The sequence below is a fragment of the Spea bombifrons genome, chromosome 1, assembly GCF_027358695.1.
Source record: "Spea bombifrons isolate aSpeBom1 chromosome 1, aSpeBom1.2.pri, whole genome shotgun sequence".
NCBI classification, from domain to species: domain Eukaryota; kingdom Metazoa; phylum Chordata; class Amphibia; order Anura; family Pelobatidae; genus Spea; species Spea bombifrons.
Window position 1 is genome coordinate 81,385,424 of NC_071087.1, and position 119,405 is coordinate 81,504,828.

The 119,405-nt window shown below is 39.9% G+C and overlaps 5 protein-coding genes across 5 annotated transcripts; 2 read left to right on the forward strand and 3 right to left on the reverse strand.

Moving 5' to 3' along the window:
• The first annotated feature begins 8,871 nt into the window (after positions 1–8,871).
• Positions 8,872–33,748, forward strand: UPF1 (UPF1 RNA helicase and ATPase). The gene is made up of 24 exons (XM_053465625.1): positions 8,872–9,246; positions 12,617–12,759; positions 13,084–13,173; positions 13,883–14,050; positions 14,396–14,576; positions 18,081–18,242; positions 18,889–18,973; positions 19,330–19,428; positions 19,696–19,804; positions 19,967–20,126; positions 20,586–20,704; positions 21,752–21,916; positions 22,103–22,217; positions 22,390–22,533; positions 22,918–23,131; positions 23,581–23,698; positions 24,126–24,282; positions 27,822–27,964; positions 28,490–28,664; positions 29,706–29,787; positions 30,228–30,389; positions 31,088–31,305; positions 31,411–31,533; positions 33,585–33,748. The coding sequence occupies exons 1-23, from the start codon at positions 9,076–9,078 to the stop codon at positions 31,528–31,530; spliced, it is 3,300 nt and encodes a 1,099-aa protein (XP_053321600.1). The 5' UTR covers positions 8,872–9,075; the 3' UTR covers positions 31,531–31,533; positions 33,585–33,748.
• Positions 33,749–43,360: 9,612 nt separating this feature from the next.
• LOC128492913 (AP-1 complex subunit mu-1) lies at positions 43,361–61,002 on the reverse strand. The gene is made up of 12 exons (XM_053465678.1): positions 60,838–61,002; positions 52,058–52,214; positions 51,420–51,487; positions 50,848–50,978; positions 50,080–50,227; positions 47,872–47,998; positions 47,563–47,705; positions 46,969–47,040; positions 46,723–46,881; positions 45,912–46,037; positions 45,713–45,788; positions 43,361–44,210 (listed from the first exon to the last, which is right to left on the reverse strand). The coding sequence occupies exons 1-12, from the start codon at positions 60,877–60,879 to the stop codon at positions 44,188–44,190; spliced, it is 1,272 nt and encodes a 423-aa protein (XP_053321653.1). The 5' UTR covers positions 60,880–61,002; the 3' UTR covers positions 43,361–44,187.
• A 4,094-nt stretch (positions 61,003–65,096) lies between these two features.
• FAM32A (family with sequence similarity 32 member A) lies at positions 65,097–68,278 on the reverse strand. The gene is made up of 4 exons (XM_053465708.1): positions 68,132–68,278; positions 66,723–66,864; positions 65,821–65,874; positions 65,097–65,272 (listed from the first exon to the last, which is right to left on the reverse strand). Exons 1-4 carry the CDS (start codon positions 68,203–68,205, stop codon positions 65,204–65,206), a joined length of 339 nt encoding a protein of 112 aa, XP_053321683.1. The 5' UTR covers positions 68,206–68,278; the 3' UTR covers positions 65,097–65,203.
• A 20,600-nt stretch (positions 68,279–88,878) lies between these two features.
• On the forward strand, positions 88,879–97,157 carry CIB3 (calcium and integrin binding family member 3). Its single transcript, XM_053468808.1, has 5 exons — positions 88,879–88,943; positions 89,476–89,587; positions 90,343–90,490; positions 95,873–96,068; positions 96,927–97,157. The coding sequence occupies exons 1-5, from the start codon at positions 88,879–88,881 to the stop codon at positions 96,946–96,948; spliced, it is 543 nt and encodes a 180-aa protein (XP_053324783.1). The 3' UTR covers positions 96,949–97,157.
• Positions 97,158–98,093: 936 nt separating this feature from the next.
• On the reverse strand, positions 98,094–114,072 carry HSH2D (hematopoietic SH2 domain containing). Its single transcript, XM_053465690.1, has 6 exons — positions 113,982–114,072; positions 107,009–107,121; positions 104,180–104,269; positions 103,127–103,292; positions 102,243–102,533; positions 98,094–98,656 (listed from the first exon to the last, which is right to left on the reverse strand). The coding sequence occupies exons 2-6, from the start codon at positions 107,110–107,112 to the stop codon at positions 98,282–98,284; spliced, it is 1,026 nt and encodes a 341-aa protein (XP_053321665.1). The 5' UTR covers positions 107,113–107,121; positions 113,982–114,072; the 3' UTR covers positions 98,094–98,281.
• Between the last annotated feature and the right edge of the window lie 5,333 nt (positions 114,073–119,405).

The following is a 119,405-nucleotide window of genomic DNA, read 5'->3' on the forward strand; positions in this document are numbered from 1 at the left end:
GTTGCCTGGGTTGCCAGCATTTACTGGTTGCCAGGTCATATTGCTAATTTTGTCCAGTTGTGTGTTACCTACTTTTATTAAAAATGTGAGTTTTTATTATTATTTTTAAAGGTGGGGGTCATTTTCGGTTTTGGCTAAGTGAACCCTGAATGTTTTGGTCCAGAATTTTCATTTTAGTTAATCCCTAGAATAAATCTAGGGAATCCTGAATTTGTAGTCGCAAAACTTTCTAGGCCCAGAAATCAGTGAGAGGAAGAGTAAAGGTTTTGCGTCATTTTACTTTATTTTAATCTGCATATTTTATTAAAGGCCATATTTTTGTCACAGTGAAAAATGAGTGCGGCCCGCGCACGTATAAAATTCTGATGAAGTGGCCCACTGCAGAAAAAACTTGGACACCCCTGGTCTAAAGGGTCACCGAGATGTTTGCATACTTTTTTTTTAGCATTGGCTTTCCACTTTTTTGGGAGATCATGAAACTAGAGAAGAAGAATTGTCTAGTCTCCAAAAAGAGTTAGATTAGGCAAATGATATCCAGGCAGAGAACAAACAGATTACAGTTTGATGAATTAACTGATAACCGTCTCACGTTTAATTGCAAGTACTCTGATGCTAAGAGTAGGGAAATGGATTATCTATATAGTGTTGATAGCTGCTATAAGGAGATATAAGATATTAAAAGTCCAATTGTCAAAATTTCAATAGGAAAGTTTGCAAATGTCTCAGCTGTTTTGTATGGTGAAGGTTATGAAGGGGGTACAACCCACACCACCGTTACATTCTACTGTTAAGTAAGCAACTACAAACTGTGCTGGAACAGGTTAATCAATTGGCTTCTGTTCAATCACAACAGAACCATAGGACTAAAGTGAGCTGGTCTTTGTTCGATCAGCTCACTCCTGTAACATCATGCTGAGGGCTTGTCAAATTTCCGTGCTGCATCTTTCAAAGAAATAAAAGCAGATTAGTAATGATGAAGAGAGCCTATATAAGAGAAGAGCAGGCAGGGGATCCATTCATTTCACTGTGACTGCTCTATGTGACACTGCTGTGAATTGAGATTCTTTTCTGTGAGACTTGGTGAGCCTCAGCCTGCCATGCCTCACAGTGTCTAATTTAAGAGGATTTTTTTCATTGCTTCTGTTAGCTGTGTATTCTTGTGCTAGTGCTGTTGTGCTGACAGTTTGCCTCACAGTGCCTAGCTTGCACTATAGTACCAACGAAAAGCGAGGGTAAAGGGTGGCCTATAGAAAAAAGGTCACACTGCAGTGGGGTTCAAAAACAGTACACAAAAAACTGAGGAAAGATAACAGAGAAGAGGAATAAACCCTGTGCAAGAATGACCTAAAATGGAACACCAATATGTTATGTAAAAGTGGGAAACTGAAATACTTACTTAAAAAAGGGGGATGGATATACTCAGGGGAGGGCTGGCAGCCTAAGGCCTGGGGGGCAAGTCAAGTGAAGTGGCTCCGCCCCCTTGCACTCACCTTTCACCCCTCACGCTGCTCCCATCACTATGCGGCCATCAGACTGCTGGAAAACTTATCTAAACGGCCGCTGGGTGCTGATGCCACCGGCCGGAGCTACTTTAATCCTTTTTTTATTTATTTAATATGCCGGATCGGCTTGCCATATTAAAAATAAATAAATAAATAAAGTATTAAAGTAGCGCCGGCCGGCAGCATCAGCACCCAGTGGCCGTTTAGATTCGATTTCCAACAATCTGATGGCCGCATAGTGATGGGAGCAGCGTGAGGGGTGAAAGGTCCGTGCGAGGGGGCGGAGCTTTCACCCCTCACGCTGCTGCTCCCATCACTTGGCTGATGCCGCCGGCCGGCGCTGCTTTAATACTATTTTTTTTTCATTTAATAGCCGATCCGGCTTGCCATATTAAATTTTTAAAAAAAGTATTAAAGTAGCGCGGGCTGGCGGCATCAGCACCCAGCGGCCGTTTAGAATAGATTTTGGGCGGCCTGGGGGGCAGTTGCCCCCCTGCCCAGCCCACCCCTGGATATACTTATTAGGCGGTAACAACAGAGATCTATAAAGTAAAGAACTATAATAGTGTAAAACGTTTTTTATTGTGTAAGTCAAATAAAAACAATGAAAATGCGCTTACAAGTGTGGCTCCAATAATACAGATGGATCAACTAAAAGGCAGATAAGGCACACTAAGCAGTGAAGCAAGTTCCGAAAATAATGGTGTTTAATGTTGCAGTAGGAACAGTAAAGCGCTCTGGATGTACAAGCAGTGACTGAATCCAAATGCTGGTAGAACAAAAGACTGGGCTTTTCACAAGTAGTCCACACCGCTAGAGATGAACTGACATACAGTGTCCAGCCTATGTAATGGAAGCTTTGCTTTCAGTTTAGATTGGACACAGGCGGGTGGACACCTCTCGTTCTCTCTCTCTCTCTATGGAAGCCAAATAGGAACCGAAAGAATCAACGCGTATCGTCCAGGAGACTTCTTCAGGATTCTGTAGCAGTTGCACTAAGATGGAGCTTATATATGGTGTTCAAAGAGGCGGGTACATACTGATTTAAAAAAAGACATCCAACCATAAACATGGATCTTATATATTTATATATATCTCATGATATAGTGAAAATAATATTCAAAAACATTGAAAAATGATGGTATGAAGATCAAGCCATAATTAACCAAAAAATAAAACATGAAAATAAATGAGAACCTATATATATCATATACACATAAACAAATCAATAAAGATATTTATACAGTATATACCCGATAGGTGTTACGTAGCTGACTGAGAGTTCCTCCAGGTCCTCGGTTCGGCAGCCTCAGCTGCTACGGAGAAGGGGGAGACCCCCCACCTCGGCACAGCAGCCTCAGCCGTTGCGAAGAAGGGGGGGACCCCCTGCTTCCACACAGCAGCCTCAGCCACTGCGGACGAGGGAAAGACCCCCCCGCCTCGGCACAGCAGCCTCAGCCACTGCGAAGAGGGAGACCCCCTGCTTCCACACAGCGGCCTCAGCTGCTGCGGAGAAGGGGGAGACCCCCCCCACTTCCGCTAAGCAGCCTGCGTCGCTGCGAGGACAAGGAAGACCTCTACACAGCATTCTCAACCGCCGCAGACTGAAGACAGGTCTGGTTCCTCTGTCCGTACTCGATCTTCTTCACGCCATCTAGTGGCTCCAGTGGAAACTACCTTTCCTTTTGCAGGGAGGCTACGATCACGCCAATCACAAGATGGCCGCGGACCTGACGTAACGGACTTTCAAAAATTGGCGGGAAACTCTATTTTGCGAACCTGAAGAATGCACACGAATATTCGCCTGAACCGAAGACAGGAACAGGTGAATATTTGCGGAATGTGAAGATTCCCCCCCCCCACGAAGACGAACAGGAAGAGTTGGCCGGCGCCCAAGTCTAATATATACACACACGCATATACTGTATTTGCTCGATTATAAGACAAGTTTTTTTTGAGAGCAAATAGAGGTCTGACTACAAGACTAAGATCCATATCCCGCGCAGCACTGCAGGGAACCTGGATCCTCTCTGGCAGCCAATGGGTGTCTGTGCGATGCGCGCAGACAACCTCCGCTGCTGCCAGCACTTCCTCTGGGGCTTCTATGACGGAGCACTGGCATCATATGACCTTCTGGTGCTCCACCAGAGAAGTCCTGGCGGAAGTACTGGCCAGCAGCAGCGGAGGTCTGCATCGCACAGACCTCCACCGGCTGCCCCACCAGACACCAGGGAGTCTGAAGCACAAGTCACAAGTAAAGAGATGCACTGGTAAGTTGGTGGATGGGTAAGAGTGGCATGGGGGGGGTTCAATGGTTTTCTGGGGGAAGAGTGGCATATATGGGTGTATAAGGCATATCTGGGGGCAGAGTGGCTTATTAGGGAGGCAGAGTGGCATATAGGGGGTATAAGGCATATCCGGGGGCAGATGTGAATAACTGGGCAGATTGACAAATAAAAAGGAAATAATAGTTTTTATTAAATATGAAAAAATAGTTTACCTATAGGGTAGTCTTGAATTCAGGCTTTTTTCTTTTTTTCCTAAATTAATATTCAAATTTGGGGGGGTTGTCTTATAATCAGGGTCATCTTATAATGAACCAAATATGGTATATATTTATATACTGTATTTGCTCGATTATAAGGCAAGGTTTTTTTTCAGAGCAAATCCAGGTCGTCTTATAATCAGACCTCAAATTGGGCCAGGCTGCTTACCGGTGCTTTGGTGTACCGGCCAGGAGAACAGGAACCCAGCAGAGTCACGTAAATACACGCCACATGCCTCTGCTCCCCTCCTTCTTCCTCTGGGGGTGGGACAAGAGAAGTTGCAGAGGAAAGAAGCCGGGCCTCTGCAGAAGTCTGCGAATGAGCGATCTGCAGTGCAGGTAAGGGGTGGGGAGGGTGATTAAGGGAACGAATGAGTGGCCAGAGTGGCATATAGGGGTATAAGGCATATCATGGCGCAGAGTGGCATATAGAGGGTTAAAAGGCATATCATGGAGCACAGTGGCATATAAGAGGGTATAAGGCATTTCTGGAGGCAGAGTGGCATATAGAGGGTTAAAAGGCATATCATGGGGCAGAGTGGCATATAGAGGGTTAAAAGGCATATCATGGGGCAGAGTGGCATATAGGGGGTACAAGGCATTTCTGGGGGCAGAGTGGCAAGCCTGGGCGAAAATGTGCATAACTGGGGGGGGGCAGGTTGGCAAATAAAAGGAAATAAAAACAATATTTTTCTCAATCATAGCTTTTATTAAATATGAAAAAAATCGTTTACATGAATTAATATTTACTAGTAAAACTTTTCTCATCTAGGATAGTCTTATATTCAGACCTTTTCTTTTTTTTAATATTCAGATTTTGGGGGGTCATCTTATAATCAAGCACATACTGTATATATGTATATTTAGATTTTATATATACATATATATAGGATGACCACATGTCCTGGATTGCCAGGGACAGTCCCACAATGGGACTTTAAGTCCTGGGCAGCTTCCATCCCGGGACAGTGCATTGTCCCAAATGAGAAGTCTGAGTGAAGGAGGTCTCAGCCAATCAGGAGAGACTTCTCAACTCTCCTGATTGCCTGAGAGTTCAGAAGCCTCTCCTGATAGGCTGAGTGTCTTCAGACCAAACTCAGTGTAAGCTGCAGCCAGCACCAGGAATGTGTGTTTGACTGTGTGTGTGTTTATAACTGTGTTTGTCTATTTGTGTGACTGCGTTTGTTTATGTGACTGTGTGTGTAATGTCTGGTAATAGAGGGGTTAACAGGCTGAATCTACTCATGTCTGTTATGATTGTATGTATATTATAAGTATATTATTAAATCTGAAATCATTACAGACATGAGTAGATTTAATGATTATATGTATATTATATGTATTATAAGTAGACTCGGGCACCAGGGAGGTCTTTGTGTGCGTCTTCGGCAAAAAAAAAAATCTTCGTATTCGTGGACAATTCGTGGACATTCTCCGTATTTCTGCTTGTCTATAAGGGGATAATACGGGGTTAACGCGTACCGCAGCAGCTCTGGCGCCAGGAGTTTAAATTTCCGTATGAGCAACTCTATTGGTCGCCAGCAGGGGGCTCGTCTGCCATCAACCAATGGTTGATGGTAGACTAGCCTCCTGCTGGCGACCAATAGAGTCGCTCGTACAGACTTTTAAAATCCTGGTGCCGTAACTTGGCCGGGAGAAAACCCTGCTGCAACAGTTAAAAATAAGGCAATAATATAAATTTTTATTAATAACGCAATAAAGAATTTCATGTCACTAGATAACATTAACTGAGGGACACAATCCGTGAAAATAGCGACGTCCTAGTGTCCAGCAAAGCCCGGGGCCCTATGAACCATCACAGCCCATTATTTATGCTCAGACAAAAAGGAAAAGCTAGCCATGACAAATCGGCCAGACACCTATCTCCTCCTCTGGAGCCTGGGCAGGTGTTAAGGATGGAGACAACCCATGGCTTTGACAAACTGGCTATGGTTTATGGAAAGGCCCCACATTCCAACAGTTGTCGTCTGCTCCGATGGTAAGACCTATGTAAGGAACCACGTTCACCTCCTACAGGTACCTGATCCTCCCTGTCCTACCACAGCCTCATTGGTCCCCATGCACCGGCCATCTGCCACAGTGCCAAATGACACTTCCAAAAATTGATGTAATACATCAGTACCGGAAAATACTGACAGTTTCCGGCAAGAGGTTTCAGATTCACAAGCCCAACTGGTTGGTTAAAGTTCAACGACTTTATCACACGCTGATTCTTCACAGGATTTTGTGTCTTATGTGGCATGGTGTTATTGTTCATTGCTAAGCTGCACTCTTCTTTGGTTAATGTTATGTTATATGTTTTATTTAAAAGGGGAAAGACGTAGGATGTATATGTTACATGTATACATTGATGTGTGGAGACATGGGGGTGGAGACAGGAAGCAGGAAGTAAAAAGACAGCAGAGTGTAAAAACTAGAGGAAGAGAGTAGGATTCATGAAAGGTAACAGCAATAAAATGTTTTCATCACAAGGTTCATCTGTCTAGCCCATAACTGCTTGAACACATCTACAGAATAGGGAGGATTGGACAGTGATTGCTCAGCCAGTGGCAGCCCTTAAACCATTTAGGGATGCCACTGAAAATTTAAGCTTGAGCACTGCCAGTCTGGCCAAGGTAAACCCGTGAGGTTGTTCAAGGTGTCACTCCACATCCTGACGTAGCATCCATAGCGGGGAAGTTGAAGGATCAACTTAAAGTTAGCCTTTGCGAACGAATGGACAAATGCCCCAAAATGATAAAGGATTAAGGGAAAAGCTAGCAATCAAATGTAATCTTCTTACTATCTACTGGGATCAATTGATCCAAAGGGTGCATGACTGGCAGTGGAAAAAGGGAATCCAGCGTCAGCAGCAGGGCCACAAGCAGTGGAATACAACTGTGTGGAGCATCTGTATTTTGGAAAGAGGCGCTTGGGAGTATAGTCGGACCCACTGAGTTAATTTTCCCAAAAGTAACCAAAAATAATACTAAAGGTAGTAGTTCTTTCATCTGGCTGTGTCTGTTTGCAGTGTGGTTACGCCTGCTATCTCTGTCAGAGTAGCCTGCCAGAGCTAGGGCATAGTGTTAGAACTCTGAAAGTCCGCTCCCAAACATCAAGAACTGACAAAGTAAGGAATGCTTTGCCCTGGGGATGGAACAGGTGAGTGGGTGACCAGCTGACCACTCATTCACCTTTTCCATTTTCTATTCTATTGTGTTGCTGATGGTGTCACCTCAAAATCCTTTTTCTTATATGCATTATATGCATGCCCAAAATGTCCCTTGAAATTAAAAAGGTAGTTCCTCCCCTCTGGCTGTGTCTGTTTGCAGTGTGGCAATGCCTGCTAGCTAAGCCAAAGTAGCCAGCTACCACTAGCGCTTAGTGTTTCCGCTCTGAAGTCCGCTCCCAAAGGACTGAGAAATGCTTTGCCCTGGGGATGAAACACGCAAGTGGGTCGCCAATTGCCCACTCGCCTCCCTTTTCCATTTTCTTTTCTATTCTGTTGCTGGTGGCAAAATAATATTTTTACTTATAGTTTATCTTTTCTGCCAATTCCCTTCCTTTCTAAAATGTCATGCCCAAAATGTTCCTTGAATCGGTAAAGGTTGTTTCTCTCCTCTGACTGCATCTGTTTGTGGTGTGGCAACGCTTGCTACCTCCGCCAGGGCAGCCAGCTAACACTACCGGCTTGGGGTTTTCGCTCTGAAAGTCCACTCTCAAACCTCAAGGACTGACAGAGCGAGGAATGCTTTGCCCTGGGGATGAAACAGGTGAGTGGGTTGCCAATTGCTCACTCACTTCCCTTGTCATCTACTTTCTCATTTACTATTTCCTTGCAAATCTTGCCTTTTCCTCTTCTCTTTTTTCTTGATGATTCTATTTTCTTTCTGATTTTTATGATCTTTATGATTCTATTTTCCTTATGATTCTTTTTCTCCTTATGATTCAATCAGCCAACTAAAAAAGAGCTCTTTCAGTTCCATACTCACTGTACACACACACACACTCACACCAAATAAATACACCATAAGATACACAGTGATGCATGCATACAAACACACACTCACACATAACATGTCCCTCACATTCTGACACATAACACATCAAGATAAAGACATAACCTAACCCTGTTCCCAATCCTAATAACTAATTTTATTATTCTTATTATAATAAATTAATAATAAATAACCCCCAAGTAAATAAGACAGAGCTGAAGCTGAGCACACCTCACTCCCGTACTGACAAGCAGGGAAAGTGTTTGCTGAAAGAGGCAAACGCATAGGGGGAATCTACGGAATCCATCTATGCATTTGCAAGTGGAAGAAACCAGTAATTTAAATGTTTTAATGTTACTGTCAATTATATATACTATATATATATATATATATATATATATATATATATATATTAATATTATTGCACATTTTCACCATACACAATACACTGCTGTCAAACAAAAAACGCAAACCATATTAATGCGAATAAACAAAAGCATTTACGCTAATGGTTTTGACGGTGATAATTCCTAAGAACTAACTCTCTGTCTCCTGGCAAACGGCCGCTGCTACAGCGCTCATTATTAGAGGCACATTTTCTATTAACAACATGACGAACTGTTGGACGTGCTTCTAAGTCTTTGCTCCCCGTGTACCACCCTAAGTCTCCTTTACCGTATACTATACCATTGTGATTTCTCGCGATCGTTGGAGACACTGAACGGTTAGACCGGTTAGACACCGTTGCCCTAAGCAACCTATAGATACGCAGCTGCCACGAGTGTGTCCGGCGTGCTGACGTCATTGGGCAGCGCAAGCGCGCATTTTCCTGCGCGGTGGCGTGTGACGTAATTTGCTGCGGTGGGAGCTGGAGCTCAGGCGGTTAGCTTTTCCGTTCGCGTTCGGTGTGCGTTACCTCTCGGCCGTTTGTAAGGTCACGGTACGTGCCCTTGTGTTAGTGCTTTGAGGAGGAGAAATCAACTGGTCGTCCGGAAACCTTTATCCCCAGCCCATCACTCCGTTTTTCGACATGAGCGTGGAGGCGTACGGGCCGAGTTCGCAGACGCTCACCTTTCTGGACACGGAGGAGGTTGAGCTGCTCGGGGCCGACACGCAAGGCTCCGAGTTTGAGTTTAATGACTTCACGTTGCCTAGCCAGACGCAGACCCAGGGACAATCCCAGAACCAGCTGGATGGGCAGGTAGGCCTCATGGCTTCCGGGAGGCCGGCGGGAGGGAGAGCAACCCCGTGGCCTAGTGAGGTTTGTGTGTGCCAGCGGCGTGTGTGTTCTTGTCCGTGTGAGAGAAAACGCTTTCTGCCCAACTATTCACTTGTTGTTTCCCGGTTTGCTGTCCGGTGCCCCCGGTTACAACCCTGAATGGCTCCTGACAGGCTGCTTATCGCAGGCATGCGCTGTGTCAGTGTCATAAACCAAGTGGTGCAACTTTATGCTCGCTTGCAGGAAAACTCTTTAAGTCAGTTTTGCTTTACATAATGCCTTTGAACTCTGAGAAGGAATGTAGATCCTTTTCACTGCTTATTAAGTGAAACGACTAATAAAACATATTTTCCTTATGTTTACCTTATCCTCTGTTTCTGGAGATTTTGTGATCTCAGGCATCATGTGCAACTCTCTACTGAACAGTAACAATATTTGTTAAATGATTCACCTAAGCATATTTCTTTGTGTTCATGTTTTGATACCTTTCTTAGTAGCAAACACTCTTTTAGTGGTAATACAGTTGTCCTAAAATAGTGGGTTTTATTAACTAACCCTTGAGGACCATTGTTCCTGGCAACCAAAGGGCCAAATATTTTGTTACTTTTGCCATATTTTAAACCATAACTCCCCTTTTCCTCTTGTACAGCACCGTGGAATAATAGGGTACCAAAAAAACCCCAAAATTTTATGAACCTGCACAAATGATATGTAATTTTGTTCAGGGAAGTAGGGCTTTCTTTTAAAATCACAGAAATACCTAAAAATATAATTGGTAATAGATGAGAAAACCTCTATACTGAAATAGAGGAAACCCTTTTTTTTTTCTCTATACTGTATGTGCCCCAGATATTTTTATATAATGGGAGGGCTAAGAGGACTTTTAGCAACTTTATTTTCAATTTTCTTTTTTGCACTTTTGGGCAATATGTCTTGGTATCCATTTGGTTGCAATAATAACTATCAGCCAGCAGGGGAAGTGGAAGTGCCCAGCAGGGTCTAGAAAAACTGCTCAGCTTCTCCTGTACTCGAGTTAACTTCTGGTGGTTGTCAGAATGCCCCAATTGTGGACGCTCAGTGGGGTAAGAACATCATAATGTAAAGTGAAGTCCGTGGGGTTTACTAACTGAATTGATTTTGATTGCAACTCCCTCACAGCACTATTCATTATGAGAGGATAACATTGGCAGGTTTCTCCAATGTAACCCTCAAATGCCACTCTGCCTCCAGAAAGCCCTTATACACCCCCATATGCCACTCTTACCCTCCCCTGACTTACCAGTGCTTCTGTAGACTTGTCCCCACTGCTTCAGATTCCTTGGTGTGTAGTGGGGTCAGCCGGTGGAGGTATGTGGGATGCGCGCAGACAACCTCCGCTGCTGCCGGCACTTCCGCTGGGGCGCCGGAAGGTCTTGTGATGCCGGCGCTCCATCATAGAAGCCCCAGAGGAAGTGCCAGCAGCGGAGGTTGTCTGCGCGTATCGTACAGACCTCCACCGGCTGCCATAGAGGAGGATCCAGGTTCCCTGCAGCGCTGCGGGGGATCTGGGTCTTAGTCTTGTAGTCAGTCCTCTATTTGAGGTCTAATTAGAAGATGACCTTGAATATAAGACGATGGTTATTTTTCAGAGCCTTGTCTTATCGAGCAAATACACTAAATGATTTACCTATGCATTATACATGGTCAGCCAAGCTTTTCCTGTGGCTCACTGGGGTGTCTCTTCATAATGTATAGTGAAGTAAAGGAGTTCAAACCACAACTCTACCTCCAACCCTCTTGTCAAATATCCCTTTACCGAGTTAATACTTTAATGTTTTGCAGCAGTTGGCGTATAGAGTGAAAAAACATTGTGGATATATTTTTACTGCTGTCTTTAAAGGTTAAGTAATCTGGGCTAAGGATAGAGTTCATGACTTTTTTTTTCTATACGTTTAGAGAGTTTGTCACATGGTTTACACCAAGATGAATACGTTTGAGAATTGCTGTTATAATCTGGCTCATCATTACTGCTGGTTCGCATTTTTTATGTTTTGTGTACGGAAATGTTGGATTTTGTTCCTCTGTAGTTCTAGAACCCTTCGTAATTAAGCAACTATATTTTAAGTGTGAAAGGGTCTGTAATACAGTAAAGTAACACAAACACTAAACCCATACGCTCATGTACACGCATGCTAAAACTATATACTGACACACACTTATGCCAATGCCGTAAAACACTCCCACTAACACCACGAGCACACATTCTCCAACAATATACTCGCTATGCACAAATAAAATATACACGCTAACACTATAAACACTGAACCTGGCACTACAATACAGTAGGCACACGCTTGCACTATACATTTACAAACATGCATACATTTCTGCACAGACACTGCTGCGCCGTTGTGCGTATTGTTACCCCCTTGCAGCACTCACTTCAGTACTCCCCGGCAACCAAGCAAGGGGGCCCGGATTCCGGATGGCATCCCTTGTCTTTAGTTTAATTTCTGCTTCAAACTTTAAGGACTTTCTGATGTGAATTAATCTCATTGTGTCTTCTTTGCAGTCTCCTGGCAAAGTTTGTCAGCTTTCAAGGTGTGCACAACATAGGATGATTCTGAGGTTCTATGGAATTTATATTATGGTTGAGATTAAAATCTAGCTTTGGTCTTAATTTCATAATTATTAACAACCCATCTTTATGTGTACAATGAGAAAAAGTCTCAATTTTTCAGTATCAAACTGTATACACTGTTTGCTGTATAAAAACAGCTGACTATCGATAATTGTAAATGATTTTTTTGAACACTGACATGAAAGGTTCCCATTTAATCATGTTAGATACTGTAAAAAAATATATATTGCCTTCCATTAGGTAAAGCAATATGTAGATCTACTGTTCTAGTGATGAATTTTGCTGTGAGACCTAACTGCTAATTCTTGTTGAGCAAAATTGTTATACCCATGAGGGTGGACATACATAACAGATACTTAAAATACTGTCTTTGCCTTCCCGTGTGGATATAATGTAACAGTAGGAAATCCTAAAGCAGCTTCTGGAATGGTAAGATGCAATCAGGCAATACATTTCTTTCTGGAAGCACATTCCAATAGGGTCTTGTGCATGTCTGGGGGTCAGTTTACAACGGATCTGTGTATTGATAATGACACGAACACCCAAAAATGTGTGAAAGCATCTTGACTACTCAGTAGTCAAGTAGCGCTTGTCTGTGAGTTGGATGCAAGAGTGGAACGCAAATTATATTGCCGTTTTCAGGCAGCAAAAGTGTGTGTGTGTGCACATTTTTCTGTAAAATGCCCAATACTGACAAATTCTTCTTTCATTTCCAAATTATTTTACAACTAGGTTAATGGTCCTGATGGCATACTTCAAAATGGTACAGTTGATGATGGAGTGGGTAAAACCAGCCAGTTACTGGGTGAACTCAACTTTGAAGAAGATGAAGAGGATACCTATTATACAAAGGACCTCCCAGTGCATGCCTGCAGGTGAGCACTGTGTAAACAATCGTTTTGTGGTTAATAAACTTATTTGAGGTTATTTTGCCATATTAAGGCTTGTTTTGCCCAGACACAGTTTATTATTATTTATATAGCACCAACAGTTTACACAGCGCTTAATACAATACATATGTTCAAGGGGTATGACAAGACAAGAATTGACAGACAAACCGATACAATAGGTGGCGAGAGTCCTGCTCGTTAATGAACATTATTCCAAGGTTGTTTACAAGGTTACAGTCTCAAGGCAGATCATTTCTTTACAAATGTAGCCATGCATGATTTTAACGTACGCATCATTTTTTTTAAAAGCTATTGTGGAATCCATGACCCAGCCTGCGTAGTCTATTGTAACACCAGCAAGAAGTGGTTCTGCAATGGACGTGGAAATACTTCTGGCAGGTAGGATACAGTTTATTTAAAACCTGTATGAAAGCTATTAACTTTTGTATGTCTGTGTTAGAATTAGGCTTGCAGATACCAAATGTAATAACTAATTATGTGGTTTATAATGCGTCTTCTGACCCTCAGACTTTTAGAACTGTAGCTTGTCCAAGCTAGACACCTCGGTATTAGGTTTCACATTGTTAGGTAACAAGTAATGTATTGTAGTTCATGCTACGCACCCTGCCATATGAGGTTTGTTGTAGAAACCAATATTTTGTTATGGTATGTCAGGGATTTTTCTTCCCCAATCATGTATACTCATACATAAAGTACTCACCTCTCCCAACACCACCTCTTAGAGACTTGACACGCCGGTCTTCTGCCATTCTTAATCCAGCACCCTATGCTTTTCTGTGGGGCTGTGATGAAGCTGGATTACGTAATGCACCTAATGTGGCCCTGCTGGGTGCCCTCTTTACTGCATCTGCAGCAAAGCATAGGGTGCCAGATTCACAATGCAGGCCTTCGGCAGTTTTTACACCCTTGTGACCGTGATCAGTAAAGAACGGCTAATTCTTGAATGGAAGCCTATCAATATATTCTTTTTAATATAGTTAATTGTAACCGTGAATGCTAAGTTATTCTTACCTCTAGCAACCTCTAATCTTGAAACAGTTTTTTATTTTTTATAAATTGTTCGCCATTTGTTTTGATTTGCCTGCAGCCATATTGTGAATCACCTTGTCAGAGCCAAGTGTAAGGAGGTAACCCTACACAAGGATGGGCCTCTGGGAGAAACCGTGTTGGAATGTTACAACTGTGGATGTCGGAATGTGTTTCTCCTTGGATTTATACCTGCTAAGGCTGACTCTGTAGTTGTGCTGCTTTGCAGGTATGTAACACTGATACAACTATCATAATTCAACATTTTGAAGCATATGAAAGTTTTTTTTTTTTTTTTTTTTTTTTTTTTTTTCTTCAGTGCTCTGATCTGGGCAAAACTATTATCATCATGCCCAAAATTATGAATTATGTGCTAACTGTGTCTGATTGTTGAACCATTTTTTCTGTTTTTAAACTATGTAAAATGTGTGCAGATGCATACGTAGTACACCATGCTCCACTGCCTGCCAGAAAGTGGCCCCTGGTCACAGCATTCAGTAAAGTAAATGAGCAGAATTTGTGAAGCATTACTGCCTTTAATTCCAGACCTTTTAATGTGGTGTTTTCTTGTAAGGCAACCATGTGCCAGCCAGAGCAGTTTGAAGGATATCAACTGGGACAGCTCTCAGTGGCAACCTCTGATTCAGGACCGTTGCTTCCTTTCTTGGCTGGTTAAGATCCCATCTGAGCAGGAGCAATTAAGAGCTCGCCAAATTACAGCCCAGCAAATCAATAAACTGGAGGAACTATGGAAGGTAAATGAATGCATTACTTGGAATCCTTGGTTGGTTGTTTGTGTAATTGGTGCTATCAGCAGTTTAGTAAAACACAAATATGATTTGTTAATATATGTATGTTGAGGCATTCAGCAATACAAAAAAGTGATCACAAGCACCATAGTGAGAGGCATGCTTCAACTCACGAGATGGTGCCATCTAGTAAAATGTAAGAGTTCCCAGGTTGATTACAGGTCAGTGGAGCCCAGCTTTTTGATCACTATGGGATTTGTGAAATATACAAAACATTTTTTACAAATAGTTAAAACTTTAGTAACAATGAAAAATAATGCTTCAGCGATGTCACTGACATATTTGACATAACTGTAAAATAACAAAACAAAAATTTTATTTTAAAATGGCTCTATTCCCAGAAACACTGGCATACAAATTATGAATGAATGAATAATGTATGGTTTGATGGGGGTAAATTTTAATTGGTCAGCTTCAAATAGGACATGAATGCTGACCTTCATGGCCAGATGTCAAAATTCAAAACCGAAAAATGGCCACCTCCTAAATGTGACCTTTCAGCCCCCATGAAAATGTACAGTGAATGAACAATATTACAGCTAAACACAACGTATATGTTAAAACATCCTTAAGGGGTTAAACGGCATTGTTTTGGGAATAGCACGAAATGATTGTAATTGTAGACCATAGATTTAGCAACAAAGTGCAGTGCCAGTCAGTGGTTGCAAAAGCCATTAAGTTATTGGAATGCATAAAGAGAAGTATTTAAATCACAAGATGAAAATAATATAATTGTACCAATGGTGAGGCCTCATCTTGAATATGCAGTTCAATTCTGGGCACCAGTTTTTAAGAAGGATGTTTATAGAACTGGAGATAGTGCAGTGGCAGGCTGCAAAGTTAAAGGAATGGAGAATTTTAGTTATGAAGAAAGACTAGGAAAACTGAACTTGTTTTGACTTTAAAAGAGACGTCTAAGAGGGGACCTGATCACATTGTACAAATATATACAAGGTCAGTATAAACAGCTGATCTGTTCATCAAGAGGTCTCTACAAAAGACATGGGGTCATCACTTGAGACTTGAAGAAAATAAATTTCAGCAGAAGCATAGGAAAGGCTTCTTCACAGTAAGAACAATAAGAATAGTGAATATGGTAGGGTTTTTTGCCTTCTTTTGGATCAACTTTAGAAGTAGGTATGTGTGAATGGTTGAACTCGATGGACTGAAGTCTTTTTTCAACCTACTATACTAAGGTGCCATTAACCCCTTCAGGACCGGGACATACCTGGTCATACATCACCATTAGACCGGGACGTACCAGGTACGTCATCCCCAAAAGCCGCCCTGCAGCGCTGCTGCTGTCTACCCAGGAGCCTGAGATCACTCCCATGGAGTGATTCTGTAGGCTGAAACCGCGATTGCAGAAAAACCTGCAATCGCTTTTTCAGCTGCCACAGGCAGCTTCAGGGAAGGGGGTGGTGTGTTGATTGGGTCCCCACACAAGTGTGGGGACCTGACACAACATCCCCCTGCTGCCTGATCGCTCCATGAGAGCGTCAGTGCAGCGTTAACCCTTCAATGTCGTTGCATTTTAGGGGTTCATTCCCGTTTTGTATGGGCCTCTGCTGCTGGTGGTCTGTCTGGAAGCCCAGGCAGACCAGCAACAGCAAAAACGAGCCCCCACAAGCCCTTTTATCTGCCCTGTAGAGACTCCTCAAAGTGACTCCTCCCCGGCAATCTCCGGTCTACGGGATATTGTGTCCCAGAGGCAGCTTCAGGGACAGAGAGACTGGGTTCTTCGGTCTCCACATGAGTGTGGAGACCAGCCCCCACCCCCTCCCTTGCTCAATTAACCCCCGATTGTGCATGACCCTCATCGCAGCATTGCAGGGGTTAATATTGGTCCCCACAAGTCAATGCTGTACTTCAATGGAGCATCAGCATTGAAAGAGTTAAAAATAATAATAATAATTAAAAAAAAAATACAAAAAAATAACAGCACGGACCTGAAAGTCCAGGGTGCTTCCAGGTCAAATGCTGGGCTGATGATGATCAGATCATTCCTGGCCAATAGGAGTGATCGGATCATCATGGCAGCCCCTGGGTGACCCTGTGGGGGAAAAAAACACAAATTAATAAAAAAAAAATACATTACCTGATCACTTGTAGGTGACATTTGAAGTCGCTGATTATTGATCGGTCTCCCTGATTGATGTCAGTGGCCTAAACCTGTCACTTACAAGTAATCTCATAAAAAAATATGTAAAAAAGTTTAAATATTGAAATGCGCATGTTCCAGTTTTGACTCTACGGTGTCTGAGAAACATGACTTATCTATGCATATGGGGTATCGCTGTACTCAGGGGTGTTACTGAACGCAAATCAAGACCTATTTTGGTTTTTTTCACACATCTACTCAGAAAAATAATCATGGTGAAACCGCAAAGTGGATGTGAAAATGTTTTTTTTTGTTAGATTAAATTTGGAAGGCGCTGGTGTGGAATCAGCTGCATGGGACAGGCCAATATGCCCCTAACTAGATTCCCTGAGCTGTCTAGTTTAAGGAAATATATAGTTTTAAGGGGTTAAAATGAAATGCAGGACATCTACGTGTCTCAGATGAGACCTGCACCCAACAAACTGATCTGTCAAAATTCCATGTTTGAAAACTGAAATGCGCATGTTCCAATTTTGAACCCGCAGTGCCAAAGAGACTTGCCCTACCCATGTATATGGGGTATTCCTGTACTCGGGGTGGGGGGGGGTGTTTCTAAATACCAATCACAAGTTGATTCAGTCATTTTATGTACCCAGGATTAAATGGGTTTGTTAAAAATGAAAAAAAATAAGTTTTACTGCAATGTTTAGGACAGACTGGCACTAAAATGGTTAAATAAAGTGTTTAAAATGCCCCAAGTAAAATACTTTGGGATGTCGTCTTTCAAAAAAATATATACTTGTGTTGATCAGTTTTTCTTTTTCTGGCTGCTATTGGGGCACAACTCCCAGGATACCACATTTTAAAAACATCTTGTTTAGAAACAGCGATGTGCATCATTTATATTTAACCTTGTAAGTGCCAAAATAAATGAAAATACCAGGCATATGAGGTGTTTCCAAAAACAGGACAAATACCCAAATACACTTTTGGAGTTTTTTTTTCCAATTTGCACTGGTTATATTAAGTTTTTATAGGTGAAACTGTGAAAATATCCCCCCCCACATTTTTAGATATTTTTCATACTTAATGATGGTATATATATGGTATCAATAGAAAGCCCTACTTGTGCTGAAAAAAAAACTATGATTTGTGTGGGTGCACACAAAAACGGCTACGATCCTTTAGCGCCACCTTAGTATCAACATCCCGGTCCTTAAGGGGTTAATATTCAAATACACCATTTCTAATGATCCCTGCCATCTAAGTGTACTTTTTTTTTTAAATGTGCTTGTCTTATACTGCCAATTAAAGTGAAATGTTGTACTCAATGTAAATCATTATTTTAGGAAAATCCTTCTGCTACGTTAGAAGATCTGGAAAAGCCTGGTGTCGATGAAGAGCCCCAGCATGTTCTCCTTCGATATGAAGATGCTTATCAGTATCAAAATATATTTGGACCACTTGTGAAGCTCGAGGCTGATTATGACAAGAAGCTGAAAGAATCTCAGGTGAGGTCAGAAGTATTGGCCTAGCAAAAAGTTTTGTGGGGTTCTATTATTATTGCAGCTTGACCTTACCAGCTTTATGTAGTACCATTTATCAGCTTGTCATGTCCTATGTCTCTTATGGAACTGTCATTTGTGTCCTTTGATGTTGAAGCCAGTTGTGCAATGTTTAAAAGGTGTTTTGCTGGTTTTTCCCAGATACCACTTTTTTTTATACATTTTAAGAACCTGTCTTTTAGTGCATGCCACAAGAACTCCTCGCCATTAAGTTATTTATTCCCTTTAGCTAGGTGACCATCCTACCCTAGTGACTTCAGATTTGTTCTGTTATTTTGCAACCTGAGGACACGAGGTGTCGATAAGATACAATAGTCCTGTTTAGGCAAACTATCATCAAATAATTACACTGATTGCAAGACATGCAATGTAATTTAAGACGAGGAGGGTTCCAAAAACCACTCCAATGGTGTAATTTTATGTTTGAACAAGAATGTTAAGAGCCGTAATTTAAAATAAACGGCACATTCCTTTTTGCTTCAGGACTTGAGATGCTGTTTTCTTTAAAAAGTTAAGACACTGATAGACATTGTAGATGCAGACTAAATACTGTGTCAGCATCACATTTGCTAATGTTTACTCTTTCATTTAGACCCAAGATAACATCACAGTCCGTTGGGACTTGGGCTTGAACAAAAAAAGAATTGCATACTTCACCCTGCCAAAGACGGACTCAGGTAATTTTATTTTGACCATCACTGGTATTTATGTTCCTGATATACAATATTGCTTTTATATTCCTCTTTGGCTTCTCTCTGAGCAAGACTACGCCACGCTGTGTACTACAAGTTGGCCTTATAGCTCTGAAAGTCCGTCTTAGAGTGTGTAAGTTTGGTACTGGTTTATTCACCCTGTCTGTGATAATGACATTCTTACTACTGTTACTCAAAACGTTATGCAGCACTACCAATACAATAGTAAACTCTGCCTTTGGTAGCACAAAATCCCTTTAGCTGGTTATTGCTGGATCGAAATCATGATACCACAATGCAACACAGCATCTCTAATGTCTAACCTTATACCTGTCTTTCAGATATGCGCCTAATGCAGGGGGATGAGATATGCCTCAGATACAAAGGAGACATGGCACCTTTATGGAAAGGCATTGGTCATGTCATCAAAGTCCCAGATAGTATCCTTTCTGTCTTATGAAATGATGTATCTCGTTGTAATAAGCCATTTTAAACAGCCTGCCTCGACCAAAAATGTTTTAAAGTCACGAACGTGTGTGTTTATATCCAATACCACTGTACAGCTGTCTGTACAGTGGTATAGAGAGCATATATCTTCCTTTTCCTTATTGTAAAAATCACCTTTATTGAATTATTACAAGCTGCATTTGAATCCAAAATGTATGTTATCGTTGGCTTAGCGAAAACGCCTTAACTTGATTGTGTAGATTACGGTGATGAAATTGCTATTGAGTTGAGAAGTAGTGTTGGTGCACCGGTGGAGGTTACACACAACTTCCAGGTAGATTTCGTGTGGAAGTCAACTTCATTTGACAGGTATGTTGTAGAACTACTTCTAGTGTATGGTAATGCCAATTAAAAACCGAAATGCTTATATGCTGTTTTATGTATGGTCGTTGGCCTGTGATTAAGCAAGTGTAATGGTCAAGAGCAGATTGGTGAGAAATACTAACATTTTTTGATTTTTGCCCTAATTAGAATGCAGAGTGCTTTGAAGACGTTTGCAGTGGATGAAACCTCTGTATCTGGCTACATCTACCATAAGCTTCTGGGGCATGAAGTGGAAGATGTGATTATCAAATGTCAGCTTCCAAAGAGATTTACAGCGCAAGGACTTCCAGATCTCAATCATTCTCAAGTAAATGTTTTGTTTTTAAAACAGCACTTGCTTTTATCAAGGTTATACTCCATCTCCAAGTTAAAAGATCTGGTGGCATAGGTTCTGAGCAGATCTAAATTATCTCGTTTGTTTGCCTTGAATGGGGTCTTTTAATATAATGCAGGTCTAACTTTGCTAATTCTTATGATCCCATTCTAACAGGACATTTGAACTTCATTTAATTACCCTTTCATTTTTTTTCTGTGGTAAGGTAATGTTCTTTAAAAATGTATGATTCTGAACCGTGGCCGATTTAACCTTTTGAAATATGTTAGGTAAATTAGATGGGAGTTGTTGAATTTTTTTCCCTGCCTTTTCTCCAAGCCTGAACCACTTTATATCTGTTACATAGCTAGATTTGAGTAGTTTGAAGTAGTTTATAACTAATTGCTTCTCATAATGATTCCAAAAGGGTTTAAAGTGGGATATTACTTTCAGGTTTATGCAGTCAAGACTGTTCTGCAACGTCCTCTCAGTCTGATTCAGGGACCCCCTGGAACTGGTAAAACGGTCACCTCTGCTACCATAGTGTACCATCTGGCAAGACAAGGAAATGGGTAAGTACTTGGATTTGTATGTGTAGTATTTCATTCTGTTATGGTGCATTGTAAGCCGTTATTTTAGTCACCACTGTCACTAATTTATCTGAAATAGTAAATTATACTTGCATAGTTGGAAATATATAGGAAAATAGGTACATATATATGTAGATGTAGATATATAGATATATAGATATCTATATATCTATATATATCTGGTGAAGTTTAAATGTTTGGGCATTCTCTTTAATGTGGTGTGAGGAATACTAAGCAAAGGCACCTTCCATTTTAATATTCCTAATATTGTGGTATGAAAATAAACCCTTATTTGTGGCTGAAAAGGCATTTTGGGGAGACGTAAAATAAGAAGCAAGTCACAATAATGAAATTGCTTAGCTCTTTAATGGATTCCTTTTAATAAGGAAGCTGTGTGGATGTCAAAGCCATTTTTTAAACTGAATTGTGCAATGTGGTCTCAGAACCAATTGTCGTTTTAAATGAAAATTTCTTATTCATCTCGTTATCCTATCATTTTTTATTTACACTTACAGACTGTTTAGGCTGTAAAAATTGTAATTGGCATAATACATTTAAATGGAAAGCTTGTCATGAACATCCCAATTTTAAAAACCTAAATTAAAGTGGCCTGAGTAAGACCTAGAAGAAATAGCTGTGGGCAGTGGAAGGGGCAAATGCATATGAGGGATTCTACAGAATCCCTCCCATGCACTTAAACATTTTAAAAGTACCACACAGCTTTGATATGCATTGCGTATGATGGCTGTAGTGTCCCTTCAATCTGCAATAATCACTGTTGCCTAACACATTTATTTTATGTAAATATATGCGTAGCAAATGATTACATCTTTGCTCTGATACAAAAGGGTAGTTCAGATCACTTAAATTAGTGAAGTTAATTTTTTTTTTTTTTTGCCTTTACGTTAAGTAGTCATAACTTTGTGGTCAAGAGTATTAAAACTTCCATGGCTTCAACCATTTGTATATAAACTATTGAATGCTTGATGCATGTTCTTTTTTGTAACAACTTGTTTTTGTTTCTCTTAGCCCTGTGTTGGTGTGTGCTCCTAGCAATATTGCAGTGGATCAATTGACTGAGAAAATCCACCAGACAGGGCTCAAAGTGGTCCGTCTGTGTGCTAAGAGCCGAGAAGCCATCGACTCCCCTGTGTCCTTCTTGGCCTTACACAACCAAATTCGCAACATGGAAAGGTTAGCACTGTTTTGTTAACTTTGCAGTTTGTCCTCAAAGTTATGAAGTTATATATGTTACTGTTTACTGTGATTTTTTTTTTTTCTTGTATTTATGAAACTAGTAAATATTGCAACTCGTCATTATCACAAACTGTATCTGATGGTTCCCTGATGGGCTAAGACTTTTTTGTTATCCTTTTAAAGTATGCCTGAGCTTCAAAAGTTGCAGCAACTAAAAGATGAAACTGGAGAGTTATCGTCTGCTGATGAGAAACGCTACCGTGCTCTAAAGAGAACAGCTGAACGGGAACTACTTATGGTAGTTATTCTATTCTATTTTTTTTTTTTTGCGGTGCAAATAAACCTGTCTATAAAGTGGCTTAATATGTGTGCAGTACCTTCATTTTTTCAGTATTTTTAAAGCGGTTTTATGTTTTGTCTAGTAATTTTAACCACTTGTTTTTTTGTTTTTTTTTTTTTTTTTTTTGCAGAATGCTGATGTGATTTGCTGCACATGCGTTGGGGCGGGTGATCCTAGACTCGCAAAAATGCAGTTCCGTTCAATCCTCATTGATGAGAGTACCCAAGCCACTGAGCCAGAGTGTATGGTACCAGTTGTCCTGGGAGCAAAACAAGTAGGTCGTGATCAAATTGTCGCTGAATTAACGTGCTTTGGGGGCAGAAATGATTTCCTGAAGCACTTTGATCTAATTTTTTGTTCTTTTAATTGAGCCCCTTTCAATATCAAGTGATTCTTTTGTACTTTAAAGTGTAACTACATTCAGCAGTTTGCTTTTGTACTCTTTTATCCAGAGTTGATTTACGTAAATGAGAAATTATTTGATCAAAATGTTAAAAATCAGATTATATTGCTTAGTACTGCTCTACGCTGAGCAAATGAAAAAATCAACTTGATCAGTATTCAGTCTTCCTTAAGACTTCTGAAGAAATGTACATTTTTATTTTTTTTTAAAGATCACTTTGTGTACTATATTGTTTCCCTCTGTTTTCTCCTACAGCTTATTTTGGTGGGTGACCACTGCCAGCTTGGGCCAGTTGTGATGTGTAAGAAAGCAGCCAAGGCTGGACTCTCCCAGTCTTTGTTTGAAAGACTTGTGGTCCTGGGAATCAGGCCTATTCGCCTGCAAGTCCAGTACAGAATGCATCCAGCGCTGAGTGCGTTTCCATCCAATATATTCTATGAAGGGTCTCTTCAGAACGGTGTTACCGCAGGTAATGTCACCACAGGGCCCTGCATTCAATTTTATTTCACTGTGTGTTTTTTTTATGCTTCCTATGTACTAAAGGGAGAAAACACAGAAATAAAACCCAAGCATAACTGTATAGAACATTTGTTTTTATTTACAGTATAGAGCAAACTAGCAGCAATGCAAACATTTTGGGTGCTAGGAATACACTTTCTCAGTTTTAGCACCTGGAATGTTTCTGCAAGTCTGCTTTATGCTGTAAATAAGAATTTGTACGGTTGCGCTTGGATTTTTGTTTTCTCCCTCTGAATATTGCTGTGGATTTTGAGCAACCACAAACGTGCCTATAGCTGCACAGTACATTATACCTTGCACTACTCAAAGTACTGTAAGTACTCGCATTTTTGACTTTGTGGACATAAGTCACTAAACTTATAATGTCAAATGTGTAACACTTTTTCCACTCTTATGTAGCGGACCGTGTGAAGAAAGGCTTTGACTTCCAGTGGCCCCAGCCAGACAAACCAATGTTCTTTTATGTGACACAGGGGCAAGAAGAAATTGCTAGCTCTGGCACCTCCTACCTTAACAGGTACCAATAGATTGTTCTTCTCATTAAGGATGTTTACTTAACATTTAATAGTGACATTAAACAGTAATACTGAAAATGACTCTTCATAGACCAGAAGACGTTGAGTAATTTTATTCCTTCCTAGAAAATGCAAACTTGAAGCTTCTGTTGTGATCTGTGGCTAATCTATTAAGTTGCCAAGACTACAGCTAATTATTCATCAGGGAAATACTAGAGCATGATTTGACATGATTCACAAATTTCTAGATGGGGCTTCTATATTTAACAGTGCTGGTACTTTATTGTGCGCTTTAAAATAAAGACTTGGACAGCATTGATGTATGTGTGGCTCCCTTGTTCATATAGTACTGTAGTAGACTTGCCTGTGCAAGCCACGTTTGTATTTTATGTACAGTGCTTCTCATAAATGTTTTTCTTGTTCATTTAGGACGGAAGCAGCTAATGTCGAGAAGATCACTACAAAGCTGCTTAAGGCTGGTGCTAAACCTGACCAAATTGGCATAATAACTCCTTATGAAGGCCAGCGTTCCTACCTGGTTCAGTACATGCAATTTAGTGGCTCCCTACACACAAAGCTTTACCAGGTACTAAAATAAAATCAGGTTTTAAGTGCTATGCCTTGCAAAAGTATTTCACAGCCCTAGGCTTTTTTGCATTACAACCTGGAATTGTGTGTTTATTTGGATTTCAAGTAATGGACATGCACAAAATCCAAATTGGTGAAGAAAATAACTTTCAAAAAAAAAAAAAATTAAATGGAAAAGTGGTGTGTTCATATGCATTTGCCCCATTTGCTATGAACCCTCTAAATAAGATCTGGTGGAACCAATTACCTTCAGAAGTCACATAATTAATTAGTTAAAATCCGCATATGTGCAATCTAAGTGTCACGAACACGTAATCTGTCACAAGATATACACATGTTCTGGAATGCCCCAGAGCCTCCAACACCTGAGCAAGTGGCACCATGAAGACCAAGGAACTCTCCAAATAGGTCAGGGACAAAGTTCTGAAGAAGTACAGGTCAGGGTTGGGCTATTTAAAAAAAAAAAAAAAAAAAATTGCCATTAAATCCATTGAGGAATGGAAAGAATATGGCACCACAGCAAACCTACCATGAGAGGGCTGCCCACCAAAGCTCATGGACCAAGCAAGGAGGGCATTAATCAGAGAAGTTAACTCAGAAGGAATTTAAGCCATACACTCGAGTGGCCAGAAAAAAAGCCATTTCTTAACCCCTTCGAGACAAAGGCTGATTTTACTTTTTGTACCCTTTGTGACAATGGCCTTTTTAACATTTCTGCGCTGCTTGTGTTTAGCTGTAATTTTCTTCTTTCCCGTTTACTGAACCCACACACATTAGATATTGTTTTTTTCAGGACAAGAAGGGCTTTCTTTAGATGACATTGTTTTGATTGTATCATATTATTTACTATTAAAAAAATTATAAAATATGGTGAAAAATTTAGAAAAAAATGACTGTTTCTAACTTTTAGTTGAAAAATCTTTTACTCATCTATAAAAGGTAATGAAAAAACCTGCTAAATAGATTCTACTATTTGTCCTGAGTTTAGAAATACCCAATGTTTTTATGTTTTTTTGCTTTTTTCTACCCATTATGGGGCAATAAGTACAGGTAGCGTTTTGCTATTTCAAAGCCATTTTTTCCAAATCTGGTAATTCTTCCCCCCTTGTGCCATTTCGGGTATCTTTGAACCCGGCCAATGCAATTTACCCCATCAAGTCATATATTTTTGAAAACTAGACAGCCCAGGGTATTCCAAATGCTAGTATTTTAACTCTTTCCATGCACCATATCTACCACCAGTCTTTGTCAAACTTTGTGGTAGTCATTTGTTTGCATTTGGTTTTCCACACACATTTTAATTCAGGTATGAATTAAAATGTTCTCGTATATGTCACTATCACAAAACACCCCAATATGTGTTCAGCAACATCTCCTGAGTACAGCGATACCTCACATGAATGATTTTGCCTGGCTGTTTTGGGGCAAAAGGGCCACATTTGGGGCATGCACTTTTTTCAATGTTGAACTTTGGCATTTGGGGATCCACTGCCCATGCCCTATTTGGTACATCTTTGACCCGGGCCATTTCAGTGTGCCCAACAAAACCATATATTTTTCAAAACTAGACACCACAGGGTATTTTAAATGCTGGTATTTTAACTCTTTGCATGCACACATTTTACCACCAGCATTTTTTCAAAGTTTGCAGTAATATTTTTGTGTGTGTATTTTTCCCCCACACACCTACTTTATGTATGAATTTACAGCTCCTGGTATATGCCGCTGTCACACGACACCCCATAATGTGTTCAGCAACATCTCCTGAGTGCAGTGATACCCCACATGCATGGGTGTGTCATTTTTTGGGGGAACTAAAAGGCCACATTTGGTACGTGTGCATTTTTCTAATTGGAAATTAGATGTGTGGCCATCCTTCCCCCCGTGTTAATTGGGACGTTGTTGAACCTGGCCCATTCAATTTACCCCATCAAATCATACATTTTTTAAAAGTAGACACCCCACGGGCATTTAATATGCCAGTATTTTAACTCTTTCCATGCGAGAATTGTTTTAAGCTAATATGCTAACTTTAGGACTTGCTCACAAAAATATATTTTTTATATATATATATATTTTTTTTTATTATTTTTTTTAAAAAAAATTTTAACATTTTTTTTCAACTTGGAGGTTCCCCTGATAGTGACATCAGTGGGAAATGATTTTTACATTTTACTGTTTTTTTACTATTTTTTTCTAATTATTATTAATTTTATTTTATTTTTTAATTTATTTTTACTAATCACACTGTGATTAGAAAGCTGGGCTCCATTGACTTGCATGGTGAATGCAGTACCTGTATTCAACCTGCAAGTGGAGCCAAAGTTCTCTAGATGGTCTGGACCATCTAGCTAAATTTTAAAATTTGTTGGTTCCTGTTACAGGACGGCGGCCATCTTCCTTGATGGCGAAGATTGCCGGTAGCTGCGGCTGTGACCGCTCTCCGGAGCGGTCACAGCCCATCAAAAGGTTAGTGTTTGGTGTCGCTGGATGCCTCCTGATCGAGGCATTCCAGCGACACCATTTAAGTTTAGGAGGCGATCGTCGATCGCCTCCTAAACGCTTTTAAAACGGGCGTCCGCCGCCATACAAAGTATGGCGGATGTTGACGCCCCGTGGAGGGGCCAGAGATGGCCCCTTCGTGCCGATCGCGGCGTTGCTGAATGCCTCGAGGTCGAGGCATTCAGCAACGCTTTTTGGGTGCAGAAAGCGATAGTAGATCGCTTTCTGCACCCGTTTAAAGACGTGCCGGTCCTGGCACGTCAATTGTCGTAAAGCACATGCTTTTCCGTGCCGTGCCAGGACCGGCAATTGTCATTAAGGGGTTAAAGAAAAAAATTAGGAAACATGTTTGCTGTCCACCCAAAGGCATACGGGGGACTCCCTAAATACGTGAAAGAATGTACTCTGGTCAGATGAGACTAAAATTTAGCCTTTTGGCCATCAAGGAAAAAGGTTTGCACCAGACATGGCTAACGCCTATCATCTCCCTGAGAACACCATTCCCACAGTAAAGCATGGTGGTGGCAGCATCATGCTGTGGGCATGTTTCCTCTGCAGGGAATGGGAAACTGGATCGAAGGAACGGTGTATGGTGCTAAATGTAGGGAAATCTTTGTCTTTCAGAGATTTAAAATTGGGATGGAAGGTCACCTAAAGCAACAGTGGTTTAAGGGGAAACATTTAAATGTCTTGGAGTGGCCTAGCCAAAGCCCAGACCTCACATGTGCTAAGCTTAGAGAAATGTTTCCGTTACACATTCACCCCAAACTTCCCACTAGTGAATAAACTGACACTGATCAGATAGATCTGAGATTACTTTACATTTTATAAAGCATTGGTTAAAAGCCAAATCTTGCCCATGTGTCCTTGGCGGACCAGACTTGGATTATAAGATTTTGCGGTTTTAATCATCTCTGCCGTAACCTCTTTGAAATTGTGTTTTGTGTTCTGGTTTTATTTTTTAAAACTTAATACCTGTGCAGCCTTTTGTCAGTGATTCTTGTGTAATATGTGCATTCTCATACCTCATTTTAGGAAGTGGAAATTGCCAGTGTGGATGCCTTTCAGGGTAGAGAGAAGGACTTCATAATTCTTTCCTGTGTAAGAGCAAACGAGCATCAAGGAATTGGTTTCTTAAATGATCCTCGTCGTCTCAATGTGGCGTTGACAAGAGCAAGGTAAGGATTTCTGTAAAGTCTTGCTATTTGAAGTGTACACTCTGTACTAAACACTAACAAAAAACAAAGAAAAACACTGGTTTTGTGCCCCTGTGTCACACACATGCCTTACACCCTACTATTGGTTAAAAAACATACTCCCTCCAGAGTTACTAGTGTCAGATTAAAAATATATGTTTTCCAAAATATATTGTGATTTTTTTCATTAAAACTGTTCTAGTGTTTGCATAATGTTTTCAGACACCTGACTGTTTGTTGTTTAAATGCGTGCTAGTTGTATCTTTGCCCAATCTGACTAATGAACATGTATGGAGGCATGGACATTGTTGGCATTGCCACAAGGAATCGGCATCAGAATTACTCTGATTTAAACAGACACATAGGAAGAGAACTATTTAAGCTAATGCAAACATTTTAAGACCATTTTGGTGGTTGTGCCCCTCTACTATATTTTATACAGAGAAGACTGAATTTGACTGTTAGTTACCTTGGCTTTCTGTACTTTTTTTTTAATTTTTTTTCTAGGTATGGAGTCATCATTGTGGGCAACCCGAAAGCTCTGTCCAAGCAGCCCCTTTGGAACCATCTGCTGAACTACTACAAGGAGCAGAAAGTCCTTGTAGAGGGACCATTGAATAACCTTCGGGAAAGCCTCATGCAATTCAGCAAGCCTCGCAAACTTGTCAACACCATTAACCCTGTAAGTGTTGTCCTATGTTTGTGATAATAAGTATGGTCAAGAGCAGCAGCAAAAATTTAAGTGGATTATTTTATTTAAAAAGGTCAATGCCAGACAGGTTAGGATCATAAAAACCATTTACTGCTCCTTGTTCGTGAGTGTTGTGATACTAACAGTTCCCACTGAAGTGTGTAATGTGAAAAACTGTGTGTATATATAGATATATTTCTTGAGATAATATTCTATCCAAAAGGGATAACATCTGCCAAGTTGAGCATTTTTGGCCAGAGCTGCCTTTAGTTAACTTTGTTTGGATTGTTTCCTACTGGACTACACTAGGCAACGAATCTGTTCACAACTTTAGGATGTACTGCTGTGTCTCCATGTAACTGGCCCAAGCTACCCTTAGGATGTAATAATATCTTGTAATAGTATTGTCTGAGAGCCAGGTATGTTTCCTGTCTGTAGGAGCCAGCATCCTTGGTCATTCACCAGTACTGAAGTGTACCCAATTACCCGAACCGTTACTTAGGCAGCATGTACCCATGTACCAAACAAGAATTTGGTCATTCTCTGTCAATGCCAACGCCACTGGAAACACTGCACATAAATAACTTATTGGCGGGTCTGTCCAAACCCTGCTGTGATGCGCTGCGGTGGGGATGATTGTTTGAATTGGAAGAACCAGATACACTTCGTAAAAAAAATTATTAATCTTGCTTCTCTGGTGTAGATCTCTTTATAAGCCAAAAAATTTAGTTTTACTGTAGTCAGGTGATGCTTAATAGAAATTAAGGGTTTTTCTAAACAAAAAAAATCTGAAGAGTGCAACATTTTCTGGTTGTGTGTGCATGTATATGTGTGTATATATAATCGGTAAACATTTTATTATGTAGACTTTACATAATATAAAAATTCATATACTGTAGATTTACAACAAATTATGGATTTCATCTTTCGAGTCTGTCCTGGACTGTTCATATTCCCTTTCTCAGACCTTGAGTTCAACTTTCTTTTTATTTGCATTGTTTGAAAAGAGATTGAATGTCTAACTATTTTTAGGGTGCCCGTTTTATGACAACTGCCATGTACGATGCTCGTGAAGCCATCATTCCAGGGTCTGTTTATGACAGGAGCAATCAAGGTACTAAGCAGCCCAGCCATATTCTTAATGTGTAGTCTGACGTTGAATTGAGTTTAATTGTCAATTAGATATACTCATTGGTTTATTGTTTTGGCTAATGCTGATTTTAGCCACACCACAAATGGCATCAGTAAGCTACCTAGCAATGCATGCTAAGTAGATTTTTGTTACTTGAGACTGAAGTTCTGGAAACATGCATTATTATATTAACACCTTTTGGCTTTTCTCACAACTTGTATAAAGACATTTGATGTAATTTGTCGTTAATGTGGTAATACTTCACACGGCACAACCAGTGTCTTGTTCCAGTCTCCTAGAGTGTGTATTCTCTTGTGACTGTTAAGCATTGACCCTGATTGATTGTCACTATAGTCTTGTTACTGTCTAGAATATATCTCACTTTTGACATTCTAAAATTGTATGTTCTCTTTACCTCTCAGGACGACCCTCCAATATGTACTTTCAAACACATGATCAGATTGGCATGATCAGCTCTGGACCCAGTCATGTTACTGCCATGAACATTCCCATACCGTTCAATCTTGTCATGCCCCCAATGCCCCCACCAGGGTATTTTGGACAAGCCAATGGACCAGCTGCAGGTACATTGCTAATGTTGCGCATATTATACATTTGTTTTCCTTTCTGCTGTATATAATACTTAGGAAGTTAAACAGAAACTAGGCTGAGAAATTAACATTTCTAATTAATCACTATTTATCTCTGCAAAAGTTAGTTTTACCCAATGTTCTGTACGCTGTAGTAGGTTCCATTAGAGCTTTTTACAGTAAAATTTAATTTAAAACTGAGAATGTACAGAAATGTCGGTAACATTCACACAATAAAGGAGATGACCCTGCACTTGCGAGCTTACAATCTGTGTTTGTGTTTGATTACACTGGGCATTTGGCAGTCTGTAAAGCTATAAGGCATATAGGTCTGTAGGTTTAAGTCTTTACAGTAGCCTAGTTGCGATGAATGGCTCTTATCTGCCACAATTCTTATGTTTCTGTGTCAGCCGTTCTACAGATCAAGAGTAGCTTGACCATGTCAGTGATATATCTGGTGCAATAGTAGCTTTATTCCTATTATGCTAATCCTTTTAGAGGAACATTTGATTACTGGTAGTGCCTTTAATTTGTTTATGGGAAATATGATTCTGGTTTGTTTTTCAATGTTTTTTTTTTAGTTTAAATGAGTCTAATTTAGTAAATGTGGACATGAAGTGTATTTTTTTGTAAGCCATTATGTCCTTCAATAATAGCTGCATGACAATATATATCGATTATACCAATAACAGGACGTGGCATGCCCAAAGGAAAAATGACCCGTGGACGACAGAAACAGCGTGGCATTGGACCTCAAGGCATGAGCCAAGGAAACATGCCGAATAGCCAGGCCAGCCAGGATGTTGTATCCCAACCTTTTTCTCAAGGGCCTCTAACTCAGGGTTACATATCCATGAGCCAACCATCGCAGATGAGCCAGCCAGGACTTTCCCAACCAGAATTATCACAGGTATTGCTTCAGGCTGTGTTGTCTCTGACATGAACATAAATGTTGTGTGTTGCCCGTGCAATTGCAGCATCTGATTTAATGCTCTATAATAATTTATTGTTTCAGGATAGCTACCTTGGTGATGAATTTAAATCTCAGATTGATGTTGCGTTATCTCAAGACTCAACTTACCAGGGAGAGCGTGCATATCAACATGGAGGCGTGACTGGGCTGTCACAGTACTAGTGTGTAAGTTACTTGCTTTTTTAATGTTCCAGAAATATCTAATTCTATAAATATGCTGCAACAATGGTATACACAACAATATCAGGTGTCAAAGCTCTGTCAGAGTGTAGTGTTACACCTTCACAAACAAAGTTCAGCTGTTCCTGTAGGATTTACCTGACATTTGCTTAGTTGCATCTCAGAGCAAAAGCCATTGTCCGCAGAGAGCTTCCAAAGCATCAGAGGGATCTCATTGTTGAAAGATATCAGTCAGGAGAAGGATTTCCAAAGCGTTCGATATACCATGGAACACAGTGAAGACAGTCATCATCAAGTGGAGAAAATATGGCACAACAGAGACATTACCAAGAACTGGACGTCCCTCTAAAATTGATGAAAACACGAGAAGAGAACTGGTCAGGGAGGCTTACAAGAGGCCTACTCTGCAACATTAAAAGAACTGCAGGAATGTTTGGCGCAAAAACACTGCACATCACCCAAAGAACATCATACCCACAGTGAAGCGTGGTGGTGGCAGCATCATGCTTTGGGGCTGTTTTTCTTCAGCTGGAACCGGGGCCTTAGGGTGGAGGGAACTATGAACAGTTTAAAATACCTGGCAATTTTGGCACAAATCCTTCAGGCGTTAGTTAGGAAGCTGAAGAGGAAGTTCACATTTTAGCACAACGACCCAAAGCACACATCCAAATCCCCAAAAGCATGGCTTCACCAGAAGAAGATTAACATTTTGGAATGCCAGAGCCCAGACCTGAATCGAATTGAACATCTGTACAATATTAAATGTGCATTTAATTTCCACATTATCAATGTGGTTGGACAAGAAGAGAGGAGAGCATGGTCTTCAGTGACAAGTGGAAGAGGAAGGAAGATTGTGTTTGATATCACATCGGATAGTTTCAATTTTATTATAGAAGTATGTGGCATCGAGAGGCACTAGTTATGATAGGGCGAATAAGAGAATTGAAAGCACCGAAGAAATGTTTACAGTTTTGAGGCAGGGAGGACATAAGGGAGGTGAAATGGGTTTCCTTAGCAAGGGCATGGTACTTTGAGAATCATGTTGATGAGAGTGAAATTAGTGAAACAAGCACAAAAACTCACCGTAGCAGCAGTTCAGACAGATCAGGGAAGTTTTTATTGAAGGGGTGCTTCCACTTTTCCCTTTGTCATTCCTTCTTGCCCTCCTTGGCGAACTCCCTTGGTAAACTTTTGGCCCTTAGATAGAAAGTGGCCTGTCCCTCCAAAGTCAGTTCACATGGCTGCTTGTTTAATTACCAGTTGATTACCTTGCAATCAAATCAGCCTCATGGGGGAGAAGGGGAGGTAAGCTAACAGGGTACTAATTTAAATATAGACAAATCAAAGGACAAGCAAAGGAATTATATTGATGCAAAAATACATGTAAATGCTATATGTAGGGTGTAGGGTAACAATAAGATCCCTAAAATGATAAGAGAAGGGCTCAATATTACTACCAGTGATAAACCTGTGTTTTGTGTGCAATTGTTTGACATCCATGACAGCAAAGTATCTTTGTATATTTTTCAACAAAGGCTGTGAAAAATTTGTCTGTGTGCCAATATTACGGTGGTCAACTAATCTATGACCTACTTATTAGATTGCCATGGATATGCTTTACAATTATGTTTTTAAGTTGCATGATCCTTGTCTGAAATTAATGGTAATAGAGAGCCAAGCTTTTCTGTTGTATGTGCTACTGACAGGAGTGCTGCATGGACCTATATACCGACTGTACAACGCATGATAAAACATACATAAAGCAGTATAACTCTTGTACTCTTTCTTTTAAGATGTTTGTGCTGGCCCTTTCGTACACTTGCCACAACAAAGAATAGTCACATTAAAATTTTATAGCTCCTCATCTTGCTACTTTGTAACTAACTTCCCATATGGTGAGCAAACTAATAAAAAGGTTTGGCGCAATATGAGAAGCATAAGTGAGTCTGATTTTTTTGTATTAATCATTGTCTTGATAGTGGTTTACAGAAGCATGTAATTATAGTAAATATTTTTTTTCTCTCCTTGACATCCAGGTTGAAGACGAGCTAAGCCTGTGTGGAACTTAGTTCATCCACATTTTATTCTGAGTAAAAAATAAATAAAATGGATACCTGTTTTCCACTGCTAAAACTGAAGCACCACTGTGAGAGCAACAGGAGAGAGAGGAACGAGAGAGGGATAACAAAAACCACAAAAATGAGAGAGGGAGAGAGAAAGCGAGTGAGACCACCGCAAGCACACTGAGACGAGGAGAATGACGCGAGAAGATGCTGTACATCAGTGGCGCCACATGCACCCGGAGATGGGATAGGTAGTACATGGGGACCATTACCATTAAGATACCCTGATCAGACTGAATGGCCAGCTAACCTATGTCCCACCATAATTTGGGCGAGTGCTGGAGAAAAGACATTATTCATTTTGTTCAAATTGCTTTCCTAGTTGCTTCTTCAAAGCTGCAGAAAGACAATCCTTATCTCAGAGTTGTATTTTTTTATTTATGTATATTACGTCAGTAACTTTTTTTTTTTTTTTTTTTTTCCCCAAAAGATAAAAAAAAAATCCTGATTGTTCCAAATGAACAACCTTGCTTTTGGAGTGTTCAACTTTGAGATGCAGGTTTTATTTTCAGGCTGGCTTTGATTGAAAAGTAGTTCATGCCCCTCTACCTAGTGGTTCTGCCACTAACAGATTGTTTAAGGAGACTTTCATGATACAAAGTAGTGCTGGGGTTTTCCTTGGTTTTGTATCTGATTGCGGTGGACCTAAAAGTACTGCAAAACATTGTGGCTTTTAAGTTAGGAATAGTGGTGATATTCCACCACTAACAGACTTTCAGCATTGCCATAAGGCATTTAACATTAATGGCTAGCCTCTCTTTCCTAAAGCAGTGTAGCAGAGCAATGGAGTATACAAACTCCCTTAAGGAGAGGGGGTTTTTCAGTGTTTTTCTGTATGCTTTGATTGGCTACTGTCTGGACTCTACTCCACAACATAAAATAAATAAATAAAAAAAAAATTTAGATGAATCATATGCTTAAAAGTGACAGGTTTCTTCTGCCCTTCGGCACCCACCATCAAGGAAGTCAAGCTAGCCTGCTATGAGCTCCCCTCCCAAAAGTGGATGTAGTAGTGGAAATTGGGGATTATATATAGGTTTGAAAGTAAAGCTTTTTGCAAGTTTTTGAAACTGGTTGACAAAGCAGGCAGTGTGGAAGGTGGCCTACAGCCACTGTGTATCACTGGAAGCAGTGCTAGGACCTTTTGGAGACAGGATGGGATGTCTTTGGCTCTCGTAGAACATCAGGGGCCACAACTGATACAGAAACTCCATTCATCTCCAGTGCCTATGTTACATTCTGATCCAAGAGATGTTTAAGTAGATCAATGCATTCTGATTTACTTCTTTTAATTTCAAATTGGCATATATGTAACTGAATGCACTCTTTTCTATTTGACTTTAGTTGCTTGAAATATAGCAATGTTTCCACTTGACCACCTAATATAATGATGGTTTTAGTTCTACTTTCGCTGCCCTACTGCTGCAGACCACATGGAATTAATTTTGCCAGTTGCTTTTGCAACTCTTCATAAAGGTTTTTTTCTTTTAAACCAGAAAACATTTTGTTGACGCACTTTCTGTTGAATTTCTGTGTTTAATTGATAACCTCAAAGGAATACTCATGGACGTTTCTTGGGGAAAAAAAGTGATGTCATTTATAGTTTTATATACAAAAAATGCAGTCATCAAAACCGCAGTCAACTGCTGATACCCAGTTTTACGCACACAATTTATACACAAGGCTCTGACCACCTTCCTTCCTAATAGATGGATTTTTATTAAGATTGCCGAAGGGCTCTTTTTAATTTCTTCCCCCTCCCCCCACATCATATATTTCCCAACCCTGCTGCTTTTTTTTTCCCTTCACCCCTTACCTTCTGAGTAGATGCATAGTTTCTTGCTCTGTATAATTGTTTTGTGCAATGCCGATCATTGTGTAATATGAACACCTTACCTTCAGCGCCACTGGCTGGGATAGCAATTTGTTTTCTTGTAGCAGCTATTGAATTTTAAAAATTGATGTGTACTAGCACAATGTCCTTTTCTGTTTTTTCCTTCCCTTTTTGATTTTGTCTAAGCTTGTTTTAAATTTGTTCAGTATGAATAAAATGATAAATAAAACGGCCCTTGCAGAGAATTTGGTTTCTTTTTCCTCTTATTACTTGCACTTGACATAAACATGCTGTTTTGGAGTCTCTTATGTTCATAAAGCACTAATTGCCCAACAGTGGAGTAGCTGGTTGCCTACAGTACACATTGATAATATGACGCAAAGAAGCTGCCAAATAAGGCAAATGTTTTTACTTTTTCCTTTTGAAAAGAGGACATTTCATGGAAAACGTGCATTACATGAAGGTTTCTAAAATTCACAGCTGTAAATGTCCTGTTAGTAAAACAATGAGAATGAAATCAAGGTCTATAAGGCAATGTATTTTACTGCAAGTTGATAAAACACATTTAAAATTGAAATTTCATTCATTTAAAATTGACATTTCATCAGTTTGTAAGAACCTTTGGAAACGGTGACCCCCCCCCCCCAACAAAACCAAGCAAAGCACTCCAAATTTTCATTTGAATTTTGTTGGTTCATTCACATTAATGAATTCTGCTGGTTCAGCCGCTTCTGGTGAATCGAAAGGAAATTGTCTTGCTGTTGCGAATCCCTCAGAATGTGATATCTCAAATTACACTTGTCTTTTATACAATTCATAGCATATTAGAGAGTACAGTCTTTTTGCAGGGACTGTTATTGAGAAATCTTCAGAGTAGCCATTTATGGTCTGTAGGGATGGCAGTTTGCGATGTGTCCCAGTATTTCTGTAATTAAACCATTAAAATAATAGATACCTGGATTGGACAGGTTTACATCTATGCTGTGTACTTTCAATAATCAACTTGTTTTGGGGTAAGGAGATGATCAGCAATTGCAGAAGCCAGATACAGACCATTTCAAAGAGATGAGTGATGCTGACAAATGTTACTCCTGCTCCTGTTCTCAAGGTCCTTTATACGATCTTGTAACTGTTGTATGGGATAGTCAGTATGTATAGCTGTTTTACCTGTTAATGATCGAGTATCTCTTGGCCGGTTTCCCGACAACAGCACAGCCCAACTGTTGGGCCATTGGGTTCTGTCTCATTTCATTGCAAACAACCTCCAGAATTGTTGCTCTTCAAACAGGAGAGAACCCTAATCGCTCTGTTGTTAAGTCACTGGTCTCAGAGGTAGTTGGCATGGGTGGTTTGCCTTAGCCCAGTGGTACTCTGTACTTGAACCTGAAGAGGCAACACCGCTCCAAGCTGAATGAGCCCCGGTTTTGAATGTGATGTGGAGGAGAGTCTCGTGTGGTCCAATTGAGCCACTCATCTCTACACCTCAATGCAGGCACTCTTTCGTGAAGGTTGCTGCACAGAGATGCTGATTGTTTTGTCATAAACTCCTCTGTGGGGTCTGTGCAAGATTCATACAACTTAAAAGGACGAGAAAAAGGTTGAAATTCCCCACATGTTCACAAAGTCCAGTATGGCCTCATGGATGGATGTTTGGGGTTTGAGACCCAGTAGCAAGGTTTAGCCTAAATTTGGTTGGTCCAGCTGTGTTGCGCATTAACCACCTTCAGTCTCCCAGGGTAAATGGTGCACCGGTCAAACGGTATCACCGTTGCATTGCTCCCACCGGGGGAATCGGGTGGTGCTGAATTTTGTGCGATTTTACGTTATGTAGCCGATGTGTAGAGATTGAAAGCAGCCATTTCTTTTTACCAAGACCCACCTCCTGAAAGTCCCTAAAGGATATTCTTATAATTTGATAGTATGTAAACCAAATTGAGATAACTACATGTTGTTAAAGATTTTTTTAACCTCAGTGTTTTATTTGGGCCAAATAGCCAAGCAGGACACCTATGGATTGGTGCCTAGTGTGGTCCATACAAAGCTCTTTGTGGTCCATCCTGCTCAGAGGTGCTGGAACTCCTTTGTCGGTTGGTGAATTCAATTTGTCTTAGAAGGGACATTTGTATTTTACAAAGTCTAGCAAGTATCAACGCATTCTACCTTTAACCCCTTAACAACAATCCCCGTACATGTACGGGGTTGCCGTGCAACGGGTTAACGACAATGCCCGTACATGTACGGGCTGCCGTTAAATAGCTGCATCGCCGCGATCGCGGCGTTTTCGCCGCGATCGCGGCGTTTTCGCCGCGATCGGCGGCTTTGCAGCATCCACGGAAGCCTCCCAAGTGAGGCTGACCGTGGATCCGGGGAGGGCAGCCCTTGGCAGCCCTCCCCGGAAGAAAAATGGCCGCCGCCGCTCCGATCATGAAAGATCGCGGCGGCGCCCGGCTAAAACAGCTTAGGAAGCGATCTGAATCGCTTCCTAAGCATAAATGGTGTTACTGACATGCCTCGATATCGAGGCATATCAGCAACACTACCCCCCTACCCCGATCGCCTTGTGATTGCTCCGAAGAGCAACCACAAGTGCCATCCTGTAAATGACGTTGCCGTCATTCACAGGATGGCATCAACAATAGAAATTAGTTCATAGAGGGTCTATCCAGACCCTCTTGTGAACTCTCGAGCTCCTCCTGCAGGTTGAATGCAGGTACTGCATCCAACCATGCAAGGTCAATGGAGCCCAGCTCACTAATGAGTGATTAGTAAAAAAAAAAAAAATTAAAAAAAATGTTTTAAAAAAATAAAAATAATATGGTAACATATAAAAATCTCCACTGTCACCAAAAAAAAAAAAAAATTAATAAGCAAGTCCTAAAATTCTTTATCTTTATAAAAATTCCAGCATGGAAAGAGTTAAAATATTGGCATTACAAATGCCCATAGGGTGTCTCGTATTAAAAAATGCATGAGTGGATGGGATAAATTGAATTGGCCGGGTTCAAAGGTGTCCCAAATATGGGACATGGGGGCAGTAGGATCAGATGTCTAAATGGCCAAAAAATACACACCTCACAAAGGCGGCCTTTTACCTCCCAAATAACCCAACAAACCCATGCATGTGGGGTATCACTGCGCTCAGGAGATATACTGAACACATATTGGGGTGTTGTTTGACACGGACATATACCAGGAGCGATAAATTTATACCTGAAGTACAACGTGTGTGAAAAAAATACAAAAAAAATTACTACCATAAAGTTTCACAAAGGCTGGTGGTAAAATTAGTGCATGGAAAGGGTTAAATTACCAGCATGTGAAATACCTTGGGGTGTCTAGTTTTTAAAAATATATGACTTGATGGGGTAAATTGCATTGGCCGGCTTCAAAGATACCCGAAATGGCACATGGGGGGAAGAATTACCAGATTTGGAAAAAAAGGTTTTGAAATAGCAAAACGCTACCTGTACTTATTGCCCCATAACATGCAGAAAAAAGCAAAAAAACATAAAAACATTGGGTATTTCTAAACTCAGGACAAATAGTAGAATCTATTTAGCAGGTTTTTTCATTCGTTTTTGCAGATGAGTAAAAGTTTTTTGTTTAAAAAGTGAGAAAAAGTAATTTTTTAACAAAAAATCCCCATATTTTATCATTTTTTTATAGTAAATTAGATGATATGATAAAATTAATGGTATCTAAAGAAAGCCCTGTTTGTCCTGAAAAAAACAATATATAATATGTGTGGAAGCACGAAATGAGAAAGAAGAAAATCACAGCTAAACAGGAACACCGAAAAATGTTAAAATAGCCATTGTCCCACAATATACTACGAGTAATAACCCCTATTGTCCTTAAGGGGTTAAAGACCTACTGTGGTGTACTAGACGGGTTCCTGTGCTGCAAAATTGCTTTACCAAGTGGAACCACAAGAGGCTCCCTGCACACACAAAAGCTTCTCTAGAAACTGCTCTCAATCAGCAGAGGGCAAGCAGGGTACTCCTCCACTCCCAAGTTCTCTAGTTAGACTATTAGGAGACTGGTAGATAAACCCTTTGTACTGCTTCATTAGACTTTCAGGTTCAGGTATACATTTTATAAACCACAAATCTTACGCTCTGTGTACAACAATTTTGTTTACCCTTTGCTACCCAACTGGATTTTGCATACTCACCACCATTACCTTCCTTGGATCCCAGCGATCCCTCTCTGCATGACCCTGCACCATTGAGCTCTATACAGTACCAGATACTCGGTAGTTTGGGGCTCATTTACAAGCGTTTAGGCTGTGTGCCTTAGATATACAGTATGCTGGATGGAGCATCTATATTAAAAGTGAAATTAATAGCGTCGGTTTTCTATAGTATAGTGTCTTTTTCATGTACAAACAAATTAGTTTTTAAACGAATAACAACATTGTGTGCTTCAGAGTTTCTCTGTGAGCATTTCTTGTTTATTGCAGTCGGCTGTTCCGTGTGCCAGTGATTTATATTCTACAGCATTTTTATATAGGAATGTCAATATTGCGCACATACACAAGTTTGTAAGTAAATGTACTCCACTTTGAAGCCACAGAAGCAGTGTAAACCTACAAGATCATATTTTGTATTCATACATGTGTATTAGTGTCTCTAAAATTGGCATATGCAGTGGGGTTCATTCACTAAAAGGAAAGTTAATGTTTTCACTCCTTCTATTCGTATTGTTTTTGAGGGCCAAAACTGTCAGGTTTCTTCAGCAAGAACACCTGAGCTGACCCTGTATAATGCAAAAATAAATACATGAGGAAACATTGCAAAAATGTGGAATTATCATTTTTCATTTAGTTGCCCAGTAATTGTGCACACAAATATTCCCCTAAGAAACCCAAAACTTTACTTTAAATATTCAGTTTTAACATTTTGGATTGACAGAGAGCACAGTAGGTGTTCAATAATAAAATTATATTTCAAAAATAAAACTTGCCTAATTGCGCACACAGTTAAAATGCAATGCTGCCGGGACAGGACCCAAAAACTGGACTGTCCCGGGAAATTCAGGACAATCAGCAGGTATGCATTTTGAACGTGGGCAAACAAGAATTACTATTTGTAATATTCATTTTGTTGCCATTATTTTAAGTTTTATCTTATCAGGATAGGATTTTTTTCTACTATCTAGTGCAGCTAACTAATTAACTATTGCCAGAATCCCTGTGGATTTTTATGTATTGTTTATCATTGTAGTAGTTATATTACTGTGCAGGAGGTTGACGCCGTTTCTCATGAACGACTTTTTTTTTTTCCCAGTTGGAGAAATGAACCGTTAACACCATGGCTTTCTAGCCTCACATACTAATATATATATATATATATATAATTTTTTTTAAATGAAATTGTGGGATTTTTCCACCAACTCCTCGCAATCCCAAAGACAGTCAGAACTTTTTAGGATTACTGATGGGCCATTCTAATGCATAGTGAACTAAAAGATTTGAAACCACAACCTTCCTGCAACCTCTCCTGTTAACGGTACCATTAGTGGGGGGGGGGAACCTTTGTCCCTTGTCTTGTCCTAAAGCGATGATATACAAGCCCCTTCTATAATAAGTACTGTTTCCCTTATTTCCCAGAGCAATGCATGTGGGGGTCTCCCATTACAACATTCGAGCTGTTACAAAGGCATTAGCAACTTCCTGGTCTTTAAGATGTTAATTATTTGTGGTATATGTTGTGCAGTTGCAAATCCAGCATCTAAACCTGTTATGTGGAGGAATTTGACACAAGCCCTACTTGCTTTTCTGAAGGACACAAACAACGAAAGGCTGTTTTTCAAATAATGGTTATAGTTACTAACCCGATGTTTTTCCTTTATTATAATGAAAACAAGAGACAAATACCAATATTCCAGTGATAACTTTAAACATTATGTAACAAACACCATCCATTTTTTTTTCCAGCCTTCACAACGTGGGTTCATGTAAAACAAAAATGGAACAAGTTTTTCTGGCACAGTTCGCTTGGCATGTAAACTAAGGCAAACGTTTACAACAAAAAAAGGTGGAAGATGCATGTGTGCATTGTTTGCAATCCCTGGAAACGTACTAACCCAATTGTGGCATGCCCTACTCCGTAGAACTGAAGCCAAACTGTGTTTCCAGAGCGTATATTTTATTGGTCACTCGTGAAGTTATTTCCGACAGACTATAGATGGCAACAGGGAACCGGCTAACCAAGCACTATTGTAAAAAATAAACAGTAATTTGGCACCTGTGGTGTAACAGATGATTTGTATTTTTGTTTAGTCGTACACATTACTGTAGCTCAATTTTAGAGCTTTTTCTGGGATGCAAGCTAGACTAGGTCAAAAGAGAAGCCCAACAGTTAGTTCTGAAACATCACAGAGTTTGCCAATAGTGAATAGCAATCTTCTTTTCAAACTGCAACTCACTATCTTGTCAATTCGTTAAAAGGGAGAGTTGTGGTTTTAGTTCCTTGACTTCACTACACATTATAAAAGACAGACCCCACTGAGCTTTTGCTACAAAAAAAGCTTGACTAGACCTGTATGATGCATAAATAAATCGTTGAGATGTCTTCAAAGTCTCCTTACACATTGAACTATACCTTACGCCAGGGGTGTCCAACCTGCGGCCCCCCAGCTGCTGCAGGACTACATCTCCCATAATGCTCATTCAGCTCAATGGCTGGCAGAGGAGTATGGGAGATATAGTCCTGCAGCAGCTGGAGTGCCTGCTCAGCCCAGGACCCTGCCAGTATAGGCCCTTCATTATAAACAGTGAAATTCGAGCTTTTTAACAAATAGACGCCATTAACATGGCAAGATCTGAAAAACATAGTTCATTGTATTCTACCACTTTAAGGTGGTACATGCAAGTTATAAACTTTGTCTGATTTCCCTTCTCCCCTACAATCAGCTATGCACTGAAACTCGATAATAAGAATAATTAAAAGCCCTAAAGCTGTAGAATACACTTGAATCCATGAAAAACAGACTAAAATCAGTTGTTGGAGTTTCCTTTTTAAGTGTAAAGAACGATGACCAAACAAACCAATTCACCTGCATCCATAGGATACACCAGTGAGATGTTTCCTGATAGTATGCCAGCAAGTGAAATTGCAAAACATGTGCTATTATTTATAGTAGCTAAAAAGTAAATCCTTTAAAATGAGGTACAAGGTAACACAAGGTTTAATAACTAATACAAGCAAATCATCTTTATCAAAGCAAACTGCCAAAAATGAATGTAAAAAGTCCAAGGATAACAATGTACACTTTTCACTATTACCAGCTTTGCTTTGACAAAAATGGCCTATTTTTACTAATGACACCAACCGTGTGATAGAAAATAATACAACGGTTATGATCTAGGCTGAGATAACAGTTTGTGTTGCAGCAGAAGGGCATGTATCTAGAATTGTAGATAAAATACCCATCACAACAAATGTAACAGTTTAGGATTCATTGTTCTCTAGGGTCCTAGGGAAATGGTGCACTCGTGGGCCTGTGTTGGAATACAGGTTGTGTCCAGAACTCATTACTAAAGTTACTACTGTTTGTACTCTGCAGCAAAACAGATGTAGGTGAAGGCTAATCCAAGCATGCAACCCCAAGGGTCTGGCTCTTCCTACTGTGACTCCACATAGACCTTAAGTTACGCTCTAGAGCCATTTTTTATCCCAATAAACAGCTTGATTGGAAATACCCACAGCTGTGTGCTGACAAAAGGGGGCACTTTAGGGTCAGGTTATTACTACTCTGATGTCTGATGGGCTACTTTTGAATGCAATATATGAACTATATGTCATTTTACCAAATTTTAACTGCAGAACTGGAAGCTTTTCTTATATGGATCGAAGGGATTTTTATCGTTTGGTGGTGGACAATCTAATGTTTTAGTTACATTGTACACATTTAGCTTGTTGGGGTTTTTGTGCCTAAACAAAGCGGAGGGCATGAAGTAACTCCATCATTGTAATATTCCTCATAACCAATTATCTGTTTTGATTCGTTAATTATGACATGGAGAAGATACCATTACATGCTGACCAAATTGAAACTTAACACTGGAGATCCACTACAGTTACCAGTTAAAGCCAATATAGAAATGGTGCTGTGTTTCTTGGTTTAAACTGGTCAACATTCCGACAAGGCACAGCCCAAAAACGCAACAGAAAACTTCCAGTTTTAGGATTACCTAAAGCTATATGTCGAAAAACATCTGAGTGTGTGTATGTATATCTCGTCATGGTCCATTTTAACCATCTGCTAAATCTCAAAGGGGATATCATTTAGTTTCTTCTATGAGAATTCTTTCTACATGTTTCACAATGTATTGGTCCCTGCCTTCACAAAATGAATTGCTTACATTTTCTTGGTATTTTTTTTTTAGTGTGAGGGATCTGGAATATGATAATATGTAATAGATAATGTGGATGCCTACATGATCAGATGGCCCGAGAGCAAAAGTGCTGCAAAACATACAAAACCATGTGTGATAAAGCATTGCCACGTTTTGCTATTCCGCAATTAAGCTGCAACCAGGCTTCAATAGAAAATAACTGTCCATGAACGTTTGTGTTTGGCCTTCTCCTTCACCAATCCATTTGAGTATAATAACAGATCCCCATCTAAATAAATTGCTCTGTGTAGTATAGCTAGATGACTGCAAAAAGACTCTTCTTACTGTGTACGAAGCTGATAGTCTATAAAAAGAAAAATACAAATATAATTAGGATTTTCACAGACAGAAATGTTGACACAGTGATAAACAATACAATGTGACACAGATTTTAGACATACACTATAGAGGCAAAAGTCCAGCATCTCATTATTAAATCATGCGCATTAATAAGGGACTGAAAAGCCTTCCTATAAAAAGGGGACCAACAGATGTCAGAACACTTTCAGATTTATAGGGCAAGAGTCCTAAAGCCAAAGTCATTTGATGAAGGCATACATTAAATAAGACTATTTAAATGAAAAAAGTAACAGTAAAATTAGTATTCTTCAATGTCTCTCTACATAGGTATACCCATGTTTTGTTAATTAGGCTATGCCAGGGCTTGACAAATTTGTTGTGAATCTAAGCGCCAGGTAAAAAAGTTAGGAGCCAGGAGTGATCTGATCATCACCGGCCCACTTACTAAACTCACAGTGTTTGACCTGTTTGTTTGTTTTTTTTTTGTTCTGTTTTTTTAACTCTTTCGATGCTGATGTTCCATTGGAGCACAGCATTGACTGATATTTAGTCCCCACAAGTTTGTGGGGACAAATGTTAACCCCTGCAATGCCACGAATGTGTCATACACAATTGTGGCATTGAAGGGGTTAACACTGCACTGTCGCTCTCATGGAGTGATCAGGCAGCAGGGGGGTGTTGGGGCTGCTCTCCACACTCATGTGGAGACCGAAGAACCCTCTCCCCTGTCCCTGAAGCTGCCTCTGGCAGCTGGGACTCAATTGCTGGTCTATAGACCAGCCATTGCAGGGGGGAGTCTCTGATGACTGCTGTAGGCTTCCATGCCTACAGGAATCATCAAAGGGCTTGTGGGGGCTCGTTTTTGCTGTTGCTGGTCTGCCTGGGCTTCCAGGCAGACCACCAGCAGCAGAGCCCCGTACAAAACGGGAATTAACCCCTAAATGCGGCATTGAAGGGGTTAACGCTGCATTGTCGCTCTCATGGAGCGATCAGGCAGCAGGGGGGTGTTGTGTCAGGTCCCCACACTTGTGTGGGGACCCAATCAACACACAATCCCCTTCCCTGAAGCTGCCTGTGGCAGCTGAAAACACGATTGCTGGTTTTGCAGCAACCGCGTTTTCAGCCTACAGGATCACTCCGTGGGAGTGATCTCAGGCTTGGGCAGCAGCAGCAGCGCCCCCGTGTGGTGACTCAGCCACTTACATCCACAATTTTTTCTGGATGTAAGAGGCTGACAAAACCTAGGCGCCAGGACAAAATTCTGTGTCGCCATGGCGACCTGGGATTTGTCGAGCCCTGGGCTATGCTATATCCACACTGTGAAGTCATCTTAATGGCACATTCCAGTGGACCGGCAGTAACATTAAAAAGGAGGTATCCCAGTAGGAAAGAAATGCATAGTGCCCGCCAGGGGTTTAAATTTCCAGGAATACCATGGCTCCAATTTACATGCTAAATACAATACAATAACACGACAACTCAAAGTAGATATTTTATATACTTTACCTCCATTTTGGGTTATATAACGCACCCAAGGCAAAGCCTGATAACCACTTTTTTCAATAATTTTCAAGTAACGAACCTTTAAAATACGGTGAAAAAAAAAAGATGAATTATAATACAGGAATATATACTTATATATATTAAAATCCACTGTGAAAATTAGAAAACAAAAGGAAAATCTAATAAAATTGTATTTACATACTTGGATTCCTGAGGTGGTAAAGTAAGGAATCTCAAATTTCACACTGATTGGGGGTTTGCCCTCTTTATCCTCTGCCTCGACACTCGGGAGGCCAAAGTGAGCTCTCATGAGATATTCTTTGCCACCCTGAAAGACATATCAAAAGTAAAAAAAAAAAAAACTAAATAAACAGTATCATGAATAAATCACTCTCCCTATTTGTTGCCAAAAGGGTGGTCCACAAACATCAGGGACCAAGCTGGAGGGCCAAGTTAAAAGAATGATTAATATTATCTGGACACCACCTGTCCCGGGCAACAAGAGTCTAGTTACAGCTCTGATCTGGTACTGTAACTGGCAAAACCTCCCCAGGAAATCCTTTAATTGTAAAAATCACAACCAACATAAAACGTCAGGGAACTCTGGCACATGCGACACAAAAGTTAGATTTTGATATCATTCATTGGTTGGTCCCTTTTAGTGATATCAGAGAGCAGACATGTTCTATCTTTCTGCAAACTCCCAAATCAGTGGGATTAAAATGAACACAAGTTATATTGGATATAGTATTGATTTCACTTCAGTGAAACCAAATCAAACAAGGGCTCCCTTATTTTACGGCGCTATGCTTATTTTATGGGATATCTGATTAAATGGCCAGTGCGATTTCCTAATGGATATAGCAACCCAATGATACCTCTGGAGCCCTGCAAGAATACATCTGGATTTTTAAGCAACACGTAGTGTAGAATTATTCCCATCGACGTACTTGTGTATATTTTGTACATATGGATGTAGAGGCATGCAAAAGTTGAATAATTGCTATTCATACCGGGAAAGACTTTATAGACCACACTATTTCACTGTTCTCAGGGACCCATTTCACACTTCCCACTGTGGTTTTGAATTTAGGAGAGTCTGCATCATTTGGAACTGGAATGTGAATTTCCACATTGTTGGCCGTTGATCTACGTTTGAACTGACTCTTGGCCTGGGGAGAAAAGGAAATCCATTTGCATCTGCAGCTGGTTATTCAAAGAGTTTACAATTTACTACTCTGTACGCAAGGCTTACAAACCTTAATCATATACTCTATACGACTGTGGGAATGTTTTTCAATTACAGATTCAATCCAGATCAGAGGTTTCACCTAAAACAGAAAACAAACACATCGTGAGTAATACAATTTCCCCAAACATACAAGGACAGCATTCAATTGGAATTATACTAAAAATACATGTTAAATCAAAACATTTTTGAACCACAAAAACATTTTTCGATAAACTAAAAACATTTCCCTCTTAAAACTGGCAATAACGAAGATAACAACAACATACCATATTGGCCAGATTATAGCCCCCCCCACTTTAAGTCTTTAAAGTCGGGGTGCGGCCTATAATTGGGGTTTAGCACAGGGATGCGCAATTTGTATTGTCCGACATCTTAGACATGCAGTTCCGGGTGCCGGGCATGTTTCCTGGTTTGGGGTAGAACCTTTACTTACACTAAAGCACCAGATGACAATCTAGACATGCCATCTTGTTTGTTCAGCTCATTTTCTAAGCGGCTTTGTCCCATCATGATACTTGCACTATGTAATGTTGGAATTATACAACCCCGAGGTTTTTTTTGCTCATCAAAGTAAGGAAACCTCTATTATTTGAGTACTTACATGTGTGTTCAAACGATAAGACATGAGTTCAAATTCCCCATCAGGGGGTATGAAGGATATAGTTCGGTCGTTCTCAAATCTGGAAAGGCGCACACACTGGTGGAATTTGACATCTTCTAGCTCCACTGACTTGCTCTTGCCTCCTTAGATTAAAATCACAGAATTAGCAAGTGGAAACATTAAACATTAATAAAAGATGTGAGTCTTGTGTTTAGAGTTAAATGACAGTGTTAAAGAGTAAACAAAAGCAGTATTCCACATATATGTATAAGAACAAGATAAACGGAGTCCCAAGACATACTAACTTACGTCCTGTATTCTCAAAGAGCACTTTATCATTTAATCCAAGACGAAGTTCAGGCATTCCTGAGAGAAACACTCTCATTTTGATTGATCCAACTATCTCACTCCGCAATACATTGCCATTTGCACTCACCTGCAAAAGAAACACAAAGTTATATTCCTGCCAAAAAAAGCGTGCATTTGTCACAGTCTAGAAATCTGTAAAATATAGAAACTATATGGAAGAAATATGACCGTAACCAGAAGGTCTGTACTAACATGTAATGGACTTGTAACGCCATGTTCCCCTCATATATGCTCTTGGTGTCTGCAAAGTCACCTGCAGCACGTATATATCTAACAAGGGGGAAATCACGGCTCTAAACCCTAATTGGGGTGAATAATGGTGGAAGCGCATTGCTTTATGATGAAAACCCCTGACTAACCAGACTATTAGACTAGGACTAAGGAAAGCTACATTATAATGAACAGAAAGCTACCCCTACAAAGCAACTCAATGGTGTGTGCAAGGTCAGCTTCCATTAATTCATTTTTACATGTACATCGCATACCATAAATAGGAGGGAATCCACACAGACTGCACAAGAAAATTTTCTGCACAAGAAAATGAGCCACAAAGTTAATATATATTAAATATGCAACTATTTTACCATACCACACGGTCACTTCCATAGGAAAGACTTGGGAGAACAATGGGATGTTACACTTAAAAAGCAATGGTGCCGCAAACTGGTAAAATGAAGCTATTATAGCAACCAATGAAATGCCTAATTGCTTTTAACGTACGACCCAAAGTCCAAGCAAGCGGTACTGAAGACAAGGGAATCAGCTTCACGACTGCCCTCTTGAACAAAACAAACAGAAGGCAAAATAATAATAATAAAAAGAGTGTAATTTTGTATTAGCCACAGAAGGAAGATACTTTATTTTCACTTCTCCGGTAATGATTCATAATCCAAATTCAATCACTCTGAGCAGATGGATGGAAAAGTCAATATAGTATTATAATACTTTGTTTCTCTAGAAGTTCATTTCATAAAATAAATATGTTTAACACAAGTACACTTGGCTGTGTTTTTTAAGCTTATTATTTTGTAAATACTAAACCATGACAACACCCTCTATGGAATTGTATGTCAGCTTCTAGAAACGCAATAGGTAATTACACAATCACCCAATCCTTATGCAAGAGATCACTGCTTATCTGTAAGCGCACCTGAAAAGCACCAGGCCACTTATTGAAACAGTATGGATGGGAAATAATGCCAACCTGAGAAATAAACTTTTGTGCATTATTACTTATTAAGAGGGTCTAATAAAATAAAAATAAAAAAATAAAAAAAAAAATACAATGTTTTTTTTTTTTTTAAAGTGAGGGATAGAGGGATAAGCAAACTGTTGTCCAGAGCATTACTTAAAAACGAATGGTTTGGAGGGGCAAAGCAGACAGGCCTATTTGTTTTGGGGTTTTTTGCCGCCAAATGCATTGCAAGAAAAAATGGGATTGGTTGCCACCAGGAACCCCTAACGCCATACTGCATAGATTATTAACCTGAGAAATTACCTTTTTGCTACTGCTACTAGGTGGCATTTGTATTGTATGTTTTTTTGACATGCTCAGCAAAACTCCTATTTGAAATCACCGAAAGGACATTCTTACTTTCTAGCTCTAGTAACACTGGCCTTCATGCTCAAATGAAAAACTGATCTCATGTAATACAGTTATAATGTGTGTATGTATATACATATATACATACAATGAACCAAACAGTTACTGCGACATTTTCCCCTCAGTCAGTACTCAGGACAGGGCTGAGGGTTTCTAGTGTCCTTGGTGAACTGCATTTTCAGGGCCCCATGAAGCCCTAACCTATGGAGTAGAACCTAAATGGTAGGGCCAGGACATCAACTTCTCAAAATCATTATGAACGGGAGAATGATAGAGAGAAGCATTGTGAGTGTGTGCAGACAAATAACCTTATAATTCGATGGCATCTATACATTACCATGCATACACTGGTACGGAGTGTCACTGAAGATTCTTTTGAACTTTATACAAAATGTGTCAGGGACATTTTTCATGGGACTGGCAGGCATGCTCTTGGGGTTTCTTTAGCATATTTACAGTGTTGAGGCAAAGGCAGTGGCCAGATCTGGTTTGGGGATGCACATTATGTTGCGTGCCTAGTAAAGCTTAACTAAAAAGTTATTTACCAGTAGATTAACAGATTCTATAACATCCAAGAAAACTTCATTCTTCCTATATTTGATTCCCTCTGATCTCCAGGACACGGCATTTGTGACTGTGGCAGGTGGTCGAGGGGCACCAGTTTCCAATTTGTGTCCTTCTTGAGTGATGTACCTTGAAAAAGATAGAAGTCGTCACAGATGTAGGAGGGCAGACAACACAAATTCAGCCCAATGCACATCATAAACATTGGTTTCATTCATAGCATGAATACAAGTTTCCAACAGCCATGAACCAATTAGAAATGTCAACCCAATAGTTGCATGAAGAGATGCATAGAGAAAGCATTGGGACCATGGGGGAGGTTGGGTAAAGGAATAAACTGGGTTGTGTTGCTTACCAAGCAACAGTTGATGTTAAACGAAATAAGCAAAACTTCTGAGTGCAGCTGTCCCTTTTAACAGAGCCATTTTTTGTTAGAAAAGCATTATTGTAATTTTCGGGAAGCAACATTATGACAAAGGTGTTGTCTACTGCTTATAAACTGTAATGCTGTAGCTGTCCAATGGCATTTGGTAAAACTGTTGCACACAGGTATCACAAATACAGTGACAAATAAAGTTGACATGTTTATTTGGAAGCATATTACATTAGAAGAGAGTTGAACTGAGCAAGATAGTTATGGTATGATGGTGATAAAAAAGTGTGGCTGTGCATCACGACACACTAGTGAAAGGTTCATACACTAAAAACTACAATTGTGCAGCATTAACTTAGATGTGTGCTCTACTTACTCCTGTAAGATTTTGCTATCTGTTGTTTGTGGATAGCCAAAATCCATTAATTCATCCAACAACTCGTATATGATGACAAAATTGTCACGGATACTTTCTTCTTCAAGCTCTTTGAAGTACTCGGAAAACACCTGAAGAAAAAAAAAAAAAAAGTTTAATATACTACTGTAGACTAGATTTAAACTATATGGTAAGATGACAACTGGCATCTACCTATACTTTTTCAGAACAGGTCTTAAAGCTTTTTTTCTTTATACAATTTAACTACATAAATGTAGATGCATCATTCAGAATTACTTCTGCCTGGTACCAGTGCAGACTGAAGAAATGTCATAGAAATAGTTCCAGACATTGAACAGGTATAATATTTCTCAACTTAATACACAATGTATGCTTGTTTGGAAGTTTACTTCTTTACAACAAAACTGCTAGAAAGTTTGTTCTGTATTACACGTCCAGCATTCGTGGTGTTATATATTGCATCTTCTATGCTCAGGAAGATAAGGTTTTAATGTAAGGGCTATTTTGTGACTTACGTTTTGATTTGCAGTAAGATATTTTTGAATACATACCTGGACCACTTTGTAAAGAAATGAAAATACCAAGGATACACAAGCATTCTTCTTGGAGGTGGCAACAACTAAGCTTTTGTTAAGGTAAACATAAGTCAATGGAGAGTGTTTACTCAAAGGAGTCATAGTACTTTAGGCAAATGCTGGATAACAGGTAGACCTGGTACATTGAATGCCCATTTCTTATTCTAACAGCGTTTAAAATGCGGCATTCGAACGGGGTATTTTAGCTAAAAGATGAGCAATGTATTGCGATCACACACACACATCTTGGGATTATAAAGTACACTGCAGGATGTGGCTCCTTTTTATCAGTCTATGACATTTACTATTACAGTCATTATCCAGTGTTTGTTGGAATTACCTCCGCCACTGTTAGTGTGTGTGTGTGACCATAAGACTAAGGTATGGGGAAACCAGGACTCCGGGTTTCTAAAATCAAGAACCGATCGCTGCATTGTCGAAGGCCATGAAGAAAAGAGAGAAAAAAAACAAACAAAACGCGTCAGCATTTTAGGCTAATTATTAGTAACCTAACACCATGTGAAATGTAAAATATAGCTTTTGTTTGCAGAACATGCATTGGAATCATTACTGCCTTATCTGGGCAAGAAATGATAAAGAACAAGACAGGATACGATATAAATTGTTGTGCTTAATCCACATAAAGCGGACTCCTCCATGGGCCAGGATGGGTGAAAGCGCCCCTTCTTCTTCCTTATCCATTAGGATTGGCATGAAGTGCTCTACCTCCGACATATCCACATCTCCTCGGTAGTTACGACAGATAAGGACCTTCATGTAACGCAATAAAAACAGTTAACAGGTTAGAAAAAAAACAAATGTGAAAGTGTAATTTGTGTTTGTTTTTACACGAAGAAGAAAAAACAAAACAAAAACACAGAGTTGCTCATTTTTAACCCCTTAAGGACAATGGGAGGTCCCTAAACCATTTTGAGCCCGTACATTTACAGGCTTTGTCATTAAGGGGTTAAGGATCTTAACAAGAGGACACAGACATTAAGGTTGGTATTAGGTACACATTGATGTATCAAACCTAACAAACGTGTGGCTGCCACAAGGCCCACTGATTTTAATGGGAGCACTAAAAAAAACAAACTAGGGGGAATATTTGTTGGCCAACAATGTGGTAATACTTCAAGTAAAAGCTACTGTAAAATCTTGTGTATAGTACTGACATTTACCCATTTTAAAGACACTGAGAATGGGTACATATTAGAGAAAAGTATAAAATAACATGTATTAACTTTAACGTGTGTATGATACCCAAGTGGGCATTATAGCCAACAGATTGGCTTCCTTCTCTTCACCACAGGATTCCCGTCCTTTGCAAGTCATGTAGTAACCACAGTGCCCTATGCTTTTATGTTATTTTAACTTTTTTACACATTCATCTAGGGCTGCAACAACTAATCGATAAAATCGATAATAATCGATAATGAAATTCGTTGCCAACGAATTTCATTATCGATTAGTTGAATCGATTATTATCGATTATAAAATGAGGGTTTTTTCAGAGCAAACGCTCTGAAAAATCCCCCTCATTATATAATCCGTTTAGTCTGACTCACCGTCTCACAGCAGCAGCTCCTACTTACTCCCCCTCCCTGTAATCACTGTGACAACTGGCCCCGCCCCTTCCTTCTCCAGGCCAGAACCACATGGCTGTGACACTCATCTAACTGTAAGTATATATATATATATATATATATACATATATATATACATATATATATATAATATGTGTATGTGTGTGTATATATATATATATATATATATATATATATATATATATATATATATATATATATATATATATATATATATATATATGTGTATATATGTATGTAATATATATATATATATATATATATATATATATATTTGGGCTACTGAAAGTTAGGGGAGGTGGGGGTTAATTTAGGGGCAGTTATGGTTAGTGGGGTGTTTAGGGTTAATTTAGGGGCAGTTATGGTTAATTGGGTGTTTAGGGTTAATTTAGGGGCAGTTATGTTAATAGGGTGTTTAGGGTTAATTTAGGAGCAGCTGTGGTTAATGGGGTGTTTGGGGTTAATTTGAGGCAGTTGTGGTTAATGGTGTGTTTAGGGTTAATTTAGGGGATGCTGTGGTTGATGGGGTCTTTAGGGTTAATTTAGGGGATGCTGTGGTTAAGGGGGTGTTAAGGGTTAATTTAGGGGCAGTTATGGTTAATGGGGAGTTTAGGGTTAATTTAGGGGAATCTAAATCCTGGGGGCAGTGAAGTGACATATCTGGGGGTATAAGGCATATACAGTATATAAGGCATATGTGGGGAGGGCAGTGTGGCATGTCTGGGGAGGACGGAGTGGTGTATCAGGGTGTATAAGGCATATCTGGGGGTAGAGTGGCATATCTGGGGGTAGAAAAGTGGCATGTCTGGGGAGGATGGAGTGGGGTATCAGGGGATATAAGGCGTATCAGGCACAGTGGCAGATGTGGGAGGCAGCGTGGAGTGGCAGATGTGGGAGGCAGCGTGGCATATGTGGGAGGCATTGTGGAGTGGCAGATGTGGGAGGCAGCATGGCGTGGCATATGTGGGGAGGGCAGGGTGGCATGTCTGGGGAGGATGGAGTGGTGTTTCAGGGGGTATAAGGCGTATCAGGCACAGTGGCATGTGGGGGGTAGAGTGGAGTGGCAGATGTGGGGGGTAGAGTGGAGTGGCAGATGTGGGAGGCAGCGTGGCGTGGCAGATGTGGGAGGCAGCGTGGAGTGGCAGATGTGGGAGGCAGCGTGGTGTAGCAGATGTGGGAGGCAGCGTGGAGTGGCAGATGTGGGAGGCAGCGTGGCATATGTGGGAGGCATTGTGGAGTGGCAGATGTGGGAGGCAGCATGGCGTGGCAGATGTGGGGAGGGCAGGGTGGCATGTCTGGGGAGGATGGAGTGGTGTTTCAGGGGGTATAAGGCGTATCAGGCACAGTGGCATGTGGGGGGTAGAGTGGAGTGGCAGATGTGGGAGGCAGCGTGGCGTGGCAGATGTGGGAGGCAGCGTGGAGTGGCATATGTGGGAGGCAGCGTGGAGTGCTGTGGTAGGCAGCGTGGCATATGTGGGGGGGCAGCATGGCATGTCTGGGAGACAGCGTAGCAAGCCCGTGCTCAAATGTGCATATATTGGGGGGCTGGTTGGGAAATAAAGACAAGAAATGCATTTTATCAAAGTTTTTTTATTCTGCTGTTTGTATTTAACATCATTTGTTTAGTAAATTATTTAAAATAAATGAAAAATTTACATTCATTTTTTTTATCCGATTAATCGAAAAAATAATCGGCCAACTAATCGATTATTAAAATAATCGTTAGTTGCAGCCCTACATTCATCGATCGCTTCTCTTAGTGGATGGCATTTAAATGGTAAGGTTCTGTTTTACCTTTGTTTAAGGATGTATTCTTGTCAATACGTAACAGACATAAACATAACTGGTCACATTTTCAGATATCAAGCAAGTTCATTTACTAGAAGGAAAGTTTTTAACTTTGTTACACGTTATAAAGGTCCAATGCCAATGAGCTTCCGCCGTAAGAAGAGCCTGGCTAGCCCGGTACACAAAATCAGCAACAATTCTTGAAAGTCACCATAACTCTCCTGGATACAGTATAATTGTTTTTTCAACTATTTTGTTAAAAAAAAACAAAAACGTATGAAATTACCGTATTTGCTCGATTATAAGACGACCCTGATTATAAGACGACCCCCCAAAATCTTAATATTAACTTAGGAAAAAAAGAAAAAGCCTGAATATAAGACGACCCCCAAAGGAAAAAAGTTTTACCAGTAAATGTTAATTCATGTAAACTATTTTTTTTAATAAAAGCTATGATTGAGAAAAATATTTTTTTTGTTTTTATTTCTTGTATTTTCCAACCTGTCCTCCAGTTATGCACATCTGCCCCCAGGCTTGCCACTCCAATATGGCACTGTGGCCCATGATATGCCTTTTGACCCCCTATGTGCCACTCTGCCTCCAGAAATGCCTTATACCCCTATATCCCATTCTGGCATTTAGGGGGTTAAAATGCATATTATGGGGCAGAGTGGCATATAGGGAGGTATAAGGCATTTCAGGAGGCAGAGTGGCATTATGGGAGTTAAAAGGCATTGTATAGAGCACTCTGCCTCCAGAAATGCCTTATACCTCTATATGCCACTCTGGCATTTAGGGGGTTGAAAGGCATATTATGGGGCAGAGTGCCATATAGGGAGGTATAAGGCATTTCAGGAGGCAGAGTGCTCTATTAAATGCCCCCTTAACGCCACTCCAGAAATGCCCTATGCCCCCATTTAACTAACACACACACTCTCTCTCTCTCTCTCTCTCCCCCCTCTCTTACCGGGGCTTCCAGCCGGGGCAGCGGGTTGACGTCGCCTTCTGCTGCAGCCGGAAGGAGGTGGAGTTGGCAGCGGGGGTTTGTATGCGTACGTCGCGTATACTTTCCCCGGCTGTCAGAGATCAGAGTTCCCCGCACCGGTGCAGGGAGCTCTGATCTCTGACAGTCGGGGAAGGTCTACACGACGGACGCAGACAACCCCCGCTGCCAACTCCACCTCTTTCTGGCTGCAGCGGACGTTGTCTACGCGGATCGCGTAGACGTCAACCCGCTGCCCCGGCAATACAGCAGGAAGCACCGGTAAGTGTGTGTATGATGGGGGGGGTGAGACAGGAGGATGCAGGTCCCCTGCAGCGGTGCGGGGGATCTGGATCTTAGTCTCCTAATCAGACCTCTATTTGAGGTCGGATTAGAAGACGACCCCGATTAGAAGATGAGGGGTATTTTTCAGAGCATTTGTCTTATAATCGAGCAAATACGATATTCCCTTCTTTCTACCCAAGGCCACCTGAACCAATCAACAACTTGCACCTACAGGAATCAGAGATAATTACAGATAAAGTGGAACAATTAGTCCCCTTATTTTGTATCTGAAGATTCAGTCAAGCATGTTAAATCAATCATAAAGTAGAAAATAACTGTGCTATAGTGGAATAATAGGTGAAACCATTGTCTGCAAAACAATTACAGAACACTGTAACCTACTGAGTCGGCATTTATTTGGCTTGAAAGAAAATGTCAAAGTTACTGAATAACAACTATACTGGAATCTAATCAAACATGATTCCCATTGGCGGTCTGGTTGACTAATGGTCTGGATAGTCACTTCGTAAGCAGAAATATTAAAGAAAAGTTAAATATTTGCAGGCAGATTTAAACTAGACTAGGGTGAATTTATCTTCATGTAGGAGCATTCCTGAAAGTATCGTGACTTCTGGAAAACCAACTCCTGCAGACATGGAAACTTCATATACTTGCTTACTGACATTCCAAGTGTCACCATTTTTGGGATACAGGCATAGGCTTGCATTCAATTCTAAATTATCCTATAGATCAGAAAACCAGAGAGCAAACATACTTTACCATAAAAACAGAAACATCAATAATATTATATATACATATATATATATATATATATATATATATATATTTTTCACATGCATACATACACACCGATTAAGTATAAGTTACTAAGCAAGACACTGAGGTCTATTGACTAAAGAGAGCTGTGACTTCAACTCTCTGCCTTCGCTTTACATTAATAGAGTCAAACCAGCCCCTTAAACAAATGACGCATTTTACTTTGTAAGGTTAACTGTATTGTTTAACCCCTTACCGCCCATTGACGGGTCAGACACGTCACGCAAAAAACTGTCACTTAATGACCAATGTACCCGTATTCAAGCTGCAAGTGGAGCCAGAGTTGTCTAGATGGGTCTGGAGAGCCTCTGGCGAACTTTTCCAACATTGTTATTTTTTTTAAAGGACGTGCTGCCATCTTGCGAGTGGCAAAATCACATGTTCTGGGGCGAGTGTTCGGTGTTGCTGAATGCCTCGTGATCGAAGCATTTCAGCAACACCACTGAAGTTTAGGTTTCAGTTGGAGCACTTCCTACCACTGCTTTCTCAGCAAGCAACAGATCACTGAGGAAGCGGGCACGGATGTCAGAAGAGCTGGAATGTGAAGCCAAAGTCTACTAAATACAGATGCATTTTGCTATTTTTTATATGCGATAGAGAGAAGCAGTAGAGCAGGGGTCTTCAAACTGTGGCCCTCCAGCTGCTGCAGGACTACATCTCCCATACGCCTCTGCCAGCCTCTTAGCTGGAGGAGCATTATGGGAGATGTAGTCCTGCAGCAGCTGGAGGGCCACAGTTTGAAGACCCCTGCAGTAGAGGTTAAAACGGCAAGAGAGTTTGCGAAAATGGGCAGACTAGATGGGTTAGTTATTTTCATACCATACCATACCATCATATTCCGTAACGTCGTACAATGAGTAGACAAACCCTACAGTTGGTTTATAACATAATTTGACTTACAGAAACAACTGAGGAGGGCCCTTCTCAAACCTAGAGGAATTGCTTTCATCTGCACTCATTTTCTACCGTTGTCATTTTCTTAAAAGCTCCAATCCCACTTTAGGAAATTTGTCCCAATATGTGATTTTTAAAGGCCCGCAGCACACGTTAACCAATATAGCGCAGGCTAGGCACATATATGATGGGGTTAAATTATGTTATTGTGCCAAATACGCATATTCTAAGTCAAACACACATTTTCACGAATAGTACACACCTGGTGCACCTGCTTTTAAGGACTACAACTTACTTGCATCATTCCTTAGTGTTGTGAGCGAGACTGATGAGAATTAGAAGTCAAAAAATGCTCTTAAAAATTAAAAAAACATGTTTTAAACTTTTTTATTGGGGGAAAGGGGTTTTAGGGTATAAATGTTCAACCCCTCCACTGTAGCTCACAATAGATCACTTTAATTTTATTGATTTTTTGGTAGAAAAGCTAATCAGTCCTTGACAAATTTGCAGCTTTCGTTCCTCCCTTAGTGTGTTTCAAACAAATGCATGCCTTTCATTGACGTCTCATGTACATCATGAGATTTATGTATGGAAGATGAAAGATGGCTGCTGATTGGCTCAGGTCAGCAGCTGTTGAGAACAGCTGGTGTTTGCTACACAAATTTGTAGAGAGGGGAACCCAGGTATTCTAGCCCTTTCACATCTCACCACAATTGAGAAACTAAAAGGACGCTTCAATCATCAACACTTTGATGCATTTGACTATATCCCTTTATGAAACACCATCACATTCTGAAGCGCTGCACAATGAATAAACATGACATAACAATTTTGACTAACAGAAACAAAAAAGGTAAGAAGGGCCCTGCTCAAAAGAGTTTACAATCAACTTATGGTGTTATATGTTACGTAATGTCAGGAAAGGTGTGCGCCCATCACAACGGTATATTACACAAGAGCTAAATAATACTGCTAGATAGAAATACAGTCCAATAGCAGGATAGGGCCTAGGAAAGCTGAGCTACAGGTAAGTAAGTGAGAGTTCACGAGTCAGTTGATAAGCATCCCTAAAGAACTTGTTGAGGGATTTTTAAGGATTGAAGGTGAGGGGGGGAGTCAGATGAGCCAGGGAAGGGCATTCTATAAGAATGGGACAGCCCTTGAGAAACTTGTAACCATTATTGTGAAGTAGAATTCAGAGATGAGGATAGACTTTTGAGCAGAGATCCCAGGTAAGAGTCAGGAAATGTATGTAAAGGGAACCACTGTGAGGAGCTTTCAAAGCGAGAGTCTGGATTTTTTATTGAATCCTGAAGCACATAGGTAACCAGCAAAAGGTGCCACAAAGGGGAGAGGACTTCTCCTATAGCAGTGGGTAAGGAAGTCAAGTCCAGCAGCAGCATTCACGATGCAACGGAGGGATTAAGAAGCATCTGGTCCATGCACACCAGATTTGGTGCTGGCTCATGAGAGAATTTTAGGGAGTCTAATGAGATCCCTCACAAACTATTAAAACAAGAAATATTGATATTGCCTATGCATAATCAACGCATTTAGATGTGAATCCAATTATTGGTTTAGCAAGGGGTTAAAACTGTGCTTGACAATTGATTCATGCAATGAATGCAACGTGTATGTTTTTCGGCCAGGGTGAGAACCTTGCAGATGGTTAATTACAAAATACACATGCCATGAAATCAACAACTTGGCATGTGGGGAAGGAGTGTTGCAACCAAAGCAAACAACCTGTGGTGACCAAAGGAATTAGTGTAACCTCGGGAACAAGATCTCTCATCTCATGAAAAACATTTCACACTAATAAATTTCCAGAGCAAATGAATGTAAAAGCCCAAGAACTGGTTAGGGCATTACACCGTAGCAAACTGTACATTGAAGACCCTGAAAAAAACATTATAATGACCTAAGCAGTTATACCATCCCAGGTTGGAAAAATATATAGATAAGACCCACTAGCCGACTTTATACCGATATTCCCTATCCGCTTTAAGGATGCAATAATGCAACAGAAGCATTCATCTGGGGAAATTAGCATGTTAAAAAAGAAAGAAAGCAGAGAATGCACCTATATGATCTATGTATAGATTGTATGCTCATTTGAACAGGGCCCATTAGTTTCTGAAACTCCAAATTGTTATGTGACGCACCACAAGTTATGTCCTGTTTATCAATAGTATAACCCCGTTACAGTACAGGTAATGATGGGGGCTACCAGGGGCCAGAAGGAATCCAGTCACCTAAAGATGTGACTGCTGTAAAGTGTTAGGATCCATGGGGCTTGGTTAATGGATTATTAAAACTCTGATCTCTGAATCTCCAAAGTAAAGGAGACTTAACAAGAGAATTCCGACTTGAATTTGAAGACCGCAGAAGGAATTTTTGTTTAATCTACTTTAGTATTGGTTACCAAAGCAACAAGACAAGGATTTAAAGTGCCGTTACTTCAATCATTTCTGATTTGGAAAGTTGTGGGAAGAAAATGACAGCCTTAACGAGACTTGTGATTTAATGTGCTTAGCATATACTTTAAAAGGTACAAATAATAACCGTTGCCAAACAAAATATCCAACCCATAAATTCTAAATTTTCTAATCTACCCTCAAGGTAGTCGATGTGTTGACAGAAATCTTAACCAATAGACACCCCCACCCCCAAAAAAATACAACCTCTAAGGTAAACGGATGATCAATGTTACATTTCATTTACATGCACTAGCAGGGAGCAACGAGTCAGTCCTGTATCAAACATAAAACGTATCGCTTAAAGAATGGGGTGCCTGCAAACACTGCAATTAAAACAATACAGATCTAAATATGTCTGTGAGCAGTCATACGGCAAGGCAAATAGAATCACATGAACAGACAGTGACATGCCAGCTAGGCCCCAGACACACGCTCAGTAACTATGCCACCCCGCCGACACCCGGGCCCTGCTGCCAAGGCTGCGACTGCCCACCCTGACACACAGACCCGCCGCCACTCACCTTCCCCTTCAGGTCCAGCACGTACACTGCGCTGGCCGACATCCTCCCAGCAGCTGAAACGCCCTCGACCCCAACCTAGAATCCAACCCTACAGCTCCGTCTCCTCTTCGTTCTCTTGCCTCAGAGCAGCATCTCCGTTACCTCTCTGTAGCGGTCCACACAGGCCGGAAGTGCAATAGCATAGCATCCGGCTGGCGCTGTCACTGCAGTTTCCCCTATCGACATGGCGGTTTGATGACTTAGACGGAATGAAATACCCGTGTGTGTTCGTGAAACTACTGCTTCACGCGATAACCTAATCTATAGACACAAGGATCTTTACCGGTTTCACACATTGTTAATAAATCATATCCGTGACAAATACGCACATTATAAGAAATGCTACGTGGTTATGCTTGCCATATGGCTATCGAAAACTAAAACTGTTATCGAGTGATCAGCAGTCTTTGTACAGCTGCCCGCTTTTCTTTAATCCTAAACTGTTATTTTTTATGTTTAGGGTATAGACGGATTTTTTAGCGCACATTCATTAATTTAGGAAATTAAAAAGAAAAAGTGGATGAGCGTGATCCAATTTTTAATCTGCATTTACTATATGTTATTTTTAAGGTAAAACCAGTATGAGTTTAGGTGTTATCTATACATTTCGATTTCTACAAACATGTTTTTGTTTTGTTTTTTAATGAAAATTGACTGTTTCGTGCATTCGCACTACTAAAAAAAAACTAATGTGATCACCGAAGAAACTGGCGTAAGCAAATTGCTAATATGCCAAAATTTTGTTTGCTTTTGCCCATTCATTGCCACTTGTAGCCACCATTACAAGCCCTCTTGTCACTCATTAATGATGTAAAGCTTCCCGCGTGTATAGGAGGGCCGCCCCCCCCCCATTATCTACCCTTCCTCTCCCTCCCCCCCTTGTACTTACCTTTCAGCATTCCTGCGGCGTGTCTCCCTGCTCGTCTCGGTACCGGCTTGTAATGCTGAGCGCCGGAAATGACGTCATCTTCCGGAGCTCAGCATTACAATCCGGGACCAAGACCGAGCTAGAGCGGTCACAGAAGAGAGAGAGGGGCACCAAGCGGGTACCAACAACTTGGTAAGCGAAAACCACTCGGCGCCCCTCTCTCTCTTCCGCTTTAAAAGCAAAAAGGGCTTGGGGCGGCAAAGTGCCGTCCCTTCAAAAGTGCCGTCTGGAGCAGTTGCCCCACTCGGCTCCATTGTCGGGCTGGCCCTGCGTATCAATGACTGATAGGTATAAACAGCCAAACGTGAGAGGTGGTTTCATTGATGGCTATGATGGATGGGTCCAACAATCTGTGGGAGTTTTTATAACTTTTTTCACTCTGGCCAATCTGGATTTACAAGGAGGACAAGCATCAGATATATATAAGTGTGCTGACATTATTTTAACTTGTCAATAGCAGCAGTTACACACTGATGAGAGTTTGAGTCAGTAACAGTTAGCAGAGGCCCTCAATTAATGCTCATTGTCATACCTGGCATGCCCCGTCCATTTTTCCATTAAATGGGAGTGTCTCCCGCTGCCATCAGCAGGAACTCCCCTGACATCAGCAGGACCGCCCACCAACGTCAGCGGGACCGCCCACCGACATCAGTGTGCAGTCGGTGGGCGCGTCCTGCAAGAGAATTCTCCAGGTAGCCGGAGCCCACAAGTTCCCAGGTATGCTCATTGCTCACCTACCATACTGTAAGTTTTGCTACCAGCCAAACCTCTAATTTGTGGACAAGTTAATTTTTTTATTATCTTTCTATCATACCATATATTATCCTTCTTTGATAAATTAATATTGGCGACAGAACCAGGTATTATAATATGTATAATATTGGGGAATTTCAGTCCTGCTCCGAGGGGCTGCATGTGTCTTTTATCTGCCAGTGGCTGCCTGCCCAGGCCCAGTGCCTGGGCAGGCAGTACTACTGCTGCTCCTCACTCAGCTTCCGTACTCTGGGGAAACAATCGTATATTTTTAATATGGGGAATCAGTCTTGCGGCTAGATATGTCTGTCTGCCAGTGCCTTACCTGTGCCCTGCTCTGTGCCTCAATGCCCTTCCTTACTCTGATGGATCAATTCTTGTTTTCTTGCTTCTAATATGATGGGGGTTCACTATGTCAGTGCCTGCCCGGTTCTCTGCTTCTGCATTTTAATTTCCTTCCTTGCTACGAGAGATAAATATTTTTTAGAATTTTTGGGGAAAGTCAGTGTCCTGTACAGTGGTGCTGGATATGTGCCAGTGTCAACCTACTTCCAGTGCCCTTCTACTACTGCTCCTGCTGCCATGTCACTTTCCTTACTCTGAGCAATCAATTAATTAAACTGGTCCAATTTTGGGAGAAATTCAGTCTCCAAGCATGCTGGTGGATTAATGTATCCATTTTAAGTGCTGCTGTTGCTGGTGGTCCTGTAGTGCAAATCAGGGTGTGGAACATTGGGATTTTGCTGCTGTAGGTTCAAGGCAAGTCCAAAAATTGTCAGGGACCTCCCTTTGGGAACACCCCCCCCCAAATGTCATTTCCAAATGAAAAAATGCCTCCGAATTTTGTCCAAGCGAAAACATAACTTTTTCTGAATCGATTTTGCTTGCCATGCACAAGTCTAGTGTTTTCCTAAATGTTTCCCATTTTTTAACCCCTTGACAACAATTGACGTGCCAGGCACAGAAAAACATCCCGACAATTGGCTGGCACGTCATGACTTTAAAAGGTCGCTTTCTTCTCCCAAATGCTTATGAAGATGTTGAGGCATCCGAGAACCGCAGCAGGGACCCCGTATGACCCCTCTTCTGGACTTCAACATCCGCCATGTATAATATGATGCCAGATGCCTGATTTAAAAGAGCTTAGGACAATGTGATTAATAAAACAAATAAATAAAAATAGTAATTTGATAACATGTAAAAAAACGCCCCACTAATGTCTCCATCGGGGGAACCATCCAGTTCCAGCAAATTTTTTTTAACAAGCACCTCCACCAGGTCAATATGGGTAAGCACTACAGCACTTTTAGGACGTCTTATTGATTATTTATATCTTTATTGAAAATGTTATAAGTCCACTACATGTTTACAGAATCAATGGGTGCACTCCATAGTGAGTAATAGATAATAATTTTGGTATTTATGACTGATTCATTGTTTACATGCACTTGAGGCACTTTATGTATATATGCTCCATATGCTCTGATTAGTTTCCTAAAAACCTCTGTTGTTTCAATTATGAAATACTGTATATGTTTTTATATTTAATTTTGTGTATAATAAAATATATTTTTTAAATATAAGGGCTTGTGTAGAACTCTTTTCATATAAGGTATACAGTCGTTAAATTGTAGTTTTTGCAGAGTGCTTGTTAATTCCTTTTCCACACACACAAGAAGGTATGTTTCTGAGGCACAGGCAAGCCTTCACTTTTGCCATACCTTTCTGGCCACCATTTTCTGCCACATTTAGCGCTAGGTTTTTTTCCCCCCACACTCTACAAAGTTGCTAATGAGTTCTTTATGCAAATTGTAGAAGAAGATGTGAACCTGTATTTTCGGATTATATAAACATTCCACGTGTATAGGTGTCTAGCATTTTTTGGATTTACAAAGCCAAAGTAGTCTGGACTCTACAGTTTCAAATCTCAGATTGCTTTTCTGGACCATCACTCATTTCTAACAATTTGGCACATGTATGTTCTTTACATGGGAAAAAAATGGGCGGGTGTTGACATTGCATGCAAAACAAATTGCAATAATCACTGCATCATTATGCAGAGGCCTAGCTTAGAAAGGTAACTATGCTTTATTCCAGGAAGACTGGGTTATTCGTTTATTCCGGACCGCAGCTTTGGAGGCAAAGTGCGGTCATTTTAGCAAAAACTGTGTGTTTTTGCCAGGGTCTGATTTTTAATGAGCACGTACAAGTTGAAAACAAGAACTTCTGGGGAAAACTTTTTTCTGTTTCTTCAATTTTGTTTTATTGAAATTAATAAAATGTATGAGGTGACAAGTTTTTATACACTGAAACTACTACAAAAAAAAAAAGTAAACACATTGAATAATTTCAGTCCACTCAAAACCATATTCTGGAGACCAACTATGTTATTTTGGTTAACATGCTGTATAACAAAAGTGTGTTCTTTGACAAGTTTGAACACAATTTGAATAACTAGTTCCTGCAAAACAGCACTGGTATCTTTATGGTTCCACTGTTTAAACGCATAACAAAAATGACTGCTAATGCAGCAAAAAAGAAACATTAAAAATTAAGGTTTGATGTTTTTGTGAAGAATATAAACACATGAAGAAAAGAAAATATTTGATAAAAAAAAGTCCATATAAATAATGAAGAGAGAGACTTCTATTTGGTCCAGCTGACTTTAGGAATGTCATAATGTTCCGTGAGGGTATCCAGGTGCCGATTAAAATCCTAAGAAAATATATAAAATAAAAAAAAAGTTATAGTGCTGTGTAACAATGAAACATTACTAGCCAGTGGAAATTAGATTAGTCATACAAGCTGTGCTTTTTTTTTTTTTTTTTGAAAGCACCATAGAATAGATTGTAAAAGGGTAGACAAAAACCACTATGACAAAGACATGACAATACATAGCAGCCCTTCCACAATTTGGGTTTATGTAGATTCCCAGAATAATATGCAAGTATCCTATAATCCTACCACAGGCTGGGCAGGTAATGTCAGCATACATTGTTTTGTGATCACCTTTAACAAAAAGCTCACAGTGTGTTCACATGTTTAGAAACAGTTCTATAACTTCCAGAAATGAGTGGATTATAGGGTCAGGTTTATTTACATCTTTAGGATTCTACTGTATGTATCTTAACAATATAGATGCTTAATTTTGCAGAAATCTTGCATGGCAAAAATTTACAATCTGTTTTCATATTTTAACCGAAATCAAGAAGAGAATACAAAAATGCATAATGCATAACACACATATATATGTATTGCCTTACCTCAACTCTTTGTTTGTGGGTTTTTGAAGCTTTCTTTAATATTCTCTCCATTTGCTATAAAGTGACAAGAATGCAAATGAGCAAATCACCAGAATTAGGAATCTGCACTCACTCCCCACAGGAACTCAGGTGCTTAGCTGTGCCAGGAAGGGCCAGCTCCCCAGTAAATCAAAAATAGAAGAAGGCTCCAGGCACGCAGGGGTTCCATCAGACAGATTTATTGTAGGAAACAGACAACAACGTTTCGACCTCACAATGAGGTCTTTATCAACTTGATAAAGACCTCATTGTGAGGTCGAAACGTTGTTGTCTGTTTCCTACAATAAATCTGTCTGATGGAACCCCTGCGTGCCTGGAGCCTTCTTCTAAGAATGCAAATGAGACCATATAATATATCAGACATATCAAATCCAAAAACATAGATAAAGAGAAACATATGGGATTGTTTCTTCTATACTGCTGAAAGCGCCACTACTACTTTCAAAACCAACATAAAATTCAAATGGACTATTTTCTCCATGGCAAAACATTCAATTGCTGTTTTGGAGGTCTTATGATTGTGTGTGTTTGTATATACACACACATATACATAATACATGTGTGTGTGTTTGTATATACACACACATATACATATGCGTTTGTGAAAACCAGAAAAGTGTGTCATTCGTCAATGACAAGGGGTTTTCACAAATGTACACGCACCCTCTGGTCCTATAGATAAAAAAAAATATTTATGGTGGTCATATTTCCGCTAACCCATTGCCACCTTTATCAAGACCACCAGTTTTTGTATGTCACAAAAAAATAAATGCTTTAGAGAGGGCCTGTTTATTGTTTAGCTTAAGACAAATGACAATTTCAAAAACTGTACACAAACATGCAATGTAATTATTTAGCCTTACTCTCTTTTCTTGCATTTTTTCGAACGCTAGCTGAGCTTTGGTCCTTTTGTCCAAAGCTGGTTTCTTCTTCTCCTCTTCGGTCTTCTTATTTGTCGTAATCTGTTGCACCATCTTTGTTTTATCCTTGTCTTTCTTTTTCTTCCTGCAACACAATACATATCAATATTTAACACAACATCATTCAGTAGGGAGTGAAATGTCTTATTCTGCTCTATTAATTCGGAATTAATGATATTTAATATGTCAACCATGTATGAAAAAAAAATGCCCAAAAAAAGGACTTGTGTATCAACAATGTAGCTTACTGATTAGTACATGCCATACCTTTTCTGTGGTAAAGGTAAATATAATTATTATAAAAAAGGGCTAAACAAAGCATAGGTGCAAAGTCGCCATGGCAACTAGAAACCAATTCCTGGCACCCAGGGTTTTGCAGGGTTGCCATCATGAATCCGGCACTCTATGCTTTCCAGCAGGGTCACGTAAAGCACGGTACTAGCCAAGAATTGCCCACAAAGCAGCTGTGAATTCCGTTTCATTAATGGGAAGTATATTTTATATTCTACGCATAGATGTGCGCCACTTTGTTTTGTATATTCAATAAGATGTTGACGCGTGTGTTACTTATGGTGTTAGAGTGCGTAAATGCATGTTATTGTATGGAAAGGCTCAACAAACAAGGCTCCTAGCTTTTTGGTCTGGCTCCTAGATCCAAACCAAATTAAGTCAACCCGTTATAAAAAAAGAAAATGTTATTATTGTATGAATCGATGTATTTTCTAGTGCAGTATAAAAGGTGTTTCTGGAATTCATACAATGCTATTTTAATACCATACCATTAGGTCCCTTTTAAGCTAGCCCAATAAAATGTATTTCTCATCGCCTATCGGATCAATAAAGCAATATAGATTTACCCAATTAACATTCGCTAACAAAACTAAAAGTGGAAAAAGTATCATTTTTTAAGGTGTGTGGAAAAAGTTTGCTGCTAGGGTTTTGTACACATGTATACAAGCATATGGTAACTCGTTTAACCACAAAATGTGCTTAAGAGATTTTAGAAAATGTTAACTCAGGAAATCACAACGCACCAATAGTGTGATTTGCAAATTATAGATTAGCTGTACTATTAAGCAAAGTTTTATGTTTTCTTTTTATATCATCTTGAGGGTCAGCTTTTCATCTCCATAGACATGATAGGGGTGTTTTGTCACATCATAAAAGAAAAGCTTACATGTACGTATTAAATTGTATTGTTTTGCCCCAAATGTTTTTACTGCTTATAGGTCTCAGCCAATTGCATAACCCTTCTACGTATATTACACCGAGTCACGTCAACAATATTATCTCCCCAGCCAATATAACTATTTATTAATACATCGACAGCTTATTCTGTTCATTAGTCTTACTTCTTTCCTAAACTGAGATCTCCGACACCTTTTAACTTCAAGGGTCCTTTCTGGATAGACTCGTACTCCGACATCTTCTTCTTGAAAAAACAACCAAGACGACTTCCGGCTTCCGGTAACGGACCGACGTGCTCTACCGTGACGTCTATGGGTAGGCAGCTGGAATGAAGGCGTGGCTAAATAGAGAAGGTTAAATGAGGGGGGGTAGGGGCTGCGTTGGCTGTTAGTGTAGGATTCGTGACATCACACATTAAACGCATTAAAAACAAGCCGATGAAAGTGCCGCGTGATATCTATATCGGTTTATTTATTAACAAGAAATGTATATTTAGGTATTAATTTCCATTGTCTGCTGCTATAGCTACAGGATGGCATGGGTCTACTCTGGAGAAAGCTGTGGGGCATATACAAAAAAGACAAAAGCATGGATATTAAAATGTAATAGACTAGCACCCTGAAGGTTGCCGCCGTATAAGATGACTGAATTTCTAATTCTATATGAAAAAAGTCAGGAGGGGTACTTTTACAAGACAAGTCCCTGAGGTATGACCCCCCAAAGCTATGTTTAGTCATGTTGCGCTGTACAAAAAATGTAATAGTAATAAAAAGTTGTAGAAAATATACCCCAATCCCTAAATAACGTAGCAGTGAGGGAGTATTGGCCATCCAAAACATTAAAATATATGAGTGTGACCAAACTTGTAGCATGAGGGCTATAAATGGAACTTTAGTGATCTTAAGCACGGTCCTCTAGGGCAATAAGGCTCAGGTTATGACTGATTTGTCATAAACTGCTATGGTCTGCCTGTGTCTGCTACAAAGAATTCCGGTGCCCGCTACTGTGACCACCAGAAAATTAAAGACTGCCACATTGTAAAAACCTGATCTGGTTTGGCGATGTGATCTCTTTAAACTAGGGTGACTAGACTGTTCCCCGTTTCCGGGGACAGTCGCTGGATTAAGGACGCAGTCCCCGGACAAATTATGTCCCGGATGCAAGGCCGCATTAATTTCTGCAGGGGCCCTGCATCCGGGAACATAATTTGTCAGTGTGGCAGAGTCTTTCCTGGTGTTTGGGTGTTGGTCTGGCAGAGCCTGTCCTGGTGTGTTTGGGTGTCGGTGTGGCAGAGCCTGTCGTGGTGTGTGTGTGTTCGGGTGTGGGTGTGGCAGAGCCTTTCCTGGTATGTGTTTGGGTGTCAGTGTTGCAGAGCTTGTCCTTGTGTGTGTGTCTGGGTGTCGACAGAGCCTATCCTGGCATGGGTGTCGGTGTGGCAGAGCCTGTCCTGGTGTGTGTCTGGGTGTCGGTGTGGCAGAACCTGTCCCGGTGTGTGTTTCTGGGTATCTATGTGTCTGGGTGTCGGTGTGGCAGAGCCTGTTCTGGTGTGTGGGTGTCGGTGTGACAGAGCCTGTCCTGGCGTGTGTGTGTCTGGTTGTCAGTGTGGCAGAGCCTGTCCTGGTGTGTGTGTTTGGGTGTTGGTGCTTAAAGGAAAAACAAAATGGGCAAACAGTTCTTACAAAGCAATAGGACCTAACCCCTTCAGTCCCAGGGGTTTTTGGTACCTCAAATCCAGTGATTATTCCCCTTTCCTGGGAATAGCGTACTAATGTAAACTATATATTGTTTTTTTCAAGGAGAAGGAGAGCTTTCTTTTGATACCATAGTTACAAAATAAGCTAAAAATTTAGGATGAGAAATTTAGTAAAAGCTAGCGAAAATTTGAAAGAAAAACGTAATTTCTTTATCTATTTTCCCCTCTGAATCTTGACAGAAAATCCCCTCCAAATGTATCAGTTCAGGTGTCCTGATTTTAGAAATACGTAATTTATATAAAATTTCCTGACAGAACATCAGATTAACCTATTGAATGCTAACATAAAGAAACTAACCACATTTGCTGGATTACCCTTCTATGCATCCACTATATCCCGTGAGTTAATAATGACACTAGCTCCCATTTAGAGGCATCTCTGGCGATACTTTGCTGGTCCAGACTGACCAGCCTAACTACTTACTTCACTTCCCTGCAAGAACCAGCTAAGCCAGGTCCTGGAAACTTTCCTCAGACAGCACACATGCTTAGTTGCCAACATTTGAAAATAATTTCAAGGGGCGCTTTGCAGAATAGCTGTCAATAACTTACTTGAAAATTTATCACACCCACTACCTCAAAGCCCTGCTCACTCTGCCCAACCCATAAAACTAGCTCTTCCTAGTTATTAAGGCCTAGTTATTACTTGCCAATGCACACATTAGGGAGTAGGTAGCAAGGGTAAGGTTCTAGATTTATATGTTTCCTGGGATTACCCTGTCACATGCTCTCTCTCCTTTCTCGTTACACATTCCCTTTTTCTTTATCTTTCCTTTTCGTAATCCCTATATTCCTGTCTCTTTAGCCCCTTGCTCATTATCTCCTCTCCTTTTCATGTTTATCATTATATCCTCCCATATTCTCTCTCCTTTCTCTTTATCTCTCCTCCCCATTTCTCTCTCATTTCTCTTTAGCTCTCCCCTTTCTCACTAATATCTACCCCTCCCATAAATGTATGGTATTTCCCCATCTGCACCCACCCTTCTCCCCATCTCTTTCATCTTTCCTTATGCCCCCTGTTTCCCCATCTCTTTCATTTCTTTCTCTATCCCCCTCCTTATAGCCCCCCCTCTGGTTTCCTCTTCATTTTTGTCCTTGGTGACATGTCCCAGGAAATCATCAATTGCAGTCAATTGGTCTAGATGCAGGGGAGATTACAGATCTACAGCTAACCGGCCCAAAATGAAGGATGTGCAAGGTCTGTTTCTGCAGATCTCTGCTTCAGACTCCCATGTTGTGCGCGTGGCTTACCTTCTGAGAGCCGTCATATGATGTCATATCTCAGCGCTCAGCAACAAGCACTAGCCCACAGCCTCAGGGAGTGCTCAAGCAGAGGTCTGCAGAAACAGACCTTGTACTCCCTTCATTTTGGGCCGGTAACTGAACAATTATTATTCAAGTAAAACCACACAAGTGTCTGCGCACCCAAATAGTAAGTGAGTAAATTATATGTGCAACACAAAAATAATATGTACAAAAATACCCTTCCAGCGAGAGTTCCCACACACAGTATCCAAAAGGTTCATATATAAAAGGAAAAGAAAAAAAATTATGGTGTAGTATATCAAAGTACGTTTTTAAAAAAACGCTATTAAGCAGATCGGACCCTTACAATTTAAAGGGCATAAATATGCCCATACATAGAGTGTGATGATCTCCTTAGGAGCTTCTTTATCCCACACTGGTACTTGTAGATAAAGAAGGTAGGCAGCGGAGGGGGGTAGGTAAAAACGGTAATTTTAATGTATAAAAGAAAGGCAAACTTGTTGTCCTCCGTTTCGGATGTCACAGAGTCCAGGCTTCAAACTTCGTAGCGGCGCTACCACAAAGAAACGCCGTCTTAGTCCTCTGATCCACTTCCGTAATGCTACTCCTCCTCCCGATGTCGTCAACACGCACTACGCGTTTCGCTTATCGCTTCATCTGGTGCATCTTTTTTTTGTATTTTGTTTTTTGTATTTTTTTGTATTTTTGTATTTTAATTATTATTCAAGTGTCAATGTATATATTTTTTTACACTGTATGCTGGGGGACTTTACTATTTAAGGCAGTATTTATGATTTACAGTAGATCAAAGTGAATTAAGGCGCTTCAAATAAACTTATAAGTTGTAATTAACTTAATTTACAAATACAATATAAAACAAATCCTTTAAAATTGTATGTTAATAAGCCCATTTAATATGGACACATTTAAAGGATAAAAGCTTTTCATGGACACTTGAATATGGGTACTTTTTAGAGACTATTATTAACAATGTGGGCATATTGTTTTTTATTTTTTAATAAATTGTTATTCTTGCTTTTAAAACATCTCCTCTTCCATTCGATTCCTGAATATCCTGAGCTGACGCTCATGAAGAAGCTGTCACAAAACCAAACTGAACCCTTTTATTAGAGGTTGAGAATACCACTATCAGTGGAGATCACATGGAACTTTCTGTTACTTTAACAAACGTTTTTCAGTTTGAACAAACTGGGATGTTCAATTAATTTGTCTCACAGAAGACATCATCCACAATTTGAATTTAAGTATATATTTTTTATTTTTCACTTACACTTTTATTCGCATTGCTGTTAAATTGTTATAACAATAGATATATTCATTTTATTGAAGATTGCACAGCATTTCATTTATTCACTTTTATGATATATTTGTTATAAATTATTGAGCGCTACACTTTATCTACTTAGTATTTATGTTTTAGTTTTAATTTGCTAAGGGGAAAGCTTTTGTCAAAAATAGAAAAAACATTTATTCTATATTTATTAGCAGACCTGCAAACTGCCATTGTTGTCTGTCATGATATTTTAGGCTAAATTCTGACTGCCTCAAAGATACATCAGATCCCATCCCTGACAAGGGTAATTTCAAATGAACCGTTTACTAGCCCACCTCAATAGATTGATTATTATTAGAATTCTGTTTTCTATTTTTGATAAGAACTTTACCTTTAGCAACTTAATTAAAACAAAATTATAAATACTGCTTAATATAGTATAGTACAGCACACATTTTCCAAAAAATATACATTCTTAAATACATTATATATTAATAATGTTTGCTGCCTGAGCTGTCTGTTACTAAGACCAGTCCTACTAACACACATACACTCACTCTAACATATATTTTACAAATATACACACTGTGAGGAAGCACTGAATCAAAGGTCTATCGGAAGAGACCTTGCACTGCATTCATTTTGTGCCACTTAGAAGGACTGGCCCCTTCCTCAAGTGGCGGACAGATCTGTCCACCACTGAAGGGCACCTACATGTTGAGAGATACCACAAATGGTGCTGATAGACTCCAGAATGAGTGTACAGACATCTTGTCAACCCATGAATTTATGTTACTAGCCTTGCTGTGCACCTTTTAGAGAGAACGTAGGGAACTTCTAAATCAGTCATAAAGTAACTGAGAAAAAACATATTGACATGAAAGTCACTTAGCGAGACAAATTAAATTTTGGTGTTGTGATTTTTTTTTAATAAACACTGTAGTAATTTGCATACATTCATTAATTTAAAGCATTCATTTATTTAGAAACGATACAATTCTAAAGAATGCATATTAAATTCTCACTTGTCTGTAAATTTAGCCACATTTGTTCTTAATTGAAACTGCACCTCCAAAAAAGAACTTACTGCTTTAGAAAGACTAGTTAAATAGTGTAATATGAGAGTATGTTGGACATGTAACAAGCGGTGTAATTATAGCACTTTATTTATATGCTCATGAATGATGGCTGGATGCGTTATGTGCCAGACTTCTTTTTTCAGATCAAAGATTTGATGAAATGCACCTATTATGACTCCGAAATGCAGGAAGAATAGGATGGGGATATCTGATCCTTCCCTGTGTCTGACCCTTTCTGTTACAGGCTTTAATATCTCAATATTCAGCGTTAGTATAAAAGCTGAGAAAAGAAAGAAAATAATGGGCACTTGAATTAGCAACCTTACAGAAACATGGGGAACAAACAAACTATATTCACTGCTGAGCAGCTTGATACGTACCAAGTAAGTATAGAGAGCGTACGGACTAATCTAATGTTACCACAAGAGCTTTATGCACTTCTTTGCCTTTGACTATATGCACATTTCCACTTCATCACTTAGGTGACATCCAAAATATTTTATTAGGCAATATCACAATAATAATAAGCTTTTGTTGTCATTTCAGTATGAAAACTGAGTTAACGTTGAATAAGGTCTACAGCCAAACTGCAAACTACATTCTTGAATGTTTCTCTATAACTCATAGGAACACAAATGAAATGTATTTATTTTTTAATAGTGTAAAATATTAATCATATTCTTGTAATATCATCCTAGTCTAATGATACAGTTATGTTACATACTATTTTCTAGCATACACAAAATTGTATATTTATATTTTTATAATGGGAATTCATTTTGTAAGCGTCTTATGATTTTTTACGTATTTTAGTTTGTTTAATGATGATGGAAAAAACAACCATGCAATATATTTTTTTTGATTAGGAATCCTATAATCATTTTGGCATAGGGAAGGTCATCGGGTAGGAAACACTGGGGCTATGTATAAGTAGCAGTACTAGTGCAAATAGGTAAACATGCAATCGGTGGAATGTTTTGCTCCCTGATAGTATTTAGAACTTAGAAGCAGAACTGCATTGGTTTTAATATATTATGCATTCCGTCTTATACCAATTTTCCATTCTTTAACAAAGTAGCCTTCATATGAACACTAAATGACTTAATATTTCTTCAAATATGTATTCATACAAATATATCAAAATCAATTCCAAGTCAATAGTTATCTGATAATGCATGATTGTTCACTAATGTGAACTCGGTTGCATCTCCTCTGATCCCATGAGTCAACTTTTAGAACCATGGTAAGCTTTGCGTTCAGCTTAACTTGATGAGGAGTTAATGCTTAGATGTTTTCCGGGGGGTACTACCACCATGCAATTCAAAGAGTGCTCAGCTACCATAATATGATAATGAATAGTCAATTCTGAGGTTATCATCTGCTGAGATCCTGGCTTAGTCAAGAGATACTAGGGTAAGTTTTAGTGAAGTCTGCATCTAATACTTGAGTTCTTCATATCTGATAGAAAACTTGTTATTTCAAAATTAAAAAAAGAATAGGTGTGGGGGTGACCCCCCTTTTCTGTCGTATTAATGTATTAGGTATTGACTATGGTACAGTGTAATATCTTTGGGGCATCATTGCAACATTTATGGCATAGTTAAAGATATACACCCCAACAGTACATATTAATGTACAAAATGCAGAGTGGAAAAAAACATATTATATCCAATGCCATTAGATATAGTAATACTAACTACCATAACATTTTGGGTATAATAAATACTTGGGTATAATAAAGACCTAATTTAGAACTGCATTTTCAAAAAACATCAAAGTTTACGTAATAATAACATGTACCCATTCCCTTCTGGGTCTTTAAAAAGGGTCAATTTTTTCCCACTTGCTTCTTTACTCTTTCAGTTTGGCCTTCGTCAGATTGATTTTTTACACTTCTAGAATGCATAATCAGTCACATAAATGGCTAGTGTAAGTTTTTAAGATACCACAAATGAACATTGATACCTTATGTTATTTTTTAAAAACAGGATTGTACCTTCTTTACAAGAAAAGAAATACTTAGGTAAGTTAATATATTGTTTTTAAATACACACAAACTATGGAAACTAGTGCAGATATTAACATTTTTGAAACTAAAATATGATAATGTTCCATTATAAGCTGGTGTCACGCTTGCATTACATAACAATACTTCTATTTATAGAGAGCCAACATATTCTGTAGCTGTAGTTACAATAGGGGGGGCAGTGAAAATTAACATCATTAGAACTGGCAATAAGATTAACACATGTTGAGACATACTGATACAGAAGAAGATTGTGAGCTTACATTCTATTACAGGTTGAGGAGGAACACTACAGAAGGAGAGGCACTGTTTGCCATATGATAATTAGATTGTAGCGTGGTCATGTAGATAACTCAGTGGTGTGGAGATCTCAAAAGGTAGGATAAGTAGAGGAGAATCAGGGTAGTCTGAGCAGAGTTTAGATGGGGCCCCTAGCAATGAGGGAGGAGGTCAATCAGAAGGGAGCCAGGCACATAGCTGGATAACAGTTAAAACAAATTTGCCCATTTAAGTGAGCATGTTGGGGAGGCAGACTCAGAGGTGGGATTTCTGGAAAAAGCTGTACTCCCTAACAGCTGGGAAATCAGCTCATCCAGTGTACAGGGGATACAGAAGGAAGGGAAGCCCAGGCAGGTTGTGGTGGTAAGGGATTCTATAATTAAGAGAACAGACAGGGTAATCTGTGGCTCTGATCAGAGCAGCTGAATGGTTTGCTGTCTCCTGGGTGCCCGGGTTTGGCATGTTGCAGATGGAGTGGATAGATTATTGGGAGGGGCTGGTGAGGATCCAGCTGTCTTGGTGCACATCTGCACCAATGACATAGTAAGAGGCAGATGGAGAGTCCTAAAAGGTAATTTTAGGTAAGATTAAAACACCTCCAAGGTAGTATTCTCTGAGATACTACCTGTTCCATGCACTACACCGGAAAGACAGCAGGATATTAGGCTGCTAAATGCATGGCTGAAGTCTTGGTGGAAGAAGGAGGGCTTTGGGTTTTTAGAGCACTGGGCTGATTTTGCTTTGGGGTACGAACTGTATAGTCATAATGGATTGCACCTGAATGCAAGATACCTAGCGGGGGGCGGTCCGCCCCGGGTGCTGCTCGTCAGGGGGGTGCCACAGGCTAGGGTGACCACATGTCCCGGATCCCTGGCAGTCACTTTTTTTTTTTTTTTACACGGAGGAGAGAGAGGGGCGCCTAGCAACCGCTCGGCGCCCCTCAGTCTTCTTCGCGAAGCCTCTAACTCCATCCTTAAAAACTTTTAACTACAAAGGGGGAGAGGGTAGATAGTGAGGAGGGGGGAGAGGAGGGTAGATATTGAGGAGGGGGGAGGAGGGTAGATAGTGAGGAGGGAGGGGGGAGAGGAGGATAGATAGTGAGGCGGGTAGATAGTGAGGAGGGAGCGGGAGAGGGGGGTAGATAGGGACGGGGGAGAGGGGGGTAGATAGTGAGGAGGGAGAGGGGGGTAGATAGTGAGGGGGGAGGGGTATATAGTGAGGAGGGGGGGTAGATAGTGAGAAGAGAGGGGGGTAGATAGTGAGAGGGGGGTAAGGTAGATAGTGAGAATGAGTGAGAGAATGAATGAATGTCTGGATGAATTGTCTGAATGAGGGAGAGAATTAATGAGTTTGTGAGAATGCATTAATGAATGTGTATATTTGTGTGAATGAGAGAGAGTAAATGATTTTGTGAATTAATTATGTGAATGAAAGTGTGAATTAGTGAGTGACTGTTAAAGTGTTTGTGTGTATGATAGTTGTATAATTGATTTGTGGAAAGGCAAAGATGGCACAAGCAGGATGTTTGAGCCTTTGGGGCCAAGATGACACAGGCAGGGTGTTTATGGGACAAAGATGGCACAGGCCGGGCTGTTTGGGGACAAAGTTGACTCATGCTGGGCTGTTTGGGGACAAAGATGGTAAATCCTATGTGTGTAATCTGGGTGCTGGTCAGGTTCTATGTGGGCAGTGTGGACGCCAGAGCTGGCTTTGGGTTGTGCAACCTATCATCCATGCCTGTAGTTTTATCTCTTGCTATGTTTCCATACATTATTATTGTATACCTGCAAATACGGGATTTGTATGTCTGATTCTATGCCTACAGTGCTGAGTTCACACGTAACCGCAATCACACTCCTATCATGCCAAGTCAGCTAGTACATGCTGGAATCTGGGTATGCCTGGGCATGATGGGAGTGTGATTGCTGTTAACAATCATATATATATATATATATATATATATATATAATATTGTTATTGAATTTTTTTGTCCTATTTTGCTGCGTTTTTTATGATGGGGGGTCATATTTGGTTTCGGACAGGTGAATGCTGGATTTTCGGTTTCGGTGCATCCCTAAGCCAGACGTGGTAGGCCTACACCACATCAATGTTTGGGTTAGTATATAGTGATAGGAGTTATGGTGCACTATTATCAGTGTCTGGCTCAATGTATAGTGATAGGGATTACGCTGTACTACCGTCAATGTCTGCCTCAGTATATAGTGTTAGGTGTTATGCTGTACCCCTGTCAATGTCGGCCTCAGTATGTAGTGATAGGCGTTATGCTGTACCCCCATCAATGTCTGCCTCAGTATATAGTGATAGGTGTAATGCTGTACCACCGTCAATGTCTGCCTCAGTATATAATGATAACAGTAATGCTGTACCACCTTCAATGTCTACACCAGTATATAACAATAGAATCTTTACAGTTTTAAAGTGTTTGGGGGGGGTGCCACATACAGGATCTGCCCCAGGTACCAAATACTCTAGGTACGCCCCTGAGCCAAAGTGAGGAAGATAGACAGATCTATAAGTTTAGGCAGAAAGAAGCAAAGCTATAAGTTATAAGAGCTGTCAAATCACACGCAGAAGAGAGAATTGCCCTGTCAGTAAAAAAGGGAGATAAAACATTTTGTAGATCTTGGTGGTCTTAGAGCTTGGTGGTGTACTAACAAAACCCTTAAAGTATTTATTTAACAAATCATTATTAACGGGGGTCATCCCAGAGGAGTGAAAATTAGCGAATGTTGTGCCCATTCACAAAAAAGGCAATAGGGAGGAGTCAGGCAACTACAGGCCAGTAAGTCTTGTATCTGGGGAAATTAATGGAATCTACTAAAAAGTCATATTCATAGGCATTTATCAAATTTGATAACACAACTTATGTGGATAATGAATTCCACATCTATGTTGTTCTCACTGTAAAGAACCTCCTTTGCTCCTTTGAAGGGAAAATGTATTTCTTCAAGTCTGCATGGGTGACCTCTTGTTCTTTGCATAGTCCTATTAATAAACATGTCACCAGAGAGTGTCTGGTATTGTGCTCTTATTTATTTGTATAACTATGGCATATCCCCAAAGTGTTTGGCGCAACAAAGTGTCAGGAAATGCAAGCAGGATGCTGGGTTATATAGGAAGGGGGCGTTAAGGGTCAGACCTTATCTAGAGTTTTGTGTACAGTTCTGGAGACATTTTGGAGTGAATAAAATGACTCAAAGTATGAATTGCTTGCTGGATAAAAGTAATCGTTTTGAGTACTATATTATCATACGTCCCTGTTTTAAGCGGGACACTTATGCCAACATAGTAGCAATAATAAGTGTCAAATCTAAACATAACCATAACAGTCAGTGATACATTTTGATTTCTGGACGTTCGTTTCAGGCAAAATTTGAAGTTCAGGGGGAGGTCCCTAACACCTTCTGGACTCACATTTCATTAAAAATTAAAAAAAGGTTCCCCCAGAGTAAGGTTGGTCAAAGAGGTCCAGCAGAAGTAACAAGACACTAGGCCTGGGCAGGCAGACACTGGCAGATGATAGGGACATGCAGCCCTGTGGACCAGGACTAGATTTCCCCAATATTACAGATTTTTTAAAAAAAGGTTCATCCAGAGTAAGGACTGTCAAAGAGATGCTGCAGCAGCAGTAGTAGTAGTAGTGCACTGGGCCTGGGAAAGCAGACACTGGCACATTTCCCCAATATTGTTTTATTTTTTTTATTTTTTAAAAAAAGTTCCTCCAGAGTAAGGACTGTCAAAGAGGTGCAGCAGGGGAAGTAGTAGTAGAGCACTGGTACTGGACAGGCAGACACTGGCACATCATAGGCACATGCAGCCCCGTGGAGCAAGACTAGATTTCCTCAATATTATAGATTTTTTTATAAAAAAAAAAAAACAAGGTTCCCCTAGAGTAAGGACAGTCAAAGAGGTGCAATAGATGTAGTAGAGTGGATTTTATCAGGTTGTTTGGGGGTTAATAGGCCACAGTTGGGGCATGCGCAATTCCGTTTTTCAACTTGGAATTTTGACATGTTGAAAACGCTGCCCCATGTCCTATTTGGGACATCTTTGAAGCTAGAAAATTCTATTTATTTCATTAAACCATATAAGTTTGAAAGCTAAACAATTCTGGGTATTTCAAATACTGGTAATTTAACCATTTCAAGTCACTTATTCTACAATCAGCAACATCTCCTGAGTACACTGATACCCCCATGCATGGGTTTGTCCGACTAAAAGGCCACATTTGTGATGTGTGTATTTTTCAAATTGGAATTTTGACATGTTGAAAATTCTGCCCACATTTCCTATTTGGGAGATCTTTGAAGCCGGTCCGCTCAATTTACCCCATCAAATCATATATTTTAACTAGACACCCCAGGGTATTTGAAATATTGGTATTTTAACTCTTTCCATGCACACATTTTACCACCAACCTTTATCAAAGTTTGCAGCAGTATTTTTTCCACACACATTCTATATTAGGTAAGAATTTACAGCTCCTGGTATATGCAACAGCCACACAATACCCCAATATGTGTTCAGCAACATCTCTTGAGTACAGTGATACCATTCATGCATGTGTTTCTTGGGTTTGGGGTCTAAAAGGCCACATTTGGGAAGTGTACTGTTTTCAAATTGGTATTTTGACATGTCTTCACCCTGACCCCATGTGTTATTTGAAGCCAGCCAATTCAATTTACCCCATTAAACCATATATGTTTGAAATCTAGACACCCCAGGGTGTTTCAAATGCTGGTATTTTAACCCTTTCCATACACTCATTTTACCACCAGCCTTTGTCAAACATTGGTGTGGTATTTTTTTAAACTAGATACCCTCATGGGGCACCAAGGGCATTAACATGCCCCAACCAGCTTATCAGTGCCACCCTAACCCTCAAACAGCTTGTTTTTGCCATCTTTGCTCCAGCATGTCAATGCCCCCAAACAGCTTATCTGCGCCATCTTTGCCCCAAACAGCTGGTCTGTGGCATTGTTTCCCTCAAACAGCTTCTCTGTGCCATCATTGCCCCCAAAAAACTGTGCCTTTCTTGCCCATTGTTACCTCCTTCCAAAACATTCTGGCACACATATGTTAACACACACATACACAAATTACAGACACTTACTCATACTCACTAACATACACCCCATCTCACCTTACTTACAAATACATGCTCACAAACACCTACACATCTATGCTCACACACAATTACCGTATTTGCTCGATTATAAGACGACCCTGAAAAAAAAAGAAAAAGCCTGAATATAAGACGACCCTTTAGGAAAAAAGTTTTACCAGTAAATGTTAATTCATCTAAACTATTTTTTTTTCAATAAAAGCTATGATTGAGAAAAATATTTTGGTTTTATTTCCTTCTATTTTCCAACCTGCCCCCCAGTTATGCACATCTGCCCCAGAAATGCCTTATACCCCCTATACGCCACTGTGCCCCATGATATGCCTTTTAACCCTCTAAATGCCGCTGTGCCCCATGATATGCCTTTTAACCCTATATGCCACTGTGCCCCATGATATGCCTTTTGACCCCCTATGTGCCACTCTGCCTCCAGAAATGCCTTATACCCCTAAATGCCACTCCGGGGTAGAAGTCATTTCAGGAGGCAAAGTGGCAGTAAGGGGGTTAAAAGGCATTTCATAGAGCACTCTGCCTACAAAAATGCCTTATGCCCCCCATTTAACACTCCCCCCCAACTTACCGATGCTTCTGACTCCTTGGCGTGGTGTCGGGGAAGCAGGTAGACATCTACGCGATTCGCGTACACAACTTCCGCTGCAGCCGGAAAGAAGGTGCGGTTAGCAGCGGGGGTTGTCTGCGTCAATCGCGCAGACCTTCCCCGGCTGTCAGTGAGAATTCCCTGCACCGGTGCGGGGAACTCTGATCTCTGACAGCCGGGGAAGGTCTGCGTGATGGACGCAGACAACCCCCGCTGCTAACCGCACCTTCTTTCCGGCTGCAGCGGAAGTTGTGTACGCGAATCGCGTAGACATCTACCCGCTGTCTGGACAACACACCGGGCAGACAGAACCACCGGTAAGTTGTGGGGGGGGCATAAGACACGAGGATCCAGGTCCCCTGCAACGCTGCGGGGGATCTGGATCTTAGTCGCATAGTCAGACCTATTTGAGGTCTGATTATAAGACGACCCCGATTATAAGATGAGGGGTATTTTTCAGAGAATTTGCTCTGAAAAATCCTCGTCTTATAATCGAGCAAATATGGTATATATATATATTAATATTGTTATTGATTTTTTGTATGGTTTTGGTGTGTTACTTACTTTTATTAAAAGTGTGGTTATTTTTTTTAAAAAGGGGGTCATTTTCGGTTTCGGTTTTCGACCAAGTGAATCCTCAATGCTGGGGCAAAGTGTGAGTGTAAGGCAAAGTGCTGGGGCAAAGTGTGAGTGCAGGGCAAAGTGTGAGTGTAGGGCAAAAAAAATCCTGGCTCCCAAATTTTTTAGCTGGCTCTTAGATTCAAATCAAATTTGTCAAGCCCTGGTTTAAGCATTGGGGACCAAGATGGCACAGGCAGGGTGTTTATGGGACAAAGATGGCACAGGTAGCGTGTTTATGGGACAAAGATGGCGTACGCTCGGCTGTTTGGGGACAATGTTGACTCATGCTGAACTGTCTGGGGACAAAAATGTCACGTCCTGTGTGTGTAATTTGGGTGCTGATTAGGTTCTATGTGGCCAATGTGGCCAGGACTGGCTTTGGGGTGTGCAATGTGTGAGCTATGCCTGTAATTTAGGGGGTTTTATCTATACCTTATCTTATACCATATCTATATGTGGATTGTAATTGATCTATACCTGCAAAGCTGGGTTTTCGCGTTATTCTGTTAATCTTTATATGGTATGCTATGTTTCCATACATTATTTATGTTTACCTGCAAATACAGGATTTGTATGTCTTCATTTGATCAATACCTGGAGTGCTGTTACCTTCTGTTGTTTATTTGATCTATACCTTCAGTGCTGAGTTTACATGTGATTTCTAGTTGATCTATGCCTGCAATGCTGGATGTGTATGTTCTGTTGATCTATGCATGCAATGCTATGTTTCTATACATTATTTATGTATACCTGCAAATACAGGGTTTTTATGTCTTATTCAGTTGCACATGCTGTTTCCATGTGTTGTTTATTTGATCTATACCTGAACTACAGGTAGTAAGTAAAAGAGAGGTGTGGATGAGGGGACAAAGGGACTCTGGGGATGATTACAGGACAGAGGACCTCTCAATATCACGGTGGCCAGTACTTGGTCTGGAGCAATAATCAGATTAGTTGGATTCTCCTCCTTAGCGCTCGAGAACTATCTACACAGGTCATCAGCCCAGACATAATTCTTCCCCAGCAGGGGGACAAGGCTGGGATCAGGAGCCAGGAGGGATGTCAGAGAAAGCCATGTCATGTACAGGTAATCAGTAACACAGGAGAATGCACTTGCAAACAAAAACCATACAAGAGCAAGTAGGAAATGGGCATAGCTGCTTAAATAGCCAGGAAGGGGTTGGCTGATAAGAATCAGGTGAGCAACTGTGGTAACAGAGGAGTAAAGGCGATTTGTTAAACATCTGCTGAGTCAGTCAGACACAAAGCAGTTCAGCCAAACTGTGTCAATTATTTTTATTAATTTTGTCAATTTTTATTAATCCATAATTTCACAAACATTTACCTGGGAACTTTTAGGCTCCAGCTACCAAGAGCCGTGGTGACATCAGCAGGATCACCCAGTGTAATGTTTCCCACTGACTTTGATGGGTGTTACCGATGACGTTGGTGGGTGGGACCTTAAGAGAGCTGTGCATAAACAAATGGCCACAATGAACCGATTAATGTAGGGGCTGATGGAGCTGCTGCTGCAGGCCCCTACCTGAAAATAGGTCCAGTCAGGGCTGGACTGACTGGGCCTATGCATGGCTGAATGAGGGAATTAATGCGTATCTGTGAAGAAGCATATGAATGAGTGAATTAATATTTGTGAATTAACTAATGAATTAATGAATATGTGTGTGATAGCATGGATGTGTAAGTGGGGGCATGGTACAGTGAGGCTGTTTGGGGGCCAAGATGCCACAGGGAGGCTGCAGGGGGCAATATGCAAGGTTCTGGGGGCATTAATTAACAAGGGGTGCTGGCTGGGACATCACATAAATAAATACTGAAGGGAGGCTGTCTGGTGGGATAAATATACAATGTGGGGCTGGCTGGGGGCATAAATACACAATGGGGGGCTCACTGGAGTGCACAAATACATGTGGGGGTGGCGGCATCAATACACAATGTGGCGCAGCTGGGACCATCACATAAACATACCTGGGAACTTCTGGGCTCCGGCTACCCGGAGCCTTCCTGGGTGGTCCCGTGACATCGGTGGACGGTCCCACTGATGTTGGTGGGCGGTCCCACTGACATCGGTGGGCGGTCCCACTGATGTAAATGGGAGTTCCCATTCCACAAAAGACATAAGCAGTGTGGAAAAAAATAAGAAACAATTATTGTTATCTTAGCCCGTCCGGATGCGGGTGTCAGTGTAGCAGAGCCTGTTTTGGTGTGTTTGTGCATTGGCGTGGCAGTGTAAGGACACTGGGTGCCGGATCAGGTAGGAGTCTTGATGTGCTCCACTTTAGCCTTAGTCCTTCTCTTGGGCGCCATCTATAGGTGTTCTGAGAACTAACAGGAAATAAACTTGGGGTGACAAGCTTGGTACACATGGATGTCCAGGTGTTAAGATTCTGTCTGTCAGCACCAGGCCCATGATGCTCCTAATCCGACCCCGGACACATGTAATATGTTATGTAACGTAGTTCATAACATAGTTCATAAGGTTGAAAAAAGACCAAAGTCCATCAAGTTCAACCTATATACATATTGTGTCCCTACTGTGTTGATCCAGAGGAAGGCAAAAAACCCTTATGAAGCAGATGCCAATTGCCCCATACCAGGGGGAAAATTCCTTCCCGACTCCAAATATGGCAATCAGAATAAATCCCTGGATCAACGTTCTGTCCCTATTAATCTACTATCCATAACTTGTAATATTATTGCTTTCAAGAAACACGTCCAGGCTCCTTTTGAACTCTTTTATTGAGTTTACCATTACCACTTCTTCTGGCAGAGAGTTCCATAATCTCACCGCTCTTACTGTAAAGAACCCCTGTCTGTGCTGGTGTAGAAACCTTCTTTCCTCCAGCCATAGAGGATATCCCCTTGGTATAGATACAGTCCTAGGTATAAATAGGTCCTGGGAGTGATCTCTGTACTGACCCCTGATATATATTTATACATAGTTATTAAGTCCCCCCTAAACCGTCTTTTTTCCAAACTAAATAACCCTAATTCTGATAATCTTTCTGGGTACTGTAGTCCTCCCATTCCCCTTATTACTCTGGTTGTCCGTCTTTGAACCCTCTCCAGCTCCACTATATCTTTCTTGTACACTGGTGCCCAGTACTGTACACAGTATTCCATGTGTGGTCTGACTAGTGACTTGTACAGTGGTAGAATTATTTCCTTGTCCTGGGCATCTATGCCCCTTTTGATGCACCCCATGATTTTATTTGCCTTAGCAGCAGCTGCCTGACACTGGTCGCTACAGGTAAATTTACTGTTAACTAAAACTCCTAAGTCCTTTTCCATGTCAGTCGTCCCCAGTGTTTTCCCATTTAATACATATTCCCAGCCTGGATTTTTCTTCCTCATGTGCATAACCTTACATTTATCTGTGTTGAACCTCATCTGCCACATCCCAGCCCAAGCCTCCAACCTATGCAGATCCATTTGTAATCGTGCACTGTCCTCTATTGTGTTAACCACGTTACAGAGCTTAGTATCGTCTGCAAAGATTGATACTTTACTATACAATCCCTCTACAAGGTCATTAATAAATATATTAAAAAGAATAGGACCCAAAACTGACCCCTGTGGTACCCCACTAGTAACAGTCATCCACTCAGAGTATGTACCATTAATAACCACCCTCTGTTTCCTATCACTGAGCCAGTTACTTACCCACATACATACATTCTCCCCCAGCCCAAGCATTCTCATTTTATGTACCAGCCTTTTATGTGGCACCGTATCAAATGCTTTGGAAAAATTAAGATATACGACATCCAGCGATTCACCCCGATCCAGTCTTGAGCTCACCTCCTCATAAAAGCTGATCAGGTTAGTTTGACAGGACCGATCCCTTGTAAACCCATGCTGATATGGAGTCATACATTTATTTTCATTGAGATACTCCAAAATAGCATCTCTTAGGAAACCCTCAAACAGTTTACACAAAACAGAAGTTAAACTAACAGGCCTATAATTCCCCGGGTCACTTTTTGTCATTGTTATTCATTTGGTGTTGTATTTACCTATAAAATGTAAAACCATTGAATTCAAAAAGAATGTAGTTTCTTTTTCACACGACTGTATATCCTCATTTTCTTGCTTATTATGATATTAAAATGTAAACACGTGTGCCAAAGATCTATGCAAGGGTCACTATTAAATTTGATTTTGATTGATTTATCTCCAACATTTAATCCAGCTCATTATTCAGCTTTTCTTGGTCGCCCTATTAACCGTCTCACCCCTCTACAATGCACCATGAATGCTGTTGCCAGACTTATCTTCATCTCCCATCGCTTTATTAACGTCTCTCCCCTCTGTCAGTCTCTTCACTGGCTGCCTGTGCGCTTCAGGATTCATTTCAAAATCCTGACTCTTACTTTCAAAGCCCTTCACAGTGGTTCCCCTTCCTACATCACCTCACTCACAACTAAATACTGCCCCTATCCTCTGGAATGCCCTCCCCCGGCATATCCGTCTCTCCTCCTGCCTTCGGTCCTTCAAAAAATCCCTCAAAACATACTTCTTTAAGGACGCTTATAATATTGAACATTAACACCCCCCATATTCCTTTAGCTCACCTCTCCTAGTCCCTATTCTGGAATACTTACACTAGTGTGGCTGGTCCTTACAATGTAATTTTTACATTTTACCTATTGTTTAATATACCCTAAATCCCTCTAGATTGTAAACTCGTTTGAGCTCCTCACCTGTTGTCTCTGTAAGTCAATTTGTTATGTTACATACTACTTGTTATGTCCTGTCTACCCATTGTACAGAGCTATGGAATTTGATGGCGCTATATAAACAATAAAAATAAGTGCTCTGAAAAATACCCCTTGTCTTATATTTAAGGTCACCTCATAATCAGACCTCATATAGATGTCTAGATCCTCCTCTCTGGCACCCAGTGAACGTCTGCGCTGTTCCACTGCTGCCGGGAAGACATAACCTTTCGGTGCTTTACCATAGAAGCCCCGGCGGAAGTAACGGCCAGCAGCAGTGGAGGTTGTCTACACGCATCCCGCAGACGTTCACCGGCTGCAAGAGAGGAGGATCCCCCGCAGCGCTGCAGGGGACCTGGATCCTCCTCTCTGACACTTCTGCCGGGGCTTCTATGATGGAGCACCGGCGTGACCTTCCAGTGCTCAGTCATGGAAGCCCCGGTGGAAGTCCCAGGTAGCAGGGGAAGTTGTCTACGTACATCGTGCAGATATCCACCAGCTGCCGCCACTTGACACCAGGGAGTCAAGTCTAGGGATGCATCGGTAATTCGGGGGGTGGGGCATATAGGGGGTATAAGGCGTATCAGGGGGCAGATTGGCAAAATAGGGGAGAATAAGATATTTCTGGGGCAGAGTGGTAAATAGGGGGGGTATAAGGCATATCTGGGGGCAGAGTCGCATATAGGGCGGCAGAGTGGCATAAGGGAGGGCAAAGTGGCATATCAGGGAGGCAGAGTGGCATATAGGGGTTTATAAGGCATATCTGATGGGCAGAATTAATAAATATGAAAAAATTGTTTACATTTGAATTAATATTTACTAGTAAAACTTCTATCACATAGGGTAGTCTTATATTCAAGCTTTTTCTTCTTTTTCTAAATTAATATTCAAATTTTGTGGGGTCATCTTATCGAGCAAATATATTGCCTGGCTGTGAGGAGTAAATTGTGGCAGCATTGAGATTTTCCTTCCAAGAACCTTAACTAGAAGTAAATTGGATATAGTGGTAGTTTTTTCCTATATTAGCGAATAAACTAAAATAAAGAAAAACCATACACATGTAAAATGCATCCACTGCTAAATATGCTTTTTTCTTCTAAGAGGTTGCTCTGCAGCCATGGTTTTTAAGGCATGGATTATATGAAACATTATACTCTGTTAAATAGCCACACATGGTAGATATGGATGAAAGTTGACTCCGGATCACTGAGGTCAGTCTTCGGGCACTAGTAGCATCCCTTTGTTGTAGCACAAAGCAACATCTTGTCCTGTAGAAGCAAACTCACGAAGGCCAGAATGACACTGGTAAAACAAACAGGCGCTTGCCACCATTTTCTGTTGTACATTTAGTTTTTAAAAGTTATTAACACTTCAAACTCTATGTTCAGTATTTTTTAGAATCAATACAGATCAAGGCTACATGCTATATATTAAATGTATTTTGTGGATTAAACATTTTTACATTTTTTTTATCTATTTGTAAATCATGTCGTGAAAACGAAAGTTAATTAAAACTTCATAATAGTGTGTATACCTTTAATCTAGAATATTTACCGGTATATCATCTTAATATGAGTTAAATATTTTTTTTATAATGGTTGGTTTTAGTAGTGAACATTATTAGTATTTGCTGGGTATACATTGATTTCTAACTTTGCTGTGTGTATATATATATATATATATATATATATACATGTATGTATGTGTATATACTATAAATGTATGCATATAATTTAACACGTGGCCCGATGGGATTCCTTATTTTAGTATTATATATTATATGTATGTAACTATTATTACCATGAAGGGCAAGCATATAGTACTGTTATATTGGTGGGTTTAAACCCCTTGATGATAATTGACATTCCAGGCATGTCACAGAATTACACATGCCTAGCATGTCATGAGGTTAAGTAGGTCGAGAAAGCGAATTGCATTCTTCTCCCAAATGGTGTTGCTGTAATGCCTCAATGTCGAGACATTCAGCAACACCGAAAAGTACAGCAAGGGTCCTCTCCCAAGAGCATCAACATGCTCCATATTAAATATGCTTTAACATAAGTTAGGAGGCGATCAATGATCCTTTAAACGTAGCTTAAACATTGTTGGTGAAATGCGTATTGATGCATTCAGCGACACTGAAAACAACAGGGCGCACTCTGACCGCACCAGAGAACGGTAATGCAATGCTTCACTGGGTGTTCATCTGTGACTGTTAAATTTCAGTAGTGAAGTCTCAATGTAGATGGTTATATAATTATTCTCCCATCAGACCTTTTCAGCCTGTATGTTCACAATAACATTACATACAGTCTTTATCCATTATTCCTGGCTTTATTTTTTCATGTCTTTCTTAAAGGGCCACTATATTTTAAACATAGTGTTGGCTATATCCAACAACTGATCATGTGACCTGTACCCATTTCCTCTTAACATAATATTACAGCTCAATAATGATCTCTATTTCTGCAAACCTTTTACATGTGGGTTTATTGGGGGATTGCTAGACAACATTCCTGTTGAGATATTTCATATAAGAACCTATTGCAGGACAAATCCCAAGAAGCCTTGGCTAAATATTTCCATGGCTCCTAAAAAGCCAATTTATGTTCATGTCTTCTAAATTATTAGTCAATAACATTTGTTGTAGAGAATGTTATTTCAAATAAAGAAACATAAACATAAACTATTGAATCTTCCCAAATTGAAGGCTTTTCCACAGATATCGTGACCTGGCACCACAGCTTGTTCCAGATGACTACACCAATAAACCAGATGTGAGGATTCCCTATGAGCTGATTGGAAGCATGCCAGAACTCAAGGTGAAGCAATAGCCACAAAGGTTGCCAGATGTCACTATGATCCTCTGCTTGTTTAATTATTCATTGTGTGCTAATTGGCAGGACTCAGGAAGATAATTGAAGGCTAACATAATACACACTAATGTCAAAAGTCTTTCTTTAAGTCACTGTATCTTCTGTTACTTGTTTTGCACTTATCTGCACCTTCTCTCACCTATTGCTCTTACAGTGAACCCAGTATCACATGGGTTATTTCCTCAGGATTCATGGCAGCAAATAAAGAATGCACATTTATGAATAGAATAGAATGTTTGTATGGTATAATATAATTGGAAGTATGTAAGATAAGTTAAAAACATGAAATATTGTATGTATGAAAAAAGAAGGGTTGCTTGGTGAGGTCTGTCTCTCAATGTTACATAATGCAAGGTTCCCCACTTGCTCACACCTAATGTCTGATCCGCACATAGACATTGAAGTCAGTCTTTTGCAATACTTGCTTGGTTGTCCTTAAGGTATGTGGTTAGCAACGTGGTGTGACCCTACTAAAATTAGTACTGCACACTACCTCTAGATGGACAATACACAAGAGGTTAGCTTCTTGTACCCTTATTTTCATATAATATATGCATTATTATATTACGAATTATGTATCATCATTTGCATCAACTTCCGCTTGTTGTAACATACCAGACTAGTGGTTCATTTATGGTTGTAAAAACGTTTTAGTGAACCATAGCATGATATAAACATAACATAACTGACTTGTTCTGCAGGATAATCCTTTCCGCCAGCGAATTGCAGAAGTTTTCTCAGAAGATGGGGAAGGAAATATGACATTGGATGATTTCTTAGATATGTTTTCAGTGCTTAGTGAAATGGCTCCCAGGGACCTAAAAGCTTATTATGCTTTTAAAATATATGGTAAGAGATTCATTTTTATTTGTATTTGTATACAATTGTATATACCGGAGGCAGATAATGTATTGCATTTTTAAAAATAAAGATCATAAGGTTATGATAATGTAAAAATAAAAGAATACTAAAACATACATAAACATAATAATTTCTTGTCTTAAAAACTTTTGTCATTTTAATCAATTTTGCATACCTGTGTAATTTTACATACCTATATAATAAATTTTACATAGTCCAGCTAATATAATTTCTCTTTTCCAGCCATTGATAATGTACCTCCCAAGAGTTCACCTTTAGGAGGGACAGCCCTCTTTGGGACTAAAATCCCTCTTCCATTCGTTTCGTAAAGTGATAACAATACCAGATAATAATTAGAATGCATACTAGGCAGACATTTCTTTTAACCTTATGGCCTATTTTAGTTAATGCAGTTGCACATTATGTGAATCCATTTTGCAGTGCTGCAGAATATGTTGGTGTTATATAAATCAAGAAATAATAATTTATTGTAAAAGTACATGTTTTCTGAATAAAATATAATGCATATATATTCTACAGATGGATAGATATACAGTACATTAGCAAACACTATATATATATATATATATATATATATATATACACTCCTATAAATATACACTCACTGGCCATTTTATCAGGTACACCTGTTCAATTGCTTGTTAACACAAATAGGTAATCAGCCAATCACATGGCAGCAACTCAGTGCATTTAGGCATGTAGATGTGGTCAAGACAACTTGCTGAAGTTTAAACCGCGCATCAGAATGGGGAAGAAATTGGATTTAAGTGACTTTGAACGTGGCATGTTGGTGCCAGATGGGCTGGTCTGAGTATTTCAGAAACTGCTGATCTACTGGGATTTTCATACACAGCCATATCTAGGGTTTATATAGAATGGTCTGAAAAAGAGAAAATACCCAGTGAGCGGCAGTTGTGTGGACGAAAATGCCTTGTTGATGTCAAAGGTCAGAGGAGAAGGGGCAGACTGATGATAGAAAGGCAACAGTAACCCAAATAACCACTCGTTACAACCAGGGTACGCAGAATACCATCTCTGAACGCACAACACGTCGAACTTTGAAACAGATGGGCTACAGCAGCAAAAGATGACACCAAGTGCCACTCCTGTCAGAAAAGAATAGGGAACAGAGGCTACAATTCGCACAGGCTCACCAAAATTGGACAATGGAAGACTGGAAGAAAGTTGCCTGGTCTGATGAGTCTCGATTCCAGCTGCGACATTCAGATGACAGGGTCGGACTTTGGTGTAAACAACATGGATCCATCTTGCCTTGAATCAACGGTTCAGGCTGGTGGTGGTTGTGTAATGGTATGGGGGACATTTTCTTGGCACACTTTGGGCCCCTTAGTACCAATTGAGCATTGTTTAAATGCAACAGCCTACCTGAGTATTGTTTCTGACCATGTCCATCCCTTTATGACCACAGTTTACCCATCTTCTGATGGCTACTTCCAGCAGGATAATGCACCATGTCACAAACCTCACATCATCTCAAACTGGTTTCTTGAGCATGACAAAGAGTTCACTGTACTCCAAAGGCCTTCACAGTCAACAGGAGATTTCCATCATTGATGTGTAGCCGACAAATCTGCAGCGACTGTGTGATGCCATCATGTCCATATGGACCAAAATCTCTCAGGAATGTTTCCAGCACCTTGTACAAAGTATGCCATGAAGAATGAATGCAGTTATGAAGGCAAAAGGGGGTCCAACCCGGTACTAGCAAGGTGTACCTAATAAAGTGACCAGTGAGTGTATATATATATACGCGGAGCACCCATAACATTATGACCAGCTGCCTAATATTGAGTAGATCCCCCTTTTGCTGCCAAAACAGCCCTGTCTTGTCAAGGCACTAGACCTCTGAAGGTGTGCTGTGGTATCTGGGGAAAAGATGTTAGCAGCTGGTCCTTTAAGTCCTGTAAATGGCAAGTTGACTTTGACTGGGCCATTGCAACAGCTTGATTCTTTTTCAGCAATTCTGTTGCTGGTATCTAGATTTGCTGGTATGCTTGGGATCATTGTCCTGTTGTATGACCCAATTTTGGCCAAGCTTTAGCTTTTAGACAGATGGTCTTACATTTGACTCTAGAATCCTTTGGTATGTAGAGGAGTTCATGGTTGACTCAATGATTGTAATGTTCCTGTGACGGCAAAACAAGACCAAATCATCACCCCTGACATGCAAAATGTTTATGTTAAAGGGTTAACAAGGTATCTTGCTTAAAGAAGCAAAAATTAATTTTTCATAAGCCATATCCTGCCATAAATGCTATCTTGAGTCCTGGCCAGACCCTATAATAGAATCAGTGGGGCAGGAACAGCACAGAAGAAGGGCATCTTCAAAGGAAACCAGATGTACTGTCCCGGGTGCCATAAACTCTTACAGGGGACCAGGCACTGGGGTCACATGGGGGGTAATCTGGGATTAAAATTAAAAATGTCCTATTCTGAAAAGGGACCATAAAATCAAGAAATTCCCACAGATTATTTTACTTTTGTTTTATGTTTTTGTGTTTTTTTCCCTATTTATTTTTAAACTGTTTTGCATGTATTATGATTTTTGTGAAGCACTGTGACTAGTTTTGTCAAATTAAATATAAATTAATCAGTTCTGTCTTTGTGCTCTAAATTTGAACTCCTAGCTTCCGGGGATAGCCGTAGTTATCACATTACAATTTCTTATCATTTGGAAGTGCTATTTTTTAACTAAATTGAGTTATTATATAGTTTGAGCAGTTTAGGGGGTTACCGAAGCCTCCCTAGGTATTTTCAAAACCTTAAATAGAACTTGGTGGTGGCAGCAAATAAAGTTTGGGAGTCATGAAGTGAACAGGTTTGGGGTTTAGCTGTAGCTGCTCTGGGGCCTGTGGAGAGAGCAGCAAGTGAGCCATAGACAAATAAGCGGTTTCATGGGTCACCTGGGGAGGCTGTAGGGGTCTGCCACCAATTGCCCCAACAGCAAGCAGAGCAGTATGAAGCTGCAATGGAATAGATTGCTTGTGGGCAAAGCTGCTGTCGATAAAGAGACCCACTGCCCCAGAGTGCCTCTGTAATGATGGAAATCTTGCCCCAAGAGAGCCCCACCAAGACTAGCAATTTATCCTAATGGATAGCTGGGGACACCGAGGTCTGTGCCCCATGGGTATTCAGGTATCTGTGGGGCTAGTTCGCAGCAGGTGCAATTTCCTGCAATACATCAACACCAATGACATTTCCTTGAGCTGGAGATTTATATTGAGAACCATGGCATCAAAACCTATTTCAAACAGGTAGATGTCAAAGGCTACATCACTCTGAACAGCTGCCTTTATTCACCTTGGCTCTTGAACATGCCCATTGCACGAACATTAAAGAATTCCAATCCCAAGCACAACATCTGAAGTCTAGGTTCATAGAAAAGGGCTATGCCAACCACCTCCTGGAAAAATAAATTAGCAATGTCCAAGATGAAGATAGAGCATCTTTACTAACCTACAAAAACAAAGCATCATCCCCATCCCATCTTTCCGCTTTGTTTGATTTTAACACCAACAAGTAAGAAGGGTGATCTCTCAGCACTCTGCTACAAGACCCCATTTTGAGACCATTACTTCCGCTCATACCCAGAATCACCTTTAGGTAGAAAACTGACCTCTGACCACAATAGTTTGAAGAAAACCACTAAAAAGGATAATTTCCTATTATTTTGCACGTGCAGCTTACAATATGTAGGGCAAACAACCAGAGAACTAAGGATCAGAGTGGGTGAGCATATTGGCAATATCAGAAGGGCCTATCTCAAGCACAGTCTATCCAAACACTTCCTGAACATTACAATAAGAATCCCAAACATCTATATTTTAAGCGTATTTGTAAGGTCACAAACAATTGGAGAGGAGGAGACCATACAAAATCACTAAGACAGAAAGAAATGTCTTGTTTTTTTTTGAGCCAAAAACATTCGCACCCCAAGGGTTAAATAAGGACTTTGAGTGGCACCATTTATATGAAGACAACCCCACCCTCTCCATTGCATCTCCCCTCTTTTTCCCTTCCCCCACTCTATTATACTCTGATGTGGTTTGGGGGCTTCACTAGCATTCTACCCCTCCATGGCTTTTGGGCCTCTGTTAGAAACAAAATATCTGTTGCCTGTTTTAATTTATCTACATTAAATGTAATGTTATTTTGTAAACATATGTCTATTTTTGAATGATCAACACCTCAACATAATTTTATTTGATTCCTCCTGACTTATATCTTTCTACCAGCTCACATAAGCATACAGACCAGGACTGTAGGAAGGGTGAGGCGAGAGAGGCACTCGCCTCGGGCGCAGCTGCAAGGGGGCGCACAGCCGCCCGATCAGCAGCTGCAGCCTGCAGGTGTGGTTGGGGAGATCACGGATCCCCTTGACCAGCCCAACATTAAGGTAGAACGTGTGCTCCCTCTCACTGTGCATTACAAAATGCATTTTTAAAAACTATATAAAGACCCGCAAAAACTGCTGCTTTTGGGTCCACATACTGCTATACAATACATCATACCTCAGCTGCATGTGTATTCTCATGTAAAGAAGACTGGAAGTGTGAGGACCTGGGGAGCTCTCCTTTTACCATCAACTATCTTCCCCTCTCTGGTCTCACTGCTATCATCAGAACCTCTTGTAGGATCTACACATAAGCTCAACATTCCCTGCAGCTGAAGCCCTCGTCAGGTAAAACCTTCAGTGGACTTTTTGGAAAATTCAGATAAGGAAGCAGAGGCATGAATGACACATGCAGGGTGTCATTAAGGACATTGTGGGCATAGTGGGTCAACTATATGCGACATGTGGCCAACATGAATAACAAAATGAGCCGAACCTCTTTCAAGGATGGCAGATAAGTGTTTGAGACAAACACTCCATTTTTCAGTACATTTTCTTTCATTTAAATTGGCCTCCATTGTACTTTTATTTTGTATTTTTTTTATTTGTTAAATACTGGTCCACAGTGCCGTGAATACATATTTATATAGGCCAGTTTAGATTTAATGGGTGATGGACTGAAATGTGTGGCAATTTGGCAAATATATCACTTTACAGTCACTCGGCTATATAGCAAAGCCCATTAAATGTAATTATTCTTTATGTGTTTCTATGGCCATGTTTTTTAGCAGCTCGGTCTGGATTTAGCAGAAGCATTGATGCATCATTGAATAGAAAACTGTAGAGTTTTCAGTCATGCAATATTTTTTTTCATTTAACAGAGCTCATTGAATCAAGGTCATAATGTCAGTCGTTTCCATAGAATAATACATTTTATACAAATCAATTACAAGATTTCAACTTTGAATTTCTTTACATACATATTTTTTTTTCAGATTTCAATAATGATGATTACATATGTAAATCAGATTTAGAGAAGACACTAAACAAACTTACTCGGAACGAGCTAACACAAGAAGAAGTGTGTCTAGTTTGTGACAAGGTGATTGATGAGGCTGATGTAGACAATGATGGAAAACTGTCATTGGAAGACTTCCAGCACATGATTGTCAGAGCTCCAGATTTTCTCAGGTGATTACAATCAAATTACATAGCTATTAAAAGGACTGTATCCTGAGATCAGTGGTGTTTCGGGTGGTGGTTTGTGTTTGAGGACTACTTTTAACGTGCATCTTACACCATTGATAGCTCATGGGCCATCTTGTACCACAAAGTACACTAGCAACTGCAATCACAGCACACACACTTGACACAACTCAGCAGAAGCCACACCACCATTGTTCCCGAACGTGGCCAGTATTATTATTGTAACATCCTGAGGACGTCTTTTGGGGCCCTATTTTAACTACCACTGGCCCAGCAGGGAGGTCTTTTTGGTATAGGGTAAATGTTATACATAGGTGTCAATATATACAAAAGATACAAATAAACAGAAATATTGGGGCAAAAAATTACTGGAATAGACAAACTGAGTGTAGTACAACTGGGTATGTAGGAGATGTGGGAAAGAAAAATGTAATTGCCATGTTCTTGTCATGTCACACGAAAGTAGATTGTTTAAAAGTTTTTCATGTGATTTAAAAATGTTTGTTCCTTCAGAATTTTTCCAGACCAGCAATAAGCCAGTAGGGGGGTTATCCAAGAGAGCAAGGTCTAGATAGACCCTCTGTTAACTCTTTTCATATCTTACAACAGCTTCATCTACTATGTACCAGTGGGGAAATGTCTCCTCCGGTATAAAACACCTAGGACTTACTATTATGTCCTTGTGGTCATTTGGGCTACCTAATATATAATTGTGCATCCTAAGGTCTGATACAGGTTAACATACTAGAAAAAGCACATACTATTTTATCCAACCACCTTTAAAGCATGTAGTCACTAATTAAAATGTGTCACTGACCTTTTTTTTCTCCTTTTATGAAACAGCACTTTCCATATCCGGATTTAACCATTTCTTGTCTAAAGAGCTTCATCTGGGGTATCGCATTATCCAAGTAAATCAAAGTTTCAGCAGAATGCACATAACCTGTGACCATGCAACAAAACCCATTTGTTTGTGTATATTGTACAATATGACTACGATTTATTCCAATAGATTTTCTTTCATATTACTTTGTGACGTTATTCCTGAAATAAATATTCCATAGAGTAAAATGATAGCATGACTTCTTATGCCTAGAGTGATTTTATTACATATAACCAGAATGTAGTAGGATACATTTTCGTAAGAGAAATGAACCATGCTTAAGTAAAACAATTTCACCACAGGAACTCAGGTGCTTAGCTATGCCAGGAAGGGCCAGCTCCCCAGTAAATCAAAATAGAAAAAGGCTCCAGGCACTCAAGAACTTGATAAAGACCTCATTGTGAGGTCGAAACGTTGTTGTCCTTCTCCTTCAATAAACCTGCCTGAGTGGAACCCTTGAGTGCCTGGAGCCTTTTTCTATTTTAAGTAAAACAATTTGACATCAACTAGAGTTGTACCTTGCACAAAAAAGAACCCTAAATATATCATATTAATAGTGGTACAGGTAGGCTTAGTGGTTATTTTACAACATTGATTTCTTACAGTCATTGCTGTTTTTGTGAGGGTCACTGTTGTAGGCCTGGCCAAGGACACTTGGCATAAGCCATGCAGGACATTCTTCTCTGTGTCTTGTGCCAGTAGAGCACTGGGATATCACAACACTCTACATGAGTACTATGGAAACTACCCTCAGCAATACAACTGGGCTGGTCTCAAGGGGCGTCTTTAATCTCACAATACACTATTGCTTACAGTTTGTTATATATACAAATATGGTTATATTTTAAAATATATTAAAATATCTGGCAAATAGGATATAGGTAATGAAATGTATCTTTATTATTGACAACAGCTGTGGAGACGATATCTGTGAAATGTATAAAGACATTTACATAGACATTACAATCAACATATATATTATAATATATTATACATTACAGTCTACAGACATTAAACTCTGTACCAAGTGTCCATAATTATTTTTGATCACAACTTAGATTGGTGTATATATATATATATATATATATATATATATTAAATGTTGGTTTCCCCCATCTTTTATATCTTTTATTTATATACATCACATTAGAAATTAGCAAATTTCTATTGAATTAAGAAGCCAGATATTCGAATTGGTCACTTTAAAAAAGTATTAGGTCCCTGCTATACTGCTCGCTGTCTGGGTTTACAGAGTCCTACAATAAGTGTCCTAAGCCGCATATATGGCTTTACTAGAGTCAAACAGCCAAACAACTTAAAATCCTGGTGCAAAAGGAGGCGGCTTCTTATACTCTTCAGGCTTACAATTGTTTCCTCTAATGCCTTGCGATATTTGCTTCATATTTTTTATGTGTGTTGCCACTGTGTTTTCCATTGTCTTGAAACCTTGAGCGATTTGTCCATCGGTTACCAGAGATGCTGCTTTGGTCATTAAGATGTAACCCGCTTTGATTGGCTTCCTTGAGCGAGTTGATGTGTTGTCTGAAATTTCAAATTCTGGGTCTACCTTTCCATTGTGCTGAGGTGAATTAATAGTTGTGTTTGAACATCTTGCTTTTGCTTGTGTGTTTGGGAGAAGAAATGGTTCTTCATTATTTGACTTTGGTAATCTGGAACAATGGTTCTGGTTCTGCAAATTTAGATTATTAACAGGTATGAAAAAGGTATTCAAAAAAAACATGGAAGAATACAATGAAATGCATGTATTATCTTTTAACATGCTATATATTTAAAATTCCTTCATTTTAAAAGAGCATTTTTTTTCTTGGGAGGGGTTATATCTTATATATATATATATATATATATATATATATATATAACTTATATCCGAGCCGCTAAGCCTGCACCCTTAAGCTTGATGGCACATACACGTGCCCTGAGATAAGATATGAAAAGTTCTTTCATTTTGGGATTCCTTCATTTCGGGCTTGTTAGAAACAGATCCAGCAGACACCAAAAATTGTAGTTGCAGACAGAGGTGTCTATGTATGGACACCTTTCCGACCCCTGCAGATTGCTACAGATCTTCTCCACAGCAAATGAGTGGCACTTGACCACTTCCCTCCCAGAGTCCTCCTCTTCCCTACCCAGGTCCCGCCCCTTTTAACTCTAGTAGGTGACTAGCCTTGCCATCTTAGGGTGAACATGCCCGATTCCTGCATCCTATATGCTTCCAAAATGGTGTACATTGAAAAGAATATAAGGTCTTGTTAATATTGGCCTATTTAAGACATTTGTGTGTGTTTCTTCACTCCCCAAGCCTGTGGGGACCAGACCATAGTAAATGATGTGCTCTTATGGAGCACCAGCATTGAAGGAGTTAACAAAAAACATTTTCAGCAACATTGACTTCGAAGTGAAAGGTGCTCCAAGGTCAATTGCTTTCCAGAGGTGCATTTTTAAACAACGTTTTAAGTAAGCTCTGCTATTGGGAGCCAATAAATTATTCTTTATCACAATATTACGCTATGTTTCTCCTATGATTTCATTTTGACAGTTTTTTTTTATCCTGCTCCATTGTTTAACTATTATCTGAAGGTTTCTTTATTGAGAGATTTGCTGGATGGCGAGGAATGGGGCTCTGCAATTCCAGTAGGAACTTGTGGCTTTTAAGGCATTTTTATGTTTGTATTGTGTTTGTCCGTTTCATACGGTTTTATGCTGAACTAAGCCTTACATGACAGCTGGAATTCAGATAAGTATTATTGATACACAACACTTTTGGTTGTGTTTTTGGGGTACACATCAGTGTTTGTTGCACATATATTTAGGAGAATGCACCAGTATCACTTTTTCTTACTTCTCTACCTCTGTCACTATGGGGTTAAACATACATGGGATTTGTTTATCCTGAATCGGATTATGGATTGCGTCTTTAAAGCGGGAACAAAAATGGGCAGACTAGATGAAACAAATGGGTCTTATATGACAAATGATTTGCCCTAGGATGCTCACAGGAATGTCACTAGAAAACTAGGCTATTTTGTTAAGCTTCTCCTTGGGCTGAAAACTACCAGCCCTCAGTTGGCCATACTATGCTTAACCCCTTAAGGACCGGGCTCATTTTTCGTTTTCTACCCTGTGGGACCGAGGCTGTTTTGACACTTTTGTGGTGCTTGTGTTCAGGTGTAATTTTCTCCTCACCCATTTAGTGTACCCACATAAGTTATATTTTGTTTTTTTCAGGACAAGATGGGCTTTCTTCAGATACCATTATTTTGATCGTATCATCTTATTTACTATAAAAAAAATAAAAAAAACATGGTGAAAAATTGAAAAAAAAGACATTTTATGACTTTTATTTGAAAAATCTTTTACTCACCTAAAAAAGCAAGTAAAAAAACTAGCTAAATAGATTCTACTACTTGTCCTGAGTTTAGAAATACCCAATGTTTTTATGTTTTTTTGCTGTTTTTTGTAAGTTATAGGGCAATAAGTACAAGCAGCGTTTTATGATTTCCAAATCTTTTTTAACAAATCTGGTCAGTCTGCCTACATCTCCTCTTTGGAACATCTTTGAAGCCGGTTAACTCAATTTAACCCATTCAAACCATATATTTTTGAAAACTAGACACCCCAGGGTATTCCAAATGCTGTTATTTTAACCCTTTCCATGCACCAATTATACAACTACACTTTGTCAAACTTTGTAATAGTAATTTTTTTTATTTTTTTTTCCACACAAATTGTACTTTAGTTATAGATATACAGGTTCTGGTATATGTCACTGTCAAACAACCCCCCAATATGTGTTCAGGAACATCTCCTGAGTACAGCGATACCCCACATGCATGGGTTTGTCAGATTGTTTGGCTGGTAAAAGGCTACTTTTGGGGCATGCGTAGTTCAGGTGGTCATTTGGTCATTCTGCCTCCCTCTCCTCTTTGGAATATCTTTGAAGCCGGTTAACTCAATTTAACCCATTCAAACCATATATTTTTGAAAACTAGACACCCCAGGGTATTCCAAATGCTGTTATTTTAACCCTTTCCATGCACCAATTATAGAACTAAACTTTGTAATAGTAATTTTTTTTATTTTTTTTTCACACAAATTGTACTTTAGTTATAGATATACAGGTCCTGGTATATGTCACTGTCAAACAACCCCCCAATGTGTGTTCAGGAACATCTCCTGAGTGCAGTGATACCCGACATGCATGGGTTTGTCGGGTTGTTTCAGATTTAAAATGCCACATTTGGGAAGTGCGCTTTTTTTCTCCATTTTGGTCAGTCTGTACCTATGCCCTATCTTTGAGCTAGGCCACTCCAATTTACCCCATCAGCCATTTTTTTTATATATTAGACACGCCTTGGGTATTTGAAGTGCTTTTATTTTAACTCTTTGTTGAGATTTTTGAGAAATTTTAGCACTTGCTCAAAATAATAAACTTTATTTTTTAATTTTATTTTTTTAATACTTTTTTTATATTTTTTTTTACACATTTTGCTGGTACTGGATGGTTCATCTAGTGACATCACTGCATAATTATTTTTAAATGTTAGCAAAAATTTTTTTATTTTTTTTTCCATTTTTTATTTATTTTTTGACTATTTTACTAATCACATAGTGATTAGAAAGCTGGGCTCCATTTACTTGCATGGTTGAATGCAGTACCTGTATTCAACCAGCAAGTGGAGCCAGTTCTCTAGAGGGTCTGGAGACCCTCTAGCGAACTTTTTCGTCTCTATTGTTTTATTTCCCGGGCCGCCGCCATCTTGCTTGATGGCGAAGATCACCGGCAGCGGCGGCTGTGACCGCTCTCCGGAGCGGTCACAGCCCACCTAAAGGTAAGTGTTTGGTGTCGCTGGATGCCTCCTGATCGAGGCATTCCAGCGACACCATTTAAGTTTAGGAGGCGATCGTTGATCGCCTCCTAAACGCTTTTAAAACGGGCGTCCGCCGCCATACAATGTATGGCGGCTGTTGACGCCCCGGGGAGGGGCCAGACATGGCCCCCGATGCCGATCTCGGCCTTGCTGAATGCCTCGACATCGAGGCATTGCAGCAAGGCCGTTTAAGCGAAGAAAGTGATCCTTGATCACTTTCTAAGCTTATTTAATTTTTTGACGGTTCAGGACCGTCAAAGGTCATTTAGTGACCTTCTTGTTATGACGGTCCTGAACCGGCAAAGGTCGCGAAGGGGTTAAACAATATCATTTCCTCTGGTTGTTTTTATTAGTACAAAAACAATAATTGCACAAAAGCACACTTACAAAGCCAACTGCTGCAGTGGGAGTTTCTTGAGGTACTGAAGGGTAGAGTCTGCCTACAGGCCCTGGAAGTGCAGTTGATATCTCAGGCACTTGTGGTAATGATGCGTTTCTCTTCCTGGGTGGCACAGGTGGAGATTCCTGATCCAATTCAGTCCTTGGTTTGCCATGCACTGGATTGTTTAATGGAAATGGGAACATGCTTTTTTCATCACTGCCACGTGCCTCGAGATTTGTGGCATGGGCTTTCTTATGCCAAAACAATTCTTCATAATCTGTAGTAGAATTTGTTTCCTGGAACAAAAGAGCAAATTAAAATGCACAATTGCTTTTATTCTAAGTGAAACATCAATTTCCATATTTAGTATTGGCAGTTTATAGTGTATGAATTGCACAGAATATTAGCCCAAACATGACAACAACATATGTTGTCAGGGGTAAGCCTAGTGTTTATTGGCTTTTGGGAGAGTTTAAGAGAGTATGTATGCATTCCGGTCTTAATAATAGGGGGGTGGACATTACACTCAGGTACCAGTAACCATGGCCTCAGCCATGCATAGTACTATTTTTTGGCAAAGTGACACATTTTGGAAGGCTTTCCCTATTCACTTGCATGAGACACATAGTGTCCAAAAATCTTTAACTGCCACTGCGACCTTACCATATTAAAGGAAATAAATAGTCTGGGTTATTTTAGTAGTTAAAAAGTTGTAAATGGATTAACATTACAAGGGATTATAAGGAAATGACAAGTTTCTGGTGTATGGAACTGTAAAACGTAGCAGTTGTGAGAAGTTCCACCTTAAGGATGTAGAGTATAATCCAAAACATCACTATGTTTGGATTTGTTTCAGTTAATTACATTTACATGAATTAACAAAACTTACTTGTCCGCATGGCTGTGTTAACATTTCATTGTATGGATAAATTGGAATTATTTTATGAAATGTTATTAAGTCTTGTAGGGACATGTGAATTCTGGCATCTCCTGAAAGGTTACATTTTTGTCCTTCGGAAACATCAATCATGAAGTGCTTGCAGTGGTCCTTACTTCTAAACATAAAAATCCAAGAGCACAAAAATGATGTGAAGGCATGAGTCACTAAAAGGCTTAAGCCGAGCGTAGACAGAAATAGATTTGTGGTATTTGTTCCAGTACATTTCATCTGTTATTCTACATACTATTCTGTGCTAAGGAAACCCCAAGTAGGCAAGAAGCTTGCACCAGGGGAGTTCCTTCACTGTTTTTCCACCCATACACAAGACATAATGCTGCTCTAAGACAGCTCCTTTCTTCTTCCCTGTCAGCAGAAGCGACCATCACTGGGAAGGAAGGGTTTCCAGTGCAGTGCATGTCAACAGAGATCAGACCTGTTTCATATATGGTTGCAGCATAATCGAAAGGACTTCAAATCCATGTTTATTTTACTGTTAGAGAAGCTGTTGATCAGCTGCATATCGATTACTTTCTGTACACTCTAGAGGAAACCATCAAATGTGTAAAGGCTTTCCTATTTAATGGAAATGTTGCCTTAAATGCACAATATTTCCAGCAGTGGCTACTACACTACAAACACAATTTGATAGCAAATGCTTATATCGATCTACAACATATACAACACACAGAATGCCAAAATGTTTGCTTTCTAAGCCCACTTTGACAGCCATGTATGCTGTACATAGCTTGAAACTCTAAGGGTTAATAGAGTATAGAAATAACAATTTCTTGAACCTCTGCAATATGTGTATTTTTTTGAGGAACAGTCATGTCCATTGTTTATTACACTAAAGCCCTCTGCCCCCCCCCCACCATTTTAAAGCAGTGTTTCTATTTGTTTAATAATTCTTCAATTTACCCAACAGTCCATTAAAAAGAATTCTGTCAAGATCAAAGCTCTATAAAATGTAAATGTACAAAGCATTTTACTTTATGGCCTTACCTATATGATAAGCTGTATCCAATACGACTTTCACTAACTCTTATGAGGAAACTCCCAGGACACCTATCTTTCAGCAGGGATTCTGCCTGCCTTTATGGAATAATAAAATAATGTTTTGTTTACATATTAAATATAGTAAACCATTTCTATTTTAATTATTTTCAAATGTAAAATAACAGTCATTCCTTGAACACATCACACACAGCTATTGAAGGAGCAGTAATGTTATTTTTTGTCCAGCAAGACAATCAGTGTTTGTATTAAGAACAGCCCCGTAGGGAAAGAATTGGACGGAGGGGCCCCATGAATGAAGTGCCGGACGAGGTACCCCGTGGAAAGCCTAGTGTTAAGGGTTAAGGCATGACTAGGCAAAATTTTAGCACCTAAAGTGTTAAGCCTTTCAGGCACGTGCAAGACCAGACGGGAGGGGGTAATTGCCCTCCCTGAGGGGGTATATAAAGGGGGGGTTTTATGCTATAGGGTCAGCATTTTAAAAAATATTTTCCCGCCCATCCCTCCCTGATTTTTGCATTAGCCGGGGGCTCAGGTTTTTACGCTGGTACGGTGCAGGAGTTAACCATCTAGGTGTGGTTACTTGTGGTGCACAGAGGTATAAGTGCAGAACACTCCAGGGGCAGCTGCCCCTGTGAATCGTATGGTCGTGTGACTGCCGCGCTGGGGGACGCCGGCAGTTCCAGCAGGGATACAGGTGGATACGCCCATACCAGCAGGTTACTTCATGGTTATGATTGGTTATCATTGTGGTTGTTATTTTGACGGTGAAAAGTTTATATACTGGGCCAAAATATGTTTGGCTAATAAACGGTTATAAAGTTATCAATGTTGTAAACATTTAATAAAGGTTGAGTGTCGCGGTGCTGTGTTATATGCGGTCCGCACCGCGGACAAATAAAATCCATAGTTGACAATTAATAAAGTTTTGAAATAAAGAATTGCCTCTTGTTTTATTTAGAAGGGGGGGGACCGAAACTGGACGCTACTTCATTCATGTAATTCCTTCAGCAAAACAAGCAGTGTTCCATTCAGAAATATTGTTACTTTTCCTTTATTGGCGCCTGCCGACACCTTTAGGAATATTGGGTCTATTGTACATGTGAGAGAGGCTATAGGGGCACATGTTTGTGAATGCCCAGTGCTTTCTCCCTTTGCAGCAGGGTTTTAACCCCTTAAGGACAATGGGCGGTCCCTAAACCCATTGAAAACAATGCATTTTGCATTACATGTACGGGCTTTGTCATTAAGGGGTTAAGGTATTAATGCTAACCTGCTGAACATTCTAACATACTATCATCAGCTGACAGCATTACATACTCACTCAATCTACCGCCCTAGCGGTGGCTGGATATGCCAGGTCACATGCTACATGAGCATGAAAACGTAGCATGCAGCCATAATTATCCAGCCATTGGCCTCATTCATGTCATTAGATGGCCACTTGCCTTAAAATGATGCAGCCACCTCTCCACCGCCAGTCTGGCTGTGGCTATGATGACTTTGATAGTACCTACATGTGAAAGTACCTACACTAGGCTGCTGAACATTAATATTTCAATATAGTTTTTGAATTTTTTTTATCTAAATGAATAATGGCTAACGCGATAGTTTCAAATGCCTGAACAGCAGCTAATATGCGTTTAGGGGCCAGGAGTGTATCCTGCTAAAAGAAATACGTACTAAATGGGAACCGTGCCAAATGGTATTTTCTGTTTTTGACAAATGAATACACAGTGCAGTGATGCAATTAAAGATATATTTGAAATGAGTCATTAGATGGGTTGATCTTAATTGACTAATCTTTCCGGTTTCAAGAAAATGTTCTTGGTATTGTAGAAACTAAAGACAGGGATGTGCTGTGCTTTGATTGGCCTCCTTAAAGGAAAAAATAAAGTACAGTGATGTGGGTTAGCATTCACAAAAACATGTTTTTATTTTCTTTTGCTCCAATAAGCTTGCTTTATTAGCAGACTTAGTGGCTGCCGTTGTTCTCAGTCACATGGTATGTCAGCCAGATCAATATTTGTGTTTTTGCTATGTGTCTCTTCACCTATTTCCCTCTCTCATTTAGCGTACCCAGTAGTGGTGCATTTTTTTAACCTTTACCTAACTCTACCTAAAATGTAATTCCCCATTACTAACCATCACATTAACTACCTCCCTATTAACTAACCCCCACTACACTAACACCCAATATACATATTAACCTCCTAGGGTTAATATTTTGGGACCCAGGATATGACAGTTTTATTTTTACTATTTCTCTCTTCAGCTAACAAGGACAGTGAGAACGTGGGAGATCTGCTCTAGGCTGACCACTTTGGTCATAGAGCGGTGACCGCGCGACGTGGGACCGTTTTGAACCAATGCCGTACCGAGTACATCATTGATCCTCTAGGGACCTCTTTTTATGACGTACCTGGTACGTAGTCAGTCGCATTGGGATTAATATTTGATATTTTTAAAAACTTCTGTTTAAACTGATGCTATTTAAAAAAAAAAAAAAAACACTTTTTCCCCTTTAAACACTAGTTGCATGTGTAAGGCCTTAATTACGGCATGCAACAGGACAAATGTGTTCTGTCTCTTACAACTTAAATAAGTATGTGATTAATCATTCATATGATGCAACCGTGCATCTTTAAGTCTTGTTGAAATATCACAGATGCATATAGATGATCCTGAACCTGGTTTACTATACTAACCTTAATTAAATTCCAGTTTAGCAAGTTGTTTGTACATTAGCTTTTGCTGAAAATATTAGCTATACATCTCATATTTAATTCAACTTGTTTCCTTAATACACTTTCTTACTTTCTTGTGATCACACCATGGAACCAGTCTGGGATGCCATTTTTTAAAAACCACTCAGATTGCGTTTCTATGAACCATTGAATTGACGCTCTGGTCGCCTCCATGTCCTTTAGCTGAAAAAACGGAACACATAGAAAGATATTAATACTTTTCTAAGTAGGAATATTTTGAGGACAGTGTGTGTGACTTTCCAGTATATTAGCAAGGCAAAAATAAATTGTCCATTACATTTATCCAGAAGGATACCTTTGTCATTTCTTCCAAAAAAGGATGATTATCTTCCTGTAGATTCAACCTATTGTAAGCAGTAGAAAGGCTGATACAGGCAAATAATAAGTAAATTACGAGGGACGTTCAAAAAGTTTCCACACTTTTTTTTTAACTATTTATTTCAAAACAAATGACATCAAAAACAAATGACATCACTTTTCTACTTGGTCACCTTCCTTTGCAATGCAATTTTCCCAACAACATTTTTGGGGTTGAACAGGTAGCCACTGATGCACCGCTGCCTTAACGTCATCATCATGATGGATGCTTCCACCGCATACTCTGTCACTTGCTTTCTGGCTCATAATGGCGAACCCACGTTTCATCTTCTGCAGAAAATCATCACTTTCTTCACGATAACGGGCCATGTGCCGCTCCTCTGTCTGCTGCTTAGACGCCCACCTGGCACACACTGAATTTAAGGTTGTCATGAATCAGAGCATAGGCAGATCCAACACTCACATTCAGCTTTCCTGCAAAGATGAATTTGTGCTCCCGACACACCTTCTGCCCACAAAACACGTACGAGACAGAACGCTGTTCCTCTTTGGTGCAATTTATACGTTCGCAGCCATCTTCACCCCAGGGTGAGAACTGTTCTACTAAACTGCAAGGGCAGCCTGCTTGCCCAACTGAACTAGTCACATGAACCGCCAAACACACGACCAATGACTACTCCTCCCGCCTTCTCCGTTTCCAACAAAAAGTGCGGAAACCTTTTGAACGTATCTCGTACATTTTAAGACAATGGTTGCACGGGGTATAGATTTTCTAAAATGAAAGGAAGGTCTTCAGCAACCCTAAAGCAGATTAAAAATATTAATGATTATCAAGCTGACGGGTAGCAGCAAAACGAAATATATTTCTAAAAAAAACGACTGTAGGTTATGTTTTCTGAAAGTCTATGTATTTTTAATTAATCAATTTTTAGTTTATTAGCGTAAAAGTCCACATTATGAAAGCTCAGATCTGTGCCCAAGAGCAGAACCATGATTAGCTAATCAATTTTTTGTTTTTCATTTCTGTTCACTTTCCCTTGCAAAGGTTGTTTGAACCAATCTGCAAAAATCATTAATAAGAAGGAGATAACATAATAATAATTACTATTATTGTTACTATTATCTTTTATTTAAATAGCCACAATTTCTTACAATACATATATATATAATGGATATTACAAAATAGACTTGACAGACTTATTTTTGTAATATTTCCTGATGTTACTGTTAAACCTTTGCCCCTCTAGGACTGTGTCCTCTTGTTGTGGTAGTATTTCTTCTTTCAAATATCCTTCTTTATCATACTCTTTCCTTATACAACCAAGCATTCTGCTAGCATTTCCTGATGCTCTATTACATGTTCTACCTCTGACAAATCCTCTGAAATAATTACCCCTAGATCCCTTTCCTCGCATGTTGAGGTTAGGACAGTGTCAAATTTTCTATACTCTGCCCTTGGGTTTTTATGCCCTAGATGCATTACTTTGCATTTATCCACATTAAATGCCAGTTGCCACAGCTCTGACCGTTTTCCCGGTTTACCTAAATCATTTGCCATTTGGCAACCCTTTTGCAAACCTTTGTGTCATCAGCAAAAAGACATACCTTACAATCAAGACCTTCTGCAATATCACTAATAATAATATTAAAGAGAATGTGTCCAAGTACAGACAAGACCTTGCTCTGAATATATGCTATTGACTACAACCCTCTGTTTTCTGTCACTCAGCCACTGCCCAATTCATTCAATTCAACAATCACCGTTAATTGATAAGCCTTCTATGTGGGACAGTGTCAAATCCTTACTGAAATCTAGATATGCTATTTATATTGCTCCGCCCTAATCAATTATTTTAGTCACCCAATTAATAAAAATCAAAAAGTTTGGCATGATCTTCCTGAAGTAAACCCATGTTGTTTTTGATCATAAAACCTATGTGACTTTAGGTGGTCAACAATCCTATACTTTAACATAGTTTCTGTTAATTTCCCCACTACAGATGTAAGACTTACTGGCCTGTAGTTGCCTGACTCCTCCCTACTACCTTTTTTTGTGAATGGGCACAACAATTTCCAATCTTCTGGGACAACTCCTGTCAAGCTCTTTTAATAACTTGGGTGTATCTTTTCAGGCCCTATCAACTTATTTGTCTTTTCCTTAGGCTACTGAAGCAGAACCTCTGCCTAGATAAACTCATATGAATCAAATGTCTTTTTTTCCTAATTGAGGTCCCTTTACTTCACATTAATCTGTAATAGCTGAACAGAAATATTCATTGAGGCAATCAGTTTCTACATACCTTCCTTCTTTCGATTTTAAGCTAACTACTCCTTGTTTGACTTTCGTTATCTCATTAAAAAAAACTTTTATCTCTCTTTTTTACTGGCAATTCTCTCTTCTGCGTGTGATTTGACAGCTGTATAATAATCTTTTAGATCTGTTTATCTTTCGTACTGTGGGTTTTTTTGTATTTATTAAATGCTAACTTCCTGGTTTTCAATATTCTGGCCACATATGTGGCATACGAAAGTGGTTTCTTTATTTTTTTTGCTCTTACTGACCAGCCTAATATAATTTTCTGTTATCTTTGAATATATCAACTTTTAAATAATATCATCTCTCCAGGACATTTAAATGGCCCCAGTCTGATAGTGACCCCTTCACAAATATTCTCATTTTAGAAAAGTCAGTCATTCTAAAATCTAAAACTACTACCTACAGTAGTATCAGTTAACAAATCTCCATTTGTGAACAATAAATCTAATATGGCCTCCTTATGAGTTGGCTCCTCAACTACTTGTTTTAAAGATAATCCCAGTAGAGAGTTTAGAAGATCTGCACTCCGGACACAACCAGCTACTTTGGTCTTCCAATTCACATTAGGTAGATTAAAGTTGTCCATGTATATAACTTCCCCTTTCAATGCAATTTTAGCTATGTCCTTTATTGACCTTTCTGTCTTTTCTACTTAAAAAGTACCCTGGTATTGCTATGTCCCAGTCATTTTTCTCATTATGCCATGCGGCCCTGTGGAATGGTACAGCAACAGCAGTAGTAGCAGGGCACTGGGCCTGGACTGGCAGACACTTGCAGTTGATGCAGCCATCATGCAGCCCCGTGGACAGGGCCGGCCCAAGACATAATGCCGCCTGGGGCGAAGTTTAAAATGCCGCCCCCCCTGCCGACGCCAGGGGTCATTATCTACCCTTCCTCTACCTCCCTATTATCTACCCCCTCCCCCCTTTGTACTTACCTTTCAGCAGTCCTGCGGCGAGTCTCCCTGCTCTGCCACGGTGCGCACTGCTTTACTGCTGAGCGCCAGAAATGACGTCATATTCCAAGGCTCAGCATTACAAGCCGGCACTGAGACCGAGCTAGAGGGCTCACAGAGGAGAGGGAGGAGCGCCGACTGGGTACTGACAACTTGGTAAGGGAAAAACCACTCGACGCCCTCTCTCTCCTCTGCTTTAAAAAAAAAAACGCGTCTTCAAAAGTGCCGCCTGGGGCAAATGCCCCACTCTGCTCCATTGTAGGGCTGGCCCTGCCCATGGAGCAGGAATTAATTTCCCCAATATAAGACATTTGAAAAATAAAAATGGTTTCTCCAGAGTAAGGATTATATATTATACATATTATATTGTCACCAATATTTATTGTCACCAATATTTGTTTATCAATGAAGAATAATAGATAAAATAATAGAAAGATCATTAAAAAATTAATTTGTCCACAAATTACAAGTTTGGCTAGTAGCATGAATGGGCAACTGTCTAAATCAACTGAACTCCACTCAAGAACAGGGGGAAAATGTCTGCAACAGTCTCTGTAATACACTACAGTGATCACTACAGCTTCTCCAATACCCCCTTCTACTTCTACCAATCAGTAGTAGGCTACACATTTAGACATACGGAGGAATCATGGCGAATTTTAGGCACTTTTGATGATCGTTTTCATCAGTTTTGTTGGACATGGTACTCCCTATTGGAGATTTGTACGAAAGCATGATTTTTAAAAAAACAATTTCGGCAAAAATAAATTTCATATGGAAACGAACGCAAGTCTATAAACCAATGTTTTTGCATTTCTGCATTTGATCTACTCCTGATCTAAACCATTCCATCCAAGCCATCACCCCTTCAAAATGCAGTTTCAAACAAACTCTTCTTCAGTCTTTCGGTACACTTGCAGCTGTGTCTCATAGTGTGTACAAAAGGGCCAATCCAATTATGCAAATCAGAATGTCAACCTTCCACAAGAGTCATTTCATAAAGGAGCTGGTGCTGAAAAGGTGTAAATAAATAAGCCCTCAGAGATGCATTGGACATCTGCTTAGCTCACTCCACATTTCAATTGGTTGCGAAATATAAGAAAATAAAGTAAGACATGACTAGGGAATTTTCCATACATATTTTTTTCATGTGTCAGAAGGACATAGTGTATTTTAGTTGTGATATATGAGGAATCACTTAAACATACATTAAATACATTACTGTGCTATATTTAGTCACAATGACTTTGTTTTGTTATCGAGGCCTTAGGGCAGAAGGCTATGATGTAAACCTGTACATTCTTTGAGACTGATTGATCGAATGATTGCTGGGAATTAAGTGTCCCATCTAGATTTAAATTGATGTAAATGTATGGTTTGCAACTCAACTGCTTAATGCGCAAATAACAATCCTGGAAAAGGCTTATTAACCCCTTATTGACAATGGGAGGTCCCTAAACCCATTGAAAACAATGCATTTTGAGCCCGTACATGTACAGGCTTTGTCATTAAGGGGTTAAAATCAAAAGGACTCCACTCCTACTTACAGATCAAGTATAGTGTGAAGAGAATCAGTGCAACTTAAATGGATACATTTGATGTGTACTTTTAAAACCAAAAAAGACATTAGACAGTTAGAAACAAATGCAAAACTTCATAGTAACTCAAATAATTAATCTGCACATGTACAAAGGGGGAGAAAACGCACAGATTTTTTTTTAACCTTTTCAATGCCATCACTTAAACTGTAGCATAAAAAGACCCCATGTCTCCATGCCTGCATTAAGTTATACACCACTGAATAAGAAGTCATACAGATGTATTTATCACTCCATTCACAGTCTCTTTTATATGAATGGCTTCTTATGTACTTTTAAAAATTCAAAAAAAAAAATGTGACAAAAAACTCTTTGGGGAGGGGGTTAGAAAACCAATAGTGTCATATTTAATAATACTACCACAGTGAATATTACTTAGTACTGTACTTACAAACACAATAAAATTGGAGCACTAAGTCAAAAATAATCTTCATATCAATAATTAGAGGACAAACTGAAATGCAACATATCACAAAGCCATAAGGAAATATTTATATAACTTGATTTTTTGTTTAACCATAAAAAATTCCCATTACACCCACAAAATGTTATTTTTTAAGATGATGAGGACTTTAGCGTTAAACCATATTAATCGATAAAACTCAATATTTCTTAGTAGTGCAAATCGAAAAACAAATTCTGTAGATTCCTTCTATAGCATTGATGTCCCCACTGAAACATCCCCCAACCCGAGTAAAAATATCCCACATACATGGGTCAAAACATCCTCCCTTAAATACTGTAGTGTGATGTGTTTGAAACAGCCGTGTGTATGTGACACACTATTGAAAAAGGCTACAATAAATACTGACATCCTAGTATGAAATAATATTGATTTAGTCGCCTCCAAAAATGCACCAACATCCAAGGCCATATCCCAACTTGCCGATCAACATCAATCACCCTATTGATTCTTTTTTATATTTTTGATTTGTATTACTACTTATTTTGTATCTTTTTCCATTCTTTTGAAGAGAGGCCATAGCTGATCCCAATGTCAGCTCAAGGCCAGCAATAATCTTCCTGGCGCTCATTTCAGCTATTTTTTACAGGAAGTAATAGTATGTCCTAAGTTTGTGAGTTGGTAAACGCGTTCCTCCATGGAAATCTCTTCATCAGAGCTGGGTGACACAACAGCAGCAGGGGACAGTCCACACTGGGGTTAAGATCCTCCATGTCAAGAATCTCATTACTTTTTGGACCACTGTGGCAACACAGTAATGTGCAGTGAGCCATCAAAATCACACTGTGTCTCAGCTACCTCAGTGTTGTGACTACTCTACAGGCACACATGGCAAACATGCCATTCACTCATACCTGGCACAGAATTATGACCAGTACTACCACAAATGGTGTTTTTAATTACTGGGCCACCCATTTTAAAGACTGTTTTGTTGTAAAAAAAAATCCAACATACCTATTTTTATGTTTGCCATCTGACATTCGTTGAAACATATATAAAAAGAGGTGAGGCTTTCCGGCATGTGGTGGCAAACAATTCTACTAGTCTGTCTAAAAACATTACACTTTGTAATGCATTATAACAAAAGTAATGAAGACGCAATAACCAATTTGTAATCACTTTTTAAATCTTTTTTATATAGCTAACACAACGTTCTGTTTACATTTTTACTTTTGTGACATTTTAACCTCCCACGAGTGGATAATCAGTAAAACAAGGATGGTGTGTTCCGATATTTAAGTTCTCTTAAAAAGAATGGTAATAAGTACTGTCATCTAAAAGGAGCTGTAATCTATATATCCTTTCATACATACGTGGTCGTTTAGTGAAATATCTGTTTAGATAGCACAAATAAATGGAAAGTCACTTTACCTTGAAACGTGTGTGTATCCTCAGAACCTGTGTGATTCCTGACAGAACAGGTTTATTTTCTCCTATGTGCAAGGAGAGTCCACTCCTTCTATTCTGTCTGTGCGATGACGTACTGAGCAAACAGGTGGAGCTGGTGAAAAGGTGAGGCTGGAGCTTGATCGTTGGAAGTAACCAGATTCCAGGCAACGTAACATCAGGAAATCAGCATTTTTTTTTCAAAATCGCAACTTAAAGCAAAAATACTGCAGTCTGATTATAAAGAGGAAAGCTGGGAACATGTTTGCAGTGTACCCATGAACTCATTATACAGCATTACAAGTTTACAGAGACTTATGACAAGTTTCAGATTAAAAATAAAGTTTTTATGTGTCACTCTCGTGTGTCTTATTTTGTGGTGGGATAATTACCTTTGGGACCCCGAGTCCATCTAGCAATACAGATATCATTCTAGGGATGTAGATTGATTGTTATGTTTGAGTGTATTAAGCTTCACAGTAATAAAATTACTCATACTTTGTGCCAACAAGGGAACATGTTTTCAAATTTGTTTCGGTAAACTACTTTGCTTCTGCTCCAAATTACTTACTTGACTTACTTACTTAAGTGCATTTTTATGTTACACAAATGGTTGGTGATAAATGGAACAGTTTCCCATCAGGGTGGCTGATGCAATGAGGGAATTTAACCCCTTCGTGACAAAGGCTGATTTTACTTTTTGTACCCTTCGTGACAATGGCCGTTTTAACATTTCTGCGCTGCTCGTGTTTAGCTGTAATTTTCTTCTTTCCCGTTTACTGAACCCACACAAGTTATATATTGTTTTTTTCAGGACAAGAAGGGCTTTCTTTAGATGACATTGTTTTGATTGTATCATATTATTTACTATTAAAAAAAGTATAAAATATGGTGAAACATTTAGAAAAAAATGACTGTTTCTAACTTTTAGTTGAAAAATCTTTTACTCATCTATAAAAGGTAATGAAAAAAACTGCTAAATATATTCTACTATTTGTCCTGAGTTTAGAAATACCCAATGTTTTTATGTTTTTTTGCTTTTTTCTACACATTATGGGGCAATAAGTACAGGTAGCGTTTTGCTATTTCAAAGCCATTTTTTCCAAATCTGGTAATTCTTCCCCCCATGTGCCATTTCGGGTATATTTGAAGCCGGCCAATGCAATTTACCCCATCAAGTCATATATTTTTGAAAACTAGACAGCCCAGGGTATTCCAAATGCTAGTATTTTAACCCTTTCCAAGCACTATTTCTACCATCAGCCTTTGTCAAACTTTATGGTAGTAATTTGTTTGCATTTGTTTTTTCACACACATTTTACTTCAGGTATGAATAAACAGGTTCTGGTATATGTCACTATCATAAAACACCCCAATATGTGTTCAGCAACATCTCCTGAGTACAGCGATACCTCACATGAATGATTTTGCCTGGCTGTTTGGGGGCAAAAGGGCCACATTTGGGGCATGCGCATTTTCAATGTTAAACTTTGGCATTTGGGGATCCACTGCCCATGCCCTATTTGGTACATCTTTGAGCCGGGCCATTTCAGTATGCCCAACAAAACCATATATTTTTGAAAACTAGACACACCAGGGTATTTTAAATGCTGGTATTTTAACTCTTTGCATGCACACATTTTACCACCAGAATTTTTTCAAAGTTTGCAGTAGTATTCTTTTGTGTGTATTTTTCCCCCACACACCTATGTTATGTATGAATTTACAGCTCCTGGTATGTGCCGCTGTCACACAACACCCCAAAATGTGTTCAGCAACATCTCCTGAGTACAGTGATACCCCATATGCATGGGTTTGTCATTTTTGGGGGGAACTAAAAGGCCACATTTGGTATGTGTGCATTTTTCTAATTGGAAATTAGATGTGTGGCTATCCTTCCCCCCGTGTTAATTGGGACCTTGTTGAACCCTGCCAATTCAATTTACCCCATCAAATCATACCTTTTTTAAAAGTAGACACCCCATGGGCATTTAATATGCCAGTATTTTAACTCTCTCCATGCGAGAATTGTTTTAAGCTAATGTGCTAATTTTAGGACTTGCTCACAAAAATATATTTTTTATATATATATTTTATTTTTTTTGCCTTTTTTAAAAAAAAATTTAAATTTTTTTTTCAACTTGAAGGTTCCCCTGATAGTGACATCAGTGGGAAATTATTTTTACATTTTACTGTTTTGTTTACTATTTTTTTCTAATTATTATTAATTTTATTTTATTTTTTAATTTATTTTTACTAATCACACTGTGATTAGAAAGCTGGGCTCCATTGACTTGTATGGTTGAATGCAGTACCTGTATTCAACCTGCAAGTGGAGCCAGAGTTCTCTAGAGGGTCTGGAGACCGTCTAGCCAACTTTTAGAACTTTATTATTCTTTTTCCCGGGCCGCCGCCATCTTGCGGATGGCGAAGACAGCGTGCAGCTGCGGCTGTGACCGCTCTCCGGAGCGGTCACAGTCCATCCAAAGGTAAGTGTTTGGTGTCGCTGGATGCCTCCTGATCGAGGCATTCCAGCGACACCATTTAAGTTTAGGAGGTGATCGTTGATCGCCTCCTAAATGCTTTTAAAACGGGCGTCCGCCGCCATACAATGTATGGCGGTTGTTGACGCTCCGGGGAGGGGCCAGACATGGCCCCTGGTGCCGATCGTGGTGTTGCTGAATGCCTCAAGGTCGAGGCATTACAGCAACGCCGTTTGGGTGCAGAAAGCGAACGTAGATCGCTTTCTGCACCCGTTTAAAGACGTGCCGGTTCTGGCACGTCATTTGTCATAATCGACTTTTTTTTCGTGCCGTGCCAGAACCGGCAATTGTCATTAAGGGGTTAAACATGCATAGGAAATGCATAAATCTATCCTGAACTGATTAAGGTTTGAGTCAGGAAAATGGGTAGACCAGATGGACCAAATGGCTCTTATCTCTTGCCAAATTCTATGTTTCAATTACAGTTCTAAAAAGGACATAGCATGGCCTTCAGTCAGAGAACACCCTGTCTATTTATACCAAAGAACACAAAAAACATTGCCCCATTTCATTTGCCATTCAGGAAGACAGAGCCACAGTGAGGCGGGTGCACAGCGCATCAGACAGGAAGCTCAGGGTGAATTTGTTGGGCAAGAAATGTTGGGGGTGTGAATGCTATACTTACTAAAATCCATAGATGTCTTGCTGCATGACTAGAGCTGAATTCAAGATGTGCATGGATGTATGCAAAGCATACCCATTCCATCTAAACTTGCAGATGCTTAAGTATACTAGAATGGTGTATCCAAACATCAAGTATTCCTGCTAGGCCTAGGGAAGCAAGTCCTGGGGTCCTATTTTAATGGGTGGAGATCACCCAATTCTGCTCTCAGGCTTCCGAGTGGACCGCTGATTAATGTACCTTGTAGCCATGCCATAAGGTCTAAGGAAGTCTGTTATTACCTGGCACAGCCTCCATAGTATCTCTTCCCTTGTGAGCCATTCAGTGGCAGACAAACTTTGCTGTTCTGTTTTTGCCCGAGAGTCACTAGGGGTGCATTTGAGACCCATAACTTTTTGGGTTTATTAACTAAAGTAGAAGTTTTCAGGAGAGCTGTGATTAATTTCTTTGGCTTCATTAAAGTGCAAATTTATCTGCAAGAAGTCTTCAGTACGCTTTATAACAGGACATCCATGGTATTCTTGAACCTGACACTTACCGGTGTTGACCTTTCCTACTGAAAAGCAATGTCTGCAACTATTCTGCAAGTTTCTAGCAATAAGGCTTTAATCCATGGATAGGAAGTATGCCTAAATAGGCCTCAGTGATAGTATGTCTTTTAGGCTTGTAGGCTAGAATGTAATACGTTTTTTACCCAGTAGCTTTCACTTTTAGATTGGCAGGGAAACTGCTTAGGTTGCATGTATATAGGTGTATTTACGTACCCCAACCCCTACATACCCCTGCCCCATTTTTAACTTTTCGAATGCCGCTTACTCTGTGGATTATCCCTTTATTCGTATTTGTATTTTTTGTAAAGCGCAGCCCAGTCTATTGTTATTTTGTTCTATTTAGTTTCTCTAGGATCACTACACCCAGAGATTTTAATTTGTATCTATTAAAAGTTATTTTTTTTATTCAATTTTTCATTGAATAAGGATTTAATTCCTTCCATAGACTTCACTTGTTTCTATTTTCAACAGTTTGAAGCAAGTTGTATGTTTTTTAAATTTCTTTAATTTCTCAACCGCCATACACCAAACTATTTCATTCAACTTAACTGATCTTGTCTCCATGCTTTCTCTTTTGGTGTCTGCCATTAACAATGCTGATATTGCTTACAGGTGTTACTCTGTGTATTGCTGGTAAAATATTTTCTTCAATTAAATAATAAAAAAGGTTACAAAAATGTCATGAGCCATTGTGCGTACATATACCTTCTCCACCCACAATACCTATTGTATTAACTACAGAGCTTACTGGGCAAACATTTTTGCATTTAGTCACAGGGATGTGGCCTTGGACAGAATGATAGATAGGAGGGACAGAAGCCCAGGTGCTTACACCAGCCATTCAGAATTCGCAATGTACATCAGGCAGCCCAAGGGCAGTGCTTACGTGCATCTCAAGCGTTTACTGCTGCGGGTTCATTTTTCAACATTAACATAGATTCTTGATCATGCAGGCTTTCCTCTCTACATAGTTGCTAAACCTCTTCCTCTTTGATCGTAGCAACATATTAACCTGCCTAACATATCACTGTGTCACCAGCCGAGTGTGGTACTGCAAGGTTAATCAATGTCAATACCCTTGGCCTGACCCAGGGCAAAGCACCCAGCAGCTCTGTCAGGCCCACCAAACTCCTCTTCTGCTGTCTACTTCCTGCAGTTAAAACTAGAAGAGAAAACATGAAGTGTGGGAATACTTACAAAGTTGTCACATGCAATATTTTTCATCCCTAAATTATGTATTTATGCAAAGTGATGTGCATTTCTCCTACAGACACCGCTTGTTTAATTTATGTGACAATACAGCTCCACCCGCTGGTCGATTGCCTGCTCAGGACAGCAGCAGCATTAAGTACCCACCTATAACCACTGATATGTTCTGCAAAATAAAGTTGCATTATCACTATAATAGCCCAGCTCTTTATCCCTTATGTTATTTTGGCTCCATACCTGTGGTTTTCCCAAAGGCTCACGGACCCTAAAATGTTGTTCGGATCGGATCCCGATTTTTTTTAAACCGATATCTTGAACAGATACTTATTTTAGATAAATCCCCCAACTGTGTTGTGGGAAGGACTAAGATAAGCCATTGTCCAAGGTATCCTTTTCCAAAAAAATTGTTCAGATTTTCTTCATACAATTTTAAGTAAAACCTGCTTTAAAGCTGAATGTATTGTTTACTATGGTACTTATGTGG

Excerpts from the sequence above, each read along its gene's own strand:
- UPF1 (XM_053465625.1), top strand. The coding sequence starts at position 9,076 with ATGAGCGTGGAGGCGTACGGGCCGAGTTCGCAGACGCTCACCTTTCTG. Across the intron at positions 21,917-22,102 it reads CAAATTCGCAACATGGAAAG|TATGCCTGAGCTTCAAAAGT; the intron begins GTTAGCACTGTT and ends ATCCTTTTAAAG. Across the intron at positions 22,218-22,389 it reads CTGAACGGGAACTACTTATG|AATGCTGATGTGATTTGCTG; the intron begins GTAGTTATTCTA and ends TTTTTTTTGCAG.
- LOC128492913 (XM_053465678.1), bottom strand. The coding sequence starts at position 60,879 with ATGTCGGCCAGCGCAGTGTACGTGCTGGACCTGAAGGGGAAG. Across the intron at positions 50,228-50,847 it reads GATAGCAAAATCTTACAGGA|GTACATCACTCAAGAAGGAC; the intron begins GTAAGTAGAGCA and ends ATCTTTTTCAAG. Across the intron at positions 46,882-46,968 it reads GTATAGAGTATATGATTAAG|GCCAAGAGTCAGTTCAAACG; the intron begins GTTTGTAAGCCT and ends TTTTCTCCCCAG.
- FAM32A (XM_053465708.1), bottom strand. The coding sequence starts at position 68,205 with ATGTCGGAGTACGAGTCTATCCAGAAAGGACCCTTGAAGTTAAAAGGT. Across the intron at positions 66,865-68,131 it reads GATCTCAGTTTAGGAAAGAA|GAAGAAAAAGAAAGACAAGG; the intron begins GTAAGACTAATG and ends ATTGTGTTGCAG. Across the intron at positions 65,875-66,722 it reads AAAAAATGCAAGAAAAGAGA|CAAATGGAGAGAATATTAAA; the intron begins GTAAGGCTAAAT and ends GTCACTTTATAG.
- CIB3 (XM_053468808.1), top strand. The coding sequence starts at position 88,879 with ATGCGTATTGATGCATTCAGCGACACTGAAAACAACAGGGCGCACTCT. Across the intron at positions 88,944-89,475 it reads TCTGACCGCACCAGAGAACG|GCTTTTCCACAGATATCGTG; the intron begins GTAATGCAATGC and ends CCCAAATTGAAG. Across the intron at positions 89,588-90,342 it reads GAAGCATGCCAGAACTCAAG|GATAATCCTTTCCGCCAGCG; the intron begins GTGAAGCAATAG and ends CTTGTTCTGCAG.
- HSH2D (XM_053465690.1), bottom strand. The coding sequence starts at position 107,112 with ATGGAGGCGACCAGAGCGTCAATTCAATGGTTCATAGAAACGCAATCT. Across the intron at positions 103,293-104,179 it reads GGATACAGCTTATCATATAG|AAGTAAGGACCACTGCAAGC; the intron begins GTAAGGCCATAA and ends TTTTATGTTTAG. Across the intron at positions 102,534-103,126 it reads TAACACAGCCATGCGGACAA|GAAACAAATTCTACTACAGA; the intron begins GTAAGTTTTGTT and ends CTTTTGTTCCAG.